The sequence below is a fragment of the Prunus mume genome, linkage group LG1 (assembly GCF_029339155.1).
Source record: "Prunus mume cultivar Tortuosa linkage group LG1, ASM2933915v1, whole genome shotgun sequence".
Taxonomy (NCBI): domain Eukaryota; kingdom Viridiplantae; phylum Streptophyta; class Magnoliopsida; order Rosales; family Rosaceae; genus Prunus; species Prunus mume.
Window position 1 is genome coordinate 30266542 of NC_142698.1, and position 141037 is coordinate 30407578.

Genomic DNA, 141037 nt, shown 5'->3' on the forward strand with positions numbered 1-141037 from the left:
ATTACAAACAAAAGAAGCAGGCGAAACATAGTCAAGGCGTCGGAGGATCGCGGCGCGGTGTCGCGGCTTGGCCAAGGGGTGGCGTCTCGGTTTGAGGCGGTCGGCGGAGGAAGTGGCTTCTTCTTCTTCACCACTCGACTCGAACCACTTGAAGAATTGACTTCCACATCCTCCCAGTGCGCCTCCACCATTTCTTGGTCACCCTTTCAGCAACGGAGGCGGATCGCAGAGGAAGTTGAGGTTCAGACTTTTTGTCGGCATTGAAGCGCTTGAATCGGTGTATAAGATCCTCGCATTGCTTCATCACCTCCTTATCCAGCAACGCATGAACTCCTCCATGCTTCGATATTCGCCTCGCTTTTCTCTTCGCCTCCTCCGCCGCTGCCTTCACCTCTTTGGCATCCACTGCCGCCTCTCGGCCTTGGCGGCTTCGATGTGACTCTACAATCTTCGCATCCTTTTCCTCAGCATGCCGATTTGCGTCTTGGATTAGCTTCCCCACCTCGGCAATCATCATATTTTTTATGGACGCGTTCGGCAGCATTAATGGCTCGTTTCATGGAGAGCCACATCTCCACATTAGCCTGCAACAAACATCGAGTTAGTACATACCGATCGCATATATACTTGCACAAAACAACTCACACAGTTCACGGTAACACGAAGGCGGAAGGCTCGACCCGCTTGCTCGCTCACCGTCTTCATCGGCTGCTCCATCCGAGCGCCATCGATGAAGCAATTCACGAACATGACCACCTTCTAAGGGGCAGGCCACGTTCACCGGCTCGGCGTCGGCATCCTCCTCCTCGTCGAGGCACGAGGCGGCCGCATCCTCATTCGCCCCATTGGCCTCTTCGGAAGAAGGGTCACGTTGAAGGCACCTTCAATCACCCTATTCCTCGTCGCTGAAGATAGGCCTCATGGATGGTTTGGCCTCGGCCACTGTTTTTCACGACGATGATCGGTCGTCGTCACCTCCGCACGAAGCCCTCTGACGAGGTGGTTTCGTCCTCGACCTTTGTGAGCCGTCCTTCTTCTTCGGGGGCACGCGAATCTAGCCACCTCCTTGTGGCTTCATTCATCGCCCTACCACCAGCCATTGTACAAAAAAAAACAAACAAAAACAAAAAGACAAAAAAGACAAAAAAGACAAACTCAAGTGAAGGACCAATCGACCTACGGCAACATGGAACAAGACATGCCGAACGGCAGTCACTTACTTTTCCTCCTCTGTTCTTCTTCTTTCTCCTTCTGCCTCCTGGCATGCTCGGCCTCACGATCAAGCCCACCTTGAACAAATTGCCAAAGTCAAGCAAAGTCCTGAAGACACGTTCTTCTTCGGTAATTTTTGACCGCATGTGCTCGATTATTTCAACCTCCCTCTTTATTGCGATCGGTCGTTTCAAGGACACTGCAATACGAAAGTACAATTCTAGTTCACATTGAAAAAAAAAAAAAAAAAAGGGTACCGAACGGCATTCTATAGGCCTACCGATTGTTTGAAAGGTTGTGGGAATGTGCCTCTCTCGATCACACAGTGCTGATTCCCGGGCTCCAGACACCGATACGACGTCGACGCCATGTTTTAGGAGCTCGGTACCCAACCATGAAATGCCCCTTTGCCTGCAGAAAGACAATTCGATTGCACCCATCCCCTAATCGGCACTCTTCGCCCTTATTACGCTGTAGAGGTGGGCAAATTGCTCATAACTTGGCTCTCCTCGCCAAACATGCGACGCCATGATCGTCCCGAAGTGTAATCCAAAATTCATATTAAGCCGATCCGAGCAAGGATCTTGAATCAAATGCCTCAGCGGTGGCGAAGCCCATGCTTGAAGGCATCGATAAAGAAGACTACCTCCTGTCCGAATTGCTCAAGGACTTTAACGGCTCTGGGATCCACATCACTATCAACTCCGGAATATGGAATTCCACCTAATCTTTGCCAGCTCCGTCTCGTTCAAGGCATTCGGCTCTAAGAAATCCACCTCGAAGACGAGGCCCTTTGGCTTCGCCATCGGCACCCTCTGACGTCCGGTAACCACGGTCAGCACCCCTTCTCTAGGATAGGCCATTGACACACTAGTCTCAGTTATCTCTGCTCGGTGACAGGATGTCAATGGTTGGGTGCCATTCACCTCAACCACCTCCACACTTGAAGTGCTCCCAGATTCGGTAGACACCTCTGCATCCCCCAACTCTACGAAATCGGGACTCTCAAGCCCTGCCGTTGAGCTCTCTGATGCCGATTCTCCCTCAAAAGCTCTTGGGCTATCACTATAGTCTGATTCGGTGTCTAACATCTACAAACAAAACCAAAACGAAACTAAACACCATGCTCGAATCAAACCACTATCCTAAAGCCCAAGAGCTGATGTTTATCTATGTTCTTACATATTCGTACATGTTCATACAAAATGGAAGGCTTTGATTCAATTTAGAAGAAAACACACCCGCATACCTTGTTTATACGGTGGTTGGAAGTCGCCAGAAATCGCCTCCGCCTTCAATTCCTTCGCGAAAATCGCCTCTGCTGCCAAAATTGCCCCTCACGCTCTGATTGCTCTTCAAAATCTCAAAGTTTTTTCCCCATCGTCCCTTTGGATATTTATAAGACGAGCCTAACATCGGGATCTGAAACGACGCGACCCTTCGTAGCTCTCCCGGACGAGTGTCGCGCATGCAGGGGAGCCCAGAGTCATCGCGACCCAGCGTCATCACACCCTACTTACTGTTTCGATTCTCACTTATTCGATCCTCGACTTTTCAGAGAGCAAAGTCCACTAGCGAAGCGGCATGTGCACGCAGTGGTCGAGTTTTCACTCACCTCTCATGTCGAGCAGCGACAGACGCACACGAGATGAGTTTTCACTCACCTCTCATGCCGAGCACGGCAGACACGCGTGGTGGTCGAGTTTTCACTCATCTCCCCTGCCGAATGGCGGCGCAGATGTCGAGCTTTCACTCACCCTCAACTTATATTGCCGTTCCTTTCCAATCTTCCAACCTTCCTTCTTGCTCGGGGACTTGGGGGATTACATGATCACCATCAACATGATCAAACGATGAAAGCGCTTGTACCCGAGTCAGAATGCCGGAGCTCAGTGACAAGCAAGTCCCCAACCAAGAAGTCCCTCCTTGATCGAAAACTTGGGGGACTCCTGTTTGTACCATATTTGACCCCCCACTCACGTCTTAACACGTGGCAAAATCTGCACGGCGGACCAGCTCGGTGAGCCATGCCGAAACTTCTATTGGCATGCTCCACCGATTCATACTAGTCAAATTGGTGGAGTGCCTACAAACTGACAAAAGACACCAACCTTCAGCAGACGATGCGGCGACCGGTCAACACATTCGATCGATTCTGACAGATCACCTCGGAACTCCCACTAGAACCTGTTAGGGCACGCGTCAACCACAGAAGACACTCACATGAGTCCCACATCGAAACTAAGTACTAAGAGCATTATAAATGCTCTCTATAAATAGAGCCCCTTAGCCCAGCCAAGAGGTAAGACTATTTCTTGACTTGACTTGTGCTTTCACTGTGTCAATAAAATCGCTCTTAGTCACTAACTTTGGCATCGGAGGACCTTCAACCGACACCACACCGGTGTCTTACGCTTCACCTGCCGTTTCTCTCCCAGGCAGAATCCGGCATGACCCTCGTAGGAAGACACCACAGACCGAAGGCTTCTTGTGTCCAAACCTTCCACGTCACCTGTAAGTTAGCTTTATTTCTATCTACTTAGTTTTAGCACTAACAAGTTGGATTTTTTAGATGGTCTCAAGAGGATATAAGGTTTCTATTGGATTAGCCTTTCGAATTTTCCAGCAGTACTTGAATTGATGTAGAGAAAGAATGATGAATGTATTGATGTGATTTGCGGTGCCAGTGAAAATTGTAGATATAATGAAATTTCCAAGGAGAATAAGAGGGTGAGGGAATGAGGAGGAAGATGGAGGGTCGGACATAGAAAAAAAAATTATGGCTAATTGTTTAGTGATTAATATATAATAAAAATTTAAAATACCCTACCCTTTAATTATTTCTAAAATATCATACATTTTTTTCCTTCAATCCCTAAAAGTCATTTTACAAAGTGATAAATTTGTCTTTGAAATTTTGAAAATAAAGTGGGTGGGAAAATTTGACAGGTGGGTGGAAATAACAGCACTCTTTACAAAATTACTATAATCCGATTAACGATTTTTATATAAAATATCCGTTTCTCTTTCTCTATCTTTCTAATCCCTAACTTACCCATTTGGTTGTTAATGGGGTATATGTTAGATGGTTGAGTTTGAGCTCTTCCATCTTCACCCATGTGGGCAAAGGTTTTGAAACCCCCAGACGACCGATGAATATTTGTGTAAATCCCTTTTTCTCAATCACTAGTATTAAAATATATATAAAAAAACTTACTCATTTGTCTAACTACTTTATTCCTACATTATAGGGAAAGAGTGGAGTAATAAAATCAAGATCTATGATAACTTCCAAGTTCTTCCTCAAGAAGATTTCTCAGAAAGCGCTTTTATCACCACAAGCACTTTTACGGTCTATTTGGCACCGCTTGTGTAGAAACCATTTCTGCTAAGTGTCTAGAAGTGCTTTTATGTAGAAAGCATTCAAAACCATTTCCCCAAACCACTTTCTGCTAAGTATTTAGATCGGGTACAGATTCAGTGTCATCTCATAGCTCCGAGTAAATTGGCACCGTCAAGCTTTGCACCTTCCAAATGCTGTTCAAAACATAAAAAGAACAGTCACATCCTCAATTTGAGAGTTGAGACGAACAAAAGGAAAGCTATAAGCCCAGGCATTCCTTGGTTTTGAAAACAATAACCAAAAGAAGAGTCACAGAATGCTGATCAGCTTTCATTACCATATCTCGAAGATTCACTTGTCGTAAATAAGCTTGTTGAAGGTTTGCATCCTTCAAACTGGTATTGCTCAACTTGGCACCCTAGCACACAAAAAATTCAGTCAAACAAATCAATTATGAGAGTGGTAGGGAGCATATTCTTTTTAGATTCATTTATGCAAACATAATGTGAAATAAGATGAAACTACATATTTTTTTTCTTTGATATTCATTTTAGGTAAACATGGGGTATTTCTCCATAACAACCTCTTATATACCAGCTTATATGATTGTCATACATATGAACATTCTTAATCACGGAATGTTTCAAAAAATCATGCTAAGTTATTTCTTTCAGCATTAAATCAAATAACATATAAGAAATGTGTGCCTCTCTCTCACATGCAATTATACACAAATATTCCAGCAGCCTGACGAATGAGCTTAGGTGCCAAAAAGAGAAACAGTGAAGTTGCCCCTTTGTCTAAGTTCAAGGATCAGGCCCCAAGAGTGTTTCAAAAGGGTAGTTAAGCCTTAAGAAACACTTTGGTCTTTTTCACCAATGAAACCAACAGTCACTTACAATTAAATTCTTGGCTTGGCATGAGAAGCTTGTAGCGTGGGAGCTGAGCATTCATGAGTTTAGCATGAGAGAGAGAAAGAGCTGTGATTTCCAGAAGAGAAGATGGGAGAAGATGGAGAAATATGGCTTGAAATTGCAGGGGTTTCAGGGATGAGAGATGATAATTGCTCTCTGGATGTGTGTTTATGGAAAGAGAGGAAGAAGATGGAAGCATGGGTGGCTTTAGCATATTTCCAGCAGCTTGACGAAAGCTTTATCAAGCTCCTGGGTGATTTGACAGAAGAGAAAATTGGAAGCAATGGAATAACAAGGCTTGAAATCGAAGGGTTTCACAGATGAGATGATGTTTGCTCTCTCTGGATGTGAGTTTTGAAATAGAGAAAATAGGATGATGGAAGAACAAAGCATGAAATTGAAGGGTTCTAGAAGGGATGCTTGCCTTCGATGAATTCTCATGGTTGCCGGGAGACTTGCAGCAACCAAAGTGAGTTGTCTTTACTGGGTAGAAAGTGGCTCCTTTTATAGGCACTGAAAACCTTAATTTTGTCAAGTCATCCTTTCCCATTTTCCTCACTTTCTTCCATTTACTCTTGTTTGGTGAAATTTCTCTAGCCTGAACCCATAGGCACGCAGCTTTTTGGGGTTCCAAGGTCCTCAGGCAACTAGACTTCTCCATGTGGGTGGGGACCCACCCACTTTTGTTTCTTGTTTTCTCACCAAAGCTTGAAGAGAAAAGAATGGGTAAGGGTGCTTGGTCAAAAAGGTGATCAACACATGGGTTTGCTTGGTTTTGGTGGTTTAGCTACGATCTGGTTTTAACAGAGATGCACGACGTTGGATATTTTATAAGGTGCTGGGCTGAGCTGTTTTGTTTTCAACGGCTTGTGAGTTTGCTTCAAGTAGCTGGTGGTTTTGGCTAATGTGGGCCTTTTTCTAAGGTGATGGGATATTGGGTTTTCTTTCATGCTTACTCAAATGTTTGGACTCAAGGAATGGGCTTGAGTTTTGGTGCTCCCAAGTAACCCAAAACTTCCACTTTAGACCATTAATGGGCCTCGTGAACGCTCGTAACCATCCATACCACAACCCGCTCAGCAAGCCCTAGCATTTGCGTGACTTGGGCTCACTTAAGCTTGTAGCGTGGCATGTTACTTAAATAAGGATTTTTCACTTGGTGTTGTACTGGGCCGAAAATATATTTGGGCCCAACTTGGGATTTTTTGGGCCTCAACAACTATGTTAAAGGTTGGAGAAAGAGAATCAAATCCACTTCTACATTTATTTTTTAATTTTTTAATCTATACTCTATACACACAGAACTTAATAATTTTTAAGGAGATTTGAGCATAACATTCATTTGCCAAAGATGAATCGGGTTATTTACAGCAATGGTCCCTCAACTATACTCGGAGTTACATTTTGGTACTCAACTCAAATATTAGTTGTAGAGGTCACTCAATTGGGTGTGTGTTGCACCATTAGTCGCTACAGTCAAGTCTCTCTAACGGTATGGACTAATAGTGCAACACAAGACCTAATTGAGTGACCTCTATAACTATTTTTTGTAGTTGAGTGACCAAAATGTAACTCTGAGTATAGTTGAGGGATCATTGCTACAAATAATCCTAACTGAAAAGTCACATTTGCCCATCAATAATTTAAGAGATGCTTGTCACGTCATCATTTTAAGCATAAAAAGTCACAGACTTGACAGTAGGGACTAATGGTGCAACACAACACCCAATTGAGTGACCTCTGCAACTAATATTTGAGTTGAATGACCAAAATGTAACTTCGAGTATAGTTAAGGGACCATTACTACAAATAACCCAAGATGAATCATATTGGCCCACCAAGAAGCTTGGCCTGATCATCAAGTGGGCCACTTGGCCCGCATTAAACTATTGTATAGGCTAGAGCCCACAGTTAAATAATGAGGACCATTTGGGGGCATCTTGATGAGTTTTGGCACCAATATATCATGACATAGTAGATCTCTACTTGTTTGAATCCATCGAAATTATATTTTTCCTTTTATTTTTCCCCTAATGTTTTTCTGGTTAGGGATTAAAGCTTCACTAAAACCTTAGCATTATTCAAAACACCAAATGTTGTACATTTTTCTTATTTTTATGACTTAATTATGTACATGCCCCATGTGCTTTCCAATTTATCTCAGATTACCACCTGTGTTTGCAAACGGCTCAAAGTACCCCAACGTTTAAAAACCGTCTCACGTTACCCTTTTGTCAGCTTTTTGAAGTTTATTCTAACGCATCGTTCATCCCCATAAAAATTCAAGAACAACCCATCCCTTTGTTATTGTTCATCCGACCAGTTTTTGGGCTGCCATCTCCTCCTCCGGCCACCTCAAGCGACGACATGAGTATCAAAAGAACCAACACGTTGTCCTCTACCACCCTCACATCTCATCCGCTACCAACCGCCGTCTGGATCGCCGAAAAAAGCAAGAAATTAGCTAATTTTTACCCAAAATCTCCATTTGCTCGTTCGAGCGATTCCGAGCACCATTTGCTTCGATCCATGTATGGTTTTTCAACCTCTCGAGCTGTTCTTGTTGCTAGTTGTGTTGGTTATGAGAAATTTCTGAGTTTTGGAGGGTAAATAAGCGATGAACAGTAATAAAGGGGATGGGTTCTGGAATTTTGGGGATGAATAGTAAGGTTCAGTAATGGAACTTCAAAAAACTGACGGAAAGGGTAACATGAGACGGTTTTTAAAGCGTTGGGGGTACTTTGAGCCATTTGCAAACACAGTGTAATCTGAGATAAGTTGGAAAGCACATGATGCATGTACATAATTAAGCCTATTTTTATTATTGAAAGAATAATAAATAGTCAGACTCTTACCGTGAATGTAAAGATAAATACTCTCCACACGTGCTTCTGAGCCTGCGAGTAGCTATTTTTTAATTTATTTTAGAATTAAATAAGATAATAGGTAGTTGTGTTCCATAAAAATATGATCCATTATCTTATTTTTCTTTTAATTTTAATTTTTTTAATATGAAAAAGTGTGAATTTATCATATTATTCACATTTAATTAATAATTTTAATTCTTAATATTTGCATTAACCTATGACATTTTCTGATATTTTGAATGTTTTGTCATTTTCTGTTTTTTGCATTATATATATATATATATATATATCATAAGCCCAGCCCAACAAAGGAAATATAGGCTGAGGCCTCCTGCTTTGGGTCACATAGAGAACAAAAAAAGTGTGTGTGTGAATTGAGCTTGTCGTCAATGTCATGCGTCCTCTCCAAGAAACAAGTTTCTGATTGCTTGAAGTTGGATGCTTTTATGGTGATGGGTTATGCTCAAATCACCCTTTATTTATTTATCAGGGACCATCCAGAATTTAATATGCAGGACATAAAACGATGCTAAATGAATTAACAATGCTAAAGAGACTTGCTAATCAATATTAAGCGATGATTTAAAGAAAATTAATAATAAGCGAGTTGTTCTTGAGCATCACGGTGTCAACCCAGAATTTAATATGCAGGACATAAAACAATCAGGGAAAAATTCAAACAATCAGAAACTTGTTTCTTTGAGAGGACGCATGACATTGACGACAAGCTCAATTCACACACACAATTTTTTTGTTCTCTTTGTGACCCAAAGCAGGAGGCCTCAGCCTATATTTCCTTTGTTGGGCTGGGCTTATGATCTATATATATATATATATATATATATATATATATATATAATGCAAAAAACAGAAAATGACAAAACAATCAAAATACCAGAAAATGTCATAGGTTAATGCAAACATTAAGAATTGAAATTATTAATTAAATGTGGATAATATGATAAATTCACACTTTTTCATATTTAAAAAAATTTTGATTTGCAGACTAGTGATCTTAGATTCGAACCTTCATGGCACCTTGGTAGTGTATGTGAGAAACCACACTTTCATCTAATTTAGACTATCGCTTGTACTAAAACAAAAAAACTGAAAATTTAGCACATGTTATTTATTAATAGTAATACTATACATGAAAGTATAAATCGGCCACCAATCACATATTATCATTTAGACTGTTCATGATATGTGTCTTTTTGTACACATATGTACATATGTCAACTTCAATTTCAGAATCATTGAAAGTAATCATATGCATTATAAATATAATTCACATGCAAACTTACCAGAAAAAAAAAAGTGGGCATGAATGGTCGACTACATCTATTCAAGCACATATATATGTGTCCATGAAGAAAAGGTGGGTCGTTAAAACGTACCAAATGTATCTAAGATGTCGTTTATTTCTTGAAAAGGTGGGACTTAAGGAGATACGACTCCAACTTTGATGGTCCCTTAATGCAAGCCTATATGACAATTATTTGCATTGTTCAACCCGTGACGGATGAGGATGGGGTAAGCAAGAGAAATGGATATCCATCCTTAGCTTGGAAAGGAAGAAAATGAACTTTGATTCATTTGTATGCACTTCCTATTCAACGCTATATATATATTAAAGGCAAAGGTCCCGACCCACTAGTGTTTGATTTTTAGCATACCAAATTATGTCATAGCTAGCAATGGTGTCCACGCGATACTGCGGATTTTGAAATCATGTGAAATGTGTATAAAGTAATAAAAATATGCAGGAAAAATGGTAATTTGACTCATAAAGTAATAAAGTAATAAAAATATGCTGCGGGTTTTATATAATTTGAAGATCGGCGGTACGGCGGTGGAATTTTACTCATACTCTCCATGATTGAAATTGTATGTTATCAGTTAATTTATGATATAATTTATTAGATCAGTATTTTTCTGTTAAATTATTTATAAGAAAAAAGAAAAATGGTACAGCCTGTTGCATTATAAAAAAGGGAAGAGGGCTTAGTGTGCATATTATCAATGTAAACCAGAATCTGAAAGCAAAGCACAATGGTTGAAACCCGTCCAAGACTTCTTGCTGAGTTTATGCTCCTGAGTTTCCTCCTTTGGCAGTTTGGTTTTAGGCATGGATCTTCGGATACAACCACTTATTTGGATCTTGATGAAGGTATACGACTGTTTTTGTTTCTCATCTGTCTCTATTTTTTATTCATATTTCTCTCATTTGAATTAATAAATATTTTGTTATGATTTTATATTTCATAGAGAGCTACTTATTCAGCCCAAAGTCAAGAAAAAATTGAAAGATGTGACATATTCCTTGTTGTTTATGCTATTCTCATATTGAAATACCAAACACATTTACACTATTTTTGTTTTCTGAATATATTTTCTAATTAAGTTACTAGACACATTCTCGGATCTTGAAAATGCAAATTTATTTTTTGTTTACATTTTTCAAAAATGTATTCAGAAAATGTTACCAGACATACCCTTGTTTTGTTAATAATACATACATGCATGTGGACTCATTTTAGTTTTGCTTTATTTCACATTCTTAATGCTGCAACTCGAATTTGAGATATATATTCTCTCTCTCTCTCTCTCACTCTCACTCTCGCAGGGGACGTCCTCATTGCGATCCTACAGTATAACGGGCTGTCATACCCCAGTAGCTCAAGATCAATAACTCGGATACTGACAATTTGAAGTCATGCACAGAGGACTGTGGACATGTCAATAAAAGTTGCTGCAAGTAGAGCACGCTTTGGGCTTTTTTCAACAATGTCATCTCATGATGCGCACTGTTCGGGTAGAATTTTTCTCAGGTGATTTGTGTTGGTTCTTTTACTGGCGCCGCTTTAACTGCTTTTATACTAAAAAAGTGGAGAAGCATTTGGAGACGCTGTAACTATTTCCTATCATTATTCCAACAGTTTTTTTTTTTTCAATGCATACCTATATTTATAATCAGCATAAAAAAAAGAAGAGTTTTGAAAGATTTACAGCTTCAGAAGTTGTCTTTTGGTGCGGGATCAAGTTGAGCTTGGATATTTTACATCTTTCTTTTTTCCAAAAAAATCTTTCAACCAATTCCTTCTATTAATTGTTACGAAAGAGGGAAACCAAGCCACTAAATGTATACAATTTAGTTTTCTTATTTATTAAGTATATTAACTTGGTATACAATTTAATTTTCTTCCATTCTTCTTTAACGATGAATCCATTGCATGTATTATATGAAAATATTAATGTTGATTATGTATGCTTGTGGAATTTGTCATCCCTCATAGAATTGTAAGTGTATATACATAAATATAGATAAGGACTTAAGGATTCACTTGAGGGTCAGACCTTGCCTCAAAACATATACATATTTATTGAATTTATATGAATGCATATTAATTAAGTTTTCATATATTCAGAGACATTTCTGACAGAAGGCATATATTGGACACTTGCGTAATCTTACTTATCTGTAAGTATATATTCAATAATGGCTTTGGTTACGAGGGGCATTCATTCATTTTTAACAACCTTCAATTTGAGTCAATCTAAGGCAGGTACACCAATGATGCGCAATGAACGCTTCGGGCATCTTTTTCAATAATAGATTTATTCTACGAATAATGAATTAATTTTTTCAAATTCGAGGTGAATCTGCAGTAACCGGTTAAAATCAATAGCTGCAGATTTCAAGACTCGTACACGAATAGTTTGGAGAATAGTTCTTCTGTCAGAACCGCGGATATTGCTGTCCGCTTTAACTGCTGTTTACTTGAAGTTTAATACTGGCCATTTTGGAGTAACAAATTGAAGTCACTTTATGACTTGTGTCAGAGACAAGCCTATACAGGCTAATTTGCAAAAGCTGGTCTCACTGATAGACTCACAAGTCATTTCCGCCGCTGCACTTGTGAGAATCCTTATTATTGTAAAACATATTTCCTACAAAGAGTCGACTATCAACATGGTGACATGTTTTTTTTTTTTCAATGCATACCTATATTTATAATCAGCTTTATAAGAAAAAAGAAAGAAAACCTGTTGCTTTATAAAAAGGGGAAGAATAGTGTGCGTATAGCCAAAGTGAATAGAAATGAAAGAAGAGTGAAACCCGTCCAAGAGAGTATATGCTCCTGAGTCTCCTCCTTTCGCATTGGTTTTAGGCATGGATCTTCCGAGACAACTACTGAGTTGGATCCTAAAGAAGGTATACAACTATTTTGCATTTTGAATTAATAAATATTTTGTTATTACAGAGACCGTGCTCGACTCATTGCTATACTGCTCGTTCATGGTGATCTTCCGTACGTAATACAATATAATATTAATATTATGATAAACCCATTAAAAGTTTGCGGTTCAAACCTAATGGATTTGAAACTACTCAAACTTAAAGGTTTATATTAATTAAACTTTTTATACATTGTAAGGAAATCAGTTTTCCATTTTTAGAAAAACTCATTTGTATATTCGAATGTTAGACTGAATTAAAAAGTTTTCAATCTATTCCATTCTCCATAATCATTGTATTCCTTATTATTCAAGTTCCCTTTTAATCATCTAGCTAGGACCTACAAAGCAAAACGACGCGTTTGATCAAGGTGGCCTTACGAACGAGAAGGAGAAACGGCGAGACTAGTGACGATGGCACTACAATATTCTCTCGGCCATGATTTTGTATAATTCAAAATTTTAAGATTTAAAAATAGTTTTAATTATATTAACTTTTCTTATTTTAAGATTTTAAGTATATTAACTTGGTATACAATTTAATTTTCTTCCATTCTTCTTTAACGATTCCATGTATTATATGAAAATATTAATGTTGATTATGTATGCTTGTGGAATTTGTCATCCCTCATAGAATTGTAAGTGTATATACATAAATATAGATAAGGACTTAAGGATTCACTTGAGGGTCAGACCTTGCCTCAAAACATATACATATTTATTGAATTTATATGAATGCATATTAATTAAGTTTTCATATATTCAGAGATCTTTCAAGAAATCAATTGACAGAAGGCTTTGGTTACAAGGGAGACCATAGGAGGAGGGGCATTCTAATTATGGTACTGAGTGTGGAGGCAAATTCTTTCCCAACTCCTTCACGGCTCAACTTTTTTTTTTTTTTTTTTTCACAACTCTTAAAATATATGAGTTCATTTTTACTCACCAACTTAGCTCAATATATACCCTAGCCTCATCAAAGCTTGCCCTTAAAGTTATTTTTCTTTTCTTTTCGGGTATTTAACCTTCAATTTGAGATTTTCCCCAAACTTTTTTGTTAGTAAGAAAGTGAAGTCATTTTATGACTTGTGTCAGAGACAAGCCTTTACAGACTAATTTGCAAAAGTTGGTCAGTATTAATGTCACTGACAGGACTTTTACTGACAAGTCATTTCCGCCGCTGCATTTGTGAGAATCCTTATTATTAAAGGACTTTTACTAAAACCCTCATATTTCTTTAAAAAGGGGTTTACAAAGAGTCGACTACTCTGACAAGTGAGAAATGCATGGTCCCCCCTCATCTCTGACTTGTTGCTTTATCTGACAAGTGAGAAATGCATGGTCCCCCCTCATATCTGACATGTTGCTTTATAATAGATCAGTATTTGTCTGTTAAATTATTTATAAGAAAAAAGAAAGATGGTACAACCTGTTGCTTTATAAAAAGGGGAAGAAGGCTTAGTGTGCGTATAGCCAAAGTGAACTAGAATCTGAAAGCAAAGCACAATGGTTGAAACCGTCCAAGACTTCTTGTTGAGTATATGCTCCTGAGTCTCCTCCTTTCGCAGTTTGGTTTTAGGCATGGATCTTCCGAGACAACTACTGAGTTGGATCCTAAAGAAGGTATACAACTATTTTGTTTCTCATCCCTTTCTCTTTTTATTCACATTTCTCTCATTTTGAATTAATAAATATTTTGTTATGAGAGCTACTTAAGATCGAAAAATATGCTCGGGTATTCGCCGCCTGCTTCATCCACCCGGGCCAGCACGAGACCGTGCTCGACTCATTGCTATACTTTGTGCTCAAAATAGAGGACGGCACTGGAAAGTGCTCGTTCATCGGGTGATCCAGGTGGATCTTCCGTACGTAATACAATATAATATTAATATTATGTTACTTAATTATCATTTTATTTAATTATTATAAACCCATTAAAAGTTTGCGGTTCAAACCTAATGGATTTGAAACTACTCAAACTTAAAGGTTTATATTAATTAAACTTTTTAAACCATACATGATGTAAGGAAATCAATTGTTATTTTTAGTTTTCCATTTTTAGAAAAACTCATTCTGTATATACATCGAATGTTAGACTGAATTAATCAATCAGTTTTCATTCGATTCTATTCCATTCTCCATAATCATTGTATTCCTTATTATTCTTGATTAAGAGTTCCGCAAGAAACTTTTAATCATCTAGCTAGGACCTACAAAGCAAAACAACGCGTTTGATTTCAAGGTGGCCTTATCGGACCACGAGAAGGAGAGCAACGACGGCGAGACTAGTGACGATGGCACTATCAATATTCTCTCGGCCATGATTTTGGTTTTTTTTATTTTTTTATTTTTTATAATTCAAAATTTTAAGATTTAAAAATAGTTTTAAAGTTGGATACCAAACAAGTTTTTAGATCTTAAAAATGAGTATTTGAAAACTATATTTTTAGAAAAGAATCATTGTTTTTTATTTCGATTTTTAAGTAAGATACCAAACGGGCCCTAAAAGATGTGACATATTCATTGTTGTTTATGCTATTCTCATATTGAAGTACCAACCACATTTCCACTGTTTTTGTTTTTTTAAATATATTTTATAACTAAGTTATTAGAGGCATTCTCGGATCTTGAAAATGCAAATTCATTTCTCGTTTTCATTTTTCGAAAATGTATTGTGAAAGTGTTACCAGACATACCCTTGTTTTGTTGATAGTACATATATGCACGTGGACTCATTTTAGTTTTGCTTTATTTCACAATCCTTTGACGCTACAGCTCGAGTTTGGGATATTAACACTCTCTCTCTCTCTCTCTCTCTCTCTCTCTCTCTCTCTCTCTCTCGCAGTGGTCGTCCTCGATTTGATCCTACATAAGTTAAAGTATAACGGGCCATCATACTCCAATAGCTTAATTTGCCATTATGCAGGCTTGGATACTAACAATTTGAAGATCAGTTGCACAGATGACTGTGGACATGGCAAAAACAGCTATTGCCATATCAAAGAGTTGTAAGTCACAATTAAATTAATATAATATATATAGAGCACTCGTTCCGGGCTTTTTTTTAACAATGTCATCTCATGATGCGCACTGTTCGAGCTTTTTTTAATAATAATATTCTAAGAAGAATTTTTCTCAAATGATTTGTGTTGCAGTTCTTTTACTGGCGCCGCTTTAACTGGTTTTATACCTAAAGAAGTAGAGGAGCTTAAGCATTTGGAGACGCTGTAACTATTTCCTATCATTATTCCAACAGTTTTTTTTTTTTTTTTAATGCATACCTATATTTATAATCAATTTTTTTTTTTTTAAAGAGTTCGAGAATTTAAAAAAATAAAATTACAAGCTTCAGAAGTTGTCTTTGCCGGTGCCTTTTCTTTTGGGGCGGGATCAAGTTGAGCTTAGATATTTTACATCTTTCTTTTTTAAAAAACTCTTTCAACCGATCCCTTCTATTAATTGTCACGAAAGAGGGAAACCATGACGCCTCGAATTCCTCGGAATCCGTGACAAATCCTGTGGTTTTTCGGACATCCAACCGATGCCCAGCCCACTTACTAATTTCAAAAATCCTCTTCCCCTAAAACAAAAGAAAAGAAGGCCGAGACTTCAACTGAAATTTCGGCAGAGTCTCTCTTGAAAATCGGATTTTACCAAAATTTTCAACCTGTAAAGAACAAGAGAAAAAGAATACCAACTACAAAGCAACAACACAAAGATTACAAAATAGGCCTCCGGTCTTAACTTCAACCCTACACGGGAAATGTCAAAGCAGTCTAAGAATCTCTAGTTAAACAGCCAAAATAAAAGTTTCAAGAGAATGGACAAGTGTCCTACAATTAAGCAGAGGCATGAGAGGAGGAAGGCTCGGCCTGATTGCTTGGTTCACGTCAACTTCAGCCTCACTCGATGAAAATGGTAGTCAAAGTCACGGAAACGATGTCGGAAACTTTGAAAATCACCCGAACTTCCAGTCATTCTAGTTTAATTTCCTTGGGTTTTTTAGATGGGAAAATGGGTGGGTTAGATAGAGGACATCAATACGAAACTTTTGCAACCAATTGAACTCGAATTGGACATCGACGGCGATGAATTGCTGTCTAAAAATTGCTGCTGTGTGCATAGAGATAGACAGCGTCGGGGAGATGAGGAGAGAGAGAGACTGGTTTGTTTTAAAAATCCAACTTTGAAATATTTACGATTGTGCCACTGCACTTCCTTTGACCACAACTTCTTCGTTAAAACTCTAATTTGGCCCCACTACATGTTTACGAACTCGTGAGAGCGAGCTCTAGGCAATGGTGCCACTCATTTCCCCAACATCCTTCTGGATTAAAAAGTGACCAAAGTACCCCCACTCCCAAGGGTAAAATTGTAATTTCAAAAGAATTAAATCGATTAAATTGAGTAAGAGATGTTACAAACCAAGCCACTAAATATATTAATTTTCTTATTTATTAAGTATATTAACTTGGTATACAATTTAATTTTCTTATGTTCTTCTTTAACGATGAATCCATTGCATGTATTATATGAAAAGATTAATGTTGATTTTGTATGCTTATATGCTAAACAGTGATTTATCCGGCAATCAGCTTACCGGTTCCATACCTGATACCTTGTGTAATTTGTCATCCCTCATACAATTGTAAGTGTGTATACATAAATATAGATAAGTACTTAAGGATTCACTTGAGGGGCAAACCTTACCCGAAAACATGCATATTTATTGAATTTATCTGAATACATTGAGTTTTCATATATTCAGAGACCTTTCAATGAATCAACTAAACGGAGGCATATCAGAGCGCATAGAATCCTTGCGCAATCTTACTATTCTGTAAGTATATATTCAATATTGGTTTCTTTCTTTTTTCCTTTTTGCTTTGGTTACGAGGGAGACCAACAACTACTATAACTCGCATCAATTGAGTGTGGGGATAAATTCTTTCCCAACTACTTTCGCAGCTCCTTCTCGAAAAACCAAGCCACTAGATATATACAATTTAATTTCTTATTTATAAATTGTATTAAATTGGTATACAATTTAATTTTCCTATTTATTTATTATATTAAATTGGTATACAATTTAATTTTCTTCCATTCTTCTTTCACGATGAATCCATTGCTTGTATTATATGAAAATATTAATGTTGATTCTATATACTTGAACAGTAATTTATCCAGCAATAAGCTTACCGGTTCCATACCTGATACCTTGTGGAATTTGTCATCCCTCACACGATTGTAAGTGTATATAGATAAGGATTCACTTGAGAGCCAGACCTTACCTCAAAACATATACATATTTATTGAATTTATATGAATGCATATTAATTAAGTTTTCATATATTCAGAGACCTTTCAAGAAATCCATTGACACTTGCGCAATCTTACTATTCTGTAAGTATATATTCAATATTGGTTTCTTTCTTTTTTCTTTTTTGCTTTGGTTACAGGGGAGGGAGACCAACAACTACTATAACTCACATCAATTGAGTGTGGGATAAATTCTTTCCCAACTACTTATGGTACTTAACCCTTAAATTGAGATTTTCCCCAAATCTGTTTTTAATCAAATTGGTACACCAACAACTACTAACTCACATCACTACGTACAATGAAACATAATCTCAAATAAATAAAGCCTATAAATTCAAAATATAAAAATAAATAATAAAAAAGTAAAAGAAGAGAGGAGAAGGGAAGGGAAGAGGGCAGTGATGCTTCCTCTCCCCTCTATGGAGTTTTTTCTTTGGGATTTAGAGAAAGCGAATCAAGGAATGTACAGCGTCAACTGTTAAGTCAGACTTATTCTTGTTTTGGTCATTGTAGGTGTGGAGTGTGGAATTGGCATGTGTTTTAAGGGAAAATCTATTGAAAGAATTTAAGGTTTTTTTACCAAAAAAAAAAAAAAGAGAAAAGAATTTAAGGTTTAAATACATCGGTTCGATTAACTTCAATGAATTTAAACATGGTTTTTTCCTCCTCCTTTTTTCTTACATGGGCTGACTTTCTATCTAATCTTGAATTCTATGTTGTAATTTGTATATATCTATATCTAATTTCAGTATTTCTTACAACTCGGCTTAACTCGACTTTAAGTTTAATCTGTTCCTACTCCTCTCCGAGCTTTAACAAGGTAACATCTAATAACTTAGCTCAATTGTTTTCTGGCCAAAAAGCTATCTGGATCACAACTTCCTCAGCGGACAGATACCATCATCTTTGGGTGCACTGAGTTCTCTGCAACTACGTTGTAAGTAAACTCTCTGCAACTTTTTGTTTTCACCATTGCACTTGAATTCTTCGACTTTTTTTTGACTTGATATGATCAGTTGGTTCCTTTGTATAACATTTCAAATTCTTCTTTATAATCTGTGAGTTTTGCAGGTCTCTGTATTATAATAACTTGTCAGGTCCAATTCCCAACCAATTAGGAAACATCACAGCCCTTCAAATATTGTAAGTTCTTTGCTCGCCTTTGTTGCACCTTATGATCAACACACACACTCTCTCTCTCTCCCCATCACACACACACATACAGAGAGAAAAATTATGTACATATATTCTAAAGGCTAAAGCTTTCTACTGAAAACAAATATCTGAATTCGTCTTCCTTTTTCTTTTTTTTTTTATGCTTTGAGAAATTTTGGATCAGAATCGACTCTCTGGTCGTCTTCCACCCTCATTTAGTAATTTGAGCAATCTCCAATACTTGTAAGCTTCTTTCAAACAAAGTTACATATATATATATATATATATATATCATGAGAAAAGAAGGAGAAAATTTTGGTACTTAAATCTGTACTGGGATCACATTGTTGTTGTTCTCATGTTGTGGAAGCTGTGCGGACATCCAATGATCTCACTGGGGAATTCCCGGATTATGGCCAGTCTTAACTCAGTTGAACGCATATTGTAAGTGTTTCTCATTTAATAATGCCAATCAAATTTACTCGATACACATCTTTAGTATGCCAATCTTTAATAATGCCACGTCATTTGAGTAAAAAAATTTGGTAAAGGAATTTGGTGACTGCAGCAGGATTAATTCTTCTTTATTTAATGTTCTTGATGCCTGCAATCCACAATAAGGTGAATTTATTAATATTTGAGAGAGCCTAATCGGCCAATGCAGTTCAATATCTGGCAACTATATGTCTGGTCCCTTTCCAGCTGACTTCATCCGAAATTGCACCCAAATCTCTCATTTTCTGTAAGTTTTCCTTTACGTTGCTGCATGCAATTTGTAAATCTTTGGGGAATAGAGTTAGAAATTCTAATTAAAATAGTATAACAAGTCCTTACAAATTGAACAAGTAAGCTTCTACTCTATGAAGTTATCTCATAGAGACATTGACAAAATGAATTGTCAAAGTTGATAAGATGTCATACATCTGAATTTCATATCACTCTGCACTGCTCACAGGTCAATTTTGGGAAACAATTTTGAAGGGAAGTCTACCTGCAGAAACTTTTTAAGTTTCTCCAGTCTTCAGTATTTGTAAGTACACCGTCCCCTTCTGTTTCATTAACCCACTTTTTCACAGGGAAAAATATAAAAATAAAAATAAATCAGCAGCTCTGTTTTTCGTGATGAATTTTTTGTGTCCATTTTGCAGAATGATCAGTGACGTAGCAAACTCTGATTTCCAATTCCCACGATCTGCGAACCTGAGCAATATAGAAACTCTGTAAATGGTTTTATTACATGTCGCACGCACACATCTATTCATTTTAAAAGCCAAAGAGGTTGAATACAAAAAAAATGTTAACTGGCCAGATTTAAACTTTTACCAGCATAGTGAACTATGCAAGCAAGCTTTATTTTGCTCTGCAAGAGTCTTTGTGCTAGGACAAAACCCAACATTTCTTTAAGTTGCAGAATGTCTTATGCAGACTGCATCACTAGATGTAAACATCTCATGTTCATAATGTATCCACTCACTCACCTCTTCTCATGGTTTCTATAGGATATTAAGGAACTGTTCCATCACCTGGTGAAATCCCTGAATACATTGGTGAAATGTCAACTTTAGACATACTTGTGAGTCTCTCTCTCTCTCTCTCTCTCACACACACACACACACACACACACAACACACACAACACCTTCTCAAGTCCCTAGAGTAATGGTTTACTGATTTGTTTCAATTCCTGCTTTTGAATGTACTTTGGTACAATTTATCTCACAGACTAGTTAATTAAGTTCCCAAGTTGTTAATGCCTCTATGTATTCTTAACAGGGATTTGAGCTTTAACAAATTAACCGGACGAATCCCACAATCCATGAGTGGTTTAAATTTAATTCACTTGTAAGTGAATGTTATTCGTGTGTTTTTGCTACACAAAAGACAACCAAACTCTTGTTGATGTTATTATTCTATTATCAACTCTCTCTCCTCAGGTCCTTGGCAAAAAATAAACTTAATGATACAATCCCTGCTTGGGTTGGTGCAGTCAAGACTAGATTGTAAGCTTCTGTATTCAAAATCTTAAACTATATATGTACAGTTATTTTTATCTTCATGCATTGGCTGTCAAGTAAGTCCGAAAGCTTAGTATCTTGAGAATTGATCTTTATTTCTTCAACAATGATTGCCAGAAAGCTTAGTATCTCATAATTTCCTTTAACACCTTTGGGATTAAAGTAAGACCAGTTATAAAGATGTTTATGACTCAAGTTCACTATTAGAATTAGGATCGTTGCTTTTTGAACCTGCAATTGATGGCAAATTCAAATATGCTGGATTCGCCTTCAGTTGGACGGAGTATGTATCAGTCTGGTTGTTTACATGCGGTAGTAAACCTTGTGTGCGCATACATATATGAAAGAACCATGTAACAGCCTAGCAAATAAAAGGAAACTATTTAGGAAGTACGTACTCTCTATAATGAGGAATTGTTGGTAGCATCGTAGTTATCTTTTTCAGTGACAGTAGGGGTGACCCTGAAGGTGTGCAAGTGGTGCCACCACACAGGTCCTCCGATTTTTAAGGGCCTCGAAATTTTTTGACTTGTATATTAATATATTAATATTACAACTATTATATATATTTAAGCGTGTAAAAAAATAATACAACTGTATATTTGGTTTTGTTTGGTCTTCATTGCCTCAATTTTCCTAAAAACTCACCAAATGACTCTCACCATATTATGATGTTACCTAAGTTTTGGAGTGAATCTGAAATCAATTTGTCAAATAAATTGGACACTTCATGTTCGTACGAAGTTCTTGCGAAGTTTATCAAGTGGTTGAAACATTGCATAATTTTATTGATTGGATTTCACTAAAAACTTTCCAAATGAATCCTTTGACCATATTATGATGTTGGCCAAGTTTTGGGCCAGATCCGAAATCAATTGGTCAAAGAAATTGGACACTTCAAGTTTGTACTGTGGTTGGAACATTGCACAGTTTTAATGATTGGATTTCACTAAAACTTACCAAATGAATATGTCATTCAAAAGTTGTATTTTTACATTTTACTCTTTTTTAATTGTTATCAACATAAATACATACAAGCAGTATATATACGCTTTCTCCAATTAACCAAAAAAAACATATATATATATATATATATATGTTTTCACCCACTCAAAAGAAAATAAAATAAAAATTTATTATCTTCTTCTTCCTCTTCTTTGTTCTCAAATTGAAACATTAAAACTCTTATAAATTTGATTTATTATTATCATTGTATGATAATTGATGATGAATTTTAGTTGTTAAAAAAGTTGTTTTAAGGTATTAAGTCATGGCAAATTTTCTATTTTCTTTCGCATTTTCATATTAGATTATGTGAGGTCCCTGTTTAAGTTTCGCACAGAGCCCTCAAAATCTTAGGACCGGCCCTAAGTGACAGTTGTCAGTAGTAATGCTGGTTTCTTAAAGCCATTGTGCACTTGATTAACACCAAAAAGGCGCTATTTGAATTCTGAGACCTTTGTCCTAGTAGTCAAGATTAACATTATCAGAGTTCTATTGTCTCTAGCAGCAAATCTCGATTGACCATTATATCAGTTTGATGTCAAAAATGCATTCATACATGGAGACTTGGAAGAAAAAGTATATATGGACCTACCACTAGGATGTAATTTAGCGCGTGACAAGAAGAATCACGTTAGCAAGGTCAAAAAGTCATTATATGGAGTATATTAATTTTGAGCTGATATTTGAGTGTCTTCTTAACTTCAATCATATCAATGCAATGAAATATTTATATGAATAGTAGTTGTGAAATGACCATTCTACAAAATGTCATTCAGTAATTTAGATACTAGAATACTTCTTTCATCAGACAGCTACTTCGATTTGACACCGGAATGCTTAATGATATGCAGAAGAAAAATCCTTATCTAAGCCACCATCATTTTCTAGGAGCGTATTATGTTCCCACGTTCCATTAGCTATGATGTTTGACCATGTCATCTGTCGTACAACAGCTTTTCAGAAGTTAGCTTCGGAGTGCATAAGCGAGATCATCTGTAAGAATTGGCATTAATTTTCTTTTTCTGTTGCTACCAATCTAGTTGCATGTGGAATTATGATGAGATCGTTTTCCATACATTTCAGGAACTTGTTTGCCTGCTGCAGCAGTTCAAGTTCAACCGATCCAGATCAACTGTTTGTGTATGTTAATATTTTTATCTGTTCTAGTATAAGAAAAGCCAAGGGCCATTTCTTACAAATTCGGTGGTTTATCCAGGGATCCAAAGAAACGCATGCATACGCATTGTCCTGGACGAAAATCTAAATGTGAGTTTGGTTGGTTCTTCAGACGTGTATACAATCACACACAACTTTACCTAAAGGATTCCTGATTGAAAATTGGCACCGTTAAATAAAAGACAAAAAACAGCACCGTTAAGTACTTCAACCATGTCATTTTGTCTGGTGAGGACTTGTATATTATCTCTAGGAAGAAGTTTGTAATAGTTTTATAAAGCATGATAAGAGAGTATGAATTTTGTAAATGATTGGTTAAGCATAATCTGAACTTTAACAATCCCTTTCTGACTAACATTTGCAGCTGTTAATTTTATCGTTTTTCATTTTATTAATGTCTCATTTTCACTTTATTTTATCCCTTTCTGACTAACATTTGCAGCTCGTTCCTTGTTTATAAATTGTGGTGGTGAGCGAATTAACTGTTGGTGACAAGTATTATGAAGCAGATAACTCAACTTCACTCTATTATATTAGTCCTTCCAAAACCTGGGGTTATAGCCTTTCTGGAGACTTCTTATCACCGGATTCAAATTCTAGTAATTTCATACAGACCCAGTCATGTGGAATTCATGTTGCTGAGTCAGACTTATATTTAAATGCTCGGATTGCCCCTGTCTTCCTAAGTTATTATGCTTTCTGCTTACAAAAGGCAAATATAACGTGATCCTTCACTATGCTGAAATAGTATTCAGGGAGAAGGAATCATATCGTAAACTAAAGAGACGGGTATTTGACGTTTATATCCAGGTAATTAAGAGCTGATGTCATTCAATTATTTGTCACTAAATTGAGTACCATCAACTGAAATCTTTATATAAGAAGCGTTTGTTGTAGGATGAGAGAAAGCTAACGAATTTCGACATCGCAAAAAGGCAAAGGGTCCAGAGGTACCTCTAACCATAGATTTCATAGCTGATGTTAATGAGAGTCTATTGAACATCTCCTTCTACTGGGCTGGAAAGGGAAGTACAGACGACCTGCCTACTTTGAATGGACCTCTCATTTCTGCTATTTCCATAACTCCAGGTGATTCAAAAGGCTATGACTTTAGTTTCTTCTGGTTGGTTCCAAGCTACAGTTGAACCCCTTGGCTTATATGGCCCTCATGTGTGCTTCAAGGTTGCAAGCAGGCAGTTTTCATTTCAGTTAATTAGTTTAATCCTGTTAGACAGCATATATACTGAATTAATTTGACAATCTTTCAAAGAAGTTTGACTTTTCTCTTGCTGTTATCCCCTCCTTCGATGAAATATCACTTCGAAGATCCCCAACGCTCTGCATTGTGGCGAAAATTGAAGAAAGCATTGATTATTACTCTACCTTCAAGTGTAGTTGTTCTATTGCTTCTATTAGCTTTCATGTGGAAAATGGGCTGGCTGGGGAAAAGAGAGTTGAGAGGTGAGTGAAGCTACAACTACACTGCACCATGCCCTTTTTCAAGAATTCTTATTGCCTAGTTAACATGCCATATTTGATTTTTCCCGGAACAGATATACAGATAGGCCAAGATAAACATGTTACCCTTCAAGAATTAATAGGTGCAACTTGAAAGTTTAGCAGCAAAATGGAGATCGGTAGAGGGCATTTTGGAAGGGTTTATAAGGTATACTTTTACATTGTGAACTTAATTTGTGGCAGAAATTTGATATTAGGGTGGGGTATCTTTTGAATGTTGCAAATTTATTCAGATATATAACATTTGTCTATTGTGTTGATGCAGGCTGAACTGGAAGGTGGTCAAACTACTGTAGCTGTTAAAAGACTTTCTACTCACTCAAAAGAAAAAGTTGAGGAATTATTAAATGAATTCTATGCCTTAAAGTCATTCAGGCATGAGAACCTTGTTCAATTGTTGGATGCTTATTTTGGAGAAGAGATGCATTTGCTCATCTATGAATATATGCCAAACCTGTCCATTGCAGACGCATTTTTTGGTAATTCATCTTTTCTCCTCTCTTTTCTAATTTTTCAAGCACAACATCATATTGTTTTATTCTATATTGTACTTCCTCCTTTTGTGTACAAATGGAGATACTTACATTCGTTTGAGCTTAGCCAACATTTTCCTCTTCCTACCATGTATTGCTTTTATATTAAAAATAAGATCCGGTACTCACTTGTCATTGAAATACCATCGAAATACTATTAGGTGACGCATACCAGATGTCGTCTTTTGAGAAAACTTTCCATGACCCCCATTCGACGACGCATATTACGATACTTACCCCGAGTCATTAAATGCCTTCCATGATGCAAATCAGCTGTGGTTTTTCTGTTGTAGTGACTTGTGTTTTCTGTGCTGATACAGTGTTTATGACAAAAACAAAGTTGTTTACGGTTTAGACTAAACTGGAGGAATATATGCATAGAATGCTAAAGTGGTCATCATTCATGTGACTTGCAGGCTCGAAGTCCAGATTGAAGTTTAATTGGGAAAATAGATTTAACATTTGCCTGGGAATAGCGAGGGGTTTAGATCATCTTCATGAGCACCCTAGACTCAAGATGGTTCATAGGGATATCAAAGCTGAAAATATCCTCCTTGATGGAGCTCTTAATGCTAAGATCTCAGACTTTGGAATGGCAAGCCTGTATACCGAGGAAGAACAACTTAGGATCATCAAAGTGGAAGCACCAAAGTAAGTGTACAAAAAACAAATACCTTTCACTTTCTGAAACTCTGTATAAAATAATACATGAAATTCAACTACTTACGGGTGCATTATGCAAATATAATTTGAATTTATGCTTCATTGTTGTTGATGCAGTGGACATATGGCACCTGAGTATGTAGTTCAAGGTTTTGTAACAAGCAAAGTTGATGTTTACAGTTTTGGGGTGGTTATACTCGAAATTGTTAGTGGGAAGAAAAATGCAGGATACAAATTTAACCATGAGAGTGAGTATCTCTTGGACATGGTAAGTAAAACTGACAGGACGTACGGTATTTTGTAATTCCTCCTACTTTAAAGTGAACATGCACACTTTGCACACTTTGAATTCTAAACCCACATCATTTTACCGCAGGCTTATGTTGCATATAAAAATGGAAGCCTCGTGGACTTGGTGGATAAAAATTTGTCCGGTATTTATGATGCAAAACAAGCCATCACCATCTTAACCTTGGCCGTGATGTGCACGAATATATCTCCTACTTTAAGGCCAAGAATGGCAGACGTTGTGAGTATTCTTGTTGGTGAGAAAACCTTTGAGCAGATTAATCCCCCTACAGCGGATGATCATCAGCTTAATGTTGCCATGGCTCATGGGGAATGTACCAAAGCTGATTCTTCTACTTCCACAGACGTGACCACAACTGCAAGGGCATCAACTTCAAGTAAATTAATCAATGGGATAGATGAAACAGAAACTCATTATGCAGAACCCGATCTTGAAATATTGGAAGAGAGTCAGAACTCACATTAGATATGCATCGTGTTTGGATTTTGGTGTTGCTGAAACCATCTTTCAGCGGATGACAATTATGACGGAGTAGTTATGTGGAATAAAGGCAGTTGCAGTTTGTTTTGTGTTAGATTGTTGAATATTGTTCTGCATTATGTACATGCAGTCGGACTTCTTTATGGAGCCAATAAGGATATTGTTTCAGGTTTTGTTCTCTGCATTATGCATGTCACATATTTTGAACAACTACAATGAAACAGAAAAAAGCGAGAAAAACCATTTATTGGACTTGAGAATTTAGTAATTAGCATGAGCATGTATGATCCTTGTCTCTTTTTAGGACAAATGGGGGATTCAAAGGTGGAAAAGAAGGATTTTCCTTTAATACACATGACAAGTCTCTACTTTACTCTTTTCTTAACCGAGAGTGTTTAAACATAGAGGCTCTGCCTTTTCTGTAGTCTTATCTCCCTCATTTCCTTCTTTCTAGTGACTGGAGGTTTTCCCAGCCGCCCTTTGAGGCGGCTCCTCCCCTTTTTCTTTTTCTCTTTGGTTGGTTCTTCTTCTTCTCCTCTCCTGTCTTTTTTGACCATACCCTTTAAAATCAGCCCAAAATGAACTATGGGATGGCTCTCAGCCGGTCGCCTAAAACAAAACTAGTACATTGGCACGCGCATCACACATGTCAATTAGCCTTTTTTTTTTGGTTAAACAAATAAAATCTATTTTGTATATGGGACCTTTCTTTATGAATAAGAATGTAGTCCGTAAATATTGTACAAATATTATTATTATTATCCTCTTTTACTAAATTAAAATATTTAAATTTACTAATATTATCCTCATTTAATATATTATTTTCTTCCTTAACATTTTAATTAGCTAAGAGTATTTTGGGATTTTAAATATTTCACCAAAGTTTTTCCCTTTATATATACTAGAGCGCTTGTGTCAATTGACAGTTTTTGTTTTTTGTTTTTTTCATTTTAGTTTTATGAAAGGGAAAACTTGATATGCTTGCATCCCGTGAAAATAAAAGCCATTTTTTAGTTTTAACAAATGGTTTCTGTTTTTGACCCAAAAAAAAATGTCTAACCAACCTACATGAGAAGAGAGATCGAACTCAAGTCTCGTCTCAAGTGCAAAAGTGGACTCACTGCCTTAACCCTTTTATTTTTTATTTTTTTTTGGTTGTTGTTGTTGTCACGGAGTCACTGCCTTAACATATGTGGTTTCGTTTCTTAGCTAACCATATCTTTTTGAATTTGAAAGTTTTTTTAATCCAAAAAAAATAAAAGAATTTTTAAGGCATTAACAGAAGAAACTCACATTTTCATAATATCCGAAATTCTGTGTACAAATTCCCACTTGATCAATAAATAAAACAAGCTACAACAACTAGTGGTTTTATTTGTCTGTATATATTGATAATCAAGAATATGAAGAAGAGGAGAGTATGAAGATCGAGGATAAGAGGTAGTGGCGTTATGGTGGGTTTCTGGCACAGATTGGGGACCAAAGGCAAAGCCTTTTACTCAGCGACGCTCTCACCGCCATGTTCAAGCCCTCTCACTCTCCCTCACATTTGGGTTCCCACCCAAACCTCCCATCGTCCCCTCTCATCTGGGTTTCACCGTAAGTGCATTTCTACACCACATTTATGTTCCTCAGCTCATAAAAAATGTCTGTTTTAGCTTCATTGATTGATTGATTGAATGATTGAATGAGTGGTTGTTGATTGTTGTTGTATCCAAAGCTGTGAAAACAGGAGCTACAGGGCAGACTCGGAGTGCTGCTGAAATAATGAGCGGAAAGCCAATTGCAAAAGACATAAATTTGAGAGTAGCTGCTGAAATAAGCAGAATGAAAGCTGCCATTGGAAGACTTCCTGGGTTGGCTGTGGTTTTGGTGGGCTACAGAGAGGACTCACACGCTTATGTCCATATGAAGTTAAAAGCTTGTAATGAAGTTGGGATTGAAACTTCCTTTGTACAACTGCCTCAAGATTGTACTCAAGATCGACTTATTGATGTTGTTTCAAGTTTTAACAGCAACCCATCTGTGCACGGTATAATTGTTCAACTTCCTCTGCCACAGGTACCAACTCCTTGGAGTTAATTTAGAATTATTGCTTCAAATTGGGTTTGTATTCTTAATTTCTTCTAGTTCTAGTCATGTGATTTGGTTTTGGCTTTTTGGGTTTCTAAAAATATTGTACATTAACTTGTTTGATTCAGCATTTGGATGAGGAAACGATTATAAATTTCGTGAGTCCGGAAAAAGATGTGGATGGCTTTCATCCCCTCAATATGGGGAATCTTGCATTGCGGGGAAGGGAGCCGTTATTCATCCCTTGTACCCCTAAGGCTTGCATTGAGTTGTTGCTCAGATATCGTGTGGAGATCATTGGGAAGAATGCAGTGGTAATAGGGAGAAGCAAGATTGCTGGGTTATCCACTTCTTTCCTCTTGCAGGTGACACATATTTTTGTTCTCTACTGTATAGACATCATAATGTTTGAATAATTTTTCAATGATGCTCCATTAGTCCTGGACAGAGGCACCACGCGACGGTTAGCACTCTCCATTCATTCACCAACAACCCAGAACAAATTACTCGTCGAGCTGATATTGTTGTATCAGATGTTGGCATTCCAAATATAATCGGATGCGATTGGCTGATGCCAGGGGCAGTTGTAGTCGACATGGGGACAAATTCAGTTAAGGTAAATTATCTTGTTTCTATCTAACTTTCAGATCAAATGAGGATTATATCTGTGCACAGTCATAAACATTTCTTTCTTAGGTTGTTGTGAAGTTTGGTAAGTTTTCCTGTCCATTTAAGTGCAATAACAAAGGAACAAACTACTGTTCATCTGCCAAGAAAGCAGTCATTTCTGGTTGCGATTACCATAAAATACTCAATGCACCAGCATTGGAGGGTGCATTGGAAAAAAGTATCCCAAATCTTTTTATTCTATATCTTTTGTCCAAAACGGAACATTGAAAGTATATATTACTTCAAAATCCCCTCCCGCAAAATGCATTTTAAAAATAGAATTTTGCTAGAGAAACTAGATTTGTATGATCATAAGAATTTGTATCTATCAGATTTTACCTTCTTTACTCATGTGTGGTCATAAAGGAAGACTCAACTGCTTCAGCCTCAGATGAGTCATGACTGTATTAGACCATAATGATATTTATTGTTTCATTAAATGTAGAAAAGTACTTTTGAAGGCCTGATGGTGGACTGAATCAATATCCATCTAGAGTAGACATTAATCTCTAAAGCAAGTCTAAATTCCAAAGAGTGTAAGAGTTTACTCATCCACATATTTAGAAGAAGTTTCATATAAGTTCTTTAGTCGTATCATTGCATTAGGGGTTGGAGCTAGGACTATATCCTTAATTATGCCTTACCTTCTAACCATTAGTTGTCACTATTACTATATTACCTAACTGTCACTAGTTACTGTATTGTTGAACATCTATTAATATGTAAATCAACCAGAACCACATGAGTAGTATAGAAAACTGCGGCCATAACTTGGTTTGAGAAAATTTATCCTTTACATAGGCCCTAGACCTCTAACTTACAAGAGTTTTGTTCCTTCAGTGGTTGTCTTTGATAAATTGTAAAAATGCTTGTTATTTTTATTTAATATTGGAAATGACAGTGTCATTAAAACGAAGTGACTTTGCATGGCCATAGGAGTATGTTACTATTCGTAAGTGTATTCTGGGTCTTTGTGTTTTTTATAGGGTTTTAAAGGATGGTCATGATTAGTTTGATTTTTAAGGACTAGGATTTATTATTAACCAGCCGAAGTCTACAAATAAGCTTGTGATCTCTTGTTCTTTGTAGTAAATGAATTTTGATGTAAAATTAGGCTAGTTGTGTTTCAAGGCATAGCTTCCTACTATTAAAGACTAGGATATTATTATCTAGAGGTGTTAGTCTAAATGTTGATAAAGACTACAACATGCTTATGCACAAGTGTATGCATTGTTGTGTCTTTCCCGTCTTTCTTATTTTTCTCAGTTGCCTTCATTTCTTTGTCCTACTTGCCCTCTGAATTGCCTGATATCCAATTGAATTTCTCATTCTTAGTAGATCTGGTTCACCTGTCCTAGATCCCTAATTTACCCCCAAATTCTTTCATAAGCCAAACCCTAATTGGACTCCTCAGTTTCACATCAACCCCTAACCCTAAAGTTTACAGAGCTAGAAGTGCCGATGGTTTGTGCTGTTTTGAATCAACTATACAACATCAAGTATGTTATGTCAAGGATTTTAAATAGCAGAGGGTAAGTGGTAATCCATGTTCGCTTCCCATTATTAATAGACAAACCGGACTGCAATGTGCTCAATGAGAAAGCCATTTCTCAATGAGGGCATTGATCTTGTTCTCTCGATGTGCAGCACCAATTTGTTTTGGCATATGGACAGATATTGTATTGCATGGTAAGTACCAAGAAAAACAATGCATTACATAGAGTCTTCAATGTTATATCACAAGTACAGAAGCCATCAAGGAAAATCAATTTTCACCGCCACATCTCATGTCAAATTTGTAAACGTGTGTTTTTGCATGCCAATAAAGAAATACAGTGATATTTCATTAGGATATAAACTTGTCTGCGTATTTGGTTTGAATTCTTGGGCTTGCTTTGTCATGATGGATGTGTCATAATATGCAGGATCCCAATAGTCCCCGAGGGTTCCGTACCACCGGAGATGTTTGCTATGAAGAGGCAATTAAGGTGGTGTCAGCCATAACTCCTGTGCCAGGAGGAGTTGGACCTGTTGTAATCTCAATGCTCCTCTGCAACACCCTTGACTCTGCAAAGCGAGCTTACGGATTCACTTGATATTTTCTCCTAAGAAGGGAATGTATATGTGACTGGTCGGGACATGACTTGCTGGGTTTAAAATTGGAAATACATAGATTGAGAGCAATTTAACTTTAATTCTATTGCTTTTGTTTACCTTTTTACTAGTAGTTTGGCACATGTTATGGTATGCATGTGAGAGTTATTGCTTGGAAAGTCGAGAAGGAAGACAAGATGGATTAGTGGGAGAAAAATATGAGAGTATTTTATTTATTTATTTAGTAGTTATTAATTACTATGTTGCTTGCTCTTATTATATTACCTTCTTTTTATTGAGTGTAATTTAAATATTTGTTTGGCTACTTAAAATTGAGGAGGAGTTCCTCCACACAACAATGGAACTTCGACATTTGTCAGCTCCTTTAACTGTTTTATTTGGAATTTGATTTGGTGTGAGAAGGAGCTCCTTCTCATTTGTAAGGAGTTAAGCAATAGGGCATTTTTCTCTCTTAATTAATACTATAGATTACCACTTTATGTTCAGTTAGGTTTTAACAAAAATCATGAAGAAAATCAATGGTTTGCCATCACAAATCTGAGGACCGCCCTTACCCAATGGTTTGCCATCACAAATCTGAGGACCGCGCCCCACCACCCCAAAATAGTTTGCCACCACAAATCTGAGGACCACGTCCGTCATGCATTCAACTATTTCACGCAAATGATACACGACAAAAATCAATGTGCAAAGGATTTATAATTTAAGTGGTTAAGATCAATTGAGACCACCTTAAAAGTGGTGGCTTGTGCAATTGACAGCAAGTGCGGCTCCCACTTAATTAATGATTTTATTTATTGGATCAGTATTTTTCTGTTAAATTATTTATAAGAAAAAAGAAGCCTGTTGCATTATAAAAAGGGGAAGAGGGCTTAGTGTACATATTGTCAATGTAAACTAGAATCTGAAAGTAAAGCACAATGGTTGAAACCCGTCCAAGACTTCTTGTTAAGTATATGCTCCTGAGTTTCCTCCTTTGGCAGCTTGTTTTTAGGCACGGATCTTCCGATACAATTATTTTGTTGGATCCTAACGAAGGTATACGACTGTTTTGTTTCTCATCCCTCTCTCTTTTTATTCACATTTCTCTCATTTTGAATTAATAAATATTTTGTTATGAGAGCTAATTAAGAACGAAAAATATGCTCGAGTAGTCAGCCCAAATTCAACAAAAAATTGAAAGATGTGACATATTCAAAAATTGAAAGATATGACATATTCATTGTTGTTTATGCTATTCTCGTATTGAAGTACTAGACACATTTTCATTATTTTTGTTTTTTGAATATATTTTCTAACTAAGTTACTAGAGGCATTCTCAGATCTTGAAAATGCAAATACGTTTCTCATTTTCATTTTTCGAAAATGTATTGCTAAAATGTTACCAAACGGATTCTTATTTTGCTAATAATAAATACATGCACGTGGACTCATTTTAGTTTTGGTTGATTTCACAATCCTTGACGCTACAGCTCGAGTTTGAGATAATAACATTCAATAACTCTCTCTCTCTCTCTCCCTCTCTCGCAGAAGACGTCCTCAATTTGATGGTAAATAAGTTACAGTATAACAGGCCATTACACTTGAATGGCTCAAATTGCAATTATCCAGACTCAGATACTAACAATTTGAAGATCAAGTGCACCGAGGACTGTGTACATGACAAAAACAGATATTGCCATGTCAAGGAGTTGTAAGTCACAACAAAATTAATACTATATATATATATATATATATAGAGCACTCGTTCGGGCTCCTTTAACAATGTCATTTGTCTAACTTTTAATTCTAACAATAATTTTTCTCAAATGATTTGTGTTGCAGTTCCTTTACCGGCGCCGCTTTAACTGGTTCTATACCTGAAGAAGTGGAGAACCTTACGCATTTGGAGACGTTGTAATTATTTTCTATCGTTATTCCAACAGTTAAAATCTATATATCTATATATATAAAGCAAAAGACGGAGAATGGTGAAACATTCAAAATATCAAAAAATACCCTGGGTTAATGCAAACATTAAAAATTAAAATTATTAATTAAATGAGGATAATATGGTAAATTTACACTTTTCATATTAAGAAGTGGAGGAGCTTGAGCCTTTGGAGTAGCTGTAATTATTTCATATCATTATTCCAACAAGTTTATAAAAAATTATTATTAAAAAAAAAGGCTTTCAGAGAATTGAATAATATTTTTTTAAACATTCAGAAAACTTGTCTTTGCCAGTTCTTTTGGTGCGGGAGCTTTAGATATTTTACATCTTTCTTTTTGAAAAAAAGTCTTTCAACCGATCCCTTATATATTAATTGTCACGAAAAAGGGAAACCAAGCCACTAAATATATACAATTTAATTTCTTATTTATTAGTTGATTCTGTATACTTATAATGATTGATTATATGATGCCTCACTTAAACAGTGATTTATCCAACAATAAGCTCACCGGTTCCATACCCGAGACCTTGTGGAATTTGTCATCCCTCATACAATTGTAAGTGTATATGCATAAATATAGATACGGACTTAAGGATTCACTTGAGGGCCAGACCTTACCTCAAAACATATACATATTTATTGAATTTATATGAATGCATATTAATTAAGTTTTCATATATTCAGAGACCTTTCAAGCAATCAACTGACAGGAGGCATCTCAGGGCGCATTGGACACTTGCGCAATCTTACTATTCTGTAAGTATATATTCAATATTGGTTTCTTTCTTTTTTCTTTTTTGCTTTGGTTACAAGGGAGACCAACAACTACTACAACTCACATCAATTGAGTGTGGGGATAAATTCTTTCCCAACTACTTCACAGCTCCTTTTTGGGTACTTAACCCTTAAATTTGAGATTTTCCCCAAATCTGTTTTTAATCAAATTAAAGCAGGTACACCAACAACTACTAACTCACATCACTACGTACAATGAAACATAATCTCAAATAAATAAAGCCTATAAATTCAAAATATAAAAATAAATAATAAAAAAGTAAAAGAAGAGAGGAGAAGGGAAGAGGAGCAGTGATGCTTCCTCTCCCCCTCTATGGAGTTTTTTCTTTGGGATTTAGAGAAACCGAATCAAGGAATGTACAGCGTCAACTGTTAAGTCAGACTTATTCTTGTTTTGGTCATTGTAGGTGTGGAGTGTTGAATCGGCATGTGTTTTAAGGGAAAATCTATTGAAAGAATTTAAGGTTTTTTTACCCAAAAAAAAAAAAAGAGATAAGAATTTAAGGTTTAAATACATCGGTTTTTTCCTTTTTTTTTTTCTTACATGGGCTGACTTTCTATCTAATCTTGAATTCTATATTGTAATTTGTATATATCTATATCTAATTTCAGTATTTCTTACAACTCGGCTTAACTCGACTTTAAGTTTACTCTGTTTCTACCCCTCTCTCCGAGCTTTAACAAGGTAACATCTAATAACTTAGCTCAATTGTTTTCTGGCCAAAAAGCTTTCTGGATCACAACTTCCTCAGCGGACAGATACCATCATCTTTGGGTGCACTGAGTTCTCTGCAACTATTGTAAGTAAACTCTCTGCGACTTTTTGTTTTCACCATTGCACTTAATTCTTCGACTTTCTTTGACTTGATATGATCAGTTGGTTCCTTTGTATAACATTTCAAATTCTTCTTTATAATCTGTGAGTTTTGCAGGTCTCTGTCTTATAATAACTTGTCAGGTCCAATTCCCTACCAATTAGGAAACATCACGGCCCTTCAAATATTGTAAGTTCTTTGCTCGCCTTTGTTGCACCTTATGATCAACACACACACTCTCTCTCTCTCCCCATCACACACACACACACACATACAGCGAGAGAAATTATGTACATATATTCTAAAGGCTAACACTTTCTACTGAAAACAAACATCTGAATTCGTCTTCCCTTTTTTTCTCTCTGCTTTGAGAATTTTGGATCAGAATCGACTCTCTGGTCGTCTTCCACCCTCATTTAGTAATTTGAGCAATCTCCAATACTTGTAAGCTTCTTTCAAACAAAGTTACATATATATATATATATATATATATCATGAGAAAAGAAGGAGAAAATTTTGGTACTTAAATCTGTACTGGGATCACATTGTTTTGTTCTCATGTTGTGGAAGCTGGGCGGCATCCAATGATCTCACTGGGGAGTTCCCGGATTATGGCAGTCTTAATCAGTTGCGCTCATTGTAAGTGTTTCTCATTTAATAATGTCAAAGTCAAATTTGCTTACCAAGTGATGTGTTAGTTCGCATTTTATATCTTGTTGGAAATAAATGGGGTCAATAGTGGACTCAGATTTGAATAAATGAGACACGGCACATCATTTGAGGAACAAAATTTGGTAAAGGAATTTGGTGAGTGTAGCAGGAGTCTTCTTTATGTAATGTTCTTGATGCCTAATTGGCCAATGCAGTTCAATATCTGGCAACTATATGTCTGGTCGCTTCCCAGCTGACTTCATCAGAAAATGGACCCAAATCTTTTATCTGTAAGTTTTCCTTTACGTTACTGCACACAATTCGTAAATCTTTGGGAGAATAGATGTAAATGGTACCAAGAGCAAATTGAACATCTAGATTAAGCTTCTACTCTATGAAAGTTATCTCATAGAGACATCTGAATTTAGTACTACTCTGCACTGCTCACAGGTCAATGGTGGGAAACAATTTTGAAGGGAGTCTACCTGCGGAATTTTTTAATTTCTCCAGTCTTGAGTATTTGTAAGTACACCGTCCCCTTCTGTTTCATTAACCCACTTTTTCACAAAAAGGGAAAAACAAAAAAACAAAAATCAGCCGCTCTGTTTTCGTGATGAATTTTTGGTGTCCATTTTGCAGAAGGATCAGTGACGTAGCAAACTCTGGTTTCCAATTCCCACGATCTGCGAACCTGAGCAATATAAACACTCTGTAAATCGTTTTTATTGCATGTCGCACGCATCTATTCATTTTACGAGCCAAAGAGGTTTAATACAAAATAATGTTCACTGGCCAGATTTAAACTTTTACCAGCATAATAAACTATTCAAGCAAACTTTATTTTGCTTTGCAAGAGTCTTTGTTGCCGCATGTCTTATGCAGTCAGCATCACTAGGTGCAAACCTCATGCTCATATGATTTATCCAATCACTCACCTCTTCTCATGGTTTCTATAGGATATTAAGGAACTGTTCCATCACCGGTGAAATCCCTGAATACATTGGTCAAATGTCAAATTTAACATACTTGTGAGTCTCTCTCTCTCTCTCTCTCTCTCTCTCTCTCTCTCCACCTTCACGAGTCCCTAGATTAATGGTTTATGTTTATGCTTTTTATTGATTTGTTCAATTCCTGCTTTTGAATGTACTTTGATACAATGGATGTCACAGACTAGTTAACTAAGTTCCCAAGTTGTTAATGCCTCTATGTAACAGGGATTTGAGCTTTAACTATTTAACCGGACGAATCCCAGAGTCCATGAGTGGTTTAAATTTAACTCACTTGTAAGTGAATGATATTCGTGTGTTTTTGCTACATAAAAGACAACAGAACTCTTGTTGATGTTAGTACTCTATTATCAACTCTCTCCTCAGGTCCTTGGCAAAGAATAAACTTAATGACACAATCCCTGCTTGGGTTGGTGGTGCAGTCAAGACTAGATTGTAAGCTTCTATATTCAGAATCTTAAACTATGTACATATATTTTTATCTTCGTGTATTGGCTGTCAAATAAATATTTATATGAATAATTGTTCTGAAATGATCATTCTACAAAAAGTTTCATACAGTAATTCAGATACTAAAAAACTTCTTTCATCAGACAGCTACTTAGATTTGACACCGGAATGCTTAATTGTAAGGAAAAGAAAAATCCTCATCTAAGCCACCTTCATTTTCTAGGAGCGTATTATGTTCCCACATTCCATTAGCTATGAAATTTGACCATATGTCTTTTCAGGGATCTGTCGTACAATAACTTTTCCAAAGGTAGCTTCGTAGTGCCAGATGATAAGCGAGATCATCTGTAAGAATTGGCATTAATTTTCTTTTTCTATTGTTACCAATCTAGTTGCATGTGGAATTATGATGAGATCGTTTTCCATACATTTCAGGAACTTGTTTGCCTGCTGCAGCAGTTCAAGTTCAACCGATGCAGATCAACTATTTTTGTATGTTAATATTTTTATCTGTTCTAGTATAAGAAAACTCAAGAGCCATTTCTTACAAATTTGGTGGTTTATTCAGGGATCCAATGAAACGCATGCATATGCATTGTCCTGGACGAAAATCTAAATGTGAGTTTGGTTGGTTCTTCAGATATGTATACAACATTGTCCTGGCTTCTTCTGAGCCTTTCATTATCTCTGGGAAGAAGTTTGTAATAGTTTTATTATTCTTCCAAGGGATGAATTTTGTAAATGGTTGGTCACATAAGCTTGATAAGAGAGTATGAGTATAATCTGAACTTTACCAATCTATAAGGATTCATAAACTGTCATTTTAGGTAAATTTTATTGTTCTTTCATTTTATTAACGTCTCATTTTCAGTAAGCTAAGTATATTTCAGTACCTCTTGTGCACTTTAATTTATCTAATCTATCCCTGTTGCAGATCGTTCCTCCTTGTTCATAAATTGTGGTGGTGAGGGATTAACTGTCGGTGACAATTATTATGAAGCAGATGAATCAACTTCACTCTATTATATTAGTCCTTCCAAAACCTGGGGTTATAGCCTTTCTGGAGACTTCTTATCACCGGATTCAAATTCTAGTAATTTCATACAGACCCAGTCATGTGGAATTCATGTTGCTGAGTCAGACTTATATTTAAATGCTCGGATTGCCCCTGTCTTCCTAAGTTATTATGCTTTCTGCTTACAAAAAGGCAAATATAACGTGACCCTTCACTTTGCTGAAATAGTATTCAGGGAGAAGGAATCATACAGTATACTAAAGAGACGGGCATTTGACGTTTATATCCAGGTAAGAGCTGATGTCATTCAATTAATCCTATTATTTGACACTAAATTGAGTACTGTTATTTGTACCATCAACTGAAATCTTGTGTACCATCATTAGAATAGAGGTGTGACCCATAGTTTTGTTCCTGCTCATATTTACTGTCTGCCAGTGTTAAAAGAAGCGTTTGTTGTAGGATGAGAGAAGGCTAATGAATTTCGACATCGCAAAAGAGGCAAACGGTCCAGGTGAACCCCAAACCAGACATTTCGAAGCTGATGTTAATGATAGTGTATTGGAGATTTCCTTCTACTGGGCTGGAAAGGGATGTGCAGACGACCAGCTTACTTTGAATGGACCTCTCATTTCTGCTATTTCCATAACTCCAGGTGATTTAAAAGGCTATGACTTTAGTTTCTTCTAGTTGGTTCCAAGCTACACTTAAACCCCTTGGCTTATATGGTCATCATGTGCCCCATTAATTTACCAAAAAGTTGGCTATTTCAAGGTTGCAGCCAGGCAGTTTTCATTTCAGTTAATTAGTTTAATCTTGTTAATTAATTTGACAATCTTTTAAAGTTTGACTTTTCTCTTGCTGTTATTCCTTCCTTCGATGAAATATCACTTCGAAGTTCGCCAACACTCTGCATTGTGGCGAAAATTGAAGAAAGCATTGATTATTACTCTACCTTCAAGTGTAGTTGTTCTATTGCTTCTATTAGCTTTCATGTGGAAAATGGGCTGGCTGGGGAAAAGAGAGTTGATAGGTGAGTGAAGCTACAACTACACTGCACCATGCCCTTTTTCAAGAATTCTTTCCTAGTTAACATGTCATCTTTGATTTTTCCCGGAACAGAAATACGGATAGGCCAAGATAAACATGTTACCCTTCAAGAATTAATAGGTGCAACTCGAAAGTTTAGCGGCAAAATGGAGATCGGTAGAGGGCATTTTGGAAGGGTTTATAAGGTATACTTTTACATTGTGAACTTAATTTGTGGCAGAAATTTGATATTAGGGTGGGGTATCTTTTGAATGTTGCAAATTTATTCAGATATATAACATTTGTCTGTTGTGTTGATGCAGGCTGAACTGGAAGGTGGTCAAACTACTGTAGCTGTTAAAAGACTTTCTACTCACTCAAAAGAAAAAGTTGAGGAATTATTAAATGAATTCTATGCCTTAAAGTCATTCAGGCATGAGAACCTTGTTCAATTGTTGGATGCTTATTTTGGAGAAGGGTTGCATTTGCTCATCTATGAATATATGCCAAACCTGTCCATTGCAGACGCTTTTTTCGGTAATTCATCTTTTCTCCTCCCTTTTCTAATTTTTCAAGCACAACATCAAATTGTTTTATTCTATATTATACTTCCTCCTTTTGTGTACAAATAGAGATACTTACATTCGTTTGAGCTTAGCCAAAATTTTCCTCTTCCTACCATGTATTGCTTTTATATTAAGAAATAAGATCCGGTACTCACTCGTCATTGAAATACTATCGAAATACTATTAGGTGACGCATACCAGATGTCGTCTTTTGAGAAAACTTTCCATGACCCCCCATTCGACGACGCATATTACGACACTTACCCCGAGTCATTAAATGCCTTCCATGATGCAAATCAGGTGTCATGAAAGGGTTTTTCTGTTGTAGTGACTTGTGTTTTCTGTGCTGATACAGTGTTTATGACAAAAACAAAGTCGTTTACGGTTTAGACTAAACCGGAGGAATATATGCATAGAATGCTAAAGTGGTCATCATTCATGTGACTTGCAGGCTCGAAGTCCAGATTGAAGTTTAATTGGGAAAATAGATTTAACATTTGCCTGGGAATAGCGAGGGGTTTAGATCATCTTCATGAGCACCCTAGACTCAAGATGGTTCATAGGGATATCAAAGCTGAAAATATCCTCCTTGATGGAGCTCTTAATGCTAAGATCTCAGACTTTGGAATGGCAAGCCTGTATACCGAGGAAGAACAACTTAGGATCGTTAAAGTGGAAGCACCAAAGTAAGTGTACAAAAACCAAATACCTTTCGCTTTCTGAAACTCTGTATAAAATAATACCATGAAATTCAACTCATACTATGACGGGTGCATTATGCAAATATAATTTGAATTTATGCTTCATTGTTGTTGATGCAGTGGACATATGGCACCTGAGTATGTAGTTCAAGGTTTTGTAACAAGCAAAGTTGATGTTTACAGTTTTGGGGTGGTTATACTCGAAATTGTTAGTGGGAAGAAAAATGCAGGATACAAATTTAACCATGAGAGTGAGTATCTCTTGGACATGGTAAGTAAAACTGACAGGACGTACGGTATTTTGTAATTCCTCCTACTTTAAAGTGAACATGCACACTTTGAATTCTAAACCCACATCATTTTACCGCAGGCTTATGTTGCATATAAAAATGGAAGCCTCGTGGACTTGGTGGATAAAAATTTGTCCGGTATTTATGATGCAAAACAAGCCATCACCATCTTAACCTTGGCCGTGATGTGCACGAATATATCTCCTACTTTAAGGCCAAGAATGGCAGACGTTGTGAGTATTCTTGTTGGTGAGAAAACCTTTGAGCAGATTAATCCCCCTACAGCGGATGATCATCAGCTTAATGTTGCCATGGCTCATGGGGAATGTACCAAAGCTGATTCTTCTACTTCCACAGACGTGACCACAACTGCAAGGGCATCAACTTCAAGTAAATTAATCAATGGGATAGATGAAACAGAAACTCATTATGCAGAACCCGATCTTGAAATATTGGAAGAGAGTCAGAACTCACATTAGATATGCATCGTGTTTGGATTTTGGTGTTGCTGAAACCATCTTTCAGCGGATGACAATTATGACGGAGTAGTTATGTGGAATAAAGGCAGTTGCAGTTTGTTTTGTGTTAGATTGTTGAATATTGTTCTGCATTATGTACATGCAGTCGGACTTCTTTATGGAGCCAATAAGGATATTGTTTCAGGTTTTGTTCTCTGCATTATGCATGTCACATATTTTGAACAACTACAATGAAACAGAAAAAAGCGAGAAAAACCATTTATTGGACTTGAGAATTTAGTAATTAGCATGAGCATGTATGATCCTTGTCTCTTTTTAGGACAAATGGGGGATTCAAAGGTGGTAAAGAAGGATTTTCCTTTAATACACATGACAAGTCTCTACTTTACTCTTTTCTTAACCGAGAGTGTTTAAACATAGAGGCTCTGCCTTTTCTGTAGTCTTATCTCCCTCATTTCCTTCTTTCGAGTGACTGGAGGTTTTCCCAGCCGCCCTTTGAGGCAGCTCCTCCCCTTTTTCTTTTTCTCTTTGGTTGGTTCTTCTTCTTCTCCTCTCTTCTGTCTTTTTTGACCATACCCTTTAAGAGCAGGTCCAGCGCAGGACTCAAACTGGGAAAGGGCCTGGCGAGCCCGAGATGGCTCCAGCGCAAGAGAAGCAGCCGGTTTCGTGGTGGGTCCCATCAGCCCGAGCAAGCCCAAGGGCAACTTCTGCCTGGGCTGAAGCCCGAGTTTTGTGACGTCGCTGGCATCACGACGTCAAGACAAAAACAGATTTTTTTGGCCAAAAATTCAAAAAATTGAAAAATTCTGAAAATTCTGAATTTTTTTAAATACCAAAAAATTCTGTATTTTTTCCCTATAAATACCTAACCATTTTATTCACTTTCTACACCAAATCTTCATAAAAACTCATCTCCTTCCAATATTTTTCACTTTCCACATCAAAATCTTGGCAACGAGGTAAAAAAAAAAAAATCCGTTTTATTCAATTTAATGTCTTTTTATATATATATTTCTTGCATTTCCAATTTCTTTTTTTTTAATAGATTAGTCAAGGCAAAACCAAAAATGTTATTCGAAAAATTTTATCCAAAAATTTTATTTGAAAATTTTATTCGAAAAATGTTATCTTAAATTTTAAATGAAAATTTTATAATAAATAGTGACACGTGACAACCGAAAATATAATCTAAAAAGCTTATCAAAATTAATAGTTTAAAGTATAAACAAATAGGAAATAAAGTACAATGAATAGTAATTGCCTTAGACTTACCCTAGACTTTGCCCTCATGGGTGGAACCACAAATGCAAAGGCTGACACTATTCACGTGAATAGTGGCAGCCTTTGCTTGCCCTTGCCTTAGACTTAGCCATTGTGGGTGGAGATGCTCTAAAATCAGCCCAAAATGAACTATGGGATGGCTCTCAGCCGGTCGCCTAAAACAAAACTCGTACATTGGCACGCGCATCACACATGTCAATTAGCCTTTTTTTTGGTTAAACAAATAAAATCTATTTTGTATATGGGACCTTTCTTTATTACAGAGGTAGTCAGCAATGTAGTCCGTAAATATTGTACAAATATTATTATTATTATCCTCTTTTACTAAATTAAAATATTTAAATTTACTAATATTATCCTCATTTAATATATTATTTTCTTCCTTAACATTTTAATTAGCTAAGAGTATTTTGGGATTTTAAATATTTCACCAAAGTTTTTCCCTTTATATATACTAGAGCGCTTGTGTCAATTGACAGTTTTTGTTTTTTGGTTTTTTTCATTTTAGTTTTATGAAAGGGAAAACTTGATATGCTTGCATCCCGTGAAAATAAAAGCCATTTTTTAGTTTTAACAAATGGTTTCTGTTTTTGACCCCAAAAAAAATGTCTAACCAATCTACATGAGAAGAGAGATCGAACTCAAGTCTCGTCTCAAGTGCAAAAGTGGACTCACTGCCTTAACCCTTTTATTTTTTATTTTTTTTGGTTGTTGTTGTTGTCACGGAGTCACTGCCTTAACATATGTGGTTTCGTTTCTTAGCTAACCATATCTTTTTGAATTTGAAAGTTTTTTTAATCCAAAAAAAATAAAAGAATTTTTAAGGCATTAACAGAAGAAACTCACATTTTCATAATATCCGAAATTCTGTGTACAAATTCCCACTTGATCAATAAATAAAACAAGCTACAACAACTAGTGGTTTTATTTTGTCTGTATATATTGATAATCAAGAATATGAAGAAGAGGAGAGTATGAAGATCGAGGATAAGAGGTAGTGGCGTTATGGTGGGTTTCTGGCACAGATTGGGGACCAAAGGCAAAGCCTTTTACTCAGCGACGCTCTCACCGCCATGTTCAAGCCCTCTCACTCTCCCTCACATTTGGGTTCCCACCCAAACCTCCCATCGTCCCCTCTCATCTGGGTTTCACCGTAAGTGCATTTCTACACCACATTTATGTTCCTCAGCTCATAAAAAATGTCTGTTTTAGCTTCATTGATTGATTGATTGAATGATTGAATGAGTGGTTGTTGATTGTTGTTGTATCCAAAGCTGTGAAAACAGGAGCTACAGGGCAGACTCGGAGTGCTGCTGAAATAATGAGCGGAAAGCCAATTGCAAAAGACATGAATTTGAGAGTAGCTGCTGAAATAAGCAGAATGAAAGCTGCCATTGGAAGACTTCCTGGGTTGGCTGTGGTTTTGGTGGGCTACAGAGAGGACTCACACGCTTATGTCCATATGAAGTTAAAAGCTTGTAATGAAGTTGGGATTGAAACTTCCTTTGTACAACTGCCTCAAGATTGTACTCAAGATCGACTTATTGATGTTGTTTCAAGTTTTAACAGCAACCCATCTGTGCACGGTATAATTGTTCAACTTCCTCTGCCACAGGTACCAACTCCTTGGAGTTAATTTAGAATTATTGCTTCAAATTGGGTTTGTATTCTTAATTTCTTCTAGTTCTAGTCATGTGATTTGGTTTTGGCTTTTTGGGTTTCTAAAAATATTGTACATTAACTTGTTTGATTCAGCATTTGGATGAGGAAACGATTATAAATTTCGTGAGTCCGGAAAAAGATGTGGATGGCTTTCATCCCCTCAATATCGGGAATCTTGCATTGCGGGGAAGGGAGCCGTTATTCATCCCTTGTACCCCTAAGGCTTGCATTGAGTTGTTGCTCAGATATCGTGTGGAGATCATTGGGAAGAATGCAGTGGTAATAGGGAGAAGCAAGATTGCTGGGTTATCCACTTCTTTCCTCTTGCAGGTGACACATATTTTTGTTCTTTACTGTATAGACATCATAATGTTTGAATAATTTTCCAATGATGCTCCATTAGTCCTGGACAGAGGCACCACGCGACGGTTAGCACTCTCCATTCATTCACCAACAACCCAGAACAAATTACTCGTCGAGCTGATATTGTTGTATCAGATGTTGGCATTCCAAATATAGTTGGATGCGATTGGCTGATGCCAGGGGCAGTTGTAGTCGACATGGGGACAAATTCAGTTAAGGTAAATTATCTTGTTTCTATCTAACTTTCAGATCAAATGAGGATTATATCTGTGCACAGTCATAAACATTTCTTTCTTAGGTTGTTGTGAAGTTTGGTAAGTTTTCCTGTCCATTTAAGTGCAATAACAAAGGAACAAACTACTGTTCATCTGCCAAGAAAGCAGTCATTTCTGGTTGTGATTACCATAAAATACTCAATGCACCAGCATTGGAGGGTGCATTGGAAAAAAGTATCCCAAATCTTTTTATTCTATATCTTTTGTCCAAAACGGAACATTGAAAGTATATATTACTTCAAAATCCCCTCCCGCAAAATGCATTTTAAAAATAGAATTTTGCTAGAGAAACTAGATTTGTATGATCATAAGAATTTGTATCTATCAGATTTTACCTTCTTTACTCATGTGTGGTCATAAAGGAAGACTCAACTGCTTCAGCCTCAGATGAGTCATGACTGTATTAGACCATAATGATATTTATTGTTTCATTAAATGTAGAAAAGTACTTTTGAAGGCCTGATGGTGGACTGAATCAATATCCATCTAGAGTAGACATTAATCTCTAAAGCAAGTCTAAATTCCAAAGAGTGTAAGAGTTTACTCATCCACATATTTAGAAGAAGTTTCATATAAGTTCTTTAGTCGTATCATTGCATTAGGGGTTGGAGCTAGGACTATATCCTTAATTATGCCTTACCTTCTAACCATTAGTTGTCACTATTACTATATTACCTAACTGTCACTAGTTACTGTATTGTTGAACATCTATTAATATGTAAATCAACCAGAACCACATGAGTAGTATAGAAAACTGCGGCCATAACTTGGTTTGAGAAAATTTATCCTTTACATAGGCCCTAGACCTCTAACTTACAAGAGTTTTGTTCCTTCAGTGGTTGTCTTTGATAAATTGTAAAAATGCTTGTTATTTTTATTTAATATTGGAAATGACAGTGTCATTAAAACGAAGTGACTTTGCATGGCCATAGGAGTATGTTACTATTCGTAAGTGTATTCTGGGTCTTTGTGTTTTTTATAGGGTTTTAAAGGATGGTCATGATTAGTTTGATTTTTAAGGACTAGGATTTATTATTAACCAGCCGAAGTCTACAAATAAGCTTGTGATCTCTTGTTCTTTGTAGTAAATGAATTTTGATGTAAAATTAGGCTAGTTGTGTTTCAAGGCATAGCTTCCTACTATTAAAGACTAGGATATTATTATCTAGAGGTGTTAGTCTAAATGTTGATAAAGACTACAACATGCTTATGCACAAGTGTATGCATTGTTGTGTCTTTCCCGTCTTTCTTATTTTTCTCAGTTGCCTTCATTTCTTTGTCCTACTTGCCCTCTGAATTGCCTGATATCCAATTGAATTTCTCATTCTTAGTAGATCTGGTTCACCTGTCCTAGATCCCTAATTTACCCCCAAATTCTTTCATAAGCCAAACCCTAATTGGACTCCTCAGTTTCACATCAACCCCTAACCCTAAAGTTTACAGAGCTAGAAGTGCCGATGGTTTGTGCTGTTTTGAATCAACTATACAACATCAAGTATGTTATGTCAAGGATTTTAAATAGCAGAGGGTAAGTGGTAATCCATGTTCGCTTCCCATTATTAATAGACAAACCGGACTGCAATGTGCTCAATGAGAAAGCCATTTCTCAATGAGGGCATTGATCTTGTTCTCTCGATGTGCAGCACCAATTTGTTTTGGCATATGGACAGATATTGTATTGCATGGTAAGTACCAAGAAAAACAATGCATTACATAGAGTCTTCAATGTTATATCACAAGTACAGAAGCCATCAAGGAAAATCAATTTTCACCGCCACATCTCATGTCAAATTTGTAAACGTGTGTTTTTGCATGCCAATAAAGAAATACAGTGATATTTCATTAGGATATAAACTTGTCTGCGTATTTGGTTTGAATTCTTGGGCTTGCTTTGTCATGATGGATGTGTCATAATATGCAGGATCCCAATAGTCCCCGAGGGTTCCGTACCACCGGAGATGTTTGCTATGAAGAGGCAATTAAGGTGGTGTCAGCCATAACTCCTGTGCCAGGAGGAGTTGGACCTGTTGTAATCTCAATGCTCCTCTGCAACACCCTTGACTCTGCAAAGCGAGCTTACGGATTCACTTGATATTTTCTCCTAAGAAGGGAATGTATATGTGACTGGTCGGGACATGACTTGCTGGGTTTAAAATTGGAAATACATAGATTGAGAGCAATTTAACTTTAATTCTATTGCTTTTGTTTACCTTTTTACTAGTAGTTTGGCACATGTTATGGTATGCATGTGAGAGTTATTGCTTGGAAAGTCGAGAAGGAAGACAAGATGGATTAGTGGGAGAAAAATATGAGAGTATTTTATTTATTTATTTAGTAGTTATTAATTACTATGTTGCTTGCTCTTATTATATTACCTTCTTTTTATTGAGTGTAATTTAAATATTTGTTTGGCTACTTAAAATTGAGGAGGAGTTCCTCCACACAACAATGGAACTTCGACATTTGTCAGCTCCTTTAACTGTTTTATTTGGAATTTGATTTGGTGTGAGAAGGAGCTCCTTCTCATTTGTAAGGAGTTAAGCAATAGGGCATTTTTCTCTCTTAATTAATACTATAGATTACCACTTTATGTTCAGTTAGGTTTTAACAAAAATCATGAAGAAAATCAAATGGAACTAAACCACTATTGGGTTTAGGCAGTTTCAGCCTAAGCGTGATTCGTGTAAAATAAAATACATATAAATATATATATATATATATATATATAAATAGCGTCTGCTTCAATTTAGGGCTGTTTACGAAAGCTTAAACCCGCAACCAAACTAAACAACTACAATCGGATTTGATTTTTTTATTATTGTCAAAACCCAAAAAAAACAAGTGAATATGGCAAAACATAGAAACTCTATGAATATGGCAAAACATAGAAACTCCGTGAACATGACAAAGGCAAGGCAAAGAATACAGAAACCATGTGAACACAACAATGGCAAGGCAAAACAAAACCCTAAAAAGAGGGTAAGGCAAGCACACGTCATAAGAAACCCAAGGCTCTTATACAATGTTAAATTTCAGAGAGACGGGTCTTTGATGTATGATTTACATATGTCCCTGAAAGGTAATGATGATCATTATCAATTTGCACGTCTTGCTCGGTTTGCACAAATGAGAAAATAGAAAGATATAGTTGAAATAAAAAGTGAAGTTGATAGGTATTTGCTAGATCGTGTTAAAAATATTAAAAGTGAACAAAAGTTTGACACACTTAATTGGTAGAGGGTAAATTCCACTAGATATCATGTTTTATCTCTTCTTGCTATAGATGTGTTTGCTGTTCCAGTTTCAACAGTGGCCTCCGAGTCTGCCTTTAGCACTGGAGGTAGAATCATAGATCATTTCAGGAGTTCCTTTGACTCCTAAGATGGTTGAGGCACTTACTTGTGGGCAGAATTGGCTGCGATCTTTTCCTATATCATTGGACAGTGAACTATTTGCTGAAGAGATGGAATTTTATGAACAAGTCGAGTCAGGTATGCCATCTATATTATATTGGTTTTCTTATTGAAATTAGAGGATCAGGTGCAGTTCTTGACTTAGTTATTTTGAGGAGATGAAGACATGTATATGATGTGTTATGCTAAACATCATCATACTTAACTATTGAAGGAGGTTGCAAAGTTAGACTAGGCCTTCAAATATTTTAGAACAATGACTTATGTATTTGGATAATGTTGCAAGGTCTGTCATACTCTTATATTTTGATTTATTTTGCTAGCAGCTTGGCCTTTTATCTTGATTTATTTTGCTGGAATTTTATACATTGAAATTGCAATTTGTATGAACACCTTTGAGAAGCCAGAAGCGAATTAACTCAAAAGGTTGAAATCAAGCCTAAATAGATCAGCCACTGCCTTACTGAGTTCTCAATTTTGTCAAGTATAGTAGGCATGGTATCAGTGCCACTACTTGCTGCTGAGTTCTTAATTGAATTCATGGCCACAATTACTGATGAATACAAGAACTCATTGAGTGAGCCAAGAACTCAGCGGGCCCACGCGAGAGTCTCAAGTAAGGTCCCATGTTGTAGACTTAGGCTTGGACGCATCATGAGTAAGAGAAAAGCTCCAAATTTTTTACTGTGAATCGTTGAAGCTCTGCAGGAAAAATAGGAAATTCAATTGAGGGTGTGGGTGTTGTTTATGCCTTAGCAGAGTAATAGTGGGGTTTCTAAAATTTCATTGATGCGTTTTTACTTCAACTTTGATTTAGATATAATTTTTGTTGAGTTTTGAACTAAATATAGAGACTCGGGATGAAGCGAAATACAGGAAATGCATAGACTCTTGTAAACCGTGACTCCTTCTCCGAAAGAAGATCTGCACACTTCGAATGATATCAGAATTAGGGCAGACTAGGGTTGATTCCAGTCTAACCCTCTTCGATGGTTAAGTCAGGAACTAACTTTTGCTAAAGAGAATGGAGGTAGGGTTTGTATTATGTGTAGAGTTATTTATTACTTTTGTTTGGAGATAGGTGAGGGGTATTTATAGGAGGGAGAAGGGGAGGTCAAGATATTTTTGGAAGAGATCTTTTCCCTATCTTGAGTTGCATTTAATGTTCTGTTCCAGACCACCATACTGCTTTGACATGAGTCAGAAAGAGAAGTGACAAGTGTACATGGATGGGAAGTATAATAAATGATCCATCTCCATCACCAGCCTGTCTATTTAGAAATATCAAGGTAAGACGACACCTGGTCGAGGATGGGACGTGGTCATCTTGGCGAAAGTCGTATCGAGTTTGCTGGTCGCCCATGCACCCCCATTTACCCATGATTTGATACGTGCCTACAGATCAGATCACTAGTTCGACACCGTACTCGACTGGTCGGTACACAGGTGATATGGTCTGTTGTAGTCATAATGGAACTTCTGATGGGCTCGGTCCATATGAGATATCAACAATTCTAAATATAGAGACTCGGGATCCTTAATGTATGAGAACTTGAATTTTAAAGTTTTTTTTTCTTAATTCTTTTTTAACATACTCAGCTCGACAAAACCAACCGAGTCAACCCGATCAAAAGAGGGTTGAGCTGAGTTGGATTGGTCTAATAATAAGCGGGTCTTGGGTTGAAAAAATACAAATTTATAAATAAACTCAATTCTAGACATGTATTTATAAAAAAACTCAAGCACTATTTAAATATAAAAACACACCTAAAATCAACTCCAAAATCAACAATTGTATATTTTTTTGGGTGTATTTATAAATGGGTTTTGAGTGTGTATAATGATGGATTTTAAACTTTTAAGTGTATTTATAAAGTGTTTTGAGTGTTTGGTTTTTTTATAATTTCAGTCCTATTTTGGGTGTTTTAGTGAAACTCCCTTCAAACAAATTGTAAACCGCATACAGCAGCGAGGCAAGAATAAAGCAATTAGTGTGGATAGAGAGAGGGAAAAAGGAATGGCAACGAACCTTTTCAAATGCAGTACTGGCATCGGCGTCCGCCTGCTATTTCCCTTTTCCCATTCTGAGCTTCCTCTTAATTTCCATCAAATTAATTCTGCCATTAAGGGTAACTATCATCATCTTCGTCTTCGCAACAAAAAACCCAAACTACCTTCTGCAAGAAGTCTGCTCTGGCACTCATCTTCTTCCTTTTGCACCGCCGCCTCGGCCACCGATGCTTCTGCCACAGGTGCTTCTGGGGCAGTGAGCGATGCTTCTATTGATGAGGCGGTGCCGCCGGTGAGCGACGTCGAGGACCAAAAACAGAAGATAAGGGATGCAGCCGACGTGCTCGACATAAGGGTTGGCCGAGTTCTCAAGGCATGGAGGCATGAGGAGGCTGATTCTCTTTATGTCGAAGAGGTCGACATCGGCGAGCCTGAACCCAGAACCATCTGCAGTGGCCTTGTCAAATATGTTCCTCTTGATCACCTTCAGGTACCCAAAATACTTAAATTTAAGTCCTTTAGCTTATATGTAGCCAATTGGGATTGCAAAGGGTAATGTAGAATTGGAGTAGGTGGAGATTATTCTTGTGTTAGAGAATGGAGAATGATCACTTTGAAAATTGTATTCAATGTGATTTTGTTTGGTTTGATGCAGGATAGAAATGTAGTTGTGCTTGCTAATCTGAAGCCCAGGAACATGCGTGGTGTTAAGTCTAGTGGAATGCTTTTGGCAGCTTCTGATGCTTCCCATGAGAATGTTGAGCTTCTTGTGCCTCCTGAGGGTTCACTACCGGGCCAAAGAGTATGGTTTGGATCTGAAGATGATCGTCAAAATCAGCCTCCTCCTGCCACAGCTAACCAGGTACTCCCCGTGTCCAATTCTCAAATGCTGAATTTATCATTTCCAAGCTGCAAAAATGCTAATATCATTCAAAAGCTAGTCACCCTTCATGAAGAATTCAAATCAATGTTTGAGCTCAAGCAAATGCATGCTCTGCTCCTCACTTGTGGCCTCTCCCAAGAACAGTCTTTGACGTCCAAAATCCTTTCTTTCTCTGCGCTGTCCGATTTGGGTAACATCGACTACTCATATCGGGTTTTGTCACAACTCCCCAACCCAACAATTTTTTACTGGAACACCGTTATTAGAGGTTACTCCAAGAGCAAAAACCCAAACCGTTCCATATCTGTCTTTGTCAAAATGTTGCGTGATGGGGTCTCACCAGACTACTTAACGTACCCTTTTCTTGCAAAGGCATCAGCCCGCTTATTGAAGCGAGAACTTGGTGTGGCTGTGCATGCCCACATTGCTAAAAATGGTTTTGAGTTCGATAGGTTCATAAGTAATTCCTTGATTCATATGTACGCTGCCTGTGGGGATATCACATATGCACGTAAGGTGTTTGATGGAATTTTTGTGAAAAACTCGGTTTCTTGGAATTCCATGTTGGACGGGTATGCAAAGTGTGGAGATGTGATTTCAGCACGAGAAGTGTTTGATTTGATGCCAAAGCGTGATGTTGTGTCATGGAGTTCTTTGATTGATGGGTATGTTAAGGCTGGGGACTATAGGGAGGCCTTGGTAGTATTTGAGAGAATGCGGGTTGTGGGGCCTAAAGCAAATGAGGTGACTATGGTGAGTGTTTTGTGTGCATGTACACACTTAGGCGCTCTTGAGGAAGGGAAGGTCATGCATCGCTATATGGTTGATAATAAGTTGCCGTTAACTTTGGTGTTGCAAACATCACTTGTGGACATGTATGCAAAATGTGGGGCGATAGAGGATGCTTTAGGTGTGTTTCGTGGGGGTTCGCTGCACCAATCTGATGTGTTGATGTGGAATGCAATGATTGGAGGACTTGCAATACATGGATTAGTTCAACAGGCACTTGAATTTTTTTCGGAAATGCAAATAATTGGGATTGTCCCAGATGAGATAACGTACTTGTGCTTGTTGAGTGCTTGTGCCCATGGGGGATTAGTAAAGGAAGCATGGCATTTCTTTGAATGTCTTGGTAAACATGGTATGAAACCCAAGTGCGAGCACTATGCTTGCATGGTGGATGTTTTAGCACGTGGAGGCCAGGTAACAGAGGCACACCAATTTATTTGTCAAATGCCCAGGGAGCCAACAGCTTCAATGCTAGGTGCTTTACTTAGTGGGTGTGTGAACCATGGAAAATTAGATCTTGCAGAAATTGTTGGAAGGAAGCTTATAGAGATAGAGCCAGGTCATGATGGTAGATATGTTGGTTTGTCAAATGTTTATGCTCTTTCCAAACGCTGGGATGATGCGAGAAGCCTGAGAGAAGCCATGGAAAGGAGAGGGGTGAAGAAGTCCCCTGGGTTTAGTATTGTGGAGATATTTGGAACCCTTCACAAATTTATAGCTCACGATAAATCATATCCTGAATCGGATGAAATTTATATGACGCTGAGTTCTATTGTGAATGAAATTAAGTTTGATATGGATTATAGAAATCAAGATTATTTGTTGTATGCAATGGAAAATTTCTAGTTTCATTGAGTTTTTTGGAACTCAAACCTGGGTGTTGAGGCCTTTTAAGGAGGATATTTCTCGGGAAAAGTCTGAGGATAATCAATCTATTCCTTCAGATTGGTGTAGTCATCACAAAGCTCATGCTGGACCGATAAGAAAATCCCTGCAATTCTCACATCAAGTGGACACAAGGCTGGAAAGTTGATACCGTTTCTAGATTCGTCAATTTCTATGGAGAAGCTGTACTAATTCCATCCATCTGCACTACTCCTATATGTCCTGTCTCCAATGAGTATCCATAGACATTTGAACATATCTTACTACTCTGTCCTTGGACTGTGGGGTTTTGGTTTGGGGTACCTTTTGGCTACAAAGTGGATTGATCAACTATTCCTACCATGGATGACTGGCTGCTCCGAGTTTTACTCACCCATATGTGAATATATTTGCAAGAAAAGAATTACAGAGTTGGATTCCTTTTACCTTGTGGCATATATGGAAACCCAGGTGTGACTGCCTCTTACAAAGTGTGTGCTGTTGTCAAGGAACGGCTGATCATGTAAGGTCAAAAAGTGAGCAATGTAGTACGCATGTTTCAACAGAAACCCATCCTTCTACTTGGTGGGAACCTCCGAATGAATAAGAGGTTAAAATCTACTTTGATGGTGCTTGTGAACCAGGAGGGTTGGCAGGATCAGCTGCTGTTTCCAGGGAGTCTTTAGGACGGTTACATGGTGGAAAGTCAATAGCCTTCTTTTCATCATCAGTGCTATGAGCTGAGACTGTAGCTGTGCGGAAGGGATTGACTTGGGCAAAGTCAGAGATCAAATATGGAAACAAAAATGAGCAACTGTTCAAGTCTGTCACAAAGGAAAAAAGACAGCCAAGGAAATTTACCCTTTGATGAAAGAGATCTTGCATGTTCATGCAGTGTGCAGCTTGGTCGGGCGAGAAGAAAATTCTGCAGTTGATTGGGCTGCTAGGCAAGCAGAACAGGGGATGTGCACAGAAAATTGGGTTTAGCAGGCCCCCATCCTCTTTGCTGATTTTGATAAGACATGGTTTACTATGATCTTTACTGTCGATTGGGGGTTCTTAGTTTCTTTCTAGGGCTTTGTGTTTGCTTCTGTTATTTTTTCAGGTTGTCGTTAGTTTTCTCCTTTTTCTGGTTTGGATTTGTCTCTTGCCATCTGTTTAATGGAATATCAATTGGACCAAAAAAATAAAAAGAATATGCCTTCATGCCAGAGGCACTGGATTGTATGGAATAGTTGGGAGCATTTTTCTCCATCTATGATATACTTTGTTTTTCATTTATGGTTCTTGCATATCACTATCTGCAGATTCAAAAGAAAAAGATATGGGAATTGGTGCAACCTCATCTGAAGACCGATGATTCTTGTATTGCTATACTTGGGGAGCATGTAATGCGGACATCTGCAGGCGTGGTAATCTCAAGTTCTCTGAAAAACGCAAATATCTCCTAATTGGACTTGGAACTTCATGCTATTAGTCAGTCTCTCCCGCGTTCTTGATACCAATTTGTCATTACTGCCAAGTGATGATTTCTTAACTGATTTGTAGAAATTTGGTGCCATATGTTTTCTTTAGTTTGTGACGGTTTCCGAATTTGTCTATTGTCTTATGTATGCCTGTTACCATAACATCTGATTTCGAGGTTTTGTTGTGCATAGTTTTTGTTCTTTTAATGAGAATGAGGCTGTGTTTTCCCATTCCAAATCTGTTATCTTGATTGGATTTCTGAACCTACAGCCTTGGCACGAACATTGCAGGGATTTAAGGGTAATCTAGTGAACTTGTGGATTGTTCTCTATTGAAATTGAATGGATAGGTCTTGAGATTTGTGATCCATAATTCAAGTACTCATCCGGAACTTCATTTTCACCTAAGTTTTTTGTGCTTTAATCTGTTTGTGAAAAATGTACCAAAAAACTAATTTGGTCTTACAATCAACCAAACAATTCCACTCACTAGATTTGATTAGATTGCTCCACTGTTATTCAATCTATTATCAAAACTATTAGCAGCGGCTCGAATTTAGAATGGCATACGCCTTCCTCAGGAAATTATTGAAAGATTCACCACACAATAGAGAATAAACTTATCTATATGGGGCTTTTTCCATAAAGTCTGCTTATCCAACCCTTTTTTTCTTTGAATGAGGTGTTGGCGTTGGGAGTTTATTTGGAACTTTCCCTTGCCTCCCAAGTTACATATTGACTTCTACCCTACTTGTTTTACTAGAAGTGGTAGTGGAGATGCAGTATATTCTCAAAGATGGGTTTAAACCTCAACTTTGGGCTAGTTTGAACTACAAGGGGAGCGGGGCTTCTCACACACCCACACTACCAAGTTATCATGGAGGTTTGAATTTAAGACCACTGGCCTGCAAGTCAAGATCTTTATCCACTGAACTAAACCCTGTTGGTGGATCCCTATAATTTTATAAGAAAAAGAATGGTTGCCTGGGATTTTGGTCTAATTTTCCATAAATTTTACTGAAGCATGTTAAACACGTTGTGGCCTTGAGTTGAAATTTGCTTTATGTCTCGCTCTATCTAATCCAAAATAATTCATTGACTTTTGTTACCATTGTTTGTTGTGTTGAAGGCCCTCCACTGAAGAGTCTTTAAACCAGTATGGTAATGGCCCTAATAGGCCGCATTACTTAAAATAACTCTCTTGGTGTTTTGACTAGGCTGTCCTTTTCTTGTTTTCCACTTTGAGATTTAAAAGGTCAAAACCAAATATGAATTCAGTACAACATTGGGCGGCCAAAATTCTCTTATCACATGTTTATAATCTATGTTACAAGTTACAACAGAATACGTATAACCTGGACTGAATTGAAATTGAGTTCAAACCACTTCACTGCTTAATAATTGTACAAATTCTCTCCACGTTCACTTATACTTGTAGGTTAGGTCAAATATTTCAATCTAATTGACTTAATTAGCAGACATTGAAATCACTTTTAATAGTCCAAATTCAAGCAGCCAAGTCAGAAGAGCAAATGATGATGTTAATTACAATGTTATAGCACTCGCCCCGAGTAGCAACACAAAGATCACATGAGAAATGAGGCAGAGAGATGCTTCAAGACATTGTTGGATGATGAAATTTTTTAATTGACTAAGTATGAAAAATGATTTTTGAATAATTATTTTCTCAAGATAAGCAAATAAGAAAACTTGATTTTATGGGATTTTAGTATGAAGTATATATTGACTTAATGAGCCATCATTTTTAGCATAAATCGATTTTGCACTAAAAGAATTTTCATATTTTGATTTGGTGGGAATTTGATTTTCTAGTATTTTTATTTGAACAAATGGGGGGTACTTCCTTATTTACATTGTAAACTTAAGTAAATGGAGTAATATAAAAATAAATAAAAGTAAAAGGATAAAGAGGAAATAAGGGCAGAGAGCAATGCTTCAAGCCTTACTAGATCGCCAGTGGTTGGTGGTTTGATCAATTTAATAATCCAATTCAGAAGAGAAATTAATGGTGTTTAAGTGCTTCAGTTAATTAATATATAGTAATTAAATTAACAATAATGCCATCCATGCTTTGTGCTTGATTGATTGATGGTGTTGAACTGAAAACAACATCCAAGTTCTGTTTCACGCCTTCTACCTAATATTTAATTCATTGCGATGTTGTTGTCATTATTTTTTTCTGATTTTCTTCTGTGTAGCTAGTGCAGCCAGCTTAAACGTGTGAAAAGTGTTCTTCATCCGTACCAGAGAAATGAGTTTTTTTTTTTTTTTTTTTTGGGTCATTTTGAGTACCCAAAAAAAGTGGAATAATTGAGATACAGAATCCATATCAAATCTATAATCAGCATTATTATCAATTTGCTATAATTGCTTCACTTCAACTTTCTATGAGTGCAAATGATATCATGTGTGCCACAGCAATTAACAATGAGAATAATTTTCATAATTTAATCTCTGATATCCAAATTAACTTTTCTATCCTTTTGTTTTTGTCAAGGATAATGCTACACTGACTGCATATCTCTCTTGAAATAAATGGATTCTCCAAAAAGGCTTTTTTATATTCTATTTTAGTATATTCTAAATTACGGGGACGGAGATTCAAATTCGGGTGTAGAGTGAGAAGTACATCTACTCTAGCTAACTTGGCTATGCCCAAGAAGGCTATTTTTAAACACTTAAATTGAGGATCATGAATGTAATTATTTGATCATAAGTTCGAATTAAAAACAAATGAACAGTTTATTATTTCCTTAACCAGCCAATGATCAATATATATATCTGTGTCAATCGACTGTCGTTTCAGTGAAGAAAGAAACAAAATCCCACTGCAGAGCCCTGCACATTTGGGCAAAAGATTATTTTGGCGTCTGGTTCAGAACTAGACAGTTATAAGAAGACAACATATTTCCTGTCACGAGGAATCCATGAATTTATTAATTATATGCTCTCAATGTAGCTTTTGGTTAGCACGAGGGAAAAACCTCTTCAACATCTAGTAGGTGAGCTCCTCCAACTGCTGCATTGGGGCTCACATGGCATGCACATATTTTGGCAAAGCAAAGCTCTTGACAAACGGGTGTGGTCCTGGCTACAGAAGTAGCTCAGTGCCGCATATTAAGAGGATATGTAGGAAAGGAAAAGACTCACTCCAATTTTCTTCTCATATATCATGCAACATGAAACCAAAAATTTGTTTAATTATTATTGTGCGAAAACATTCCAAGATTTTACATATCATGCATAATAAAGCACACACTAAAAATGTAAAGCAAATACACACAGAGAACATAAAAATTTATAAAAACTCGGCGTTAAACCGACGTGCCCTTGGTCTAACTAGCTAATCGGTATATAGTTACAATTAAGTCTCTTCTAATTTTCTTCTGACCGTAATTAATTAACCACTTGACTCTATTAAAAAGACAAAAACAAAAGCCACTAGGGCATAAAATAGGTGGGACATAGCTTGCTTTCAGGCCAACATCCAGGTGCTGCACGGATACTGATCAGATAGCAGTTGGCCTAGAGCCATTAATTATTAGGTAAAAGTGAACTGCTAGTTTATCATCTGGTTTGGCCCAATAGAATAAACGAAGTTGCATCATGACCAGTAGTTGAATGTCAAAATCAAACGCCTAAGCATGCAACTGATCACCTACACTACAATTGAATTGAGACATCAAATAATCTCACTAGTTTGCCTGCAACAGCTCAATAAAATAGATCTGGAACCTCAATTGGAAGGAGCAACTTGCGGTGGGATTGTATTTATGTATAGATTCATAGAATCCAATATTCTGATGGGGAAATAGAAGTAGGAATATTTATGTATAGATTCATAGAATCCACCGCCAACTTATATGTGTGGATAGATCATGCTTCAAGCGTAGAGAAAATAATATGTTATTTCAACACTTATAACGCATGCATGAGACTTGTCGAAGGAATATTGATTTAATAATGCAAATCATGGGGCGGTAGCCCACCTTATCCATGGCCTATTGGAAAATGAAACCTCTGATCTTGCTTCGATGCATAGTCTGAGAGCTGAACATGTTGTCAGTCTGATCCTACATTCTAAATGTAACCGTTTATTTTTTAATAAAAGAAGGCATTATATGCTTTTCAAAATTTTAATAGCTAGTGGTTATGTTTGGTATCGACGGATACAATCACGTGTCTATCTCTCTCGTAGCACTGCACATTAAATCACATAGACACCAAACATAACTACTAACTAAAATTAACCATGGATGAATAAGCAGAGAATAGTTTGACTTCCTGCACACAACATTTATATACAAAAGCAAAACCAATTACCGAATTACTCTGCAGATGGTAGGCTGCTGTAGCCTTATGCATACATATATATACTCACATAGTTCATGCTTAAAACGAACTAAAAGGAGGGGGCGGAAAACCCTTTCAGAAGCAAGTCATCTACCTTATTATTTACAGTAGGATAAAGTGACCGACTCATGAGAAAACTATGACATTAATTACTTGATCACAAACCCTTTTGAGCCTTTAATCGCGATTTAACCACATGGGTTAGGGTAATAAGTTAGCATTCTTCTACTGCCAACTAATGCTAATTAACATGCCCCCCTTGAAAGGCAAACTAAACTAGCTAGCTAGGGACTTTTATAATATTTCTGCATGATCCATAATGTTGGGCTGCTCAGCCTTTTCTTTCCTGAATTCGAACCGGCAGGCCGCCCCTCACAGTGGCGGTGAGGCCAGGGGCGAACCGCGGTGTGCGATCAGGTTCGGACACCTGAATATCAAACCTCCGAACAAGCGCCACCGCGACACTTTTCATTTCCAAGAGCGCCAATTCCTTGCCCAAGCAAACCCTCTCCCCGCCTTGGAAAACCGGGTACTTAAAGGGGCTCTCGGGCGTGAAGAGTCCATTCTTCAGCCACCTCTCGGGCTTGAATTCGAGACAATCAGAACCCCAAACCCGCTCCATCCTGCCCATGGCGTACTGATGGTACGTAACTCTGGTCCCACTCTGTACAAAAGTACCATCTGGCAGCACATCATCCTCTTGGCAATACTTGGAGTCGAATTGTATTGGCGGGTACAGCCTCATGGTCTCATAAATCACCGCATGCAAGTAGGGCATTTCCCTCATTTGCTCAAAACTCGCAACCCAAGATCTAGATCCGGATCCACTCCGACCCATGATCCGATCCGACTCCTCTAGAATGGCCCGTTTGACTTCCGGGTGCTGAGAGAGCAAATAAAACAAACTGGTCAACCCGGAAGCGATGGTGTCCCGACCCGCCAACAGAAAGCTCACGACAATGTCCCGGAGATACTGATCGTCGTCAATGTTGGCCATAAATCGAGAGAGAAGATCCTTTTGTGTCGAAAAATTACCCATTTCGCGGCGCTGCTCGATCATGCTCTTGGCCAAGCTATCCACCATCTTGACGGCGTCCCTCAGCTGCCTCTCCGAGCCAATGTTGAAGAATCTCTTGATCTTCCACACGATCGGTGATGACGTCATCGCCCGCTCCGCGGAGAGCTTCGACGCGGTGTCGAATGCCACGGCGAAGCCCGAAATGGGCAGCGACAGCTGGAGACAGCCCGGGTCCAGCCCGAAGGAGAATTTACAAATATTATCGAACGAAAACCGCCGAAAGAGGTCCTGCAAGTCAACGGCGCTGTTTTGGTCTTCGGCAAATGAGGCCAGCAGCGGAATTAGCCTTGATTGGATTTCGGAGCTCACGATCTCGAGCGCGTAGGAGCGGACGGAGACGCTGCCGAGCTCCAGGCTTGCCATTTTGCGCTGGAACAACCACGCGTTGCCGTCGACGTTGAAGATGCCGCGGCCCAGAAGATCGCCGAGGATTGTGGTGAATGGCTTGCCTTTGGGGTAGTTGTGAAACTTGGTTTTGAGGATGTGCTCCACGTTCTCGGGGTCGGCGATGATGACGTTGCCGAGGACGTGGAGGTGGATGGTTCCGGTGGGCGATTTTCTGAGGAGATGCGTGTACCAATCGCAGAGGTTGTCGAAGTCCTTGGACCAGCTGGAGGTGAGGAAGCTCCGGCACACGTGGCAGTTGCACCATGGCCGGAGCCGGATGATGAAGACAAGTACGGAGAAGAGAGAAAACAGAGCGGTGAAGGAGAAGAAGAAGAGGCAGAAGGCGCTGCCAATGGAGTCCAGAGCAGCCATTTTTTTAAGAGAGAGGAGAGAGGAAATTGGTTGGGGATGGATGGTGAAGAGGAAGGTGAGCAAGAAGAAGGTGTTTTTATATTGAAGGAGTGTGGTGGGTGAGCTGATTAAATATCGGGGTGTCTCTCGGGTTGTTTTGGGGATTTGACAAGTGACAGGCAGAAGCGGAGAAGAAGAAGAGAGGAAAAAACGGCATGAGAAACGCGTGCGCAAAATAACAATTGCGTGATGTCACGCTCGTAGTCACTCGTTTTATTTTTATAGCCCACGTGCTTGTATTTCTTTCTAGATGTAGACTCTCTACTGCATGCGTTACACTCTCTCTCTCTCTTTCTCTCTCCATACAGCTCTCTCTGTTTGTGCCTTTGATGTCGCTGGCGTGGCTTTTTTTGAACTTTTATAATTTTGGTTTTCCTTTCTGGGCCAACGTAACATCTGATGTTGACTTGATGAGAATGGCCTTGGCTGGCACGAGCTTTGCTACTTGCTGCTTAGTGGTTGTTACTACTAAAGCCTCTGCATTTCTTGTTTTCTTATTTTTGTGTGGTTGTATACTAGTACTAGGCTAGTACTAGCCTCTTTAAATTAAATAAAATTCTTTCTTTCTTTTGGCAAAAAATCTAAAACAAAAAGGAAACAGTAAAATACAAAAGTATTTTTATTATAAAAAATCTTGAATTTTCAGTAAACAAATCCAATTACTTACTAAAAATAGATATTTAGTCATATATCCATTCTTAGTACTAAAACTATAAATAAATCCTACATTATTTAATTTCTATATAAAAAAATTAAAAAATGACAATGGCCCCATTGAATTTAATTTTAATTATTAAATTACTTTGATACTCTGTTGAGTGTTTTGGGTTTTTTATGAAGTTTTGAGGTTGAGTTTATTTTAAGAAATCAATGGCAGTTTTGTAATTCAAAAGAAGTTAAAAGCCTTTTTGTTATATTGTAAATGAATTTTAGGTGTATTTCTAAAATTCATTTTATATAGGATTTGTTTTTATAATTTAGGCTCCTATACTGGATAAAATAATGAATCTCCCTACTAAAAAAGTAATTGAGAGTGCTTCTTCAAAAAATGCTTCTAAACTTTTTTTGTCAAATATTGCCGAAAACGCTTTTAATTATTATAAAGCACTTTTAACCATTTTAAAAGTACTCTGAAACCGATTCTAAATCAATTATTAATTACTATTAAGGGTTTGACAATTCTTAAAGTTATTTAATAGTTCTCAGTATCTTTTTGGACAAGTAAGGGCAGAGCCCATGTGAACTGTCTTATCAACATAACACTTATCTTTTTCTTCATATTTATCTCCCTCTCTTCTATTCTATCCCCTTGCTCTTCAGATTTCCCTCCATTGTCTTTCTTTTTGGATAGTTCATCAATGTATTGAATTGGGTTGCAACAACAGAAAAGTTGCTTATTGTACGGGCGTCTTTGTACTTTGTTTTGGTCAAAATGTGCTTTTGTACTTGGTGGTCTTTATTGCGCAGTGACAGTAAGTAAAACGTTTCAGCATTCAGTAGTCTGTATCGTACAGTAGCAGTGAAGTATTTCTGGACACAATATGCCCCTAGTATTAAAAAACATCCAATGGTCTAGCCTAGTGAAAAATGACCTTGATTTGTAGTTGCAGACCTGTAGTCCGAGGTGAAATTAGCCTTGGGCCGTAGTCTAGGGAAGGTTTTGGAGAAAAAAATAATTAAACATATAGCCTAATATTTTAAACTAAATATTTAAAAATATATATACAATTGCATATCCTGCCACAACAATAGGCATAATTAAAGGTCTTTCACACTTGTATTTGGTGTTAAAGTTTGTCCCAAACATCAGTATTTAATCATTTTCCATTAACGTATCTCTAAAAAAAAAGTTTTTCCTAAATAAAATTCACCCTTTAGTGAATAATATAGCTTTAATTCCATTTTTTTTCCTTATGTTTACAACTAGCGTGATTTATATGATCTAATATATACTTTAATTTCTAGAAAAAATATAGAAACTGTTAGTACCAAAAAAAAAAAAAAAATCATTAAATTTTAAGCTAATAACTTTAGCTAACCTACCCATTAAAAAATTCATAGTTTCACCCTTACAATGGTCTCAAGTTTGAACTCCAATAATACATTAGCAGTATGTATGTGAGAAAACTCGTTATGAATATGAGAGAAAACCTTAGAAGAATATGATTGATTTCTGAATTTTTTTTATTATTGATTTACTCATATTACATTCCTTCTCTCTCTCTCGCAGCTTAACAACCCTCCAACAGTCTGAATAAACTATCTAACTAACCTTCTAACAGTGTTACAGACTCAGTCTGAATAAAATTCTCCATAAATACATATAAAATAAAGAATGAAAAAAAAAAACCACGAATCGACAATTGACACACGCTTCGAGAAGCTAATTTTAATAAATATACTTTTGTCGAACAACAAATAAAGAGGCTGTTTATTTTTTGTACCTCGATTTAAATGATGTCGAAAGACAAAAGTTTCCATTTACCCAAAATGGATCTTGTCTTGATAACATAAAGCGTAGAGATAATCTTTTAAAAAGAAGAAGAAGAAGAAGATTTCGATTCAAAGTAGAACAAATGTATACTAATTGTCTTTTATTTCTATTTAACAGATTAAAAAAATTAAATTGACCTCATGGAAAAAGGGTGGTTTGCAGCCGACTTCGACAACCCAACTTTAGAACCCCACAATAAATTTTCCACAAAAAGGACGTTGAATTTATTGCATGGAAAATCACCAAAAGATACTAATTTTCAATAGCCAAAAGGTCTTAAGCGACCGATAAATCAACATCATCAAGTCGCCGGTTCTATAATAATCTAATGAATCTCTAATGCCCTAATAAGGGCCAGTTTGACATTGCTGTATTGTGAAAACAATTGATGTCAGATTTGTTATGAGAAAAATCAACTGTAAGAGAAAGCAGTTGGCGTTTGGTAAAATTTTTGTTAAAAGTGTTGTTGGTATTGATTTTACACATAATCAGAAAATGATTGCAGCATAATCATTAAACCCAGCGCCTCTTGATTCCTACATAATCGTAAAATAAAAGCACATCATTAGCTGCTTTTCTTTATAGCTTTTTCTTACAGCAATTTTTAACAATAAGTGATTTTCTCACAGTTTACCAAATGGGTTGGGCTTCTCAAAATTTAAAAAAAAAAAATTACTTATCACCCCAAATAAGCAATGCTAAACGGGCACTAACAAGGAAATTGCTGTTAACTTTATCAATGTGAACATATAACTTAGAGAATTTTTTTTACAACGAGAAAGGGGTCTTTCAATTCAAAGTAGAACAAATGTATACTAATTGTCTTTTATTTCTATTTAACAGACTAAAAAATTTAAATTGACCTCATGAAAAAGGTTGGTTTGCAGCAGACTTCGACAACCTAACCTTAGAACCCCACAATAATTTTTCCACAAAAAGGACATTGAATTTATCGCATGGAAAATCACCAAAAGATACTAATTTTCCGTAGCCAAAAGGTCTTAGCGATAAATAAATCAACATCATATTGGGTCATTCACTCACTCCCGCTTAGTTTTCCCTCCCCCCTGCTTTTATGGTCAAATCGCCAATTCTAGAATAATCCAATAAATCTCTAATGCCCTAATAACAAGGAAATTATTGTTAACTTTATCAGTGTGAACATATAACTTAGAGAATTTTTTTACAAATGAGAAAGGTGTCTTTCTCTCGCACGAAAGGAGAGCCAGGCAAAACGGCTAGGGTTTCTTGTCCTTCTCTTCTATCCTTTCCCTATAGTCGGAGTCGTTACATGGGTTGTGGTCTACTGCGTGGATGCCTTCTCCTCTCTTCACGATGCATCTTTTTCTGTGGTTCCCTCTCTGTGGAGATCTGGTCCCGTTAGGTTCTTCTGTTGATCTTTGACATCTTCTTAGTCAGGTTATGACAGGGAAACTTTCATGAGAGGGAAGGTTTCCTCGTGTTGATTTTTCGGTGGCTTGGTGGTGAGGGTTGTGACAGGGAAGGTTTCGCGAGGTCTGGTAGTGCAGGCTGGGGTTTACAAGTGGTTGGCATCTAGCTTTTTTTGTTTTGTTGAATGGATCTGGTGCGTTCTAGGACCCTCGGTGTTGGTCACGATTTTCTACTGATATGGCAGTTGGTTGGCATTTATGTTCTCATCTCTCAAGGTTCTTTTGTGATGGGGGCATGGTGATAGAGCCTTCACTATTTTTGAGCAATTTTTGGCGACACCCTGTGCTCACAAATTCTTCGGGAGTGTAGAATTTGCATCAACGAGTTTGATTTGATGAGGGTCTCCCAAATTCTCCCTGATGTGTTCACTGGAACATTTATTAGGCTTGTCATCCGATAAACATTCCTGTTATGATGATCTTCTGTTGGAAGTTCGTCAAGCTAAGAGGGCAATCTTGTTACCCCCTACCTGTCAGTTAGGGGTCTAGATTAAGAATCAATGAGTTGGTATTTGTCCACCTTTTCTCATGTAGGCATCACCTGCAGGGAAGGCGATGCATATCATTTTGAAAATACCTCAACTCAATTTCCAAACCTTTTAAGTCACTTGGACTGAAATCACAGGATAGAATTTCTCAGCAAGTTTACATAGATGCCCAATATTGAATGATTTGAAGGAATTACGAGAATCCAATGTTGAGCTAAGAATAAGAAGTTCAATTGTTTGCTCTGGAAATCTGTCATTTAACTCTCTCAACATGCAATCTATCACATCATTAAATACATCAATGCTATAGTAATGTTCAACTGTAATAAAATCTTTTTGTTGACAAGAACGACGTGTGCCCATCATATAACAAAAACTCATATCAGGAACATCAATACCATGTTGTTCACAAAAGGATACCACACTCATGAATAAATCATCCCAGCCATGTGCCCTCATATCTTGGAACTGTAATTTTGTGTTTTCAACAAAGTTTAAAGCACTTACAATATCTTGAGTTTTTTTTTCTGAAACACTTGACAGAGAAAGTTGGACAATCCCATAATTTTATCTATCAAAAGCAATGCAAACACAAACTCAAAATACATCATAGCAATATAGTTACTCTTTGCATCACCACGAAATTGTTGGTTAGGTCCATGTTCACCGATTTCCTGAAGAAGTATTTTAGTCTCTTTAAATAAACTCATTAAACATGTAATAGAGGCAAAGTGAGATCCCCAACGAGTGGCTCCAGCTTGTTTCAAACTACGACATTGATTAAGTCCTCTACCTGTCTCAAGTTCCCCAGAATCCAACAACTCTTTGAGTTCAGCTTTTCGAATTAAATTTAACTCATTACGGCGCTTAGCAGAAGCACTAACAAAATTCACAATGTTAGTCAACATTGAAAAAAATCTCCATACAACCTTCACATCTTTAGCCGCACCATTTAATGCTAATTGTAAGCGATGAGCAAAGCAATGCACATAATATGCATATGGACAATCTTGAAGAAACAATGCTTGTAATCCATTCTATGAAGCACGCATATTACTAGCACCATCATACCCTTGGCCACGCATGTTTTCCACTAGAATACCATTATTATCAAGCACTTTGCATATCTCTTGTTTAAGAGTCAAGGCATTAGTGTCTACGACACTCACAATATCAAAAAAGAGTTCACGAATAAATCCATCACAATCAACAAATCTTAGAATAATAGCCATTTGTTCCTTGCCTGATTCATCAAGTGATTCATCAACAAGAATACAATATTTGTTCTTCCCAAGTTCGGCACAAATTTTCTTCTTCACCTTGGTAGCAAAAATATGCAAAATCTGTTTTTGTATATCATGGGCAATATACTGAGCATTATGAGGAGCCTTATCTAGAATAACTTTCTCAACTTCTATATTCATTCTTGCAAAAGACTTTAAGATTTCAACGAAATTGCCCCGATTAGATGAGTCAACGGATTCATCGTGACCTCGAAAAGCCAATGCTTGATTTGCTAAATACCGAATGCCCTCTATTGTGGTTGTAAGTCACAACCGATTGTCCATCACTTGTTGCTTTGATTGCTTATCTACCACATTTTCAATATGAAGAGATGAGTTTTTTAAGCTAACCCACTTTTGCATAACAAGATGATGTGGAGAATTTAGCTTGCCTACATGACTTTGAAATACACATTGATTACCACAAATTCTCTTCCAATTTTGAAATCCATGAATAGTAAAGGTTGAATGTGAATGATTCATGTCAAATAGGAAGCAAGGAAAATAAAATGCCAAATCTTTAGCAGTTGAATACTCAAGCCAAGGGAATTTACCAAACCACAATTTATTAAATCGACATAAGTCTCGCCCTTCTAAATAGCTTGGATAGTCTTCTAACTCCGGTTGACAAGGTCCTAAAATAATATAGGTTTTTCACACATTATCTTGTTCATTCACCAAATATTGGCATATTTGAAGATGTAATCCCGGATCACGCTCAAGATAATTGATATTAAAATCTTGACCACTATCAACTCTTTGAGTCTCAACTCTTTCAACTTGAGGCTCGACAATGGGAGAAGAGAGAAGATTTGGCTCATCACAAATGGGAGGCATTCTAGAAGATGATGACCCATCATTCTTTTTCTTAAAAAAAGAGAACAAATTCTTTGTTTTCTTGGGGTTTCGATTGTGATCCGACATAATAAAAGATAACCTATTTAATCAAATATCCCAACAAAAAATCAAACAATTTCTCATAATAGCATCAATGAATTTAGTCAAACATTAACATACCAACAACAAATCAAACATCTCAACAATGCCAACATCAAATCAAACATCTCAACAAAATTCTTAAAATCAAAGACCTAATTAATTTCAACAAAATCCCCAAATTATATTTCATTCCTAATTAAACCCTAGAAAACTCAATTTCAAATTAAAATTAAAACTAAGATGCATACATTTATTTTAGGAATAACCCAATAGAAGAAGATAATTAAAGAGAAGAGATTAAGAAGAATACTTGTTTCCTTGTATATGAGAAGAGAAGAGAAGAGGTTGTCCAGTGTCCACGATTGCACAGCCAAGACTTGCGTTGAGAAGAAGCTCTCCCGACTCTGTTTGGAATTGCACTGCATAGCCACTATTTGGCTGCTTAAGTTATATTCTTTCTTTTATTAAAGTTTGACTGGGCCAATTCATAACAGCCTGCTGGTTATAATTTTTTCTTGAGTTTTAAAGTTTGAGTTGTGTTGTGGGTTTTATATGGATTGGGTAGCAAGAGTGTATACCAACACATGGAATGGATATCAATTACATAGCTTATATATAGGTTTTTTTTTAGTGAAATATTTTTGGGTAGGTGGTAGCCTACCCTGCCCTGCCTTAAGATCCGCCCTTGAGGCCAGGCATGAGTTGGATTCGATACATATGGCTGCCTATAGATAAGTTCTATTGCTGGCTACAGCAAATGGGTGCGTGTTTTCTTTTGTTTCTTTCCATGCTGGAAACTTTATGCTTCTGGACTTCAACATATTTTTCACTACTAATGTGGATAAGAATATATCGCAAACCATTCAAAAGTCCCTATATCTACCTGGCCCACTTATGCGTATGTCTCTCGATCCTTAATTCTGGTCTGTTCCCACTAGCGAGAGAGAGAGAGAGGAAGATTCATGGGATTGACCAACTGCACAAACATATGCATACGTTAGTTAGTGTCATGTTACTTTCTTGACATGTATACGTGAAAGGTACAGCCGCAGTCATTTTTGCCGACTTCTTTTGATAGGTTTTTCTTTTTATTTTTTTATGTACAACTTCTTTTGATAGCCTTGTTTTAGAACATGTGTTCCACGTTTTAAATATTGAATTGCAAACATCACACCCAAAAATATAGGCTAGGAGCCTATGTACATTTACTTTATATCTCAAACACTATGCAGCTGTGCAATATGACTGATCAAAAATTCTATAGTGAGGGCCTCATATATGGCCCTTAGATGAGGCTCTATCTCTTAACTGTTTGATCAAATTAATTAGTCTAATGCAACGATTAAGAAATAAGATCTCACCTAAGAACCATATATAAAGCCTTCAATGCAAGGACGGCAATTTTTTTTTTGTTTTTTTCGGTTGAACCATGGGCTTGACATTGATTAAAAGAAATGTCGCACACAATTCGATCGGTTTTACATTATTTTATTCTGCTCTTATTTTCATTGTGTTTTAATTCGTTTTTTTTCCCTCAACAAAACCCATATTTTCCATTTATTTCATTGTGGATTACTATTTTAGGAAACGATTTGCTTGAAATAAAAGTTGTCGGCACAAATCTTTCTAAAATCTCTTAACAGATGACACTTTTTAAGGACAAAATATATTAGCCCAAATGTCAAGGTGCATGCATGCCTTAGCTTAGCTGGTGATGTAACCTAGCTAGGTATCATCTTGTAATCTTAAAATTTGAGATAGAATGATATATTCAAGAGATTGCCATTTGATATATAAGTGAATGAGTGGAAATGCAAGGACCTTATTTTCTTCAATATAAATACATAAATCATGTTTCAGTAAGTTTCTGATAGCATCATGGACCCAAGAATTTTTTCAGAAGTGGGCTAATATTTTTCTTGAAACGGCAGAAGAGAAAAGAAGTAGAAGAGAAAATGATGAATAGGAGGAGTGAGGGCAAAAGACGAAAAAGCATCAAAATTTGATTGAAGAGCATGATGAATAGGAGGTCGGCTAATATTTGTGGAAGTATAAACAGCACTGTAAAATTTGCACCAAACTCTAGTATTTTTAAATCTTGCATTGGTATATAGATCCGTCCTTCGAATTGTGTGAAAGATATTTGAAAAACAAAATGCTCTTGAATGCCATGGGATTGTGTTCTCACTCTTTATCACTTGCTTTTAGTCTTTTAGACATTTTCATGTATCTATAGACTATTCTACATGAGTGGAGCTGAATTTGATGTGCAAGGAATTATTTTCTACTTTGACTGTTTGACATACAGAGTACATTTCACTTTAGACTATTCTTTTGTCGCATGAGTTGTTAAGTTGCATTCTTTGACATTGAAAACATAGAGTTATTCGTTTTTCTTCTTCTTTTTTTGTTTTTCTTTTGCAATGAAAATAAATTTACAATGGCAAAGTAGAATAATCCCAAAAGTGACGAGTAATACATTGATAATCTCGTTGCTATTTATGCCTAAAACTTGGTAACAACGTTGGCTGCCCGAAGATTTAGGGTTTTTAAAAATTTAAAGTTCAGGATTTAGAGTTTACAGCTGCAAGAATTTAGTCTTAAAGATAATGGGCAGTAAAGAAGAATTCGTTCTGGTTATCATTTGGCCACAGCGCTCTTCAATTTGTTGTAACATTTAGAAATCTTCGATGTGAACTATAAATCCTACGTACGTAATCATCTAAAAACACTAACCTGAAACCATTGAATTATCTTTGGAGAAAGTCTTCTTCACTATACCGTTTCTTTCGCATATCTACAATAGAAGACATTTTTCTTTTAAATATGTGCAGGCGGATTAGGTTTCCTACCCACAGGATAACCTATGAGGTGGTAAGGACTTACAATTTTCTCTCTCTTCATATGAATACAAAACGAAGACTATATATATGAAGCTGTTTCAATTGATAATGTAGTATTTAATTAATTAAATGAGGCATTCCCACTGATCATGAATCAGGTCATTATCAAGACATGGAAACTGCCGACACCCAATCAACTTGTTGTCAACAAAAGAAAAAAGATAGTGAGAAAACACATAAGAGATGATGGCTTTTAAGGTGTGTGATCATTTTTTTAAAGGAATTTTTCTATTAATTAAGAGGGGCAATAGTATACTAAACTCACACACACTATACAGATTCTAGGATTTGAATACAGGATTTTGCTTAAGAAAATAATTACTCCAAACGACTACACTAATAGGTTCTTTACCGATCGATTTATTAATTAATTGAAGAGTTATTTGTTTTCATTTGCAAGAGCTTTTATAACTGGGTTCTCGGAAAATTACTTGTAGAATATAATAAAACTTGGACCAAAAAAAAAAAAAAATCAATATTATTGTTTAAAATTATAGTCAACGAAATAAGTGTCACTGTAATATTCTAGAATGCTCTATCTATATATCTAGTATATATTAATATTGGTTCAGAGTTCATCTCTTGGTCAACTTTCATTTTGATGATCAACATGTTGTTGTCATGTATTTGACCAAGTCATCAACATGTGTGTATCCTTTCTACACAGCAACTAGTTTATCATCCTCAAGAAAACTAGAGATGCCACCGGGAGGGCATACGCGCCAGAATCTGAAGACCCAAGTCCTTCTTATGACCCATTCTCGCCAGGAAAAATCTGCAGCAGAATTAGATTCTCTGTAAAACATAAAATGGAGAGAGAGAGATTATGATTCCACCAACAGAAAAATGGTGATGTGACAAATGATGTAACAAATCAAAGCGAAGCTGAGGCTTTTCTGAAATTAATCACAATTGGGAAAAGTGCGATATGCAGCTGACAAAAAAAAGACTTAGAAAAACTCTAGTAGTCGAAAGTTGTGTTAAAGAATGAAACCAAGCCTTGTTTTTATAATGGTTTTCAAAACTGGAAACAAGATGAATTAGCTCATAATCAAATAGATTAATTTCCAAAATCAGACTAATTGATTTTCAATCAAAAAAGACTTTTAATATTCAAAACTGGAAAGCATATTATAAATTAAATAAATTTTTCTTTAAATAAAAGGTCTTCTTAATCATAATGTTAATCAGATTGTAAGTTTGAAATAATTTTTGAAATAGCACAATCAAGATGCATGATTGAATGAAGAATTTACCTCAGAGATCGTTGGTTGACATATGTGCCTTCAAATCATATATTGAAATTTCGACAACCACTATTGCTCTTCTATCACAACTAATTTTCCATCTATACTTATCTCTATTTTCATTCTTAAGAAACTTTGAGGTTTTCTTGTTCTAAGGCTATTGTTTGATTGTCTTTGATTGCTACGCTGCATCATTTAGTGATGTTGGGACCTAGTGGTGGTTTAGAGGTGTGGTGATACTCATTTTGGTGACCGGAGGTTGTTGAGTGCCAGTGTCGTTCCCCTTGGCGTTTCCATCCCCTTGTATGTGTCAAATGCGAGTTTGCATTTGCATCGAATCTTGCAAGGTAGGCCCTTCGTTGGTGCTCGAATGAAATTTGATGCTTTTATTGAAAAAAGAAATGAAATAGCCTTGATCCGAATTGGTTGAATTGAATTCATGGAACCCAAATCCTACACGCTTTGTCCCTTGCAACCCAAAACTAGGCCAGGCATGAGTTGGATTCGATACATATGGCTGCCTATAGATAAGTTCTATTGCTGGCTACAGCAAATGGGTGAGTGTTTTCTTTTGTTTCTTTCCATGCTGGAAACTTTATGCTTCTGGACTTCATCATATTTTTCAGTACTAATGTGGATAAGAATATATAGCAAACCATTCTAGTCTCTATATCTACCTGGGCCACTTATGCGTGTCTCTCGCTCCTCCTTGTGAGTTGTCGGCACGACATCCTTAATTCTGGTCTGTTCCCACTAGCGAGAGAGAGAGAGAGATAGATTCATGGGATTGACCAACTGCACAAACATATGCATACGTTAGTTAGTGTCATGTTACTTTCATGATATGTATAGGAGTGAAAGGTACAGCCGCAGTCATTTTTGCCGACTTCTTCTGATAGGTTTTTCTTTTTATTTTTTTATGTACAACTTCTTTTGATAGCTTTGTTTTAGAACATGTGATCCACGTTTTAAATATTGAATTGCAAATATCACGCCAAAAAATACAGGCTAGGAGCCCATGCACATTTACTTTATGTCTCAAACACTATGCAGCTGTGCAATATGACTGATCAATTATTCTATAGTGAGGGCCTTATATATGGCCTTTAGAACACTTTCTAGGTGCCTCTCCAGTCCGGGCAACAAGGGCCCAAGTCCCAATTTGATGTTCAGCGGGCTTCAGTAGCCTAGGCAGTTGGTGGGCTCCACAACTGCAGGCGAGGCGAAACAAGAATAGTCATTTGTTGCACGAGTTGTTAATGTTAGCAACCAAAAAAATTAATCTAAAAAATACTAAAAATTTTTAGAATTTTTTTAATAAATACTTAGTCATATTCTTCACTTTCCACAATAAAACTTTATATAAATTCATCTCATCATATTTCATGTGAATAGTGGTTGCTCTTGGGTTGCCATGGCAATGAGTGGAAACACCACAAGCTTTTTGCAAGGGTGCCATTATTCACGTGAATAAGTAACAGCCATTGCATTGCCCTTACTCTTTGCCATGACAAATGAGTGAAAATGCTCTTAGGTGAGGCTCTATCTCTTAACTATTTGATCAAATTGGTCAGTCGTTGGATCAAATTAGTTAGCCTGATTTAATGGTCATTATGACTGATAGAGCTCATGTAAGGATGACAAATTCTTTTGTTTTTTTCGGTTGAACCATGGGCTTGACATTGATTAAAAGAAACGTCGCACACAATTCGATCGGTTTTACATTATTTTATTCTGCTCTTATTTTCATTGTGTTTTAATTCGTTTTTTTTCCCTCAACAAAACCTATATTTTCCATTTATTTCATTGTGGATTACTATTTTAGGAAACGATTTGCTTGAAATAAAAGTTGTCGGCACAAATCTTTCTAAAATCTCTTAACAGATGACACTTTTTAAGGACAAAATATATAGCCCAAATGTCAAGGTGCATGCATGCCTTAGCTTAGTTGGTGATGTAACCTAGCTAGGTATCATCTTGTAATCTTAAAATTTGAGATAGAATGATATATTCAAGAGATTGCCATTTGATATATAACTGAATGGGTGGAAATGCAAGGACCTTATTTTCTTCAATATAAATACATAAATCATGTTTCAGTTAGTTTTGACAACATCACGGACCCAGGAATTTTTTCAGAAGTGGGCTAATATTTTTTCTTGAATTTTGGGGACCCCAAGTATTTAAAAAAAAAAAACACCTAACATCTTTTAAAATGTTTTGAAACCAAAAAATAACAAATAAAATAATAAAATAACATATTCTTTTATTAAAACAAAAACAAAAAGAATCTTAAAAACCCTTTCTCCTTCTCTCCCCTTCCTGCTAACCCTGATAAGTATAACAGCATTGTAAAATTTACAACAAACTCTATATTTTTGAATCTTGCATTGGTATATAGATCCGTCCTTTGAAAAGCAAAATGCTCTTGAATGCCGTGGGATTGTGTTCTCACTCTTTATCACTTGTTTTTAGACATTTTCATGTATCTGTAGACTATTCTACATGAGTGGAGCTGAATTTGATGTACAAGGAACTATTTTCTACTTTGACTGTTTGACTTATGGTTACATATACAGAGTACATTTCACTTTAGACTATTCTTTTGTCGCATGAGTTGTTAAGTTGCATTCTTTGACATTGAAAACATAGAGTTATTTGTTTTTCTTCTTCTTTTTTTGTTTTTCTTTTGCAATGAAAATAAATTTACAACGGCAAAATAGAATAATCCCAAAAGTGACGAGTAATACACTGATAACGTTGTTGCTATTTATGCCTAAAACTTGGTAACAATGTTGGCTGTCCGAAGATTTAGGATTTTTAAAATTTAAAATTTAGGATTTAGGGTTTACGGCTGCAAATTTAGTCTTAAAGATAATGGGCAGTAAAGAAGAATTGGTTCTAGTTATCATTTGGCCCATATAGCTCTCTTCAATTTTTTGTAACATTTAGTAATCTTCGATGTGAACTATAAATCCTACGTACGTAATCATCCAAAAAAACTAACCTGAAACCATTGAATTATCTTTGGAGAAGGTCTTCTTCACTATACGGTTTCTTTCGCACAGCTACAATAGGAGACATTTTTCATTTGAATATGTGCAGGCTGATTGGGTTTCCTATCCACAGGATAACCTATGAGGTGGTAGGGACCTTACAATTTTCTCTCTCTTCATATGAAACCAAGATAAAAATCGGTTTATTTAATTTATAATACAAAACGAAGACTATATATATGAAGCTGTTTCAATTGCCGTAAGGGCAGGTTTACTTCTAGGGTGGACAGAAATGAAACCAAAGTGTCCACTACTGCCTTAGCCTCCTCTGTCCAAAGCCATTATGAGACCTTTTGTTTAGTTGGCAAGATCTTTGGTGTCCCTGTGAACAGTAGGGTCATTAGGCACAGACTGAAGAGTGAGTGGAAAAACATGCAAGACGAGGTTACAATTGACCATATTGGTCGTGACTGGTATAAGGTGGAGTTTACTGCTGAAGAAGATATTGTCTTTGTGCTGGAGAAGAGACCCTGGTTTGTCCAGGGCCAGATTTTTGCTCTTCAGCGCTAGACTCCAGACTTTTCTCCCTTCCATGCCACTGTCACCTCCATTGTTGGCTGGGTCAGAATTCCTTTTCTGCCTCTTCACTACAAAGACCCTGAGGTCCTTCACGATCTAGTCTCTATTCTTGGAGACCCGATTGGGGTTGACTTGCAATCCACTGAGGGAAAGCAGAGTATGTTTGTCCGAGTCCGCATGGTCCTGAATCTTACTAGGCCGTTGAAACGCTGTCTACTATTGGGGGAGTATCCTCAAGAAACCAAAAATTTTGCAAGCTATGAAGCCCTGTTTGCTATATGCTTCTATTGCAGCCAAAAGATGGACCGAGGTCATGAATGTCCTATAAAATTTCAAACAAGAGCTTCTTTAAGTGGAACGGCTGGATAATGAGCCTAATGTGTTCCCAAGGGATTTAGTGCTTGGGGTAGAGGAGCAGGAAAAATTAGCTGAAGATGTTATCTTGGTGTTCCCACAGCCTATCACTGTGGACTCTTTTTATGTTGAGGAAAATTCTGATTATGGGGAGAAAATGCCTACTGAGAATCTGGATCCAGAGTGGACCATGGTGGCTAACCGCAAAGGTAAAGCTAAGATGCAAGTTAGGATGCAGGAAAGAGATGGGAGAACTTTTAGAGAAGTTGCTAAGGGGGTTAAGTTTTCTGAAAAGGGCTCTCTTGCTGCTGGGGCTAAGGGTCAGGTCTCGGGTCTGAGTAGCAAAGGGCATGGTAAAGTTGTCGTGACAGTTTCTTCCCAGTCTCAAGAAGGCAGCAGCGCCTTTACGGCGTTTGCTTCATATCCATGAACATATCGTATAAATATCGATAATATCGGAAAATATCGATGTCGATAATATTGGAAGATATCGATGTCGATAATTTCGGTCACACTTCAACAATATTTTGTCAAAATATCGCTATAATATCGTTATAATATCGAAAATATCGATGTAATGGAAAAAAGGAAAGAAAAAAAAAAGCACAAAAGGGATTCAAACCTTGCCATTTCCCTCCTTCAATGCCTTAACTACCATGTTGCTTATGTTTCTATGATAATATGCTAAAATATGTATATTTATATTGTTTTGTTTTGAACAATTACATGCAAAACTATTTTGGTAATTTATCATTTGATGACTGCTTTTCAGAATACACTTACTCTACATATAGAGATTATAACGATAGTGAAAATTTTGAACCTCATAAGAATTATGTATGGTACCAAGTCACTCATGTATCTTATCATGCAATGTATAAAGTGTTAAATGTTGTAGTAAATCGTTATATATAAATGATTATGGTGTGTTCAATATTCTTTCATTAATTACTACATATTTTCCACACTCACAGTGTTTGTTAGCTCGCTATATAATCAACTTAAATCAGTTAAGCACATCGTGCAATGCATTTACTCCCAATTTTTTGTGATAAACTAATAGACAATTGACTGAATAAACATCCTCCAAAGTTTCAATAAAAATTTCCAAGTTCTTCTTACAATTTCTGTGGTTTTTATACAATTTTTATCGATATTGATAATATCCCGATATTTTCATCAAAATTTCTGTATATTTGGATTACCAATATTTCCGATACCATCGATACTTTAGACCTTGGTCTCAACTCACAAGACTAACGCTCACAAGGCAGACTTGCCTACTCACCTTTGCTACTCAGCCCAACCAGCGATCTTGTCTTTCTTTGTCAGCAAGAGATGACACAACTTTGGTCTCGACTGCTCGCACCTCAAGGCGCGATTGCTAATCACCAACATGCATAATGCTCATGAACTCACACATATATGAAAAGACAATGATTTAATCACTCATGGAGACTAGGAACAGCCACATGAGTTTTCAATATAAACTCTCAAAAACCTCTCTGCAAATATTTTGTTGTTCTTTTTCTTTTCAATGTTGCAGACACCCCAAACAAAACGGCTAAGTTCCTTTCTTGTATTACACACTTAAAACTAGGTCAGAGACCAAAAAAGGCTTTTAGCAAAAATGGGCTTTTTAACAAATAAGTTATTTCTTTAAAACAAATAAAGCCACTTAATTAAAAACCTAGCCGTAAAAACAAAAGAGCCCTTTTGCTTAAATAAGCACCAAACTAAAGAATATAAAACCATCGTTAAAAGCTCATTGATGTCTGGCACTGGATTATGTAAGACTGAAATCATATATCAGTCATGTATATATGACAGCCACTTTTGATGATCAAGCAAATATGCAAATATGAATGCATGGATGCAAAACATACCTTGGCATGGTCTCTGAGCCACACTGATACAGGATAGCAGAATGTCACTTGAAAATTCTAGGTTACACTCAAAGACCTACTATATGTTTTTGTAACAGGAAATTGCCAATATACCAAAAATTGGCCTAACACAGGGGATTCAGAGACCCGTGAACAGGGATGGGCAGAGCACACAGGTCGTGGAGGAGGTAAGGTAACGACAACCCTTGAGCAAGACAGATCCACGATCCCACATCGGAATGGTACGCGTGCTAACATCGAGATAAATGTTCATGACAGGTGAGGGTCTCAGCCCTCATCTTATGTCGAGGCCAGCTAATCTAGTAGTAGGCCCACTCTAAAGGCCATTGAAATTCAAAATTGGCTAAGGGTAGGAATAAAGAATGGCGACCCTAACCCTGAGGTCTTTGTTAGCCCTAGAAGTTGGAATCAGATTGAGGCCTTGTTGGGCCAAAGGACTACCCGTTTATCGGGCAAACCAGCTGTGGATCAGTAAGTATTATAAAACCATAAGTCAGAATTGAAGAACCAGAAGTTAGCCCACATGTAAACTGCTTAAGTATCTGCTGCCTGGGAAAGTATCCGCTAACTCTGCACCAAAAGGCTCGACTATACGGCACCGTAGCCTTAAGCAACCCCCCACCAACGAGAAATATTCAGTCTCATGAGACCAATCAGCAACCAAGCCACCATGTGGTTAGAATAGAGGAGCAAGAATATAATTCGAGGAAGATGAAATGCCACGTAGACTACGACCTTCCCACAACTCATGACACTCCAAGACCGAGTAAAGTTCTGAAGTTGAAGAAGGTTGATGTCAGTAAAGGAGGGAAGCGTGAGGCAAGCATAGCCAGATCACCAAGGCGTGGAGTTGGGAGTGGCAGAGGCAGACGTAGCCACAGAGGAAGGACTAACCATGGCAGAAGTAGTCCACTTATCATGGTTGAGGCAAACCTCATAGAGGTGCGAATTGAGGAGGGACCTTCGCTTATGGGATTGTTGTCCGGGAATGAATGCAATGAACATAATAGGATCTCTGGGGTCTCCGGTGGTAGCAGCTGGCCTGCAATAGTCGCAAGGCCCCAATGAGCCTAATCACTTGGAACTATCAAGGGTTGGAGCAACCCTAGACAGTTTAAGCTCTCTCTGAGCTCATTCGGAAAGAACTCCCCTCTTTAGTCTTTTTATCTAAAACCTGATTGGGAGACTGTAGAATGGAAAAGTTAAGGAAATTTTTGGGTTCCAATTCTAGTTATTATGTGAACCTGCTAGGCTCTGCAGGAGGATTGGGGCTGTGGTGGCGTCATGAGGTAGATATACAAATCCTAAGGAGCTACAGAAACTATATTGATTCTGTTGCTGTCTATCCAAAGGATGGCTTTCATTTTTGTGGGTTCTCGTTCTATGGCCCCCCTGAGATAGGGAGAAGGTGTGAATTTTGGGAGTCTTTGAAGGGAATGGACTAGAAGGATGGCACTCCGTGGCTCTGTATCGGTGACTTCAATGACTTTCTCTGGCACAATGAGAAGCATGGTGGGTGCACCAAGTAATCCCCACAAAAAGAGATTTCTTCTTTAGTTTATAGAGGACAATGCGCTTTGGGATCTTGGGTTTAAAGGGCAAAAGTTCACTTGGCGTCGTATTAGATATGGGGAGGTTTATGTTCAAGAAAGGTTGGATTGTGCTTTGGTTAATGAAGATTGGTTAAAGAATTGGCCGGAGTCGCATGTCGTTCACGGGATCCCTATGGGCTCTGATCATTGCCCTATCTCCTTGCATTTGTCTCCTAAGCAAGTCTTGGGTCCTAAGTTGTTTCGCTTTGAGTCCTTCTAAATCGACGATGAAGAGTGCCACCAAATTATCAACTTTGGATGGCAGAAGATGGTGCCTGGTGGTCCAGCTATTAACTGGGTAGCTAAATTGGACCAATGTCGAAGGGATCTTAAGTTGTGGAGTAAAACTAAGTATGGTAGCAGGAAAGAGCAGATTTTGACTCTGTCAATGAGACTTGAGGAAATCTAGGGTAATATTGACCAACCTGGGTACTTAATTGAGGCTGAGGCTATCTCGAAATTCATTGATGATTTATGGAAAATCGAAGAGCAGCACTGGAAGCAATGATCAAGAATAAATTGGCTATCTGCAAGGGACAAGAACAAGAAGTTTTTCCATTTGTCTGTTACTCAAATGAGGCAAAAGAACAAAATTGGTAAGCTTAGATTGGATGAGCACTAATGGCTGGATCAGGAGCATCAAATCAGGAGTGAGTTTGAAAACCATTTTGAGAACCTGTTTAAATCCAATGGTTCAAGGGACTTGTATGAAGTTATGAGCTGTGTGGCCAGCCTTGTTTCCCCATAGATGAATGAGTAGTTAGTACGTCCCATTTCAGAGGAAGAGGTGAAGGATGCAACTTTCCAATTGGGCTTTTCTAAGGCCCCTGGGCCAGATTTTCTAGTATGTTTTATCAGAAATTTTGGCCCATCATAAATGAGGTAAACTTTGCTGCTGCGACTGAGTTCCAAGGCCATGAAAAAGTGCTTAGTCAGCTAAACAAAACTCATAATGTGCTCATCCCAAAATTCTCGAACCCTGAGTTTGTAGGCCAATTCAGGCAAATTAGTCTGTGTCATTTTGCTTACAAAACCCTCTCGAAAGTTCTAGCTAATCGCTTGAAGCTTATCTTGCCTGAGGTTGTGACGCCCTTCTAGAATGCCTTTGTGGCAGACAGACAGATCCAAGACAATGTTTTAATCGCCCATGAAGCCTTCCACAGATTAAAACTGAAGAAGAAAGGGAAAAACTTCCAATTGGGGATAAAGCTGGACATGAACAAGGCATATGATCGCATTGAGTGGGATTTCTTAGAAGGGGTTATGTTGAAAATGGGGTTCTATAGGAAATTGACCTATTTAATTATGGGGTTTCTCTCCTCAGTTAACTTCTTCGTGGTTTTGAACAAGAAGAATGGCCGCTTCTTCAAGCCTTCCAGGGGTCTTCGCTAGGGAGACCCATTATCGGCCTACCTATTTATCTTAGTTAATGATGCTCTCTCTCACCTCATATCTTCTGAGTGTTGATGACATTTTCTTTAATTGTTTTTGATACTTCGCATGATTAATTTATAAGTGACTGCTATTTGAAAAATTAAAATTTAATGTTCTTATGGTATAAAAGACTGGTAATGTGTTCAGAGAAAGAACTGAGGGGTCAGTAAGGAATGAGGTTCTTTTGAACTTATATTTTATTTATCTCTTATTGGTGCGTAAGTGGATTGTATTAAGAAAAACAATTTAAATACACCAAGAAAGATGTCATAAGAAATTTGTAGCTAATTGAAATTATTTATAAAACATGTGTTCACTTTATAATGCTCTGTCTTTTGGTTAGGGGTATGTGAAGTAATTTATTGTTACCTATATCATTATGGATACATGTTCTTACAACAACTATTATGCTAATTGGGTTCCTATTACAACAGTTTCAAATAACAAATTCTTTAAAATGCAGAAAGTAAGGAAATCCAATTTGAGGCACCATTATGTTTTGGGTTGCTTAGTGGGAGTAAGAATTTATTGCTCACATGAGAAGGAATTGGACGTTTAGAATGTTTTATGGCTACCTTATTAGTTACCTAGAAAAGTCCAAATGGTATAGATTTTATTATCTTAACTAGGGTATGAGATTATTGAAATCAGTAACGTCAGTTTCATTTTAAATGGTGAAATTAGTGGGAGTGGATAACCATGAAAATTGGTTTTATGAGAAGTTAGTGTGGAAATTTTTGCATGCATACTTCATAATGAAATTGTTGTTCCTATAGTTGTGAACAGTTTTAACAACAAATTAATGAATAACTAATCAATCCATTATGATTGCTTCACCAGTGAAAATTAGTAGAGAACCACAAAGAATAGCATTAAGATGATGTCAAGACATTAAGCGTGTTGTTATCTACTACTCTAAGTGATTATTGGTATATCTACAAGAATTTGACTGTTAGTGTTGACTAAGATTTTGATTTTATTTTCACATGTCGTTAAACATATATTGATTCTACTAAATAGATTTATGCCATGAATGATGAGTTGAAATCAATTTGCCGAAATGAAGTTTGTGATTTCGTCAATTTGCCTGTATAGGACGAGTTGTGTGTAAGGGTGTCTTCATGACTACATACAACTCCAATGGCAATATAGATGGATATAAAGACACACTATTGGCCAACGATTTTATTACGAAAGAAGGCATATATTATAAAGTGACATTCTCTCTTGTTTCTAAGAATGACTCACTTAGAATCATACAATGGTATTCGTAACTCATTATGAATTAGAGTTACACTGGATGTGAAAGATAAAATATTAGATGTTTAATAAAGAAGTCTACATGAATGAGCTCGAAGACTTTTCTTTTATTGAAAGAAACACATGCTTTGTAAACTGAAGAATTTACTGTATAAAATTAATAATTTAGCAATTATTATGGTATGCAAAGTTTAATAATATGTAATATTTTTAATTTTTAATCTTTAATGAAAGCACTATTAATTTTTGTATGTATCTCAAGGTCAGTGGGAGTAAGTCTATATTTCTCATTTTGGATATTTATGCTATTTTGCTTGCTATATATTGGTCTTGGTTTTCATTGTTGAAACCATTAATTTTTTCTCTAAGAACCTTGAATGAAATATATGGATGAGACAAGTTTTGTGATTGGAATTGAAATATTCCAGAATAGATCACATGAATTGTTAATTTTGTCTTATTATAAGCATATTGTAAGTGTTCCAAAGAGACATGATATGGAATAATGTTTATTCATTAATGTTGCTCCCATTCAGAGAGGGGACAAGTTTAGCATTATATAATGCCCATAAGAGTGAACTGGAACATTAATAGTACAATGAGAATTCATTATGCATATATGGTTTGCTTTGAGGCCATAGTTGATGAATTGAAGTTGCGGGTTTTAATCTTAGGACTAGGTGTTTATGTTTTATTGCCATGTCGCTAAGAATTTATGTTGATACCGCAAATGTCCTTTTCTCCAAGAATGACAAGTGTTCTAAGAGTGCTAAAATAATTACTTATTGTTCTATATTGTTGATCAAATATTTAATTACTTAATATAATTTATTTCTTTCCTATTTAATCCATTTAATGTTATTGCTTATTTTATTATTCATTATAAGTACTTACATTACTAAATTCCCCTTCAAATTGTTGATTAATTACTTAAATCTTTATAATCATTTTCTTTATTTCCTATTTAATTCTTCCTTGGATAACTTTATTTATGTTCTTAGTTAATTTTCAATCTTCACTATTATTTTTTAAGCATGGTAAAGTGCTTAATTTTCATGATAAATCAAGTTGGTTTACATCTTTAATTAATTTTCAATTTTTGATAAATAATAAATATAAGAACGTGTACCATGTCATGATGTCCAATGAATAACGTGAAATAAAGTTACTCATGTATCTTACCATGCAACTTATAAAGTGTAAAATATTGTAGTAAAAATGATAAATAAATTACTAGAGGGTGTTTAATTTTCTTTCATTAATTACTCTAGATTTTCTAAGTCACAGATTTTGTCAGTTCGCAATATAATCAACTTAAATTACTCAAACATGCTATGCAATGCATTTCCTTCTAATATTTTGTGTTAAAATAATAGATGATTGACTAAATAAACTTTTACAAAGTTTCATTAAAAATTTCCATGTATTTATCCCAATTTCCATGGTTTTTATCCAATTTTTATCGATATCGATATTTTCCCGATATTTCCATCAATATTTCTGTGTTTTGGAACCATCGATATTTCCGAAACCCTCGATATTTAAGACCTTGATGATAACATGAGTAGTCTCTGACAAAGACATTATTGGACCTTTTATGATACTTCTCACTTATGGATTGTTTTAGGTGATTTCCTAATGTTGTGGCACATGAAAGGGATTATATTGCTTATTGATGCATAACCGCCATGACTCGCATTAGACAATTGCTTAAATGCGGTATTTATGTTGACCATATGAAAGTGAGGATTATTCTGAATGTATCGCGCGCCTAATGTTTATTTATTGAACCATATAGTAAATTTATCATATGGGCCAAGTGGGAGAATGTAAGAATATTTTTGTAAATATTTTGTGTGGCCTACATAAAGTGACCTATGTGGTAAATAAATTGCTTAATTGGTTTAATAAATATTTTTCAGAATAATTGTATTGGTCAAATAAAGAGAAGTAGGTTCCTATTTTATTACCATGATGGGTGGTAATTGATTATGGGCTTCACTAGAAAATGGGTCCTCTCTCTGTCTATAATGGTGCACATACCCATCTTATGTGTATGCTGATGAAAACACGTATTAGGGTTTTCTAACCGTGCAAAAAACTAGAGAGAGAAATCTATTTCCTCAACACTGACGGCTCGCCTACAAATCGCTCAAGACATATATCTTGATATAGTAGAAGACTAATCATTCAAGGTATGTATGTAATTTAAGTCTAATTGAATTTTCACCTAATGTTATTGTGAAAATCATGAAGTTCAAGATCTTGGGTCATGAATTGGGTTATTATGATTTTACCTAACATTAAGTTTACAATATGGGCAAAAAAAAAAAAAAAAACCAAAAAAAAAAAAGAAGCTAAATCGAAGATGATGAGCAAAAGGAGACTTAACTAGCGCACTCAAACCCCACACCCACTTCCCCAAGGCTACAACCTAACTCTCCCCATCCATATATCTCCCTTCCTCCCCAAGTCAAAAGCCCATTAAAACCCATCACCAATCAATGAATGATATATATATATATATATATATATCTCCCTTCCTCCAATCCAACAAAGCCATGGACAAACCTCCACCCAACATCGTCTCAAGAAAATAAATTGTTGAATATTTTGTTCTATTAAACACTCAAATAGTACAATACATATATACAAGCATAGCCTTCTAATGGGATTTGACCTACACTAATTTGGGCAAGTAAAGATATTACAAATATTTACAAAGATATTTCTTAATACTCTCCCTCAAGTTGGAGAGTGAATATCATGAAGTCCCAACTTGTCAAGCAATGTCACAAACTGATCCTTCCCCAAGGCCTTTGTAAAAACATCTGCCAATTGGAAGTGTGTAAGTACATACAAAGGACTAATTATTCCAGCTTGTAGTTTTTCTCGAACTATGTGACAATCAATTTCGATGTGCTTTGTACACTCATGGAAAACACGATTAGTTGCAATATATAAAGTTGCATGATTGTCACAAAACAATGGTGCATGGGCTATCTGTGGGACTTTTAAATCTTGTAGTATAAAGCGTAGCGAAGTCAGCTCCAAACATGCATTGGCCATAGCTTGATACTTAGCTTCTGCTCATGATCTTGAAACATTTGTTTGTTTCTTGGATTTCCATGAGATAGGTGAATTTCCAAGAAAAACACAGTATCTTGTAACTGATCTCCTTATCACACGACAACCTCCCCAATCTGAATCACAAAAGGCTTTTAAGGTAAGATTGTTGGTGGCAGAAAATAACAAACCCTGACCTGGAGTCCTCTTGATGTATTTAAGGACCCATATGGCAGCATTCCAATGACGTTTGCAGGGCTGATGCATTAATTCACTTAGTGTTTGAACATGATATACTATATCAGGCCTTGTGATAGTAAGGTAGATCAATCAACCAACTAGTCCATTGTATTTGGGTGGATCATTCAATAATTCTCCATCTGTGGGAGGGAAATGGTCAAGTACCAGTATGACGCTCTAATACCATCTCTAGAAAATAAATGGTTGAATTTTTTGTTGTATTAAACAAACGTCAAATAGTACAATACATATATACATGCATAGCCTTCTATCAATGCTACCTGTTAAGGCTTCGAAGCCGTGATCCAATATTAGTGGAATTGGACCTACACTAATTTGAGCAAGTAAAGATATTTCAAATATTTACAAAAATATTTCTTAATACACCGAGCCAATTAACCCATCACCCTAACAACTGATGGAGCTCCCACAACCCACAACCCACAACCCATAATATCCACACCCAAACCATACCCACCCTCCATGCAATGGCTTCTTCCCTCACTCTATTTCATGTCCTCGATTTTGTTGATGAAAAAAAAAAAAAAAATATTTCTTCTTGTGGAAAAAGAGGTTGGGACTAGGCGGGTTGGTGAGGGTAAGTAAGGCTTGGTGATGGTTGCGGGTTGTGTGTGTTTAGGTGGGGTTGGGTTGGAGAGGTTGTGGCTACTGTGGCGAGGATAGGAAGAATTTTTTTTAGTTTTTATTTTTATTTTTTTAGGTGAAAGGAATATTTAGATGGTGGAAATTAAAAATAATACCAAAATACTATTTTACCTCTGCATTTAACGAAAGTGAAGTTAAAGGACTACGGGAACAATTTTGGAAATTGAGAGACCAAAATGCGAATCGGGTCAAAGTCCAAGGACCATTAGACCTAAAAACCCTTTCATTTTTATTGTACACACCTTTTTTTCTTCATTCAATCATACATTGAAGTCCAACATTAGCCGGTCATTTACAAAACCATATCCGAGGATTAGTTTGATTGTTTTCTTCAAACTCTCTTCCACAAATATAAATAAATAAATATTAAAGGAGAATGGATATGGTTATAATTGCCAGTAATTAAAAAATTAATGAAGAATATTCATGTATACAGTATATATCTATAGAGAGTGATTAAACATTCAAAATACCAGAAAATGCCATTGGTTAATACAAATATTAAGAATTGAAATTATTAATAAAATGAGGATAATATGGTAAATTCACACTTTTTTATATTAAAAAATTTAAAATTTAAAATAAATTCAGATAATGAGTCCAATTTTTATGAAACACAACTAAATAAATAAAACTTAAAATAAAATATAAAAAACCAATTGGCACACGCCCCAAGGGGCTAGTATATATGATGCTTCATGAATACAACCGTCCACGTCCTCTTCTCTAGTAACCATTTTTGAGTGAGAAAGAGACTGACAGCATTTAGCTCAACGCCATGTAGAAACTTCAATAGGAATATTGTGTAATACATGAACCTCTCCATTATCGTTTCAACATAACATGTTTTTGAAGGCCAGCTATGTGTGTGTGCATAAAGTAGTCTTCCCAATCAATGCATTTTGGATCAAAATTGAAAGTTTCCGATTCCACGAAACTCTCCCTTGTTATCCTTCGCAGATCCTCGGCATTGTTGTCATCAAAGCTGCATTTAAATCAAAGTAACTTAAATGCATGATTACATAGATAGAAGTACTTATGTTTAATTGACAGCCAAAATAATGCATACGTACATGCCCTTAAATAGCATATAGGGCTCGTATAGCTCTACCAAGCGCATCACCAATTTGAGTTTCTGATTATAGTTGACATACAGATCTTGAAAATATTCGCCAAATGCTTTGTTTACGAACTTTAAACCCTTCAAACAAGAATTAAAAGTAATATATATGAATATACATATACATATACATATATATATATATGTATGTGATTTGTAATTTTGTAATTACTGTTAATGGGGGAAATCACAAACCTCCAAAGGTAGCATGAAGCGAATTTGCATATACATGCGAAAAGTAGCCATAGTCTTGAATATTTTACACTTGCCAACCTTGACAGGCTTTCCGTCCTTGTCAATCCATGGATTTTTTGTGAAGTATCGGAAGACAAAACTGTGAATATTAAGGAAATTGATAGGATTTCTCAAAGAGCTTCCCACATGGTAAATGATACTAGACGATTTATTTGCATTTGCCACCATAGCTACAGTTATTGAATTTACCACCATATCAACAGGAACCTGCATAATTTCAAAATCGATAGTTTTGATTGTAAAATTACTGTTGTGTGCTTGTACCTATGAGTATTTGGAGAACCATGAAGTTTACTTAAACTTACCATATCAAATACTGACATAGGATCCACAAGCAAACATGTCAGCTTCCCTTTACAATAAGCAGCAATTACGCTATCAATGGTTCTGCAACAACAACCAAGATTGCACACGATTAGCCTTTTCTTTACCAAAAAAAGGAAAAAAATAGTAGCCTTTTGTTTTCTTTCCCAGTCCCCAATGAAAAATTGAAAATTTTGGAAAAAAAATATAATTAACCACTGATCTATTTTATTAGTTCCAGTGTCTCATAATTTAAGCTTATAATTTTGTTTACAAACAAACTGAGTTATGCATGTTTTCTGAGTAAAATCTAGTGAAATTTTAGATAGCGTGCAAGTTTCATACCTGAAACCTTGGACCCAACCTGGAAATGGCTCTTTGTAAGTACTAGTGATTACAGTCGGACGTATGATAACGACGGATAGATTTTCTTTTGAGTGTCTTAGAAGTATTTCTCCTATCGCTTTTGTGAAAACGTAGGTGTTTGGCCATCCATACAATTTAGCCCTGAAAGAATATAAGAAATAATAATGAGAAAATTCTGTAAGGATATTAGTGAAAAGCCCCAAAAAAAATAGACAAACAATTTCACACTGCAAAAAAATTATTTTGGCACTCATTTTATCTCAATTCAATGAATGAATCGGTGAGCTAGAGAACTGCATAAATAACTTCTTCTTTTTTTGCTTATTGATAAAATTTTGAGAAAAATAAGTCCGAAACTGAGAATCGTTCTTGTGGTTTTATAGGGCACAGTTGGATGGATGCTCGAAAAAACCTTTCAATGCCAAAATCCTTCATCGTAGTTGTAATAACTTCTTCTGTCGCATTTTGTGCCTTTAGTTCATTCAGTTTCTCTTCCACCAAATTCTTCTCTTGCACTTTGAAATCAAATTTAGTGATCTCCTTTTCCATCTCATCCATGCAAGATGAGTCCTCCAGTATAAGTCCTTCCCTTTCACCACATACATAAGCTGAAAAACAATCAACATATCAGTGAAGGAAATCAAAGGAAATTGAGACCAGAAAAAAACATTCTGAGATAATAACTATCAAAGTTATTATCGTGCTGCTATTGTAAACAAGCAGGAAGCAGGAGGGTAGTACAAAATACATGGCGTTCGCACGATAATAACGTCCGGATGTCCGCATAGGAGAATTTCTGTTATATATATATTTATTATATTTATTTATATGCATATATAATATAACAGCTATATACCTTTCATCAAAATTTGTGGTTCCTGCAGAGTTAAGTATGATTTCAATGTCAGTGCACATTTCTTCTCTCAACCTGAATTCTTTCACTCCTAGGTCATCAAAAGTTACGTCTCCTGGCACAGCCACAACTTTTTTTGCTATGAAAGAATCAAACTCTGCACCCCATTTCTCTCTAAGAACCCTGAACAACTCCTTCCCTATTATCTTAATATATATAAAAATAAGTAAACATTAATAAAATGTACGTCATTAGAAGATACATTAAAATTATTTGGCTATTATGAAATACATATTTATATATAAACCTGATTTTGCATACGATCTGTGGCTGATTTGGTGTCCGAAGCTCTTAAAAGAAGATAAAGCTTTTTCACATCTGGTTGAACCCTTAGTATTTTCTCCACAAATACTGCATGTGCATTTGTAAATTAAGTTACGATAAGAGAGAGAGAGAGAGAGAGAGAGAGAGAGAGAGAGAGAGAGAGAGAGAGAGAGAATTAATGTACCCATTCCAAGGAAGCCAGTGGCTCCGGTTACTAAGATGGTCTTGTTCTGCAAATATCCTAGTATGCTCTTCAACTCCATTGTAAAAATCTGAAGGATAGGTTGAGTAATCTCAGAGTGCATATATATAGAAAGTCTTGCCTACTTATAAAGGTTGTACTTTAACTTTTCCTTTTTGTTTTCTTTTTTTCTTGACAATAACTTCAACCTACATGCATGAGCCATGTCGTTGGGTTTCTGTTTGTTGTTCACCGTCCCAATAATTTATAATTATTAGTAGATTCTTGCAGTTGAGCTAGCAGTAAGGTATGCCTTAAACATAGGAGAAAATGAGGGAAGCATACATGAATTCATCCAACATATCTTCTGAGATGCACTACTGCTAAGAACACATTGAATACACAGTGGGTAGATAGTAGATGGAGCAGACTGATGTAGACCTAAGGTTTCTCTTCACATGGGTGGGAGATGGGCATTAACAATGGGCAAAAAGTAATTTTGCTTCCTCTAGTTTGTTATATTTTTCACTTCCGACTATGTTGTTTTAATTTTGGCAATTTGACCCATGTAGTTTGATGTCCTCGCAAATCAAGGATATGTCCAAATTTTCATTCAATTATGTGATTAGGTAAGTACATGTCATTGACGTGGAGGTGTATATTTTGGATGGCATTGGAAAGAATTTGATAGAATTTACAAAGTATCCTTAAATTGCTAGGAATTCGAAACTACATAAAATTAACAAAATTGAAACTACAAAGACCAAACTGATAAACGGACAAACTACATGAACAAATAATGACATTTTGCTTTATATTAACCACAATGAAGTCTCACCAATGATAGCAGAATTTTTTTTGTTTTTAAACGTAGTTGAAATATTAAAATAACATTTTGATAGAGGTAAGCTAATTTCGATAGAGGAAGCTTCAACGTGCTAGTTATGGAGGTGGTTGATTGGCTTTCATTTTGGGAGCGGCTGGTGTAGAAATTACTTAGCTCTTTATATGTAAAAATTATTATTCTTTAAAGACAAATCACGACATGTATCCATAAATTTTTATTTTTGTAATTTTAATGTATTTCTCTTAATAAACAAATAATAATTTGACAGCATAAATTTTTCCTTTTATAACATTAATAAATTATTTTTTCATATATGTTATACCGTAATTTGTCTGTGAAGTCAGTGAGATGTCTAGTCTAACAATGAATACTTTTTTCTTTTCTTTTTTTCAGCACAGCCGCCCATTGTCTTAAATATCACTAGTTTCAAGAAAATATAAAAAAGAGCAACACCGCCCATGCACATGCAAGTAGTCGCCCCAGCCGTCCTTGCAACTTGATGCGGCAAACTTATGAACGTCTGGGAGTGACCCACGGAGGCGGCGCATGTGTACAGTGTACATAACAAAAATTCAAAGACAAAAAGAGGCATTAACTGTTGAGCAACACAACTTTTTTCCCACCAAACATTACTCGGTTTCCAATTTGGACGTAGCCTGCTGACATAATCGAATACATGTCAACGTCAGCTCCTAAGGATCCGCGCGTTTGCAAAAAATGTTAGGTTTGAACTTCGCACAACCCTCAATTTAAGAATAATGAAGGGCTTGGGATTCGGGAATACAATTAAATTTCTTCTGCATACTCAAACCCAACCTACCAGGAGCAGTTCTACTCTAAGAGCAGGGTAGGCAGCGGCTACTCCATTGTTTGCCAAACCAAAAATTACCCAATACCCAATACCCTAAACCCTAAGTACCGTAATGAGTTAAATTTAATTCGAAAAGTTGAACTCAAAGAGTTGTTGAATTATGGGAAACTTGAGACAGATAGAAGACTTAATCAATGTCGTAGTTTGAAACGAGCTGGAGCCACTTGTTGGGGATCTCACTTTGCCTCTATTACAAGTTTGATGAGTTTATTTAAAAAGACTAAAATACTTCTCTAGGGAATAAGTGATTATAGACATAACCAACAATTTCGTGGCGATGCAGAGAGTAACTATATTGTTATGATGTCTTTTGAATTTGTGTTTTCATTGCTTTTGATGGATAAAATTATGGGATTGACCAACTTTCTTTGTCAAGTGTTTCAGACAAAAACTCAAGATATTGTAAGTGCTTTAAACTTTGTTGAAAACACAAAATCACAGTTCCAAGATATAAAGGGCACATGACTAGGATGATTTATTCATAAGTGTGGTATCATTTTGTGAACAACATGGTATTGATGTTCATGATATGAGTTCTCGTTATATGAGTCCCTATCATAGGAATGAGGAAACCTATAGAGTGATAACTCTTTTATTATATTTTGTAAATATCTCTTCCTTCCCTTCCAAATAATATTTTTCTTAGAAGTCAGCGAATCGTAAAAAAACTTGTATAAAATTATTGTTATATTGTTGCTTTCCACTTACTCGGTTCTCCACGCGGCAAATGGGTACGTCCGGGGTCAATCGTATAGATCGACACAAAAAATAATTATTTTAACGAATCGTGCCGCAGAACAAACCTCACCCTAACCACATAAAGCCAAAAAATTAGTGGTCGTTTTTGTCAACAAAAAGATTTTATTATAGTTGAACATTACTATCGCTTGATGTATTTAATGATATGATAGATTGCATGTTGAAGGAGTTAAATGACAGATTTCCAGAGCAAATAGTTAAACTTTTTATTCTTAACTCAACATTGGATCCTTGTAATTCCTTAAAATCATTCAAGGGCATCTATGTAAACTTGCTGAGAAATTCTATCATGCTGATTTCAGTCCAAGTGACTTGAAAGCTTTAGAAATTGAGTTTAGGTATTTTCAAAATGATATGCATCGCCTTCCATGCTTTAAGGACCTCACGACTCTTCCTCAGTTATGTCAACAATTGGTTGAAACAACTTTGGCAAAAAACTACCATTTGCTTTACAGGTTGATTCAATGGTGTTGACTCTTCTTGTTTCTATAGCAACAGCATAACGAGCTTTTTCATGTATGAGAATTATTAAGATTATACTTTGGAGTACCGTAGCTGATGAATTCCTTACTGATTGCATGATTCTCCACATTGAAAGAGAGTTTGTTAATAATATCGATAATGAAGACATAACTAAGGAATTTAAGATTTCTAAGCCTTGTAGGGTAAAGTTTTAGATTTAAATAGTTTAGTTTTGTGTTGCATTGCATTTACTTCTTCTTCTTCTTCCTTTTTTTTTTTGTTAAGCTTTTATTTATATATAGATATGCATATTTGATGGTAAGACTCATTATGTCTTCCCTAACTAGGTGTATCTTTTTATTTTTATGAATAAAATTCACTCGTACCGTCGAGTTTTTAAGGTAAGTTTCGCCTACTTGACTTTTGAATCCTAGATCCGCCACTGCTTGGGAATAGGGTGTAACACCCCGACTCCAAGGAAATTTCCAATTTAAAGTATTTAATCTAATTACATGTGAATTTACGAAATTACCCTTGGGGCAGTGTAGTTTGGTCATTTTCTTATCCGAAGGATTTTGGGACCACAGGTGGTTTGCTTGCGTGGGTGGTTCAAATGAATCGAGACAAAGGTGTAAGTTTGAATCGGAGTTATACCAAGTTTTGCGATCAAATTACCTTCGTGGCAAAACCGTAAATAAATTGAAAAGGTATTAGTTAAAAAATCAGTTTTGTTTTCACTTTACCTCACTCTCTCTCTCTCCCCACGAGCTCTTCTCCTTCTCTCCCGAAGTTATCGCTCACCCGACGAGAAAATCCACGCCGCCACACTTCGGCCACCCCCCCTCTCGAGAGGGTGGTCCTGCTCGACTCAGTGAATGAAGTCCCTGACCTAAACCACCCGATTTCACCAAAATCTCGAGATTCGTCGACGGTATCGTATCGTTCGAAGGAGTTAATTCCGGCGCTGCGTCGCCGCTCACCGCCCATTTCTGCTGAAACCGCAGGTTCTTCCTCTTTTTCCTTGTTCTAGCCTAGACTATTGCATAGGATTTGATCAATTCGTAGCATAAAACCCGATTTGAGAGAGTTAGGTTTTGGCGGCTTCAATCAAATTCCGCCGCCAGTTCCCCGCGCATTTTGGGCTTGGCCGTAGTTGAATGAAGTGCTCCTAGTTGAGTAGGACCCATGAGTCGGGAGGGTGACTTGTGATTTGGAGATTTCCGCCAGGCCATCGAATTTCTACTCGCACACCCGCTTGGCCAACCGCGCTGTCAGCCGGCGGTGCGTAAGGGGCAAGTGTGGTGGAGTTGCAAATTGTTCCGGCAGTATGATCCTTAGGTTGTCACGAGCGAGTAGGATTTTTCGGATCTCGATTCTGAGGTCGTTTGACTATCGACGGAGTTAGCGCATATTGTGCGTTATCCGAGTTCGATATATTCCGACCGTTGGATCATTTCCAAATTGAATTATGTTACTCTAGACACCCTTAGGATCGTGTAGGACTTGGCGACGACAGTAAAACGAGTCCCGTATTCTCCGGAAATGCCAACCCTAGGGTTAGGGTTTCAGAGATAATTGTCCAATCGTGTGATAAACGTGAGCGATCTAACCGTCCGTTTCGGACCAAACTTGTTGGACGTGTATCCTAGACCTTACAAAACCTATAGGAACTCCCGGATTGAAAAACGGAGGTCGTGGGTCCCGTGGGCCCAGTTGACCCGTATTGGAAAGTTTGACCGTCGGTTGACCGAGTGTCTTCCGAGGCTGTTTCATCATGCGAATTAGGTAGTTGGACCCTAGAACATCTCTTTCCTCATACTCACTAGAAACCCAAGAAGCTACAGTTTTATTTTAAAGGTATGTTTCGAAGCACTTAATGTTAATCGATTTTGATTCTCAATCAAGTACTCAGACCCAGAATACGTAGCGGGACCCTCTTAGGGTCAAACTGTGTGGGACTATTTGTGAGTGGACTTTTCTTTCCAAACCTCAGCATGACTTTATTCATGGAAAACATGGCATATTGCTTTATTTTGTTTATTGAATATGGTATATATTCGAATGTGTTTGGGTTTTGAGAATATATACACATATGGTTATGTGTGGGGTACTTGGGAGGTTAATATGAATTTATGTAAAGGTGTGATCATTGATATGTCTATTTGGAGTTCTTTAAACACTATCCTATGTACCTTCCCGGATATGAAACTTGATTATTGATACGATACACTTGGAATTATTTCAGGACATCCTTGAAGGGATGTTCTTGTGGACCCAATTTGGGGTATCTGTGCGCATAGGATCGTATTACAGCGCAAGCTTGACCGTGTCGCTGTACGTGCTGGTGAGACTTAGTTCCCCTTGGACGGCTCGTTCCCTAGACACATGGTGAATTGAGGAATGGCTCGCTTATGTGGACTAGTCAAACAATCCCCCTGGATTGTTTCCCGGTACAACTAAATTTGGTTATATTTTATATTACTATTATATTTATATATATATACATGAATCTTCGTCGTTTTATTTCTCGGTAAGGATACTTTCAACCGGTCGTACCATTGGGTACGCTCGAGAGTTTAATCTCTCGGGACTCTTAAGTTTTGAGTGGTGGGTTTTGTGAAGTGTGATTCATGGATTTTGGATTCGGTATCCGGTATTATTTTTAGTATATGTTTAGATATCGCTTATGATGCTTTATTATGCATCCGATTCGCTTGCTGTTTTTACAAAGGTGGGGTTATACTACTTTGATTTAATTGAATCAACTTAATTTTCGCCCACTCACAATTTTATGTTTTATGCGCCCTAGTCGGTGAGCAATCGAGCTCCACAATGAGCCGACCGAGTGCCTCGAAACTTGAGTCTTCGTAGGGACTCCTTCACATTTTCCCTTTCAGTTGAACTGTACTTCTGTTGTATTTGAATTTCTTAGATATGCTCAGTATCACCCAGGGTATAAATCGAGGCCGAGGCCTTGTTGTAAATCGCTTTATTGCTCGTAAAGCATCTGCCAGTTGGTTGTTTATAATCGTAATTTTGAACATGTTGAAGTTTGGGAATGTTCATTTTATAGGGGAGACTCTCACAAATTTTTGGTAGAAAGTCTCGGTCTTTAGTAAGTGGCCCGATCGAGGTGATGTCGAATTTAGGCGGATCCGCCCCGTCGAGGGAGATTCGGGCAGATCCTGTCGGTATCAGAGCATTAGGTTCATTTTCCTTCGACCTTTGCGCTTTTGTTGCATTGTTGAAACTAATGATTCTATGGTTTCCTTTGTGTAAATCATGCATCCTCAGCGTCCTAGAACGAGGGGTGATCGTGTTTCGAGATGGGGAGCAAATCCTCCACCTCCACCTCCACTACCCTCTCCACCTCCTTCACCCCATCTTCACCATCTCCACGGCCGAGGAGCATGATGGAGGAAATGAGCCCGGCTTGCGGCTTCTCTTATCTCGGTTCACCTGCACTATGTCTACTGCCTTACATGGGAGAAGGAATACTGAAGGCTTGGACATAAAGAGGGTAAAGGAATTAGGAGCAAAAGAGTTTTATGGTGGTGCGATCCTGAGGTGATGCTTACATGATGTCGAGCGGATATTTGAAGTTCTCGGTGTCCCGATGGAGATAAGGTTCGCAGCCGCCTTCTGAAGGGGAATGTATACCAATGGTGGAAGAGGTTCAAAGAGGGTATGTAAACCCCTGCCATTACTTGGGAAGAGTTCCAAAGGGCATTCTTTGATCAGCTTCTACCGCATACTTACAAGAATGCGAAGAAGTCCGAGTTCTGATCGAGGCGAGGGTTCCATGTCGTTGTTCGAGTATGAGCACAAATTTAATGAGCTGTCCCGGTTCGAGTATGACCACAGAGGAAGATAAGTGCACACGTTTGAAGAGGGTCGTGGCTAGATATTCGGTGGTGGTCACGCTCGACGATCCTACCATGAGAGCCTTGGCCCAAGCAGCAGGGTGGCCAAGAAGTACAGTTTGGGTGCGGTATTGATAGGCGCGCGAGAGACTCATCTGGTTCGTGGGCTGGTGGTCCATCAAAGAGGGGTGGATCGGCTCTAGTTCGAGTAGTGGTTGGTCCGAGGACGAGGACGATTCGGTAGTGGGGTCTAGTTCTCGACTATTCTGGAGCCACCTCGGGACAACAATCGTGAGCAGACAGCCTGGGATCCTCGAGGCGCTACAACTGTTACAGTGTGGGCGGTGCAAGACATGTTAGAAAGGATTGCCCAAACCGTGGGCAGGCTAGTGGCTCGGGCCGAGGGGCGGAGTGACATGTTTTCATTGTGGGCAGGTAGGGCACTATAAGAGTGAGTGCCCCTTCTTCGCTGGTGGTATGCTTGCAACGGAGACCGGCCCAGCGAGGCACGAAGCGAGCTCGAGTCGACCGCAGTGGTGCATCGTCATATGCAGCGGGTTCGCATCGAGTAGTGGGTGCAATCCAATTTTCGGCAGGCGGTAGGGCCGAGGGTCTGACGCTCTACTACACAGCCCGTGTATTCTCGATGACGCAGAGGAGGCACAGACTACACTGATGTTATCACCGTATGATCCCTATTTTTGGTTATCTTGCTCCTGTTTTGATAGATCTCGGAGCCACTCATTCTTTCATCGCCCATAGTTTCTTACCTTATGCCAGTGTTAGACCGACACCCATGGCAGAGAATTTTAGTATCTCATTGCCTACGGGCGATGTTCAGTTTGCGGACATGGTTTTCAAGGATTGTTACGTCCAAATGGGTGATGCCATGTTGGAAGCTGATTTGATTCCCTTGGAATTAGTTGACCTTGACATCATCTTGGGAATAGATTGGCTGGAAAACCATCGTGCATCAGTGGATTGTTTCCGAAAAGAGGTTGTGTTTAGAAGTCCTAGACAACCCGAAGCAGTATTCCATAGAGAGCGTAGAGTTCTCCCATCTTGTCTTATTTCCGCCATAAGGGCAAAAAGATTACTCAAGAAGGGTTGTGTGGGATACTTAGCTTATATCATTGATACTCAAGGGTCCATTCTGAATCTGGAAGATATTCCTGTGGTTTGTGAATTTTCAGATGTTTTTCCTGATGATCTTCCTGGTTTGCCTCCCCGGAGAGAAACCGAATTTACTATTGAACTTCTTCCAGGAACGAATCCAATTCATCAAGCTCCTTATAGAATGGCACCAGCAGAGTTGCGTGAGTTGAAGACTCAATTGCAGGAGTTGGTGGATCTTGGGTTCATTCGACCTAGTGTTTCCTCTTGGGGTGCACCGGTATTATTTGTAAAGAAGAAGGATGGAAGCATGAGGCTTTGTATCGACTACAGGCAGTTGAACAAGGTGACAATGCGTAATCGATATCCTTTGCCTTGAATTAACGACTTGTTTGATCAGTTGAAGGGTGCCAAGTACTTTTCCAAGATTGATATGAGATCGAGATATCATCAACTCAGAGTACGGGAAGATGATATTCCCAAGACAGCATTCAGGACTCGTTACGGCCATTACGAGTTCTTAGTGATGCTTTCGGATTGACAAATGCTCCAGCAGCGCTTATGGATCTCATGAACAGAGTGTTCCGACCTTATTTGGATCACTTTGTGATTGTGTTCATAGACGACATCCTGGTTTATTCCCGAACTTTGGAGGGTCATAAGAAACATCTGCGACTGGTATTGAAGACTTTGAGAAAGAAGCAGCTTTATGCCAAGTTCAATAAGTGTCAATTTTGGTTGGATAGAGTGGACTTCCTTGGACATGTAATATCAGCAGAAGGAATCTATGTGGACCCTCGTAAAGTAGAAGCAGAATTGGGTGCAACCCACAAGTGTAACAGAGATACGGAGTTTCCTGGGGTTAGCGGGCTACTATCGTCAGTTTGTAGAAGGGTTCTCTTCGATAGCAACACCTCTTACTCGGTTGACGAGGAAGGATGTTAAGTTTGAATGGACGGAGGAGTGCGAGCGAGTTTTCAGGAGCTGAAGAAGCGGTTAACCACCGCACCTATTCTGGCTCTTCCGGATAACTCGGGGAACTTTGTGATTTATAGTGACGCATCTTTACAAGGCTTGGGATGTGTTCTGATGCAACATGATCGGGTAATTGCTTATGCATCGAGGCAACTCAAGAAGCACGAGCAGAATTATCCTGTCCATGACTTGGAACTTGCCGCAGGTGTTCGCCTCAAAATCGCGATTACCTGATGGTGAGACGTGTCGATTTTCACTGATCATAAGAGCCTCAAGTACTTTTTTACTTAGAGGGAGTTGAATATGAGATAGCGGCGTTGGCTGGAATTGATTAAGGATTATGACTGTACGATGGAGTATCATCCCGGCCGAGCTAATGTGGTAGCAAATGCACCGAGTAGGAATGTTGGTGGAAGTCTAGCTCATCTCAGAATGGTCTATCTTCCGTTATTGGTAGAACTGCGGAAGGATGGAGTGGATTTGGAAATGACTCTCGGGTAGGAATGCTTGCTAGTGTGCATGTGGGGCCTATTCTGGTTGAGCGGGTGATTGCAGCACAATTGGGAGATCCTAATCTTTGTGTGATAAGGTCGGAAGTAGAAAGTGGTACACGGACGGATTATGCAATAAGAAAGGATGGAGCTTTGGTGACTGGAACTCGTCTTTGGGTACCCAAGAACAATGAAGACTTAAGAAGGGAAATCATGGAAGAAGCTCACTGTTCTACTTACTCTATGCATCCTGGTAGTATTAAGATGTATCGGACTCTACGTGAGTACTACTCGTGGCCGTATATGAAGGGAGATATTGCTAAGTATGTGAGCAGATGTTTGATTTGTCAACAAGTCAAAGCGGAACAGCAGAAACCATCTGGACTTATGCAACCACTTTCGATCCCCGAATGGAAGTGGGAGCTTATCACAATGGACTTCGTTTTCAAACTTCCACGTACTTCCAAAAGGCATGACGGAATTTGGGTGATAGTTGACCGACTTACCAAGTTCGCCCATTTTCTACCTGTAAAGGAAACCTATTCTCTGTCAAAGCTAGCAAAACTCTTTGTGGATGAGATAGTGAGGTTGCACGGAGCTCCTGTGTCCATTGTATCGGACAGGGATGCAAGGTTCACATCTCATTTCTGGAAGTATTTACAGGAGGTTATGGGTACTAAGTTGCATTTTAGTACTGATTTCCACCCTGGTGATGGGACAGTCGGAAAGAACCATTCAGACCTTGGAAGACATGTTGAGGTCTTGTGTTTTGCAACTGAAAGACAGTTGGGATACTCACCTTGCATTGGTGAAGTTTTCTTATAACAATAGTTATCATTCGAGCATTGAGATGGCTCTGTATGAGGCTCTGTATGGGAGGATGTGTAGAACTCCTGTGTGTTGGAATGAAGTGGGTGAAAGGAAGTTGGAAAAGATAGACAGTATCCGAGCCAACTGAGAAGGTGAAAATGATTAGAGAGAAGTTGAAAACCGCACAAGACCGACAGAAAAGTTATGCGGACAACAGGTCCAAGGATCTTGAGTTTGCAATTGGGGATTGGGTGTTTTTAAAGCTATCTTCTTGGAAGGGTGTGATGAGGTTTGGTAAACGCGGGAAGAAAAGCCCTCTTTATATTGGACCTTATGAGATCACCGAGCGTATTGGACCAGTTGCCTATAGACTTGCCTTACCTACAGAACTATCTCGGATTCATGATGTGTTTCATGTACCCATGCTAAGGAAGTACATGCATGATCCTTCTCATGTTCTGGAGCATCAACCTGTGGAATTGAGGGAAGATCTGAAGTATGAGGAGCAACCTGTGCAGATCTTAGATAGGAAGGAGCAGAGGTTGCGCTCAGATCCATTCTGTAGTGAAAGTGTTATGGAGAAGTCAAACTGTGGAAGAGGCTACTTGGGAGCCCAGGCGCAGATGAGGGCCAAATACCCTTATCTCTTCAGTTGATAGGCGTAAATTTGGGACGAAATTTTTTTAAGGGAGTAGGTTGTAACACCCCGACTCCAAGGAAATTTCCAATTTAAAGTATTTAATCTAATTACAAGTGAATTTACGAAATTACCCTTGAGGTAGGGTAGTTTGGTCATTTTCTTATTCGAAAGGATTTTGGGACCACGGATGGTTTGGCTGCGTGGGTGGTTCTGAAATGAATTCATAGACAAAGGCGGTAGGCTTGAATCGGAGTTTTGGCGATCAAATTACCTTCGGTGGCAAAATCGTAAATAAATTGAAAATGTATTAGTAAAAAAAAAATCAGTTTTGTTTTCAATTTTACCTCACTCTTCTCTCTCTTTCTCTCTCCCGAGCTCTTCTCCTCTCTCCCGAAAGTTCTCACCGAACAGAAAAATCCACGCCGCCACCACTTCTCGCCACCCCAGACTCTCGAGGACCGGTCCGCTCGACTCGAGTGAAGTCCCGCCTAAACCACCCAATTTCCTCCCGGAAATCTCGAGATTTGTCGACGATATCATTGCTTGAACCGGATTAATTCGGCGTTGCGCCACCAGCAAAGAGCCCATGTCCGGTGAAACTAGTGAGGGTTCTTCCTCTTTTTCCTTGTTCTAGCAGATCTGCATAAGATTTGATCAATTCGTAGCATAAAACCCGATTTGAGAAGTTAGGGTTTTGGCCATTTTCTGAATTTCGGCCAGTTCTGGCGGTTTTGGGCTTGGCCGTAGTTGAATGAAGTGCTCCCTAGTTGAGTAGGACCAGAGCCGAGATGGTGACTTGTGATTTGGAGATTTTCCGCCGGAATTTCTCTGCACACTCGCTTTGCCGTGCGTGTGGCAGCCGCAGGCAAGTGTGGTGGAGTTGCAAATTATTCCAGCAGATCCTTAGGTTGTCGAGGATTTCGCGGATCTCGATTCCAAGGTCGTTTGACTATCGAACGGATTAGCGCATATTGTGCGTTATCTGGGTTCGATATATTCCGACCGTTGGATCATTTCCAAATTGAAGTATGTTACTCTAGACACCCTTAGGATCGTGTAGGATTCAACGGACCGTAAAACGGAGTCCCGTATTCTTTGGAAATGCCAACCCTAGGGTTAGGGTTTTAGTAATCGTCCAATCGTGTGATCGTGAGCGATCTAACCGTCCGTTTCGGACCAAACTTGCAGGACGTGTATCCTAGACCTTGTAAAACCTAGGAACTCCAGGATTGAAAAACGGAGGTCGTGGGTCCCATGGGCCTGGTTGACCCGAATTGAATGTTTAAACGTCGGTTGACCGAGTGTCTTCCGAGGTCTGTTTCATCGTGCAATTGGGTAGTTGGACCCTAGAACACCTCTTTCCTCATACTCACTAGAAACCCAGGAAGCTAGAGTTTTATTTTAAAGGTCTGTTTCAAGCGCTTAATGTTAATCGCATTTTCGTTTGAATTACTCACCGTATACGTGTGACGAGACCCTCTCAGGGTCAAACTGTGTGGGACTATTTGTGAGTGGACTTTTCTTTCAAAACTTCAGCATGACTTTATTCATGGAAAACATGGGATATTGCTTTATTTTGTTTATTGAATATGGTATATATTCGAATGTGAAATTCGTGGTGGTATATATACACATATGGTTATGTGTGGGTTACTTGGGAGGTTAATATGAATTTATGTAAAGGTGTGATCATTGATATGTCTGTTTGGAGTGCTTTAAACACTATCCTATGTACCTCCCCGGATCTGAAACTTGATTATTGATACTGGATACACTTGGAATTATTTCAGGACATCATTGAGGGATGTTTGTGGACCCTGGATTTGGGGTAGTCTGCGCAAGCATAGGACTGGTATTTCAGCGCAGCTTTGACTGTGTCGGCTGTACGCTGGCTTAGAGTTAGTTCCCAGTTGGACGACTCGTTCCCTAGACACATGGTGAATTGAGGAATGGCTCTCACATGTAGACTAGTCAAACAATCCTCCGGTTGGATTGTTTCAAGACAACAAAATTTGGTTATATTTATATATTCTTATTATTATATTTTATATTACTATTATATATATATATATACATGAATCTTCTGTCGTTCTTATTTCTCAGTAAGGATACTTCTCACCGATCGTACCATTGGTACGCTGAGAGTTTAATCTCTCGGGACTCTTAAGTTTTGAGTGGTGGGTTTTGTGAAGTGTGATTCACGGATTTCAGATTCGGTATCCGGTATTATTTTTAGTATATGTTTATATACTGCTTATGAAGGTTTTATTATGCATCTGGATTCGCTATTGCCGTTTTTATAAAGGTGGGGTTATACTTTGATTTAATTGAACTGAACTTAATTTTCGTCCACTCACAATTTTCTGTTTTGCCCTACAAGAGCCCGAGCTCCACAATGAGCCGGACTGTGCCTCGAAACTTGAGCCTTCGTAGGGACTCCTTCACCTTTTCCTTTCAGTTGAACTGCACTTCTGTTGTATTCGAATTTCTTAGATATGCTATGTATCGCGCTGAAAGTATAAATCGTGAGGTCGGAGGCCTTTGTTGTAAACTGCTTTATTACTCGTAAAGCATGCCGCTGGTTTTTTATAATCGTAATTTTGAACATGTTGAAGTTTGGGAATGTCTATTTTACGAGGAGACTCTGCCAAATTTTTGGTAGAAAGTCTCGTCTTTAGTAAGTGGGCCCGCATCGAGGTGATGTCGAAATTTAGGCGGATCTGTCCGGTTTCCGAGGAGATTCGGGCGGTCCTCGTCATAGGGCTGGGCATTTGGACCCAAACCCGGTCAAATTGCCTAAACCAAACCGATGGGTTGGGTTGGTTTGTTTTTTTCAATTTTTTTTTTGGTCATCAGTTTGAACCCAAAACAAACCGAAATATGTGGTTCAGTGTACGGTTTGCAATATTCAAAATCACGGTTTAACCAAACCAAACTGAAGGAGAATCTATGAAGGAGGCTGAGACCTCTGTTCGTACTTCTCCTAGTCCTATCCCATGAAGATGATGTCGTGGAATCGTGGAACAGCCGAGGCAGTGCCTGGCCAGGATTTATCTTTCAAGCTTTGTTTTATATTAGTACGTTTAGCTTAAATGTCTTTTGTATTTTGGATTCCAGAGCCTCTCGGGTCCGTGCTGAGGCTATTGCCCAGAGGCTTGGTTTTGCTGGTTCTTTTTGTATCCCTGCCTTAGGTCAGTGTGGAGGGATTATCTTACTTTGGAATCCTTCTTCTATTAATATATCTATTTTAGAGTATCATGAGCGTTTTATACATTGCCATATGCATGATATTATTGAAAACAAACATTGGAAAGCTACTTTTATATATGCCTATCCGCAAAAGCATAAGCAAAAACAACTTCGGAATGATATTCTCGACCTTAAGCCTGGGAGGTCTGATGCATGGTTGCTTATGGGTGATTTTAACAACATTTGTACTTCTAGTGAGAAACTAGGTGGTTCTGCCATTGCCCCTGCTGTTTTGGTTGAATTCAATGACTTTATAAACCTGTGTGAAGTTATATCCCTTAGTGCTACCGGTGTTCCTTTTACTTGGTGTAATGGTCATAAAGATGCCTCTGTTATTTATGAGAGACTTGATCGTGTCTTGGTTAATCCCATTTGGCTAAATCTGTACCCAAATTGTGTTCTCCAGAATCTGCCAATTATTAGATCGGACCATGGTCCAATTTCCCTCTCTTGCACCACAAAAAACAAGAGAAACAACTCTGGGAGCTTTAAGTTTGAAGCTATGTGGTTATCCCATCCGGATTTCCCTAGAATTGTCAACCAAGCCTGGAACACGGATTATCTTGGCAATGCTTCTCAGCAGGTTAACTCTTGCTGTCATACCTTTCAACATCTGCTCAAGAAGTGGAACCGTGAGGTCTTTGGTAATCTTTTCCACAGAATTATCTCTCTTCAAGATGAGTTAAGAGTCATTCAGGACCAATTAGCTACCAAGCCCACCGATCCCTATCTTACAAATAGAGACCTCTCAATTAATAAATCCATACAACAGCTCCTTGAGCAGGAGGAGGTTTTTTACTGTCAGAAAGCTAGAACCCATTGGCTGAACTTAGGTGATAAGAATACGAAATACTTCCACACCCAAGCCTTGATTAGAAGGAAGAGAAACCAAATCTTAAAGCTCAAGGATTGCAGTGGCATTTGGGTTGAGGAGGAGAGCCTTAATCAATTGCTTGTAAATGCTTTTAAAAAGAGATTTACGGCCTCTAATGTTCCAAGTTTGAGGGCGGTTCAAAACTACACAGAAATTATCCAACCTTGTGTTAGTGCGTCTGATAATGATAGACTCTTAGCCCCCGTTTCTGAAGCAGAGCTTTTTGAAGCTGTCAAGAGTATTGGCGCTCTTAAAGCTCCGGGCCCGGATGGTGTTCATCCTATTTTTTACCAAAATTTTTGGGATCATACTAAGCATTTATTAAAAAGATTGGTGGATGACTTCTTTGATCACAATTTGTCTTTAAGAGAAATTAATCATACCAATATTGCTCTTATTCCCAAGGTTAATGTTCCTGAAACTGTAGCCAATTTTAGGCCAATTAGCCTCTGCAATGTAACTTATAAAGTCATCACTAAGATTATTGTTCATAAGCTTAAACCTATTATCTCCAAATGCATTTCACCGAATCAGGGGCTTTTGCCCCAGGAAGGTCTATTTTTTATAATATTTTAATTGCCCATGAGTTGCTCAATGATTTCAAACGTAAGAAAGGTTCTAGAGGAGCCATGGCTGTTAAGCTTGACCTGGAAAAAGCTTATGATGTCCTTGATTGGTCTTATATTAAATCTTGCCTTAGCCAGTTTGGTTTCAGCGTGGCTTGGTGTGATAGAATTATGAACTGTATCACTATCACTTCCTTTTCTATTCTTATTAATGGTTCCCCTCATGGCTTTTTTACCCCGTCTAGGGGTATTAGACAAGGAGACCCCCTCTCCCCCTATATTTTTATGGGAGTTTCACTAAAACACCCAAAATGGGAGCTGAAATTATAAAAAAACCCAACACCCAAAACACTTTATAACACACCCAAAACTCATCATTATATACACTCAAAACCCATTTATAAACACACCAAAAAAATATACAATTGTTGACTTTGGAGTTGATTTTGGGTGTGTTTTTATGTTTAAATAATATTTGGGTTTTTTTATAAATACATGTCTAGGATTGGGTTTATTTATAAATTTGTATATTTGTATCTTATGTATGGAACCTTTTATTAAACATTGCAATTTGGTAGCCTCTTCTCCTAAGAGCATCTCCACCCACAAGGGCTAAGTCTAAGGCAAGGCAAGCAAGGGGTGCCACTATTCACGTGAATAGTGTCACCATTGCATTTGTGGTTCCACCCACAAGGGCAAAGTGTAGGGCAAGTCTGAGGCAATTACTATTCATTGTACTTTATTTCCTATTTTTTTATACTTTAAACCATTAATTTTGATAATCTTTTGTAATTAAATTTTCGGATAAGATTTTCACCCTCTAAAATTGTGTCACGTGTCCCATATCAGATACGATTTTCAGATATTGAAAAAAAAATTATAATATCAGATTTCAGATAAAATTTTCACCTTTTAAAATTGTTCCACGTGTCCAATGTCAGATAAGATTTTCAAATATTTTTAAAAAATTATAATCTCATATTTCAGATAAGATTTTCACCCTCTACAATTGTGTCACGTGTCAAATGTCAGATAAGATTTTCAGATATTTTAAAAAATTATAATATCATATTTTAAGATAAGATTTTCATCCTCTAAAATTGTGCCACGTGTCATCTCTATCTTCTAAATCCCTCTATAAAACTACACCATCAACTCATACCTCTCACACCATCTCTTAGCTATTCCTTCATTTCTTAGATTTTAGAAAACACATTCTACTCTCAATGTCAAACTTGTCGAGGGTGTTGGAGAGGCAACAGAAACAAAGGGAAGAAATCCGGCGTAGACGCCAGACGTCACCAAACTCGGGCTTCAGCCCGGGCAAGAATTGCCCTTGGACTTCCTCGGGCTCGTGGGACCCACCACGAAACCGGCTACGGGCCTCTGCGCTAGAGCTTCCTCGCTCTCTGCACCTTTTACCCGAGTTGGGTTGGGCGCTGGAGATGCTCTAAGACCAATCTTGACTTATTGTCTTCGCCAAGAGAATTTCGTATCTCTAACCTTGTTTTTGCAGAGGATTGCTTAATTTTTGCCAGGGCCACCACTATGGCTGCCAGGAACATTACTAAACCTGCTTAACTCTTTCTCCAAGTAATCGTCAAAAATTAATTTACACAAGTCCACGTGCATTTTTCTAACAATGTTACAGCCAATGCAAGATCTAGTCTCAGTAGCAGCATGCAAATTCAACATAAATCTACTATTGGTCACCCCTCGGGATATGTAACACTGCCTTCTGGAAAGATCCTCTCAATGTCAAGAACATGGTGGAAAGAATTAAAGGTAAATTTGCTGGGTGGAAGGCTCAAATCCTGGGGCTGGTAGACTTACCCGATCAAGGCAAGTGTTTCTGGCATCCCCAATCATTCTTTATCCTGTTTTAAATGTCCTTAAGAAGTCAGCAAAGTGATGAATTCTACTTGTAGAAATTTTTTCTGGGGCAACCATACCAAAATCCCTCCTGTTTCTTGGAAGGAGGTTTGCACCCCTAAAGAAATGGGAGGTCTTGATGTTTGAATGGCTACCTATTTTAATAAAGCTGCTTTAGCCAAGCTGGGTTGGATTTGTCTGACTAATAACTCCAATTGGTGGGCTCAAATTGTTAGAAGAAAATATTTACAGAAAGAAAGTTTTTTAGCCCTGAAAAAGAAGCCATCCCATTCTTCAGCTTGGCAAGCAATCTTACATGCTAGAAATGTGCTGAATATGGGTATCAGGTGGATAGTGGGAAATATTAAGTCCATTCCCTTTTGGACTGCCCATTGGGCTTTTCCTTTACCCCTTATTGATCTGATTCCCATGACACAAAGAAGTTTTCTTAATCTTAATTTGGTTGTTTCTGAGTCCCTAACTGACCAACAATGGGATATAAGTAAGCTCCAAGATGTTATTGACCAGGATATTATAGACAAAATTAGTGCTATTCCTCTTCCTCTATTCCCTTTGGAGGATCAATTAATTTGGGGTCCTAAGAGCCTTTCCATCGCAGCAGCCTCAGCTCGAGGCTAGGGAAAAAAACATTTGCTCAAATGAGCAGCCCCGGGGGTGGGACCCACCTAACTCTGGCAGAAAGCGCCTCGGCCGAGGTCCGAACAGGTCGCTTCGACGCCCGCATAAAGATCGCTTACAAGATCGCTACAAGACTCGATTTGATTTTTTCCTCGCACGTGGCGTCGTCTGCTCTCCGATCGATTTTTCCTCCAATCCAACGGCAGCCAATTTTTTTGCAATAAAATCTTGGAAAAAATTCGAAATTTTTTAAAAATACCCAAAAATTAATGAATTTTTTTCTATAAATACCAGCCAAATTTTTTTTAAATTTTATCTGAAATTTGAAATTGAAAATTTTATCCGATTATGAGATATGAATAGTATTGACACGTAGGAACCCGAAAATCTTATCCGAAAATATTATCCAAATTAATTATTGAGGTAAAAAAAGTTGTGAATAAAACAAAAAAATGAATAGAATCGCTCTTAGCAAGCAACGGTGAAACAAAATTCTGATTTTGCAAGGACAACCACTATTTACGTGAATAGTGCTAGCTCCCTCCTTGCCATGACTAAGGGCAAATGGGTGGAGTTGCTCTAACCCTAGTGGTATTTTCTCTATTAAAAGTGCTTATCATGTGCAGATGCAGGACATTCTTATCATTCTCAAGCAGCCCTTCTAAAGAAAATGTGGGGCCTTAAGGTCCCCCCAAAAGTTAAAATTTTCTCTTGGTTACTCATAAGAAAAACACTTCCAAGTCAGGGGCCATTTGAACCGATTCCTTCCTCAGATCAATCCTGAGTGTCCGTTTTGTAATAGTCACAGGGAGACCATTCCTCATCTTTTTTCCACCTGTCACTTTGCTCAAAGTATTTGGAGCTACACCAACATGGCTCCTGGGATCACTTCTCCAAATTTTGATATCCTCACCTGGTTGGGTTCTCTACCGACTACACCTAACTCCTCAAGCCCAGATAGCCTCTCCAAAGCTCTTCTGTTATGCTGGCAGATTTGGGAAGCAAGGAATCATCTGATTTTTAAAGACATAAAGCCTCATCCTGTGTGTATCCTTACTGTGGCTGGGCAGGTTGGTTTAGACTACTGGCAGCAAAATTGTAAGAAAGTGGAGAGGCCCTCTTACCCTATGCATATTAAGTGGAAACCACCACCACCACCCCACCCCCCCCCGGGGCGGCGGGTGGATGGGTCAAAATGAATTTTGATGGTTCCGTCCGGAATGGGTCTGCAGCTTCTGGTTTTGTGTTCCGTGATTCTGATGGTCATGTTTTGCTGGCTGGGGCTAAAAATATTGGTGAGAATACTATCTCTGTTGCGGAGTGTATCGCTTTACGGGATGGCCTTGCCTATGCGGCTCATAGAGGATGGCGTAAAATTTTGGCTGAAGGTGACTCTAAACTCATCATTGACTGTGTTAACAAGAAAGCTGTGGCTCCTTGGAGTATCAGCCTCTTGATTAAAGATATTGCGCTTCTCAGCTCCTTTAGTCATGTTTTCCGCGAGGCAAATTTTACGGCTGATGCTGTGACGAGCTTGGGGTATGGGCTTACCCCTTCCAAGTTTTGAGAGGCTGGCTTGCCTCTGAATTGTTCGACCCCTTTCTTTTTTGACCGATTGGGGCCTGCGGGTTCTTGGAGTTTTTGTTTGTAGTATTTTATTTTTCCGATTAAAAAAGAAGAAGAAAAAGTAGTATTTAATTAATTAAATGAGGCATTCCCACTGATCATGAATCAGGTCATTATCAAGACATGGAAACTGCCGACACCCAATGAACTTGTTGTCAGCAAAAGGAAAAAAGATAGTGAGAAAACACATAAGAGATGATGGCTTTTAAGGTGTGCAATCGTTTTTTTAGTTGAAAATTTTCTATTAAGAGGGACGATAGTATATTAAACTCATACACACTAGGATGCTAAGATTTGAATATAGGATTTTGCTTAAGAAAATAATTACTCCAAACTACTACACTAATAGGTCTTTGCCAATCATTTTATTAATTAATTGAGGAGTTATTTGTTCCCATTTGCAAGAGCTTTTTCAACTAAGTTTTCGGAAAATTACGTGTAGAATAATAAAACTTGGACCAAAAAAAAAAAAAAATTCCAATATTATTGTTTAAAATTATGGTCAACGAATGAAGTGTCACTGTAATATTCTGAATGCTCTATCTATATATCTAGTATATATTAATATTGGTTCAGAGTTCATCTCTTGGTCAACTTTCATTTTGATGATCAACGTGTTGTTGTCATGTATTTGACCAAGTCATCAACATGTGTGTATCCTTTCTACACAGCAACTAGTTTATCATCCCTAAGTAAACTAGAGATGCCACCGAGAGGGCATCCGCGCCAGAATCTGAAGACCCAAGTCCTTCTTATGACCCATTCTGGCCAGGAAAAATCTGCAGCAGCATTAAATTCTCTGTAAAACATAAAATGGAGAGAGAGAGACTACGATTCCACCAACAGAAAATGGAGATGTGACAAATGATGTAACAAATCAAAGCGAAGCTGGGGCTTTTCTGAAATTAATCACAATTGGGAAAAGTGCGATTTGTAGCTGACAAAAAAAAAAAAAAGTACTGTTAACAAACATTGATAACATATACATTATGGATGATTATTCAAACCCAAGAAACAAGAGCATAAAACTGAGCAACAAATCAAAAGGCATTGAACTTTTTCTCAATTCCACCATCATGGTTTTGGGAGCATAAAAATATATTGCCATAAATTCCCGTGGTGAACAAAGTGCTGGGAATTGAAACAGTTCAGGCATTTGCGCTCCCAAAAGCAGAAATTGCCAGAGCTGGTTTTTGTGCATCAGCATTGTGCTGGTAGTGCACTTCCCTTGGGGAACACAAATAGATCCCCAGCTTGAAGTGTCTGCGTAAAGAGGTTGTTTTTCGTGTCAACAAACCCGACTTCAAGGGTACCATCGACTAGGAAGAGGGGCTCAGCGGAGCGAGGATGAGTGTGTGGAGGTTCGTAGTGCTGGATGGGAATTGAAGGACGGTATATGAGACACTCTGGCCATTGAGAGCTGGAAACTCTGCCAAGGTTGCCTTCAATACCTTGGAAGGTTGTCATGCCAGTGAATGTGAAGAAGTTTACATCAACCGTTGTGGTTGGAGCCAGCCAGCCACTATGAAGTCGCTTACAATGTCGATATTTCTTGGTTTCTTTTATAAGTGGGCCTAAAAACATTTGGGCCGGGCCTGGTGGAAGTGCTTGATGCCATGGTATTGATTTTTGAAAGTTGATTTATATTTTTTGGTTGTGAAAGAAATGTGATGATAAATGATTCTTGTTGCAGACCTCTCTGATTCCAGGGTATGGGGAGATGAAGATTACAATGTTTGTTGGTTGTGCAGTTTTACAGGTGCTTGCTAATTTCTTGAAAAAAAGAAAGTAAATACATACTTAGAACGCTGCAAATTACAACTTTTGCTCATCTTCATCCCCACTAAATTAAATTAAATTTGACAACCACAGCATTTGCTTATCTTCATCATCGCTAAATTATAATGGGATGGTTTTCAATAAATAAAAATAAAATGGAATATACCTATGTAATGCCCCAAAAAATTCAAGGTAGATTTTCATATTTTAGTGAAAAATGATATTATGATGGAGAATGATTATGGGTATTTTATTAAGTGATTTTGGATGAAGATTATTAAATTAAGTGTGTTTAATTTCAAGTTGGACAAAAATGACAAAAATATCTCTATGTGTGAAAATTACCAAAATACCCTTGTAACCCAAAAAAAAAAAAAAGTGTGGAGGACATCAAACCACCCTCCTCCCATTCTTCCCCTCTTGCCTCAAACTTTCAAATTTGCCATTATGAAAGTGCTGAGTTACCTAGTCTAGTGATGACTCACCTAGCCTAATTAATATTCTTCAATCATGAAATTATTCTTATCCTCATCATTCATTGTATCATCATTTTCTTCCTCATTCACCTTATTTTCATCTTCATTCTTCTTTTGTTCCTCTTCAAAATCCAAAATTCGTCACTTCCTTGGAACAGCCAGGAACGCAAATATAGAAAGCTCAAATGAGAAAACTTCCTTCATAAACGTTGTTCATATACGTGACTCCTATAACATACTCAATTTTCACCTAATCCGATTAGTATAGCCTCCGAAAAGTTGGTATGATCATAGTATGTTTACCATTTTCTGATTTCACAGTAGTGTGCTTGGTTCAATATGTTTCTATGATTTCCTGTACTCAAATGACTTTGGTTCCTTCATCAAAGTTGTTCGAAATTCTGTCTACTATAACATATCAAAAATTTAGGTTGAGCGGACTTCTATAGCCACCTTGGGAAAGTTTAGAATGGAACTTGTTCATTGATTATATTGAATTTCATGTTATAGATGGGTACTTTCTCTCAAATGGCTTGTTACTTGTCAATCAATTAATCAAATTAGCCACTATCATCTCAAGTAAATGATTCTTTGAAAGCATGAAGCTCATCTTTCTATTGTCTCTTTGAGTACTAGTTATAAATCATGTGTTGGTTAGAATACCTCAATGACATATATCTCTTTCAAAGTGCATTTATGTGAAGTTCTGGATTATTTCGATGTGATTTTTTGCCAATTTTATTCTGGAATTTTGTTACATCAAAATTGATGTCTCAAGGGTTATTTCAAAGTTGGTTTTGTGCCATTTGAGTTTAAATTGAGTTTTTAGTGAAATTTCAAAGTAGAGACTATGTTGTTGGAATTGTTCTGATTCTACCACATACTATGTTTTGAATACGTGTTTGAAAACTTCCTGAACTTGGATTTTCATGAAATTTTAATATGTTTTACTTTTACGTATTTTCTTCAAATCTAGAAAGTTTTATCCATTTTTGTTGTAAATTGAAATTTTGGTGAGTTTTCAAAATAAAGTGTACAATCCTGAAAAAAAAAAAAAAAAAAGAACACTTGGCAGCCTACTTTGTTTTGGTTTCTATTTTGAAATGCTTCCTTAATGCTAATTTCCATCAAATTTTGACATTTTTAATTTTTCTATGTCTAGTTGTAATCTGAAATTGTTTACATTATTTTGATTTAAACTCAATGTTTAGTGAATTTTCAAAGTTAACGTGTTCCAGCCTAAATGTTTAGCAAAACTGAAGTTTTTGTTTTAAATTTTCTTTTTAAGTCTAGAGCCGAACCACCTGATTTTAAACATCCCAAAGAGTAGAACAATTATAGGAGGGGAATAGATTGGTTTTTCCTTGACACTTAGTTCTAATGCTTGTTCGAACGTGAGGTTAAGGGAGTAATGAGCAGGTCGAACAAAGATAAATACTTGACTTGGCTTGAGAAGCTTGTGGCATGGAAGCTAAGCATTCATAAATTTAGCAACAAAGAGGAAGAGGGCTTGGATTTCCTCTGAGAAACAGGGGTTCAAAGTAAAGGGAGAAGGAATTTTGAGAGAATTTGTTGAGGAGAGAGAGAGGAAGAGATGAGGGAGGAGAAGTAGGTGGTTTGAGCAATTTTCGACAGCTTGACGAAAGTTTCATCAGGCTCTGGATTGGCTTTCCAGAAGAGAAGATGGGAAGATATGGAGGAATAGGGCTCAAAATTGAAGGGTTCTAGGCATAAGAGGTGATGCTTGTTCTCTATGGATGTGGTTGTGATGATGAATAGGAGATGCCCCATTTTATAGGCACTAGAAGCTTCTTCTTCCCAAGAAACCCAAGTTGCTTCTCTCTAATTTTGCCAAGTCTTCTCCTTTATTTCTCTTCTCTTTCTTCGATTCAATCTCTTGTTATGAAATCTCCCCCAATTCAAATACACAGAGACAAGATTTTTGGGAGCTCTAGAGTCTTCCTGCAGCTATCCTTGTGGCAATCTCCTATCTTTGGCTACCATCTTTCCTTTTTCCTCCCTTATTTCATGGCAAGGGCTGGTAGTAGAAAGAAGTGGGTAATGGTGTTGGTCTGAAGGGTGTTTTGCTCAAGTATCCCTTGGTTTTTTGGATGGCCTGTGTTGGGTTTGTCTTTGGCCATGTGCTTTGGAGACTCCCAGCAGCCTGCACACTGCAAACACCTTTTGGTTTTTCAGATGGTCTAGTGTGCTTTTGTCTCTAGCCATGCGCTAGAGATTTTCAGATATTTTCTAAGTCACTTGGGTCATTCCCTGAGGTGATGGGCTAGTTTACTAAGGGAATGGGCCAACTTTCTAAGTGATAGACTATTTTTACTAAGGTGATGGGCCAATTTTCTAAGATAATGGGCTTCTTTTTTTTCTCTTTCAGGCTTACCCATATATTTGGGCTCAAGAAATGGGCTCGAGTTTTGGGGCTCCTAAGCAGCCCAAAACTTCCACTTCTTGGCTCATCAATGGGTCTCGTGAATGCTTGTAACCATCCATACCACAACCCGCTTAACAAGCCCCAAGAATTTGCATGACTTGTGCCCAATTAAGCTTGTAGCGTGGTTAGGTGTAAAATAAAGCATTTTTCGCTTGGCATAGCATGTCGATTAACGTGCTCAAGCTCGAATTTCATCGTATTGTAAAGGGCTATGGTCGAGTCAAAATGGCGCTTGGCGGGATAATTAGCATGGGTTCATAGAGCCGACACATTTTATAGGCTTGTTTCAACTCTTAGCATGACAGGTTATATATTTGCTCCACGTGGCACATGGATCATGACTCTTGCGAGCTTGTATTATGAACTTTTGCGTGCCCAAATTGGGTTTCTTCTCAATAAGGTATCGCACTGGGCCGTGAATATACTTGAGCCTAGCCTTGAATTTTGTGGGCCTCAATAGAAGGTTATCAACTGTCTTTTGATAACACCAAGCATGGTAAAGAACAGTCAAAGTAAGATTTTTCTTTTACTCTTATCGTTCTGATTGCCACTCATTACAAAAAAAAAGAAAAAAAAAAGGTGAACTTACACCTTTATCGTTCGAACCCAAGCCATAGTTTGAAGTCTTCACAACACTCAACTTCACTTATGAGTAGGTCTTAGTCAATGAGGCACCGATGGTACCTAAGCCTCCTATCATAGGGCCAACTATCATACCCGTGGCTGATACTGGTGTCTTCGCCTCTTCAACCAGTTTAAGCGTGTGAACACATCTTGCATTGCCTGCGAAACGTTATTGAAGTCCTTATTCGGGAGGGTAAGCTCGATATGTATGTAACCCACACCACCCTACCGAACCTACTCACCAGCGACATATCAACATGATTTCTATTATCAGTGGCAGACCTATTTTAGTTGTCACCTTTTACTGATTCTTGAAGCATTACGTCTGCTCTTCCTCTGCACATCAGGTTTTTAGTGTCGAGCATGGGCGTATACCGAAAATGTCAAAGCGAGGAGGAAGAGCGCAATGTCATTTTTCCCAATGACGATCCTTTGATCATTCAGGCATACATTTCTAATTTTGACGTCGCAGGTGTGCTCATTAACATTGCCAGTTCCAACAACATCATGTTCGCCGAAGCTTTAAATACCTTTCAATAACCCATCGACAACATCAACTTGCCTATTGCCATTGGTACATCATCAATTTGCCTATCGCCATCATTGACTGTTTTATCACTTACAATGTAATCTTAAGGTGCACATAATTGGCACAGATGCGCATCTTCATCTCCATACACAAGTTGATGATGAAGTACTCTATGAGACAAAAAGTAAAGGGTAACCAACTCAACGCTCGCAGTTGCTATGCTTCGGCTGGAAAACAAACTCCGCACTAATCTCATTGCCTTCATGCAACATGAATGCCGAAGTATTTGTCTGGTCCTATAGTGACATGCTTAGTATATCCCCTGAAGTCATCTCTTATCGGCTTAGCATTGAACCCATTATATGACTCGTTCGACCAAAGCGATGTGCTTATGATCCTGAGCAATATGAAGCTATGAAAATCGAAGTAAAGAAGCTCCATGGTATTGGCTTTATCAAAGAGATGGATTACCCATCCTGGTTGGCCAATGTGGTTCTTGTACGGAAGCTAAAAGCCGATTGGTGCATATGTGTGGATTACACCAACTTTAATAGTGCCTACTCGAGATATAACTTTCCCTTGCCACAGATTGATCAGCTGGTGGACGCTATGACAGGCCAAGAATTACTCAACTTTGTGGATGCTTACTCTGGCTACAATCCGATCTTCATGCATCCGCAGATTAGTTGCACACATCATTCATCAACAATATAGGCCTCTATTATAGATTAAGCGCACACATACATCATTGAAGCCAACCCTGAGTAAATCCAAGCCATCTTGGATATGAAGGTGCCGAAAACAGTGAAGGACATCAAGAGCCTTACCGGACGTGTTGCCGCTCTTACCAAATTCATTTCTAAGACTACCGATTGGTGTGCCCCATTTTTCAATGGTAACAAGCACAACATCGTTTAGACTCCCAAATGCTACAAAGCCTTTACTGAACTTAAGAACTACATGAGTAAGAAAGCATTCCTATCTAAATTGGAGTATGGAGAGGCCCTTATGATCTATTTATCTGTCTCTTCCAATGCTGGAAGCACTCTTATCTTCCACTGCAATTAGCTCTTTTTTAAAATAAATCATAGATTCATAGCATACACAAAGGGCATTGGAATTTTATAATCTCTAACAGTTGTAAATCAAATTGTTGAATTCAATTAAGGTTGACAATACAAACAACACTATTTATTGTCAAAGAATGATGTCTATATATGTCCAAAAGAAAATTAATGCATAGTTCCCTGCATGACATAACATTCCATAGTTAAATTAAAATCAATACATGTTTTTTTTATTATATATTATTGTTCATCAATTTTTGTAACTTAAAGAAATACTAGCAATTAATTTGAGTACTCAAAATGTGTTGGCTTATACACAATAGTAATAACATACAATGTGCAGTAGATGAGCAAAACATGAGAGAGCCTAGAGAACATGTTGTAAAGACCTCTTAAAACCCTTAAAAGGAAACATAATAGTTTTACCACCAATAAACTTGGAACATAATATCAAGTTTAGAGAAGACATTGTTAAAGCCTCTCTAGACCTAAAATTGTTTTCATCATCATCTACAATGTTTCCATTTAGGCATTTTCATCATGCTTTTGAATATGCATTGCCTTAGCTCATATCCGAACATTAATTGGACTAATCTCTCTGCATGCGCTTCTGCGCATGCAAGAGAGGCATTTTTTAATCACACGGGCTACGTTCGACTTACAAAGTTTATATATTTTTTATTTTTTGCAATTATATTTTGCTAGATGCTCGTCTTAAATGTTTTCATTTTATCACCCGTATTTTTCTAGATGTCCGTCTCAACTGTTTTTTTTCTTTTATTGTGCATAAACTATTGAGGCGGACATTTAGACAAAATACGGGCGACAAAAGGAAAACATTTAAGACGGGCATCTAGCAAAATATAATTGCAAAAATAAAAATAAATAAATTTGTAAGTCGTGTGCAGCGTGTGTTATTAAAGAAAGGTATCTCGTACGTGCGGAAGCGCGTACAGAAACCTACTATATATTATGAGAATTGCCTCTTTTGAATATGCACCAAAAGAGTGCATTTGTTGAATATGCCTTGGATATGTATTTATTGCATATGTTGAATTTAAGCCCGGCCCATACTTATTTAAACATTCCATCCTGTGAATCAAATGCATTTTGATAACAAAAAAAAAAGGAATCAAATACATATAACCCAATGAGTAATGCTAGGTTTACCACATTTTTCATACCACAGTTGTACCATCTCTCTAATAGAGGTGGGCCCCATTGAAGTTGAATTGGTTATTTCCCATGCCTCTACAGTGGAAATAACCATAGTTGCTTTTTGGTTACTATAGTTACTTAACCATACTTGTTTCTTTCTATTTAAGCTGGCCTCGGCCTTAGTTGTAAGCAGGTTACAATTTACAATTCAGTTTTTTTGAAAGATTCTCTCTAAACAATTTGGAGAAATCATCTTTGTAAACACTGAGTGTTCTTGTATCCAAAGAAAATTCAGCAGTTGCTATCTGAAACTCTTGTGAGTATAAATAAAGTTGTTATTTTCAGTTATCTCTATTTTGAGTAATTTCATATAAGCATTATTTTATTTGCATTGTTCTCTTTCTTCATTACTATCTCCTTCTTCCCTTGTTTTGGTATCAGAGCCGTAAGAGTTATGGTCTTTGTCTAAGTCTGCTACTCATCCCCGCCCAAGTGGTTGGTTTAAGCTTCTAAGTAGAGGTTCTTCAGTTTCTTCTTCTCCTTCCCTTTTATTCTCTGAGTTATTTGTTAATCTTTCTTTAATGTCTGACCCGTGAGTCCTTTTTCAAAACAGTAAGTCCCCAATGTAGAGGGCCTGAGTGGTGGGCAGGAGACAGAGAATTAAGAGAGGTTAATAAATTTCTTGTAGGGTAAATGGTCAGTTTAGGAAGCTCCTGTTTATCTTCTTCCTCAGAAAGCCAAATCCAAACACTTGAGTAGTCATGAGTCGTTTATTTAGGACAAATTCTTGTAGTTCGAGCAGTTCTAAAACTAGTATAAGCCGACTCCCAGAGATAGTTAATGAAGAACAATTTGAATATGATTCCAGTAGTAAAGAACAATTAGACTTTAGAGATTGGAATATACCTAAAGTCCCGAGTCAAAAAATATATAAGAAACATTGGTTGCCTTCTAGTTTTAATAGCACAACTCATGTTAAAACAGTTGAACAAGTGTATGCTTTGAGTAAAGAACATGAAACCTGCCAGTTGCTTAATCTTGAATCAATTAAGAAGCATAAAAATGATGGTAATAACTTTCTGCATATTGGTTTAGTTCAAGTTGCAGTTAAGCCCCTAACCAGATTAGGATTAAAAGCTTTTATTCTTCTTTGTTTGTGTGACGCTAGATTTCTTGAATTTAGTGACACCTTAGGAGTAATTGAGTCAGTTTATGTAATGGCCAGTACATTTTGATTGTTATCCAGATTTCACTGTAAGTCTTAGTGATCCTCATATATTAAGAACTTTAACTCTGAACATGAAGACTGAAGGTTATAATGTCCTCCCGGGAACCTAACCTTTAGCCTTGGTTTACTGAATTTATTACAAAGTTCTGGCACTAATATGAATTTCCAAGCTCTTAATAAAAGCCCAAAAGGCCAAACTGTTTTAATCCAAAGTCATACAGAAGATGCCCATATCCAAGTTCCTCAAACCATTAAGTGGTCAGAAGTTGCCCTTCCAAAAGATTGGACCTTAGTCACCGAGAGCCAACCAGTTCCAATACAGCGTAGTCTAAATAATTTAGATTATATCCAACAATATTTAGATGGTACAGTAAAAATTAGATTTGAAAATCAGCCCCTGAAGAAGTCTAATGTCCAGTTACAGCGATTCTTGACCTGGTCAATCTCAAAGGCATGCTCCTGCTAGGCGTTCCTTTGCAGCCTCGTCCTCCACTCTAAAACGAGACCTAGAGTTAGAAAAGGCCATGATTGATTTCAAACTTGAGTCCTTGAGAAAATCCTCTCAGGTAAACCAATCTTGTTATGGCAAGGTACCAATCCAAGATGACAAGTCCGATTCACCTGAGTCACCTACACAATCTGACTTCTTAGTTGAAAATTTTGCAGTAGTTGATAATCAACTTAGAACCCTTAATAAAAAATTTGAGATTAATTGGAAACGCTTAAATCATCATCTCAAGACCCCAGAAAATCAGCATAGGAGAAATAGTTATCACCAAGCTTACCCTAATAGTGAAAGCCGCCAAAAAATCTTTAATGAATGGAAAGATTATATGCGGTCAGCCAAAGTTAAAATTTTCTACCTTGATTTTATTGAAAGCCGCTACATGTCTAATGAGTTAAAAACTCTAACTAAAGAAAAATGGAAAATAGTAGACAAGTCAGAAGTTGAAGCTACTCATCCCCCAGTTGACACCATAATCATCAATCATAAGAATACGCCTATGCCTGCTAGCCCCTTCAAAGCCTTTGAAAGCAATGATACTAATAGAAGACTAATTGAGCATATAAGTCCCCCAGAAACTAAGTTTAAACAAAAAATTGAAAAACCAATAGTTCAGTTCCAGGATCTTAAGTCAAGCCCTACGCTTAAGATTAAACCTACAATCAAGAAAATTAAAGAAATGTTAGAACAGTTGACCCCAAGTAAAGCTGAAAAATCTGGTCTTAAAACACTAGATTCTTTTGCAATCACGAACCCCTCTGAGTCTGAACCTGAGACAACAGAGTGAACCTGAGACAACAGAATCTGAAACTAGTAATATTTCAAAAATAGAAAATGCTTTCAAAAATCTGGAAGTCCAAGTTGAACCCAAAATCAAAAGATTAGATAGGCACATAAGCCCCACTAGCTTAACCAAAAATTGGTACCTTAGACCAATTCCTCCAGATATCCAGTTTGAAGAAAGAAACTTAAACACAGTTTTCAGTTTCTTCTAATAAATTGTACGAATGGAATGTTGATGGTTTGTCTGAGCAAGAAATCTTTAATAAGTTACAACATATGTCCATGGTTGCCATGATTATATCACCAATCACGATTTGACAATGCGAGATTGTACCTGTTAGTTCTTGGGTTTACGGTACTCTCGGTATTGGTGGGATAAGCACTTAACCCCTGAGTCCAAGAATCTGATTATTCATGTTGTAAAACTTAATGAAGATGGTCTCCCTATATTTGACGAACAAATAGGTCAAGGTATAGAAGACGGAGTCAACACTTTGTTTTACACAATAATTGAGCATTTCATTGGAACCCCTAGTAATACTACTGTCCGGATCCATGACCAGCTTAGTAATCTTAAATGTCCTAAGTTGTCTAATTTCAGATGGTACAAAGATATCTTCATCTCTAAAGTCATGCTTAGGGATGATAGTAATCAACCTTTCTGGAAAGAAAAGTTTGTTAATGGTCTTCCAAATTTGTTTGCCCACAAAATACGCATGACCCTGAGTAATGAACAAGGCCATATAGATAGGGATAGCTTAACATATGGCAATATCATAAGTACAATCAACCAAGTTGGTATGAGAATGTGTATTGATTTTAAAATTGGTAGACAAATACAGTCCGATAAGAAATCAGCTAAATATGAATTAGGAAATTTCTGTGAACAGTATGGTCTTGCCAGCATCCCTCCTTCCAGGAAAAATAAGCCTAGTTATCCCAGTCACATTCGAAAACATCGTCATTATTCACGTAGAAAACAATTCTCCCGACATAATGATGATAATCATGAGTTCTATAGAAAAAAGAAATTTTCCCCCAAGAAAAATTGGTCGAAAGCCCCAAGAAGTCAAAAGAATAATCATTCCAAGAGAAATAATGATAAAACCAAAGTCAAATGTTTTAAATGTCAAAAGTTTGGTCATTATGCCTCTGAATGCAAAGTAAAGGATACTATTAAACAGTTGAAAATTACAGATAAAGAAAAAGAAAAGTCGATAAAGGTTTTAGAGTTGCGAGACTCTGAAACAAGCAATGATGAAACCATAGTGGCGGCTCTGGGTCTGAATCGACCGGTCTTCAGATTCACAGTTCAGCTCACCTAATATCCAAAGTTGCTTTTTGTTGCTACATACAAAGTTCCTTGGATCCTCAAATGGTCCTACAAAGTAACCAAAGATACCAGAATTTTTGCCCGCCAATTCTCTGTTAAATGGTGGGACAAGTTCGAAGTTGAGAATTGCCAAATACGTCTACAATGATTTGCCCCACGATTATATTCCGCATCCGGCCTCCCCCACTGGTTTAACCTGATCTTCTCTTTCAGTTGAAGGAAAATCGAAGTCTGAACTCTAAGAAATTGCTCGCCAGTTGATAATTCAAGCCTCTCAAATGGATGATGATGAGGACATTGAAAATGACTCTCCTTCATCGTCTAGCTGCTAGCCCATGCAGAGCCCTGCTAAGCCTAAGTCTTGGTATGAAGACAGCCATGACCCCTATGATGCCTATGATTTGAATTCTAATTAGGCTCCTAGTTGCAGACACAATAATTACCCCGGAGAATATGATTGAAGCATCTTAAAAGCAACCACCTGCTTTCTCGTGTCTCTACAAATCATTATTCCCGTCACTTGAAAAGTTGCCGAGCAAAAGCATAAAAGAAAAGTTATTCCTTCTGAAAAAGACAAAATTGAAAGTTGAATTAGTTCTTTCCTGTGCCTCTACAGTGGAAATAATCATAGTTGCTTTTTGGTTACTATAGTTACTTAACCATAGTTGTTTCTTTCTATTTAAGCTGGCCTCGGCCTCTTGTAAGCAGTTTAACCAAGGCCGAAACCACTCTTAATATCAAATTTGGATTTGCCTATCTGACTCATCTATTTGGATTTGCCAGAAACCACTCTTAATATCAAATTTGGAAAAAACAACTGTTTTTTTCTAATTTATTAATCAGGTCTCTTTTATTAGGTATGAGATACCTAATCCATTCATTAGGCAACATAAATGAGATTTGTGACGGTCTCCATCTCTATTAGAGAGGTGGTACAACTGTGGTATGAAAAATGTGGTAAGCCTAGTATTTTCCTAACTGAATACTAACAGCTGCTTCTGGTAAAAAAAAAAAATACTAACAGCAGCTAGCTACAAAGGAAAAAAAGGGTTTGAGCTGATTGTGTGTAAGTCTGCATGTTTTGAAATAAAAAATATAGGTTTTGCCGCTGAAAAAATGTACAGCACGGTTTGCCCCTTAAAAAATGGGTTTGCTCTCTCAAAAAAGAAAAAAAAAAAAAAAAAAGGTTTTATTCCTTAAAACGTGCGTTCCAACTTAAGTGAAATTGAAAGCCCAACAATGAGACGACGTCGTCTAAGAGAAAACCTATAACAAACAAAGACGCGCTCTCTTCTTCTTCCTCGCGCAGCAGCGCCGCTTCTTCGTCTTTCTCGCGCAGCAGAGCCTCACAGACGACGACGCTTCTTCATCTTCCTGTCCCACAGACTTCTCGCAGCAGCGCCGTATCGGGACCTTATGTCGGAGACGTATCGGACGGTCAAACTTTCGGACGATACATAGCAGCATCGGATACGTATCGCACGCGTATCGCCGTATCCGACACGAGCATACCCCTCAAGACTTACGTATCGGTGCAACACAGCTACACACTCTCATGGGGACCCCAAAGAAGATCAAGAAGAAGCAAACTCCAGAAACCCAATTCCACTCCTCCCTCACTCTCTGCTCGAAGCACAAAGACTTGCCCAGCGCAATCTCGCTGTACGAATCCGCCGTCTCCCAAAAGACTCACTTCAACCACCACCACTTCAACACTCTTCTCTACCTCTGCTCAAACTCCGTCAGCGACCCCTCTCTGAAGCAATTGGCTTTGGACAATGGCTTCCGCGTCTTCGACCAAATGTTATCTATCGGAACCCTTCCGAACGAGGCCACGATCACCGCCGTGGCCCGGCTCGCGGCCGCCAAAGGGGACGGCGATTACGCATTTGGCCTGGTGAAGGGTATGGATAAGTATAATGTGTTGCCGAGGTTGCGCACGTGCGACCCGGCGCTGTTTTGCTTTTGTGAGAAATTGGAGGCGGAGAAGGCGTATGAGGTGGAGGAGCATATGGGTATGGTGGGGGTGAGCTTGGAGGAGCCGGAGATTGCGGCGTTGCTGAAGGTGAGTGCGGAGACGGGGAATGGGGAGAGGGTTTATGGTTATTTGCATAAGTTGAGGAATGTAGTGAGGTGTGTTGGGGAATCAACAGCTAAGATCATTGAGGATTGGTTTTTGGGTGGAGTGGCTTGTGAGCTGGGTGAAGTGAATTGGGATTCGGGTGGGGTGAAAGAGGCGGTTTTGAGGAATGGAGGAGGGTGGCATGGGCAGGGATGGATTGGGAAGGGGGTTTGGGATGTGAGGAGAGCCAATGCGGATATGAGCAGCAGCCAGTGTTGCTCTTGTGGTGAGCGTTTGGTTTGTGTTGACATTGATTGTGGGGAGACCCAGAGGTTTGCGGAGTCGGTTGCTGCTTTGGCAATGGAACGGGAGGTTAAGTCAAATTTCAGTGAGTTCCAGGTGAGCCAAATATTTTGATTAGTCAAATTTTCCATGTTTTTGTTTTTTGTTTTTCCAATTTGAATTTGACAGAGACTATAGTTTCACATTTGTTTTTAGATTTATAATGCGAATGTTCTGTTTTTGTTTGGGGTGCTGGTAACGGGATAGTGGATTTCATGGTTTCAAATTTGAGGAATTGAGAGCAGAGTTCAAGAATTCAGCAGATATGGATGAACATGTTATATTTTGATGCTGGTTCCCCTCAATGTATATGGACATTCTTGTTTCTGATAGATAATTTGGGATTTTAATAATAAAACATGCAGGAACTGGGATTCTTTCCTGTTTGTTAGGTTGTCATATTAGTGGTAGATTCATAGATTTACTATACTTGGAAATATATAACAGGGTTTATGTGATTTTCGTGGTACTTTTCATTACCCCAAAATGACGACTCACATCAGGTGTAACGATGACTAGTAGCCTTCCACACATTACTTAAAGTCATAACATTAATTAGACCTCTTTTATTACCCCAGCTAACTTCCTAAACTCCCAAGGATGACCCGTTCCTAGGTACCGCAAAGTTTATAATTATTTGAAGCTTCTAGACCTCTAGACTTATGTGACTCCTTTTCTTGAAACTCTCTGAAACATTTATTCATTCCAATGGGCTGGGTATTACTTGAACTCCCAGCTTGGGCCTGGTGTACCATGGTCCCACCAGATCAATTGGGCCGAGTATTCAATTTTTTCCTAGTCTCGTTAGAGCATCTCCAACCGATGTGTCAAAAGTGCCACATAGACATTTAACGGCTAGAAATAACATCTATCACTCCAACAAAGTTGATGTGGAATGAAGACTGGAGGCTGAGATGTTATTTTTGACATCCCAAAAGCAAGATGTCAAATGAATATTTTATTATTTTATTTTATTTTTAATTAAAAATAAATCAACACTAAAATGTATTAAAATAATAATTTAATTTGACATATTGGGTGGAGTGTAAAGCTGTGTAAGATGTCAAATTGCCACATCAGCCATCAAATTTAAATTTGATGTTTGGTATTTGACATCTCCCTTGGAGATGCTCTTATAAACTTTAATGCGGGCCTGATTGCCCATCGAGATGCTGCTGCATAATCTGTGGTGATGTTTCTTAATTTTTGATTGCATTGGCATTTAGTCTTTTACATTTGTTTTGCCTTGAAATGACAGAAATCAGAATTAATGAGGCGATTTAGAGTGTTGTGGCTATGAAGAAGGTTAAAGTAGCAAATCCAATGTTTTATGTGTTCAATTTGATTATATTTGGGTCAACGTTACTTTGCAAACATATTGTAATTCTTATTTTCGCCAATGTCTTAATAAAGGATTGGCTGGACAAACATGCTGAGTATGAAGCTATACTGGATGGAGCTAATATTGGGCTCTACCAGCAGAATTTTGCAGATGGTGGATTCAGTCTTTCTCAGGTTGTACATCTGAAGATGATTGTTGCTCTCTTATTTTGTCAATTTCTACTTTTATTTGATAGGCCCTTTAGTCACGTTTAATCATGACTTATATTTCTGTTCTATATAGAGCAGCTTGACGCTGTTGTGAAAGAATTGTATAATAAGAGTGGAGAGAAATGGCCACTTGTTGTCATGCATAATAGACGTTTCCGGGGACTTGTGGAAAATCCTTCCCACAGAAAACTGATTGAGGAGTGGATGGATAAAGGCATTCTTTATGCCACGCCAAGTGGTTCCAACGACGATTGGTATGAGCCTGCGATCCATTTCTTACCAAATGTTATTACTTGTTTCCTACATTTATGTTGATGAACTATATCAGCTCCACTGATTGTGCAAGCTTTTGGTTGAAAGTTCTCTCTCTCTCTCTCTCTCTCTCTCTCTCTCTCTCTCTCTCCAGACTTTGGTTGCTCAAAACAGCAACACCAACAACATTCCCCTTTTAAGTGCTCTCTGAAAAAAAGAAGAAAGAAACATGTACATGGAATATTTTGAGAAAAAAAACATGTATTTATGAAGTACCATTTCTCCCTCCGGTGGCCTGTGTGTTCATCACTTTAAACATCACTACTATTATGCTTGGAGTACACAAATTAATTATTTGATATGACTCAGGTATTGGCTCTATGCTGCTGTGAAGCTCAAGTGCTTGCTCGTTACAAATGATGAAATGCGAGATCACATTTTTGAACTCCTAGGAAGCAGCTTCTTTCTTAAGTGGAAAGACAGACACCAAGTATGTGTTCTTGGACGACCTCATTGAACATATTATTTCATATGTTCTAAACTTATTTATTTGTTTTTTCGTAGTTTTATTTCGTTCTGCTCTTTCACTATCTCATCCAGCATATCAGTATAGATGCTATCCTCGTTTTAATTACATTTTAAAACCTAGAAAATAGTTATTTCCTAATATGGAAGAGTTCATGTGGTTTTGCATGATGATATGAAACTTTTTGTATTGCTGTCATAGTTTTAGTTCTATCAAAAACTGTGTGTCCATCTCTATCATGACTTCATAGTTTGAGCTTTTTCATTTTCAGTGCTGGCACTTGTATTCATTCGGAAGTCTTATGAGTGTCTAACCTTCCTTACCCATCTGAACGAGCCTCGGCATTTACGAATGGTGCATTTGGTTTAAACTAAACCATTACAACAGTCAAATGGTTAGACTTATTGCCACATGAGCTACCTTGATTTTAATGCATTTTTATTTCCAACACTGAAGATAATCAAGGTAGCTCATGTGGCAACAACTCTAATCATTGGATTGTTGTAATGGTTTAGATTAACCCAAATGCACATAAATGCACCATTTGTAGATTCAGAGGCTTGAGATCCGAAACAATTGGATCAGGTTGATTCTATGACTTGAGTAAGCTAGTACGAATAGCACCCCTTTTTACTTTCTTATATAGAGAAACAGTGGCTGTCAGTTCATTTCAGCAGAAGGAAGATTTTCCAGTTGCAGTTCTAATCCAAATTGTCAAACTTGTCGATTGCTTCTGTTGTATTGACATGAAACACCCAACACTAAATTAGTGAGTTAGGGTTAACTGGTGCATTATACGAATCCTAAAATCACATGACATGCTAACACAAAGTATAAACGGGCCGTGTAGATGGACCCTGTTTATGAGTAAAATCACTCGAAAGAAAGTTGAGTGGAGTTTATTTAATAGGGGTGCATGCCTAGAGAGTATGGTTTAGAGATATTAAGGTGAGGCTCAAGGTCTAAGTAAGCGTCAAGGCGGCCTCTCAGAAATTGAACTTTTTATTGTTTTTTGGATTTCAGTTTTTTATTTTTAAGTAAAATGTAGAGAGGAAATGCTCGGATAAAGAAGGGAGGAGGTAAGGGGAGGGATGGAGTGACAAAATGTATATGGAATGGCACCTAAAGTAAAAACAAAAACTAAAAGAAACTTCAAATAGTTCTCTCTCAAGTTTTTCTGTTACCTCTGACTATCTCTTTGCCTGCAACTCTTCCTCTCTAGAAAACATGCAGAGATGTTTTTTCCTTTTTATTTCCGTCTCTAGCCAGAGTTTTTGTGCTCCCCATATTCTACATTACCATATTTTTATTCAATCTCAAAGGATGATAACAAGGGAAAATCCTTATTATTGCATTGGATATTTATTGTCAATGGAAAATAATGAAACTTGTATTAGACTTTTTGTAGAAAAGAATCACTCCTTCTATTAAAAAGAAAAGTTCCATTCCTCCATAAAATCAACAAAATCAATACCACCAGATGTCTCTGCAAATTGGTTTTGTGATATGTTGGATGGTTTCTATTGATTTTAATTTTTTTGAAACCTGCTTGAGTGGTCTTGTGGTTGCTTCAAATGTGAAACTGATCCATGCACGGCTATCTTTTATGCCATAAGTTCTCATGCATCCTGTTGTGCAGGTTCGATATACTTTTGTCAAAGGCAATCTGAAACTTCAGATGCCGCCCCCATATTCTTCAGTCATCCAGGTACTATTTTTAATATTTCATATTGGTTCATTCTGATGACATGTTCTAACTGCGACTTTCTTCCATTTCTATATAATCTGGTTTATCTAGTATGGTATAGATAGAGCACTGTTCTTCTTCTTCAAAATAAAAAATGAAGGCAGGCAAAAGGACAGTGGCCCTGTCCATGCTGGGGAACCTTTGCTAGGTGTGGAATTTGAGGGTGCAAATAGGAAATTAATTTGGGGACAAAAAACAGAAATTGTTGAATATAGAAATATATTACATACGAAATAGATAAGTTCTTGTCAGATTGTACAAGATAAATCATTCAAGATATTTTGGAGAAACACTTGTATGGGTAAACCTAAAATCTAAAGAATGTTATGAAAACTTGGGTGATTCATATGCATGTTGCTTGGAATACATTTATAGAGTTTATCTTGCATTGGATATAATGCTTCTAGGTGTCTATTTCTGTGATCATAATATTTCTGTCATGCTAATGTGAAAGTTGTGATGACAACCATGTCTTTGTGCTCAAGCTGGAAGGAAATAGTTCTTTTGGTAAAGTTCGTGTAGTCTTCTATTGAGCATCAGTTAGATAATAGGAATATAGTTATCAGTTACAGATAATGCTTTAATAAAATGGCCCCTTGGTTTAAGTGAACTTATGCTGGGCTTGAACTTTGTTATAGATGTCTATGATCCCTAAGTTCCCTCTAAAATGTCGCCTGAATTGTAAAATTCTGTATTAGTTTGCCTTTTTATCTGAGCTGTTTTGAGTGCTTAATGTTTCATTCAAATGTTCTTTAAATAAATTAGTTGTGTAATCTTCACGAGTTCGGGATTGTTTTAAATGTTCGAAGGCAGAGCGAGGCCTATAAGTGCATAAATTCTTAGTGGTGATTAGTGTTCGTGTGAAGCTGATCCCTTTAACTTTATACTATAGAGTATTGAGGTGCCAATCTTTTTCAGGAATCAGAAATTGGATCCTGGCATGTGCCTGTAGCAGATGACAGCTGTCAGGAGCCTGCAAGAACCTGGCTCTGCATTACCCGGCCAAGTGTTTCTAAAGCTTCTGGTGAAGTCTCACATAATTTGGAAACATCTCAAAAGGGCGGTGTCTGCAGGAACCTTGAATCACCTGACTCATGTGCGGCAGAGTTTGTTGCCAGTCACAATGAGAAAACCACAGTTGTGACAGGTAAAAGAAAAGAGAGGTCCCCATCTCCTTCCCAGCTAAATCTTTCTTCTGCCTAGTACTGTTTGCACGAGTCTTCATTTCCGTGCTGCTTGCGGAGATCATAACTTATGGAAATGGTTGTGGCTGGGTAATATGAGTTTTGGACAAGCAAGATGGCCTGTTATGAGTTATGACAACGACCCCTCGCTGTAATACTCAAGTTTTCGGCCCAGTTTTCCCTTGTAGGGGTACTGTCTCTGATGTTATACTGTATCACCAACATAATGCAAGCTTTGTTCCCTACAAAGTTTGCAGTATGTTGGCCCATTATTGATAGTGGACGTGATTGTTACGAATGTTAGGGCCGGGGTGTGATTTGAGTGAGAAATTGCAACAAAGCGGATTCATATTTCCCGCCCTCACTATTTGTTGAATAAATACTTTTTCTTTGGTTTGCTGAATAAAAGATTTTTTCTTTGGTTTATTGAATGAAGAATTTTTTGTTCAAGGTTAAACCCTTCTTCTATCTTGTCGTTTTTTCCCCTGCGAGAAGAATTGGAGTTGTCGGGAGCTGTGTGTTAAGTGGTAAGATTCAGCTCATCTGAGATACGAGTTTCATTCAATTTTAAGGTCGCTGTGTGTTTCGTGGTATGCACATGAATGCGTTCATATCCAATGGTCAAAGTTAGGGTTTTGTTCTTGGTGACAAGCGCTCCCAAAGTGTCGGCACCGCGGATAGCACTATTATTGATATGCATGGTTTAAGTGTGGGTACATTTTGTTGTTGACATATTAAGGGCAGTGATATCATGGTACATTTTGTTGTTGAAATATTAACAGCAGTGATATTATCGGGTCCATTTTGTTGTTGACATATTAACGGCAGTGATATTATTGAATGCATTTAGGTAGCGTTTGGTATTCCTTAAATTTTTAAAAAAGCGACTTTAATAAAAAATTTGCAACACTACGGCGTTTGGTAAACATCAAGAAGCAGCTTTTAAAAAACAATTGCGGTCAATGATCGCTGTTTTTTCAAAGCAGCGACCTTTAAAAAAAATTTAGCCGGTGGTTTTAATGAAATTTTGACTTTCCCATAATGCCCTCATTTATTTTTCAAATAGACAGTCCTTATCCTCCCAATACACACCGAGCGACACAAACTCCTCGTCTTCTCCATTATGCAAACTCCCCTTTTCTTCTTCATTCTGTTCATTCGCAACCCTCCCTCTTTCTATTCGTTCTAACTCACATCCCTTTTTCTATTCGTCGTCTGCAACAAACCCCACCCAAGCGCCAACCACAACCACAACCTCCGACCATGGGCTGTAGACGACGACGATGACAGACGAGCACCGATGGCAGATGACCACTGAAGGCAAACGACGAGACTCCACAGCATGGATTATAAATGACGATGACGACGGTGCAAGGAGGACGACTTCTCTGGGCAGAGGGAGAAAAATAGAACAAGGAAGAAGGAGTAGAGGAGAATTTTTATAATAAAAAATGTGCTGAGAGAAAGAAGAAGAAGAAGCAGGCGGCAGGAGGAAAGAGAAGAATAAGATGAAAAAGAAGGAGCGGCAGAAAGATGCAGAGATCTGGAAAGAAAAAAGGGGTTCCCAGAAGAAAAAAAAAAAGGAGATGCACAGAGAGACGAAAAAGTTCGACCCAAAAAAAGAGTAAATTTATAAAAAATAAAAAGTTGTTGTTTTTTTGTTTTTTGTAATTTTTAAAGTAGAAAAAGAAATAAGAAAACAACAAATAATTTCATCATCATGATTCATGTATTTTTTTGTAATTATACACACTAAAAAGCACTTCTGATAAAAATTTACCAAACACTTTGACTACTCACAGCACCTTTTTAAATATAGTTTACTAAACACCTAACTAATTTTTTTCACAAATTGATTATTCTGACAAAGATAAGCAATTTTTTAAAAGACGAATGCCAAACTAGCTTAGAGCAACTCCACCCATATTGCCCTTAGCCATAGAAAGCTAGCCACTATTCACGTGAATAGTGGTTGCCTTCAAAATCGAATTTTGTGTTTACCCATTGCCCTAGCTAAGGGCAATTACTATTCATTTTTTTGTTTTATTCACAATTTTATTTACCTTAATAATTAATGTGGATAATATTTTCGGATAAGATTTACTGGTTCCTACGTGTCAAGACTATTCATAATCAGATAAAATTTCGGATAAGATTTTTTGGTTCAAATTTCGGATGAATTTCAAAATTCAAATTTCAGATAAATTTTTGGGTTCAAATTTCGAATGAATTTCAAAATTCAAATTTCGGATGAATTTCAAAAATCAAATTTCAGATACATTTGGGTTCAAATTTGGATGAATTTCAAAATTCAAATTTCAGATAAAATTGGGTTCAAATTTGGATGAATTTCAAATTCAGATAAGATTTTCATCCAATGAAATCAAGCCACGTGGCATCTTTATCTTGTCAAATTTTTCTATAAAACCAAAGGCTCACCTCATACCTCTCACACCACATCTTTCAATATTTTCATTTCTTAGAGTTTAGCATTCATACTCCATTCATTCTCAATGGAAGAATATAGGAGATGCTTGGAGAGGCATGAGAGAGAAAGAAAGGAGAGAAACCGTAGAGCCGATGAAATGAATGAGTTGCAGAGGCAAGTTGATGAACAAGTTCTCATAGCAGTGGCAATGGAAGAGGAAGAGAACCAAGGTCGCCGCCGTGGTTCACAAGTCGGCCGTCGGAATGTGGACAGACATAGGCATTCTCGGTAAGAATCTTTTGGAAGATTATTTTATCCCAATTGCTTTGTACAATGATGTTGATTTTCGAAGCGATTTAGAATGCAACCCCACTTGTTCAATAAAATCATGCATGATATTTGCAATTATGATGCATATTTTGTTCAAAAGTGTGATGCTACTAGGGTTTTGGGCCTTCGGAGCAAAAGCTTACCGTTATACGCATGTTGGCGTATGGAGCATCTGCTGATCAGGTGGATGAGGTTGCCCGAATGGGGAAGTCCACTACGTTGGAGGCTTTGGTAAGATTTTGTGATGCAGTTGAAAACACAGACACTAGGGACTACTGCGTAGACCTAATCCTGGACCTCCAACGGCTTCTACAAAAGCCAAAGCTCGAGGATTTCCGGGAATGATTGGTAGCATCGATTGCATGCATTGGCAATGGAAGAATTGCCCAACCGCCTGGCAAGGTGATTACGGAAATAGGAAAGGCACAAAAGTATCATCCGAAGCCGTTGCTGGCTTCGATACATGGGTTTGACATGCTTTCTTTGGAGTTGCCGGAGCCCAAAATGACCTCAACGTCCTGGGTCAATCTCCGGTTTTCAACGATGTTTTGAGCGGCCAAGGCCCCAATATTACCTATGAAGTCAACAATACAGTCTACCGACGGGGTATTATCTAGTGACGGTATCTACCCAAGGTGGACCACATTTGTCAAATCCATTTCAATCCCCGATCCCATAAGCAAAAATTATTTGCTACTTATCAAGAAGGATACAGGAAAGATGTCGAAAGGTGTTTTGGCATCCTTCAAGCTCGATGGTTGATTATTCGAGGTGCGGCTCGTTTGTTTGATCGGGAGATCCTCCGGAGCATTATGATGACTTGCATCATCCTCCATAATATGATTGTGGAGGATGAGTACGATTATGATCTTGGAGAGGTCTATGAACCGGATCCAATAAACACGGCCTTGACCCGGATTTATGAAAGGCCCATGGGGCCAAATGGAGAACCGTTTGAGCTGGAACCGTTGGTGAGAGACGATCGTATGATGACCCGGATGATAGATCGATATACAGAGATGCAATCTTCCTATATTCATGAAAGCCGTCAACTTGACTTGATAGAGCATTTATGGACGGTGAAAGGGAAGGAAGATGAATGATGGAGCATAGATGCTTTGGTTATGTTTTAGGCCTTATGTTTTGGTTGTGTTGTTTAGTATTGCTTATGGTTTGGTTGTGTTGTTTTTTTATTTATTATTGTGCCTTGTTTCTAGTTTTTGTTTTGATTTGAATTATGTTGTGTTTGATGTATGGAATATGTTGAATAAAATTGTCTTTTATTAAAAGCTTTGTTTATTAAATAAAGAAATCCAATACAAGTCATTAAGAATTACTACTACTAAAATAAAAAACATGAAGTACACCAACTTTAATAGAAAACAAGAAAATTAAAAATACATAAAAGGTATGCCAACTAATTTGATGGTTTTGATCATTTAACCAATCCGTGTTGCTAGGCCCATCATCCTGGAAAAGTCTTCTTCTCATAACATCCCTTCGTTCTAGCTTCCAATATTGTTTTGTATCAGGGGACATATGGCTTGTATCCATCGCCATAGTTTCGATCCGTCTTCTCCATATCTTTTTGCGCAAATACTCCTTTTCTCGTGCACACTCGGCTTGAATTGCCACCTCCATTTCTTGGCGTTTTTGCTCCAATTCAAGTCTTATGCCGCTTTGCCTTGCAATTTCCTCCAAAAACTTTGAATTATGATTGCTTGAATTACCCGTTTTCTTTGCCTTCGCACCCTTTCGCCAATGGGCCTCGGTTCCTTTTGGATGGGTGAGTCTTCACTCATAGGGGAATCGAGAGGTGAATCCGATGTCGCTGCATCACGGAGAGGCGTCTCGCTTAACACAACGTCGGGACCCGTTGGAATAATATTGAAGCGCAGTGTTTCACCACCTCCCAACATTCATGATGGGTGAATTTTTTTTTGCCACCCCCGTTTGCACCGAACCACATCTGTGCTTGAATGAGCTATTTAACAAAAAAATGGAAATGCAATAACTATTTAAGATATATTGGATATGCAAGTAACAAAATAAAAATAATGGAAATGCAATTAACCTTACAAATAAATTGGAAGTGCAAGAAATATGAAGAAACAATTGGAAATGCAATAAATATTAACAACATATTGAAAATGCAAGAAATATTAACAAAATATTTCAAATGCAATAAATATTAACAACATATTGAAAATGCAAGAAATATTAACAAAATATTTGAAATGCAAGAAATATTAACAAAATATTGACAATGCAATAAATATTAACAACATATATATATAAGGACATTAAACTTAATGATTACTTAAAATTACAAAATACTTACCGTTAGTACGATTTTCCCCACTTCTATACAAATTCATCGCTTTTGCCAAGGCATCTCTCCATTTTGCCATCTCTTTGTTGAGAAGTTTCCACCTACTCGACAATGCCATTTCCGTACGAGTGGAGTCCGGAATTTTTTCGCAAAAATCGGCATGAATTTTTTTCCACATATGGAAAAATTTCATCTCATTGCCTGACAAGGGACAATGACAAACTCGGAGCCAAACCTCACACAAAGAAACATCTTCCATGGTGCTCCACGCCCCTCCGGTTTCAATAGAAGAAGCCATAAAAATAATAACTAAAATTACAAGGTGAAAGAGATGAAAATGTTGAGTGAAGAGTGAAGAAAATGTTGAGTGAAGAGTGAAAAATATGTTGAGTAATTGTAGAAGTAGAATAAAATGTATGAGAATTGGTGTTGAAAGTGAAGGGTATTTATAGGTATTTATAGGAAAAAAAATCAGAATTTTTTAGGATTTTTAGTATTTTTTTAAAAAATTTGATTTTTTTCATAATTTTATTGTCCAAAAATCTTGGCCGTTGGATTAAAATTTGGAATCAAATCGGAGCGGGGACTGCCACGTGGCTTCCACCCGTTGTGGTGACGTCTACGTCGGGCCAAGACGCGTTCAAATTTTTACCGTTGGCGCGTGCATTGCACGCCAAGCGTTAAAAATTGAATAACGCGTGACGTCGCTGGCGTCGTCATGGCGTCACCTCCACCGAGTTTTGGACACAGGCGAGAGTTGCCTTGGGCCAGCCCGGGTTAGTGGGTCCCACACCCCGGGTGCATGGTGAAAGCGGATTTTGTTTTCCCCCTCCTCTGGGTTGTGTGGTGGGCTGCTCTTATACGGGTCCATAATCTCTCTCAAAGGGAATGCTAGCAACCTTCTCTCTAACTTCTTTTTTTTTTTTGCTTGACATGTGTCATTTTCCTTACACTTAAAACAATGTTATTAATATATTAGAGTATCTCCAAAGGAGATATCAAATATCAAACATCAAATTTAAATTTGATGGCTGATGTGGGTTTTACACTCCACTCGATATGTCAAATAAATAATTCATGTTACAGTCAAATCATTTAAGATAAAGAAGAAAAAAAATAAAAAAAAATAAAAAAATAAAAGAAAGTAAAAGCTAGCTGTCTTTAAAAAAAAAAAAAAGGGACATTTCATCTTAAAAGCATATATTTTCTTTAAAAAAAATAATTGATGTTAGAAAAAAATTAATAAGATGGTAAGAAAGTTGTGATTTGTTTTTGGATAAATTAAATACATTTAATAAGGGTAAACTTAGAAAGCAAAAGTTAGCTTGTATAATATATTAATGATATTGTTTTAAGTGTAAGGTGAATGCCATGTCAAGCAAAAAAAGAAGGTCCAAAGGAGAGGTTAGAGAAAAAGTTGCTAGCATTCCTCTACATTTAATAAAGGTAAACTTGGGAAGCAAAAGTTAACTTGTATAATATATTAGTGACATTATTTTAAGTGTAAGGAAAATGACCCATGTCAAGTAAAAAGGGAAAAGGTCCAAAGAAGAAGATTAGAGAGAAGATTGCTCGAATTTCTCCACCTAAAAAACAGTGACCTTATGTTTGAACCCAACTGGCACCTCCCCTCCTCCCCTTCCCAAGTATGGCCCTTCATTTTTCTTAAATCGAGGGTTGTTCGAAGTTCAAACCTAACATTTGTTGCAAACGCCCGATTATGTCAGCAGGCTACGTCCAAATTGGACACCGAGTAATGTTTGGTAGAAAAAAAGTTGTGTTGCTCAACAGTTAATGCCTCCTTTTGTCTTTGAATTTTTGTTAGGCACACTGTACACACACGCCGCCTACGCATAGTTTGCCAAATCAAGTTGCAAGGACGGCGAGGGCAACTACTTGCATGTGCATGGGCGGTGTTGCTCTTTTTTATTTGTTCTTCAAACTAGTGATATTTAAGACAATGGCGGCTGTGCTGAAAAAAAGAAAAGAAAAAAGTATTCATTGTTTGACTAGACATCTCACTCACTTCATAGACAAATTACAGTTTAAGATATATGAAAATATAATTTATTAATATTATAAAAAGAAAAATTTATGCATATATGTCAAATTATTATTTATTTATTAAGAAAAATATATTAAAATTACAAAAATAAAAATTTATGGATACATGTCGTGATTTGTCTTTAAAGAATAATAATTTTTACATATAAAGAGCTAAGTATTTTGCTTTTACGATACAGTAGGTTAGCTTACGAAGTAGACACTAGTCCACTCTACACCAGCCGCTCCCAAAATGAAAGCCAATCAACTACCTCCATAACTAGCACGTTGAAGCTTCCTCTATCGAAATTAGCTTACCTCTATCAAAATGTTATTTTAATATTTCAACTACGTTTCAACTACGTTTAAAAACAAAAAAAATTCTGCTATCATTGGTGAGACTTCTTTGTGGTTAATATAAAGCAAAATGTCATTATTTGTTCCTGTAGTTTGTCCGTTTATCAGTTTGGTCTCTGTAGTTTTAATTTTGTTAATTTTATGTAGTTTCGAATTCCTAGCAATTTAAGGATACTTTGTAAATTCTATCAAATTCTTTCCAATGCCATCCAAAATATACACCTCCACGTCAATGACATGTACTTACCTAATCACATAATTGAATGAAAATTTGGACATATCCTTCATTTGCGAGGACATCAAACTATATGGGTCAAATTGCCAAAATTAAAACAACATAGTCGGAAGTGAAAAATATAACAAACTAGAGGAAGCAAAATTACTTTTTGCCCATTGTTAATGCCCATCTCCCACCCATGTGAAGAGAAACCTTAGGTCTACATCAGTCTGCTCCAACTACTATCTACCCACTGTGTATTCAATGTGTTCTTAGCAGTATTGCATCTCAGAAGATATGTTGGATGAATTCATGTATGCTTCCCTCATTTTCTCTTATGTTTAAGGCATACCTTACTTGCTCAACTGCAATAATCTACTAATAATTATAAATTATTGGGACGGTGAACAACAAACAGAAACCCAACGACATGGCTCATGCATGTAGGTTGAAGTTATTGTCAAGAAAAAAAGAAAACAAAAAGAAAAGTTAAAGTACAGCCTTTATAAGTAGGCAAGACTTTCTATATATATGCACTCTGAGATTACTCAACCTATCCTTCAGATTTTTACAATGGAGTTGAAGAGCATACTAGGATATTTGCAGAACAAGACCATCTTAGTAACCGGAGCCACTGGCTTCCTTGGAATGGGTACATTAATCTCTCTCTCTCTCTCTCTCTCTCTCTCTCTCTCTCTCTCTTATCATAACTTAATTTACAAATGCACATGCAGTATTTGTGGAGAAAATACTAAGGGTTCAACCAGATGTGAAAAAGCTTTATCTTCTTTTAAGAGCTTCGGACACTAAATCAGCCACAGATCGTATGCAAAATCAGGTTTATATATAAATATGTATTTCATAATAGCCAAATAATTTTAATGTATCTTCTAATGACGTACATTTTATTAATGTTTACTTATTTTTATATATATTAAGATAATAGGGAAGGAGTTGTTCAGGGTTCTTAGAGAGAAATGGGGTGCAGAGTTTGATTCTTTCATAGCAAAAAAAGTTGTGGCTGTGCCAGGAGACGTAACTTTTGATGACCTAGGAGTGAAAGAACTCAGGTTGAGAGAAGAAATGTGCACTGACATTGAAATCATACTTAACTCTGCAGGAACCACAAATTTTGATGAAAGGTATATAGCTGTTATATTATATATGCATATAAATAAATATAATATATATATATATATATATATATATATAAAACACATAAATTCTCCTATGCGGACATCCGGACGTTATTATCGTCGAACATCATGTATTTTGTACTACCCCTCCCGCTTTCCTGCTTGTTTACAATATCATCCGCAGGATAATAACTTGCGGACATCTGGATAAGAGAATAACTGTATATATATAAATGTCCTGTCTGTTTACTTTAATTTATTTTTATATTTCTCCAACTACTTAAGTTTACAATGTAAGTAAGGAAGTATCCCCATTTGGATTCAATTAAAAATACTAGAAAATCAAATTCCCAACAAATCAAAATATGAAAATTCAGTTTTAGTATAAGTTACAGTTTATACCAATATTGTACCTCAATAAGTCAATGTATACTTTATACTAAAATCTCATAAAATTGTGTTTGATTATTTAAGTTGTAAGAAATATAAAACGCGAAAAATATCATTGCAAACATTAGTATTTCAAAAGTCTATTTTTCATACTTAGTCAAATTTTGAGAAAAAAACAATTTTTCAATGAGTAACGATTCAACTCTTCTGTCTCATTTTTTAAATTAAAGAGAAGTATGCATGATAATTATTTCGAAGTGTCATTTGCAGATTCCTATATGTTACCCAAAACTACTCAAAAGAAACATGTAGTTACAATTTACTATAAATTTGGTTTGCAGATATGATATTGCACTGAGTGTCAATACATTTGGAGTTCAACACGTACTGAGCTTTGCAAAGAAATGTCTAAGGCTAGAGATGCTTCTCCACGTGTCAACTGGTTAGTGTTTGTTTTTCTTCTCTTGGTTTCCCATGGCCTACAAGGCTACCATATGGTATATATATAGCCTTTCCATATCCTAAACTTTATATGCTCAAATTTCATGTCAAAAAAGGAGAGGAGAAGAGTTATGTACTATTACCGTGTCCACAGCATGTTTTTTTTCTTTTCTAAGTATCATCTTTATTTATCATCTCAGAATGTTTTTTCCTAGTCTCAATTTCCTTTGATTTCCTTCACTGATATGTTGATTGTTTTTCAGCTTATGTATGTGGTGAAAGGGAAGGACTTATACTGGAGGACTCATCTTGCATGGATGAGATGGAAAAGGAGATCACTAAATTTGATTTCAAAGTGCAAGAGAAGAATTTGGTGGAAGAGAAACTGAATGAACTAAAAGCACAAAATGCGACAGAAGAAGTTATTACAAATACGATGAAGGATTTTGGCATTGAAAGGTTTTTTCGAGCATCCATCCAACTGTGCTCTATAAAACCACAAGAACGATTCTCAGTTTCGGACTTATTTTTCTCAAAATTTTATCAATAAGCAAAAAACGAAGAAGTTATTTATGCAGTTCTCTAGCTCACCGATTCATTCATTGAATTGAGATAAAATGAGTGCCAAAATAATTTTTTTGCAGTGTGAAATTGTTTGTCTATTTTTTTCTGGGGCTTTTCACTAATATCCTTACAGAATTTTCTCATTATTATTTCTTATATTCTTTCAGGGCTAAATTTTATGGATGGCCAAACACCTACGTTTTCACAAAAGCGATAGGAGAAATACTTCTAAGACACTCAAAAGAAAATCTATCCGTCGTTATCATACGTCCGACTGTAATCACTAGTACTTACAAAGAGCCATTTCCAGGTTGGGTCCAAGGTTTCAGGTATGAAACTTGCACGCTATCTAAAATTTCACTAGATTTTACTCAGAAAACATGCATAACTCAGTTTGTTTGTAAACAAAATTATAAGCTTAAATTATGAGACACTGGAACTAATAAAATAGATCAGTGGTTAATTATATTTTTTTTCCAAAATTTTCAATTTTTCATTGGGGACTGGGAAAGAAAACAAAAGGCTACTATTTTTTTCCTTTTTTTGGTAAAGAAAAGGCTAATCGTGTGCAATCTTGGTTGTTGTTGCAGAACCATTGATAGCGTAATTGCTGCTTATTGTAAAGGGAAGCTGTCATGTTTGCTTGTGGATCCTATGTCAGTATTTGATATGGTAAGTTTAAGTAAACTTCATGGTTCTCCAAATACTCATAGGTACAAGCACACAACAGTAATTTTACAATCAAAACTATCGATTTTGAAATTATGCAGGTTCCTGTTGATATGGTGGTAAATTCAATAACTGTAGCAATGGTGGCAAATGCAAATAAATCGTCTAGTATCATTTACCATGTGGGAAGCTCTTTGAGAAATCCTATCAATTTCCTTAATATTCACAGTTTTGTCTTCCGATACTTCACAAAAAATCCATGGATTGACAAGGATGGAAAGCCTGTCAAGGTTGGCAAGGGTAAAATATTCAAGACTATGGCTACTTTTCGCATGTATATGCAAATTCGCTTCATGCTACCTTTGGAGGTTTGTGATTTCCCCCATTAACAGTAATTACAAATTACATACATATATATGTATATGTATATTCATATATATTACTTTTAATTCTTGTTTGAAGGGTTTAAAGTTCGTAAACAAAGCATTTGGCGAATATTTTCAAGATCTGTATGTCAACTATAATCAGAAACTCAAATTGGTGATGCGCTTGGTAGAGCTATACGAGCCCTATATGCTATTTAAGGGCATGTACGTATGCATTATTTTGGCTGTCAATTAAACATAAGTACTTCTATCTATGTAATCATGCATTTAAGTTACTTTGATTTAAATGCAGCTTTGATGACAACAATGCCGAGGATCTGCGAAGGATAACAAGGGAGAGTTTCGTGGAATCGGAAACTTTCAATTTTGATCCAAAATGCATTGATTGGGAAGACTACTTTATGCACACACACATAGCTGGCCTTCAAAAACATGTTATGTTGAAACGATAATGGAGAGGTTCATGTATTACACAATATTCCTATTGAAGTTTCTACATGGCGTTGAGCTAAATGCTGTCAGTCTCTTTCTCACTCAAAAATGGTTACTAGAGAAGAGGACGTGGACGGTTGTATTCATGAAGCATCATATATACTAGCCCCTTGGGGCGTGTGCCAATTGGTTTTTTATATTTTATTTTAAGTTTTATTTATTTAGTTGTGTTTCATAAAAATTGGACTCATTATCTGAATTTATTTTAAATTTTAAATTTTTTAATATAAAAAAGTGTGAATTTACCATATTATCCTCATTTTATTAATAATTTCAATTCTTAATATTTGTATTAACCAATGGCATTTTCTGGTATTTTGAATGTTTAATCACTCTCTATAGATATATACTGTATACATGAATATTCTTCATTAATTTTTTAATTACTGGCAATTATAACCATATCCATTCTCCTTTAATATTTATTTATTTATATTTGTGGAAGAGAGTTTGAAGAAAACAATCAAACTAATCCTCGGATATGGTTTTCTAAATGACCGGCTAATGTTGGACTTCAATGTATGATTGAATGAAGAAAAAAAGGTGTGTACAATAAAAATGAAACCGTTTTTAGGTCTAATGGTCCTTGGACTTTGACCCGATTCGCATTTTGGTCTCTCAATTTCCAAAATTGTTCCCATAGTCCTTTAACTTCACTTTCGTTAAATGCAGGGGTAAAATAGTATTTTAGTATTATTTTTAATTTCCACCATCTAAATATATTCCTTTCACCTAAAAAAATAAAAATAAAAACTAAAAAAAATTCTTCCTATCCTCGCCACAGTAGCCACAACCTCTCCAACCCAACCCCACCTAAACACACACAACCCGCAACCATCACCAAGCCTTACTTACCCTCACCAACCCGCCTAGTCCCAACCTCTTTTTCCACACGAAGAAATATTATTTTTTTTTTTCATCAACAAAATCGAGGACATGAAATAGAGTGAGGGAAGAAGCCATTGCATGGAGGGTGGGTATGGTTTGGGTGTGGATTATGGGTTGTGGGTTGTGGGTTGTGGGAGCTCCATCAGTTGTTAGGGTGATGGGTTAATTGGCTTGGTGTATTAAGAAATATTTTTGTAAATATTTGAAATATCTTTACT

General features: G+C 37.3%; 12 protein-coding genes, 2 long non-coding RNA genes and 2 pseudogenes across 19 annotated transcripts; 11 read left to right on the forward strand and 5 right to left on the reverse strand.

Moving 5' to 3' along the window:
- Window positions 1-13160: 13160 nt before the first annotated feature.
- Window positions 13161-19044, forward strand: LOC107881168 (uncharacterized). Its single transcript, XM_089049248.1, has 10 exons — window positions 13161-14198; window positions 15421-15583; window positions 15731-15802; window positions 17152-17223; window positions 17344-17415; window positions 17751-17822; window positions 17933-17978; window positions 18411-18467; window positions 18761-18834; window positions 18969-19044. The coding sequence occupies exons 1-10, from the start codon at window positions 14117-14119 to the stop codon at window positions 19042-19044; spliced, it is 786 nt and encodes a 261-aa protein (XP_088905374.1). The 5' UTR covers window positions 13161-14116.
- Window positions 19045-20206: 1162 nt separating this feature from the next.
- Window positions 20207-21173, forward strand: LOC148921565 (uncharacterized). Its single transcript, XR_016123337.1, has 2 exons — window positions 20207-20893; window positions 20986-21173. It is a non-coding gene; the product is annotated as an uncharacterized LOC148921565 (long non-coding RNA).
- Window positions 21174-22981: 1808 nt separating this feature from the next.
- On the forward strand, window positions 22982-27015 carry LOC103328695 (putative LRR receptor-like serine/threonine-protein kinase At1g53440). Of its 2 annotated transcripts, XM_089044196.1 has the most exons (11): window positions 22982-23066; window positions 23155-23211; window positions 23288-23337; window positions 23690-24057; window positions 24145-24336; window positions 24574-24708; window positions 24801-24913; window positions 25031-25244; window positions 25715-25949; window positions 26079-26229; window positions 26338-27015. In XM_089044196.1, the coding sequence occupies exons 7-11, from the start codon at window positions 24875-24877 to the stop codon at window positions 26734-26736; spliced, it is 1038 nt and encodes a 345-aa protein (XP_088900322.1). In that variant the 5' UTR covers window positions 22982-23066; window positions 23155-23211; window positions 23288-23337; window positions 23690-24057; window positions 24145-24336; window positions 24574-24708; window positions 24801-24874; the 3' UTR covers window positions 26737-27015. The 2 variants fall into 2 exon arrangements, with proteins under 2 accessions (XP_088900322.1, XP_088900323.1); XM_089044197.1 differs by lacking the exons at window positions 22982-23066; window positions 23155-23211; window positions 23288-23337; window positions 23690-24057 and having other exon boundaries at window positions 24142-24336.
- Window positions 27016-28075: 1060 nt separating this feature from the next.
- LOC148921566 (bifunctional protein FolD 1, mitochondrial-like) lies at window positions 28076-31846 on the forward strand. 2 transcript variants are annotated; one of them, XM_089043868.1, is made up of 5 exons: window positions 28076-28350; window positions 28484-28812; window positions 28953-29189; window positions 29273-29440; window positions 31419-31846. In XM_089043868.1, exons 1-5 carry the CDS (start codon window positions 28203-28205, stop codon window positions 31587-31589), a joined length of 1053 nt encoding a protein of 350 aa, XP_088899994.1. In that variant the 5' UTR covers window positions 28076-28202; the 3' UTR covers window positions 31590-31846. The 2 variants fall into 2 exon arrangements, with proteins under 2 accessions (XP_088899994.1, XP_088899993.1); XM_089043867.1 differs by having other exon boundaries at window positions 28078-28350; window positions 28472-28812.
- Window positions 31847-32488: 642 nt separating this feature from the next.
- On the forward strand, window positions 32489-41619 carry LOC148921567 (putative LRR receptor-like serine/threonine-protein kinase At1g53430). Of its 2 annotated transcripts, none has more exons than XM_089042853.1 (26): window positions 32489-32646; window positions 33139-33301; window positions 33433-33504; window positions 34027-34098; window positions 34227-34298; window positions 35066-35137; window positions 35270-35341; window positions 35525-35596; window positions 35723-35791; window positions 36019-36093; window positions 36254-36325; window positions 36443-36514; window positions 36760-36831; window positions 37018-37086; window positions 37177-37245; window positions 37542-37607; window positions 37696-37752; window positions 37829-37878; window positions 38195-38565; window positions 38738-38930; window positions 39243-39308; window positions 39398-39510; window positions 39628-39841; window positions 40322-40556; window positions 40692-40842; window positions 40942-41619. In XM_089042853.1, the coding sequence occupies exons 1-26, from the start codon at window positions 32529-32531 to the stop codon at window positions 41338-41340; spliced, it is 3126 nt and encodes a 1041-aa protein (XP_088898979.1). In that variant the 5' UTR covers window positions 32489-32528; the 3' UTR covers window positions 41341-41619. The 2 variants fall into 2 exon arrangements, with proteins under 2 accessions (XP_088898979.1, XP_088898974.1); XM_089042848.1 differs by having other exon boundaries at window positions 32490-32646; window positions 39174-39308.
- Window positions 41620-43430: 1811 nt separating this feature from the next.
- LOC103328222 (bifunctional protein FolD 1, mitochondrial-like) lies at window positions 43431-47270 on the forward strand. 2 transcript variants are annotated; one of them, XM_008230625.3, is made up of 5 exons: window positions 43431-43774; window positions 43908-44236; window positions 44377-44613; window positions 44697-44864; window positions 46843-47270. In XM_008230625.3, the coding sequence occupies exons 1-5, from the start codon at window positions 43627-43629 to the stop codon at window positions 47011-47013; spliced, it is 1053 nt and encodes a 350-aa protein (XP_008228847.2). In that variant the 5' UTR covers window positions 43431-43626; the 3' UTR covers window positions 47014-47270. The 2 variants fall into 2 exon arrangements, with proteins under 2 accessions (XP_008228847.2, XP_008228838.2); XM_008230616.2 differs by having other exon boundaries at window positions 43435-43774; window positions 43896-44236.
- A 3011-nt stretch (window positions 47271-50281) lies between these two features.
- LOC103328237 (Nucleic acid-binding, OB-fold-like protein) lies at window positions 50282-54584 on the forward strand. The gene is made up of 3 exons (XM_008230636.3): window positions 50282-50834; window positions 51000-51206; window positions 54188-54584. The coding sequence occupies exons 1-3, from the start codon at window positions 50352-50354 to the stop codon at window positions 54329-54331; spliced, it is 834 nt and encodes a 277-aa protein (XP_008228858.1). The 5' UTR covers window positions 50282-50351; the 3' UTR covers window positions 54332-54584.
- On the forward strand, window positions 51213-54157 carry LOC103328678 (Pentatricopeptide repeat (PPR) superfamily protein). Its single transcript, XM_008231089.3, has one exon. It carries the CDS (start codon window positions 51231-51233, stop codon window positions 52860-52862), a length of 1632 nt encoding a protein of 543 aa, XP_008229311.2. The 5' UTR covers window positions 51213-51230; the 3' UTR covers window positions 52863-54157.
- Window positions 54585-58663: 4079 nt separating the features above from the next.
- Window positions 58664-60660, reverse strand: CYP94C1 (cytochrome P450, family 94, subfamily C, polypeptide 1). Its single transcript, XM_008230648.2, has one exon. The coding sequence runs from the start codon at window positions 60555-60557 to the stop codon at window positions 59052-59054; it is 1506 nt and encodes a 501-aa protein (XP_008228870.1). The 5' UTR covers window positions 60558-60660; the 3' UTR covers window positions 58664-59051.
- A 4480-nt stretch (window positions 60661-65140) lies between these two features.
- On the reverse strand, window positions 65141-66453 carry LOC148921568 (uncharacterized). Its single transcript, XM_089049254.1, has 3 exons — window positions 66101-66453; window positions 65823-65908; window positions 65141-65307 (listed from the first exon to the last, which is right to left on the reverse strand). Exons 1-3 carry the CDS (start codon window positions 66451-66453, stop codon window positions 65141-65143), a joined length of 606 nt encoding a protein of 201 aa, XP_088905380.1.
- A 4117-nt stretch (window positions 66454-70570) lies between these two features.
- LOC148921569 (uncharacterized) lies at window positions 70571-72018 on the reverse strand. The gene is made up of 2 exons (XR_016121894.1): window positions 71411-72018; window positions 70571-70949 (listed from the first exon to the last, which is right to left on the reverse strand). It is a non-coding gene; the product is annotated as an uncharacterized LOC148921569 (long non-coding RNA).
- A 14014-nt stretch (window positions 72019-86032) lies between these two features.
- LOC103328255 (fatty acyl-CoA reductase 3-like) lies at window positions 86033-89139 on the reverse strand. 2 transcript variants are annotated; one of them, XM_089044236.1, is made up of 9 exons: window positions 88901-89139; window positions 88700-88803; window positions 88310-88598; window positions 87952-88147; window positions 87519-87680; window positions 87176-87257; window positions 86811-87077; window positions 86569-86696; window positions 86033-86480 (listed from the first exon to the last, which is right to left on the reverse strand). In XM_089044236.1, the coding sequence occupies exons 1-9, from the start codon at window positions 89019-89021 to the stop codon at window positions 86321-86323; spliced, it is 1509 nt and encodes a 502-aa protein (XP_088900362.1). In that variant the 5' UTR covers window positions 89022-89139; the 3' UTR covers window positions 86033-86320. The 2 variants fall into 2 exon arrangements, with proteins under 2 accessions (XP_088900362.1, XP_088900361.1); XM_089044235.1 differs by lacking the exons at window positions 88700-88803; window positions 88901-89139 and having other exon boundaries at window positions 88396-88515.
- A 10107-nt stretch (window positions 89140-99246) lies between these two features.
- Window positions 99247-99744, forward strand: LOC148921570 (uncharacterized; annotated as a pseudogene).
- A 9680-nt stretch (window positions 99745-109424) lies between these two features.
- Window positions 109425-110017, reverse strand: LOC148921571 (germin-like protein 9-3; annotated as a pseudogene).
- An 11699-nt stretch (window positions 110018-121716) lies between these two features.
- On the forward strand, window positions 121717-128572 carry LOC103328267 (proteinaceous RNase P 2). The gene is made up of 6 exons (XM_008230664.2): window positions 121717-122943; window positions 124300-124401; window positions 124516-124691; window positions 125059-125179; window positions 126855-126923; window positions 127881-128572. The coding sequence occupies exons 1-6, from the start codon at window positions 122038-122040 to the stop codon at window positions 128163-128165; spliced, it is 1659 nt and encodes a 552-aa protein (XP_008228886.2). The 5' UTR covers window positions 121717-122037; the 3' UTR covers window positions 128166-128572.
- A 7775-nt stretch (window positions 128573-136347) lies between these two features.
- On the forward strand, window positions 136348-140100 carry LOC103328277 (fatty acyl-CoA reductase 3-like). The gene is made up of 10 exons (XM_089044113.1): window positions 136348-136505; window positions 136588-136691; window positions 136793-136995; window positions 137721-137821; window positions 138084-138279; window positions 138552-138713; window positions 138975-139056; window positions 139155-139421; window positions 139516-139643; window positions 139732-140100. Exons 1-10 carry the CDS (start codon window positions 136385-136387, stop codon window positions 139889-139891), a joined length of 1524 nt encoding a protein of 507 aa, XP_088900239.1. The 5' UTR covers window positions 136348-136384; the 3' UTR covers window positions 139892-140100.
- The last annotated feature ends 937 nt before the right edge of the window (window positions 140101-141037 follow it).

Bases quoted from the DNA above. Each gene is read 5' to 3' on its own strand.
- LOC107881168 (XM_089049248.1), top strand. From the start codon at position 14,117: ATGCTCCTGAGTCTCCTCCTTTCGCAGTTTGGTTTTAGGCATGGATCT. The intron at 15,803-17,151 runs GTAACTATTTCC...TATGCTAAACAG, and splicing joins CTTAAGCATTTGGAGACGCT to TGATTTATCCGGCAATCAGC. The intron at 17,823-17,932 runs GTAAGTGTATAT...TCATATATTCAG, and splicing joins TTGTCATCCCTCACACGATT to AGACCTTTCAAGAAATCCAT.
- LOC103328695 (XM_089044196.1), top strand. From the start codon at position 24,875: ATGGAGATCGGTAGAGGGCATTTTGGAAGGGTTTATAAG. The intron at 25,245-25,714 runs GTAATTCATCTT...TGTGACTTGCAG, and splicing joins CATTGCAGACGCATTTTTTG to GCTCGAAGTCCAGATTGAAG. The intron at 26,230-26,337 runs GTAAGTAAAACT...ATTTTACCGCAG, and splicing joins GTGAGTATCTCTTGGACATG to GCTTATGTTGCATATAAAAA.
- LOC148921566 (XM_089043867.1), top strand. From the start codon at position 28,203: ATGGTGGGTTTCTGGCACAGATTGGGGACCAAAGGCAAAGCCTTTTAC. The intron at 28,813-28,952 runs GTACCAACTCCT...TGTTTGATTCAG, and splicing joins TTCAACTTCCTCTGCCACAG to CATTTGGATGAGGAAACGAT. The intron at 29,441-31,418 runs GTAAATTATCTT...CATAATATGCAG, and splicing joins TGGGGACAAATTCAGTTAAG to GATCCCAATAGTCCCCGAGG.
- LOC148921567 (XM_089042848.1), top strand. From the start codon at position 32,529: ATGGTTGAAACCCGTCCAAGACTTCTTGTTAAGTATATGCTCCTGAGT. The intron at 34,099-34,226 runs GTAAGTGTATAT...TCATATATTCAG, and splicing joins TTGTCATCCCTCATACAATT to AGACCTTTCAAGCAATCAAC. The intron at 38,931-39,173 runs GTGATTTAAAAG...ATCACTTCGAAG, and splicing joins TGCTATTTCCATAACTCCAG to TTCGCCAACACTCTGCATTG.
- LOC103328222 (XM_008230616.2), top strand. From the start codon at position 43,627: ATGGTGGGTTTCTGGCACAGATTGGGGACCAAAGGCAAAGCCTTTTAC. The intron at 43,775-43,895 runs GTAAGTGCATTT...TTGTATCCAAAG, and splicing joins CCTCTCATCTGGGTTTCACC to CTGTGAAAACAGGAGCTACA. The intron at 44,865-46,842 runs GTAAATTATCTT...CATAATATGCAG, and splicing joins TGGGGACAAATTCAGTTAAG to GATCCCAATAGTCCCCGAGG.
- LOC103328237 (XM_008230636.3), top strand. From the start codon at position 50,352: ATGGCAACGAACCTTTTCAAATGCAGTACTGGCATCGGCGTCCGCCTG. The intron at 50,835-50,999 runs GTACCCAAAATA...GGTTTGATGCAG, and splicing joins TTCCTCTTGATCACCTTCAG to GATAGAAATGTAGTTGTGCT. The intron at 51,207-54,187 runs GTACTCCCCGTG...CACTATCTGCAG, and splicing joins CTCCTGCCACAGCTAACCAG to ATTCAAAAGAAAAAGATATG.
- LOC103328678 (XM_008231089.3), top strand. From the start codon at position 51,231: ATGCTGAATTTATCATTTCCAAGCTGCAAAAATGCTAATATCATTCAA.
- CYP94C1 (XM_008230648.2), bottom strand. From the start codon at position 60,557: ATGGCTGCTCTGGACTCCATTGGCAGCGCCTTCTGCCTCTTCTTCTTC.
- LOC148921568 (XM_089049254.1), bottom strand. From the start codon at position 66,453: ATGAATATAGAAGTTGAGAAAGTTATTCTAGATAAGGCTCCTCATAAT. The intron at 65,909-66,100 runs GTATGATGGTGC...GAATTTTGTTAG, and splicing joins GAAAACATGCGTGGCCAAGG to TGCTTCTGCTAAGCGCCGTA. The intron at 65,308-65,822 runs GTAGAGGACTTA...ATGATGTGATAG, and splicing joins TTCTGGGGAACTTGAGACAG to ATTGCATGTTGAGAGAGTTA.
- LOC103328255 (XM_089044236.1), bottom strand. From the start codon at position 89,021: ATGCACTCTGAGATTACTCAACCTATCCTTCAGATTTTTACAATGGAG. The intron at 88,148-88,309 runs GTTATTATCGTG...ATTGTTTTTCAG, and splicing joins TCCTATGCGGACATCCGGAC to CTTATGTATGTGGTGAAAGG. The intron at 86,697-86,810 runs GTTTGTGATTTC...TCTTGTTTGAAG, and splicing joins GCTTCATGCTACCTTTGGAG to GGTTTAAAGTTCGTAAACAA.
- LOC103328267 (XM_008230664.2), top strand. From the start codon at position 122,038: ATGGGGACCCCAAAGAAGATCAAGAAGAAGCAAACTCCAGAAACCCAA. The intron at 122,944-124,299 runs GTGAGCCAAATA...GTCTTAATAAAG, and splicing joins CAAATTTCAGTGAGTTCCAG to GATTGGCTGGACAAACATGC. The intron at 125,180-126,854 runs GTATGTGTTCTT...CCTGTTGTGCAG, and splicing joins AGTGGAAAGACAGACACCAA to GTTCGATATACTTTTGTCAA.
- LOC103328277 (XM_089044113.1), top strand. From the start codon at position 136,385: ATGCACTCTGAGATTACTCAACCTATCCTTCAGATTTTTACAATGGAG. The intron at 138,280-138,551 runs GTTTTTTCGAGC...ATATTCTTTCAG, and splicing joins AAGGATTTTGGCATTGAAAG to GGCTAAATTTTATGGATGGC. The intron at 138,714-138,974 runs GTATGAAACTTG...TTGTTGTTGCAG, and splicing joins GGTTGGGTCCAAGGTTTCAG to AACCATTGATAGCGTAATTG.